The sequence below is a fragment of the Eptesicus fuscus genome, chromosome 21 (genome assembly GCF_027574615.1).
Source record: "Eptesicus fuscus isolate TK198812 chromosome 21, DD_ASM_mEF_20220401, whole genome shotgun sequence".
Taxonomy (NCBI): domain Eukaryota; kingdom Metazoa; phylum Chordata; class Mammalia; order Chiroptera; family Vespertilionidae; genus Eptesicus; species Eptesicus fuscus.
The window spans coordinates 49,001,036-49,140,990 of record NC_072493.1 but is presented as its reverse complement, the minus strand read 5'-3'; the positions used below and the strand labels follow the sequence as shown (position 1 = coordinate 49,140,990).

The following is a 139,955-nucleotide window of genomic DNA, read 5'->3' as shown; positions in this document are numbered from 1 at the left end:
CTCAGTGTATATCCTACATAATAAAAGGCTAATATGCAAATTGTCCCTTCGACCAGGAGTTCAACCAGCAGGCAAGCTGGCCAACCGCCCATGTCCCCTCCCCCTGGCCAGGCTGGCTGGACCCCACCCATGTATGAATTCATGCACCAGACCTCTAATATATATATATATATATATATATATTGAATGACCAGATTAATATGGATTCAGAGATGATAATAATATGGCCACTCAGTGTATAGCTTTAATTGAATTTATTGGGGTGACACTGGTTAACAAAATTATACAGGTTTCAGGTGCACAGTTCTACAACATACCATCCGTACACTGTATTGTGTGTTCAGCACCCCAAGTCAACTCTCTGTCCATCACCATTTACCCCACCAATACTCTCCTCCACCTCCCATTCCCCCAGCAATCACCACACTGTTGTCCGTGTCCATGAGCTCTTTCTCTCTTTTCTCTTTTGCTCAATCCCTTCACCTCCCCCATCCCCTCCTCCAACTGCAGTCAGCCTGCTCTCTAGCTATGAGTCTTCCTCTATTTTGTTTATGAGCTCAATTTGTTCATCAGATTCCACAGCAGAGTGAAATCACATGGTGCTTGTCTTTCTCTGATGGGCTTAGTTCACTTAGCATGCTGCTCTCCAGGCCCACCCAGCTCCATTACTGAATACGAGTCTGGGAACCCTGGCTCTGAACACAGGATCTGTCCCTGAGCAGCTGTGGGATTTTGGACAAGGTACATGTCCTCCTGGCACTTCAGTTTCCCTATGTGAAAACTGGAGATGATTTGATTCCTTATAGTGTCCCCATATGCCAAGTTTCTGTTCCGTGATAAGCAATAAAAATTAGCTATTGTTATTAAGTAGAATGCCATTCATACCTAGGTATCATCTTTATGATGCGGACATTGTTTCTTTTGTTTTTATTGATGTTAATTTTCCCCCTGAATATTTTTCCTTTGATTTTTTTTTCTTAGAGAAAGTAGAATGGAGGGAGGGAAAGTGTCAGGGAGGGGGAGAGAGAAAAAGAGAGAGAGACGAGAGAGAGAGAGAGAGAGAGAGAGAGAGAGAGAGAGAGAGAGAGAGAGGTAAGATAGACACATCCATTGGTTGCCTCCTGAAGGTGCCCCAACCAGGACCTGAGATTGAACCTGCAACCCAGGTGCGTGTCCCTGAGGGAGAATTGAACCTGAGACCCTTCTGTGTACAGGGCCCATGCTCTAACCACTTAGCGACACCAGCCAGGGCTCTGGTCTGTGCATTTCATTGATCCAGGTTGTCACCACCCTGTGAGTGAACTCTTATTTTCTACATTTTATTCAGAAGAGGAATGAAAGCTCCGAGAGGTGAAGAAACTTGGCTAAGGTCACACCGATGGGGCAACTCCAGCCGCCACACTGGGCCTGTCTGATTGTGAAACCAGTGGTCATTTTCTAGACTTCACTGCGCCTCTGGGGAGACACATCCCACAGGTTTGAATCTGTACGGTGTAGCTATGCTTTTGCCTGACTTCAAGCAAGTTCAGGGCTGGCATATTAATCTAATCCTTTCTAACAGAGAAGGCCATTATGCAACCAGCAATGCAGGGTAGAGGCCTGATGAAGGAGCATTTACTTCAGAGGGAAGGACTGGGAAAACCTCACATAGGATCTGACATTTTAGTCCTGTCTGGTTTGGCTCAGTGGCTAGAGCGCCGGCCTGCAGGGTCCCGGGTTCGGTTCCGGCCAAGGGCACATGCCTGGGTTGCGGGCTCGATCCTGATTGTGCAGGAGACAGCAGATGATTCTCTCTCATCATTGATGTTTCTATCTCTCTCTCCCTCTCCCTTCCTCTCTGGAATCAATAAAAATATTTTTTCAAAAAAGAATCTGACATTTTAACTGATTCTTGAAGGACTCGTGGAAATTGGAAAGTTAGAAAGGGAGCAGAGGGATGGGCAGGCTGGGAAGAAGGAACGGCACCAGCACGGACAGGAAGCTGGCAGCTCGCTTTGGCCAGAGTCACTCAGAGAGTTGGGGACTTCAGCCCAGGTTTTCAGCTCCCAACCCAGCCCGTCCTTTTTAAAAAAATATATATAGATATATTTTTATTGATTTCAGAGAGGAAGGAAGAGGGAGAGAGAGATAGAAACATCAATGATGAGAGAGAATCATGGACCGGCTGCCTCCTGCATGTCCCCCACTGGGATGGAGCCCACAACCCAGGCATGTGCCCTTGACTGAAATCAAATCTGGGACCTGCGAACTCGCAGGCCGATGCTCTATCCACTGAGCCAAACCGGCTAGGGCCCAGCCCTTCCTTTTCAATCTTCCCTGAGAGACATCCTGGTGTAACAGAAAGAATTCAGGGCCCTGGATGTGTGGCTCAGTTGGTTAGAGTGTTGTCTTAATACACCAAGTGCACCTGTCCGATTCTGGTCAAGGCATGGAAGCAAGCAGCCCTAGCTAGTTTGGCTCAGTGGACAGAGCATCGGCCTGCAGACTGAAGAGTCCCAGGTTCGATTCTGGCCAAGGGCACATGCCTGGGTTGTGGGCTCCATCCCCAGTGGGGGACATGCAGGAGGCAGCCGGTCCATGATTCTCTCATCATTGATGTTTCTATCTCTCTCTCCCTCTTCCTTCCTCTCTGAAATCAATAAAAATATATCTTTAAAAAAAGGAAGGGCTGGGTTGGGAGCTGAAAACCTGAGCTGATGTCCCCAACTCTCTGAGTGACTCTGGCCAAAGCGAGCTCCCAGCTTCCTGTCTGTGCTGGTGCCGTTCCTTCTTCCCGGGCTGCCCATCCCTCTGCTCCCTCTCTAAAATCAATAAAATACATTTGCTGCATAAATAAGAGAAACAACAAATATCTCTCTGTATGTCTCTCTATCTCTCTATCTCTCTATCTCTCTTTCATCAATCAATCAATAAAAAAGAATTTTTAAAAATGTAGCCCTCAGAATCATGTGAACCAGGACTCCAAACCCAAATCCTCTACTGCCTATTCCTATGAATTCAAGCATTGCTCTTAGCCTTTGCCACAGCATGGATTAACATGGAGATTATTATGCTAAGCAACATAAGCCAGTCAGGGAAAGACAAACAGCATTTGATCTATCTCACGAATACGTGGAATCTCATGAACAAAATACTACACTGACAGATGAAATAGAACCAGAGGCATGGGTACATGGAACAGACTGGCAGCTGTCAGAGGGGACGTGGAAGTGGGGACTGGATGAAATAAGGTGAATGGAACAGCTGAAGAGCTAATGTGCATAACCTATTGATACAGAAACAGTGTGGCATGGCCAGAGGGAGAGGGTGGGGGGGCTGGGTGGAGGTAGGCATAGCGGGGGCCAGGGGAGATGAGGGACATCTGCAATACTGTCAACAATAAAACAAAAACATCACATTTTAAACGTCACGCATTTTGTACTTCCTCTTTCTATCTTTAGCCTCTCCATCTGTCAAATGGGAGCTGTATATATAATTGTATGGTGAGATTATTGAGAGGATGGAAGGAGATAATGCAAGGAGAGCTCTTAGAGGATGTGTATTATAAAAGCCATTTCCTTCCTTTCCATCTTGATGAAAAGTCCTTTCTCTTGGCCCCCAAATGAGCTACCCAGCCTCCTTACCTGAATGCTTGCATGAAACGGGTCTATCAGAATGGATACAGGTGGACCCCTTTCTTTCTTAGGGTCTCTGGTCAGTGACGGGGTGGCCAGAACATCCACTCAAGGATAGGATTTTCAGGAATGGAGCCAGAGGGTCCAGGAGTCAGAAAACAAGAGAGTGTGAGCACATGCCCACCTGGAGGGCGCTGTCCTTGGTCCTGAAAGGGAGTCCCCTCCAGACCCACCTCACACTGTCACCCACAGCATACTCTGAACTGGGGTGTTGTCTGTGGGTCCTCCCGTCCTCACAGCCAGAGAAATTGGCTTAAACCAAAGCTCAAGATCTCTAAGACCTCCCTCCCCTAGTCTCTGTGGAATTTAAGAACGGATGAGGATTTTTTTTTTCCCTTCTGAATCCCTATTGGGCAAAGGCACACCTAATTTGGAATCCATCTTTAGGCCATATCAATAAGCATGCATTGGCACCCTACTGTGTGCTAGAATGTGCTCTGCATGCTGGGAACACAGAAATAAATCTGACTCCATGTCTACTTCAATGATCTGTGGCAAAGGTGGATAAGGAGACAGAGGAGGACCAGAGATTGGGAAAGAGACGAGTCTGGTCCAAGGACTTCTAGGAAACTTGCAGGAGAATGTGGTCACCAAACTGAAGATTCAGGAATCCTTCTAAGATGAGCTTCCCTTGATGCAGGGCAATAAACACTCCATAAGTACAACAGGCACACAGTCGGTCATCTGCACAATTTTTTAAATTAATTAATTATTTATTTATTTGAGAGATTAGAGAGAAAAAGAGAAACATGGATTCGTTGTTCCAGTTATTTATACGTTCATTGGTGGGTTCTTTTTGTTGTTGTTGTTGTTGTTGTTTTTGTTTTTGTTAATCCTCACCCTAGAATATTTTTTCCCTTTGATTTTTAGAGAGAGTGTAAGGGTGGGAGAGAGAGAGAAACATCAATTGGTTGCCTCCTGCACGCTCCCTACTGGGGATCGGGGCCAAAACTCAGGCATGTGCCCTGATGGAGAATCAAACCATGACCTCTTGGTTCCTGGGTAGACGCTTAACCACTAAGCCACACGGACCAGGCATTCTTAGCCATTTTTAAATATATTTTATTGATTTTTTTTTTTTTTACAGAGAGAAAAGGACAGGGATAGAGAGTTAGAAATATCGATGAGAGAGAAACATTGATCAGCTACCTCCTGCACACTCCCTAGTGGGGATGTGCCCGCAACCAAGGTACATGCCCTTGACCGGAATTGAACCTGGAACCCTTCAGTCCACAGGCTGACGCTCTATCCACTGAGCCAAACCGGTCAGGGCACTCTTAGCCATTTTTAAGTGTACATTGAGCACATTCGCATTGTTGTGCAACCATCACCACCTTCTGTGTACAGAACTATTCATGCTGGAAAACTGGAACTCTGCCCCATTAAACTAAATTCCCCACGCTCCCCATCTCCAGACCCAGGCCCTCACCCTTCTACTTTCTGTCTCTATGAATTTGATGAGTGGAATCATACAGTATTTTTCTTTCTGTGACTGGCTTATGTCACTTACCATAATGTCCTCACGATTCAGCATTTTCCGAAATATCCTTCCTTTTTAAGGCTGAGTAATGTTCCATTGTGTGGATGGAACACATTTTTTTTTTTTTGCCTTTTTACTTTATTTTCCCTGCATTTTATTTTTTAAACCTTTATTGTTGAAAGTATTATAGATACCCCCCTATTTTTCCCCATTGCTGCCCTCCACCTGATTCCCACCCTGCCCCAGGCCTTCACCACCCTATTGTCTGTGTCCATAGGTAATCTGTATGTTCATATAAGTTCTTTAGTTAATCTCTTCCCACCCTCCTACCCTTGTCTTCTGAGATTCGTCTGTCTGTTCCATGTTTCCATGCCTCTGGTTCTATTTTATTCATCAATTTATTTTGTTCATTAGATTCTTTGTTCATTTATTTTTATTTTTAGATTCAATTGTTAATAAATATGCATTTATTGACATTTTATTGTTCATGTTTATATCTTCTTCTTCTCCTCCTTCTAAGTTCTCCTTCTCCTTCTCCTCGTCCTCCTTCTTCTCCTCCTCCTCCTCTTTCTCCTCCTCCTTCTCCTCCTCTTCCTCCTCTTCCTTCTCCTCCTTCTCCTTCTCCTCTTCCTTCTCCTCTTTCTCCTCCTCCTCCTCCTCCTTCTCCTCCTCCTTCTCCTCCTCCTCCTCCTCCTCCTCCTCCTCATCCTCCTTCTCCCTCCTCATCCTCCTTCTCTCCTCCTCCTCCTCCTCCTCCTCCTCCTCCTCCTTCGCCTCCTCCTCCTCTTTCTCCTTCTCCTCCTCCTTCTCCTCATACTCCTCCTCCTCCTTCTCCTCCTTCTCTTTCTCCTCCTCCTCCTCCTCCTCCTCCTCTTTCTCCTTCTCCTCCTCCTCCTTCTCCTCATACTCCTCCTTCTCCTCCTCCTCCTCCTCCTCCTCCTCCTCCTCCTCCTCCTCCTTCTTCTTCTTCTTCTTCTTCTTCTTCTTCTTCTTCTTCTTCTTCTTCTTCTTCTTCTTCTCCTTCTAGAAGACCCTTTAACATTTCATGTAATACTGATTTTAGTGGTGATGCAGTCCTTTAGCTTTTTCATGTCTGTAAAGCTCTTTTTCTGACCTTCAATTCTAAACCTCATAGATTTGCTGGGAAGAGTAATCTTGTTATTCATCACTTTGAATATTTCTTGTCACTCCCTTCTGACCTGCAAAGTTTCTGTTGAAAAGTCAGCTGGCAGTCATATTGATGCTCCCTTCTAGATAACTAACTGTTTTTCTCTTGCTGCTTTTAATATTCTCTCTTTGTCTTTAACCTTTCGCATTTTAATTATGATGTGTCTTGGTGTGGGCCTCTTTGGGTTTATCTTGTTTGGAACTCTCTATGCTTCCTGACTTGCATGTCTATTCCTTTCACCAGATAAGGGAAGTTTTCTGTCATTATTTTTTTTAATAGATTTTTTATTTCTTGCTTCCTCTCTTCTCCTTCTGGTACCCCCATGATGTGAATGTTGGTGCACTTGAAGTTGTCCCAGAGGCTCATTACACTATCTTCATATTTTTTTATTCTTTTTTCTTTTTGCTCTTCTAATTGGGTGTTGTTTTTTTCTTCTTTCTATTCCAAATTCTTGATTGATTTGATGCTCAGCTTCCTCTGCTCTCCTGTTGATCCTCTGTCAGTTATTCTTTATTTCAGTTAGTGTATCCTTCACTTATGACTGGTCCTTTTTTTATGTTGCTGTTATTCTCACTTAGTTCCATAAAGTTCTCATTAAGTTCCTTGAGCATCCTTATAACCATTGTTCTAAACTCTGTATCTGGTAGTTTTCTTGCTTCCATTTCATTTAGTTCTTTTTCTGGATATTTCTCCTGTTCTTTCATTTGTGTTTTTTAATATATTTTTTATTCATTTCATAGAGGGAGGGAGAGGGAGAGAGAGAGAGAAACATCAATGATGAAAATCATTGATTGGCTGCCTCCTGCATGCTCCTACTGGGGATCAAGCCCACAACCCAGGCATGTGCCCTGACCAGGAATCATACTGTGACCTCCCAGTTCACAGGTTCATGCTCAATCACTGAGCAAAACTGGCCAGACCTGTTCTTTCATTTGTGACATATTTCTTTGTCTCTGCATTTTGGCTGATTCCCTGTGTTTGTTTCTATGTATTAGGCAGAGATGCTATGTCTCCTGGACTTGGAGGCCTTTTGGAGTAGGTGCCCTGTATGTTTCAGTGGCTCAGCCTCCCCAGTCACCTGGGCTGAGCACTCCAGGTGCATTTCTGTGTGGGCTGTGTGCACTGTCCTGTTGTAGTTGAGCCTTGATTGCTGTTGGCGTCACTGGGGAAGGATTGACGCCCTCAGCCAATCAATTTTAAGGATTGGCTGTGACTACAGCTGAAGAGCTGCTGTGCAGGAGACACCCCTATGGAGCAGGAGTTGCTTCAGTGAGGTTTCGGTGCTCACTGAGTCTGCCCCTTGAGTATGTCCATGTGCAGGTGGTAAGGTTGTAACTGGGCGTGGTTGAAGTTGACCATCAGGTGCACTGGCTCTGGAGCCTTCCAGGAGGTGCAAAGTCAGCCTCTGCCTGTGCCCTGTCCAGGGCCACTCAGCATGAGCTACAAAGCAATCTGCAGATGGCTGCTACTTATGTTGAGCTTGGAGGTGCCCAGGAGAGGCCAAACTGTGAACCAGGGTGGTTTGCCACTAGCTCCAAGTCATGAGCCACTTGTTGAGAGGCATGGGGCATGCTGATGCCAGCTGATGCTTGTTTGAGAGATTTTAGAAAAGTCCAAAGCATGAAGCAAGAGACATTCTTTTTTTAAAAAAAAAAATGTATGTTTTTATTGAATTTTAGAGAGAGGAAAGAAGAAGAATAGAGGGTACTTGTGGGAGGCAACAGATTGATGTTTCTCTCCCTCTCTCCTTTCTCTCTTCCACTCTCTCTAAAAATCAATGGAAAAAAATATCCTGGAGTGAGGATTTTTAAAACATGCTTGGCACAGCCGTGGCCAGGTGTGGCTCAGTTAGTTGAGCGTGATCCCAGATTGGAGCACATGCCTGGGTTGTGGGCTCTATGTTTCTCTCTCTCACTCTCTCCCTCTTCCTTCTTCTCTCCATAAAGTTCAGTAAAAACTTATTTTTTTAAAAAATGCTTAGCACAGCCCTAACCGGTTTGGCTCAGTAGATAGAGCATCTGCCTGCAGACTGAAAGGTCCCAGGTTTGATCCCGGTCAAGGGCATGTACCTTGGTTGCGGGCACATCCCCAGTAGGGAGGTGTGCAGGAGGCAGCTGATGGATGTTTCTCTCCCATCGATGTTTCTAACTCTCTATCCTTCTCCCTTCCTCTCTGTAAAAACAAATCAATAAAAAATATATATTTTTAAAAATGCTTAGCACATAATTCTATATAAGTGTTACCTATCATATCTGGGTGTCCATAAAAAATTTAATGTTTTGCCCAGCCGGTGTGGCTCATTGGTTGAGTGTGGATCCAGGAACCAAGAGGTCACCGGTTGCATTCCTGGTCTGGGCACATGCCCGGGTTGCTGGCTCGATCCCCAGTAGGGGGTGTGCAGGAGACAGCCAATCGATGATGTTCTCTCATTGATGTTTCTATCTCTCTATCTCCCTTCCTCTCTCTAAAAATCAATAAAACATATTTTTTAAAGAATGTCTTACAGCCCTCACCGGTTTGGCTCAGTGGATGGAGCGTCGGCCTGCAGACTGAAGGGTCCCGGGTTCGATTCCGGTCAAGGGCATGGACCTTGGTTGCGGGCACATCCCCAGTAGGGGGTGTGCAGGCGGCAGCTGATCGATGTTTCCCTCTCATCGATGTTTCTAACTATCCCTCTCCCTTCCTCTGTAAAAAAAATCAATATATATATATTGATTTTTTTTACAGAGGAAAGGAGAGGGATAGATACACACACACACACACACACACACACACACACACACACACACACACACACAAAAGAATGTCTTACAACTCTTGGCAGGACCGCCCTCCCGCCACAGGCCGCCTGCCTCTGCGAGGCCTCCCGCCCCCAGCGGACGCGCCATGGAGGGCCGCTTGCCCGGCACCGCGGCAGAGGGACTGCCCCGCTGAGCTGCGGCGACACCGGGCCCTGCGGCGGGCGGGCGCGGGGACCCTGTTCTGGGCGCCCGGCCCCGCGGCCTGGGAGCTGCCGGCTGAGCGCACGGCCCGGGGGCGGCGTGGCCGCGGTGGGGAGCGCGCGCTGGGACACCTGCTGCGCTGGGCCGAGGGCCGCCGGGCCCGCAGCTCTTGGCGCCGGGCTTCGTGGCCGAGTCCTTCCCCTGCGCCTGGGGCCGCCTGGCGCTCAGCGTGGTCGCCGGCCGCTGCTGGCGGCGTGGCTGCCCGGGTGCGAGGCAGCGAGCGGCCCAGCGCCGTGGTCGGCGTGGAGCGGGGCGCCGGCGACCCCATCCCGTTGGGGCTGCAGAACGCGGCGCCCTCGGGGACTGAGCTCCCCAACCCAGCGGCCTGCCGGCGTCCGCGGCGGGGCGGGCCCACCAGCGCCTGGCTCCCCCCGCGCACCCCCCCGCGGACCCCCCCGCGGACCCCCCCGCGCACCCCCCTGCGGACCCTGGAGATGTTCTGGCCGAGCCGGTGGGCGGACACGCGGGTTCTGTTTCCGGGTTGTCCTCAGCGCGGCCTCGCGGTCTCCGTGGTCCGTCGCGCGCAGGGGGAGCTGAAGGCGCTCAGGTCGCCTGGGAAGTGGACCCCCCACCCCCACCCTAAGCGGGGCCCCTGAGCCCAGGCTTGTCCGGAGCCTGGAGCTGTCTGCGTGCCCGTCCCCCCCCGCCCCCCGCAGAGCTGGCCCGAAGGTCACGGCACAAACGGAAGGACTGGCTCCAACGGCCCTGCTCTCGGAGGCGAGCATCTGCCGCGGCGGGCGCGTGGCCGGGCCGCACGGTGACCCCGTGGCCCGCGGAGGCCTCCGGGCTGCACTGGGGGTGTCTGTCTTCTCTCCGGGGGCTGTGAGCCGAGGAAGGACCCGGCGCACGGCGTGCGGGTCGGGCCTGTGCACAAAGCCCGGGAGGGTCTGCATCCGTCCCGCCGTCCTCCGTGTGCGAGGCGGAGCGGAGGCGGTTCGGTTGGGTTTGTTGTTGTGAGCGGGGCCCCCTGCTCCCCTGTCTCTTCGCGGTTAGAGGCCCACGGTGTCCCGCCAGCAGCCTCTGCGGCATGTGCGCAGGTCACGCTGAAGTGCGCTCACCACCTGCCTCCCCTGTCCTACCCCTCCTCCCCGTCCTCCCCCTCCTCCCCCATCCTCTCTTCCTCTCTGTCCTCCTCGTCCTCCCCCAGCGGCGCCGAGCCAGAGGCTGACGGGTCAGCGCCGATGGGGGTCGCTGTGCGCTCCCACTCCTCAAAGGCTCCTCCTCAAAGGCCGTCGCGCGCAGTTTACCCAACCATCTCATTCAACACTTCCTGTTTATGGTCATCGGTAGGTTTTGAAATAAAAATGTTTTCCCTTTAAAATGGTGGGCTTGCCGCCCTGGCCGGTGTGGCGCAGTGGATAGAGCGTCGGCCTGCGGACTGAAAGGTCCCAGGTTCGATTCCGGTCAAGGGCATGTACCTTGGTTGTGGGCACATCCCCAGTAAGGGGTGTGCAGGAGGCAGCTGATCGATGTTTCTCTCTCATCAATGTTTCTAACTCTCTATCCCTCTCTCTTCCTCTCTGTGAAAAGTCAATAAAATATATTTTAAAAATAAAAATAATAATAATAAATAAATAAAATATGTTTAAAAAAATAAGAGTCCAGGGCCCATAGGATGGCCCCGCCCACCGCCGTTTTTATGCCGGGATGGGCGGAGCTTTAAACTGACAAGTCTAAGCCCAGGCCGGCTTGGCTCAGTGGAGGGAGCGCCAGCCTGCGGACTGAAGGGTCCCAGGTTCGATTCCAGGTCAGGGCACAGGCCCGGGTTGTGGGCTCGAACCCCACTAGGGGGCGTGCAGGAGTCAGCTGATCCATGATTCTCTCTCATCATGGATGTTTCTACCTCTCTCTCCTTCTCCCTTCCTCTCTGAGATCAATAAAAAATATATTTTTTAAGAAGGAGTTTGTCCTAGACGCTCAGCTGGGAGGTGGACTTGACCCGGGTCCCCAGATGCACAAGGCGCTTCTCACCTCCAGGCGGCCCTGCTGTGGCATCATCGCCGGGTCAGGCCGGCCCTGCGCGGGTTACAGAGAACGGGGATCAGGGAACCCAGACACAATGGACGCCAGTGACGTCCCGAGACGCTTCTCCGTCGTCATGGCAACCGCTAACGCTGTCTTCGCACACCGGGACCCAGGCGCTAGGGAGGGCGGGGCGGGGGGGGGGGGGGGGACGCGGTGCGCTTTGGCCGTGGCTCCCGTTTCCAGGCTCCGGAAACCGCGGCAGGAAAGCCGTGTCCCGCTCAGGTGTCTTCCTGCTGCTCCCGGAGCCCGTTTGCAAAAATTGGGGGGCGGTGGAGGGGTGGGGCCTAAACCCGCATTTCCTGGGCCCAAAGGACTGGGGGCCCCAACCCCCCCGCTCACAGTGTCACCTCCTTGCCTCCCCACCCTCCCCCTGACCCCAGAGGCTCCCGCTGGAATCTTCTTTTTTCCTTTATTTTGAGAGGAAAAGGCGCTGTTTGAGCGGGTTTCCTTCATTCCCTGGTGCCGCAGCGCCCTCTGGTGGTGGCCGCTCTCCTGCGCCTCTTCGCCGTGTCCGTGATGCTGACTGGAGACCAATGGCGGTGTGTATCTTGGTCCAGGTTTGGCCCATTTCCTTTTCGCCCATTTGTGGTTTTTTTAAATGTGTTTATTGATGTCAGAGAGGAAGGGAGAAGGAGAGAGAGAGAGAGAAACATCAATGATGAGAGAGAATCATCAATTGGCCGCCTCCTGCACTCCCCCCACTGGGGATGGAGCCCGCAACCCAGGCATGTGCCCTTGGCCGGAATCGAACCCGAGACCCTTCAGTCCGCAGGCTGGCGCTCCATCCACTGAACCAAGCCGGCCAGGGCCATCCATTTATTTTTAATTACATTTTTATTGATTTCAGAGAGAGAGAGAGAGAGAGAGAGAGAAACATCAATGAGAGAGAATCATGGATGGGCTGCCTCCTGCACGCCCCCTACTGGCCATCGAATCTGAAACCTGGGGATGTGCCCTGACCTCCTGGTTCATAGGTCAACGCTCAACCACTGAGCCACACGGGCCGGGCGAGATATGTATATATTAACTCTCACCCGAGGATATGTTTTTATTGATATTAGAGAGAGGTAGGGTGAGAGAGAGAGAGAGAGAGAGAGAGAGAGAGAGAGAGAGAGAGAGAGGCATTCATCGGTTGCCTCCCATACTTGCCCAGACCAGGGATGGGACCCACCCCAACCTACGTATGTGCCCTGACTGGGAATTGAGCCTGCAGCCTTTTGGTGTACAGGACGACGCTCCAACCCACTGAGCCACCTGATGACCAGGGTGAGATTTTTTTAAATATAAAACGAAACTAGAAATAAACCCACAAGCTTTATTCTCGCGCTGACGGGTCTGGGAATCTGCTGGGAGGCCCTGCTCGCTGAGTCCCAGGCTTGGAGGGACCCAGGCACCTTCTTACCAGGCCAAGGCCAGAAGCTTCCAGAAGGATGAAGGGCCGCACGCAATGCCCTGAGGGCTACCTATAAAATTAAAGCTGGCATGTGAAGAAGGCATGTGTGAGGCTCAGGGGGCAGCCCAGAGGGGACCTAAAACAATGCCTCACAATTGACAGCACGTCGATGCTGGTGAAGTACATCCCCCTCCCATTCCGTGTCCTCGCTTTCCCAGTGGCCTAGAAATGCTCTGTGCCCGCTTTCCTAACGGACGAGGACAGGATTTATGAAGGCGAACAGAACTCCAGCACCTTCTGATGGCGGCTGGCCAGCGGTGAACCCCGTGTACCTGTCACAACCTTGTGCTCACACCTTTGTCACCGTCTTTGCCCTGGACCGGAATCACATCCAATTCTGAGACGAAGCACTTCCGTGGCTGAAGGATGAACTGTGGGTGGCAAACACCAGCCCCCACCCTTTTGTGCTGTGTGGCTTGGGGTAAGTGAAGCGGCCTCTCTGATCCTCAGACTCATTTTTTTTTTTTTCTAAGCCTCTGGACTCTGGAGCCTCCTGAGTTAGAAGAGTCCAGCCTGGCCCGTGTGGCTCAGTGGTTGAGCATTGACCTATGAACCACAAGGTCACGGTTTGATTCCCGGTCAAGGGCACACGCCCAGGTTGCAGGCACAATCCCCAGTAGGAGGCGTGCAGGGGGCAGCCGATCCATGATTCTCTCATCATTGATGTTTCTCTATCTCTCTCTCCCGCTCCCTTCCTCTCTGAAATCAATAAAGAAATATTTAAAAATAATAATAATAAATAAAATATGTTTTAAAAAAATAAGAGTCCAGGCCCCATAGGATGGCCCCGCCCACCGCCGTTTTTATGCCGGGATGGGCGGAGCTTTAAACTGACAAGTCTAAGCCGCACCCTCAGTCGCCCGCCCCTCCTAGGCTCCCTTGTGCAGATGCAAGGCCTTCTGGGAGTTGCAGTTTCGTTTACCCAGGCGCTGCGGCCTCTAGACTGGCGCGCGACGCCTTCTGGGTGTTGTAGTTTTTGGAGCCGTGGGCGGGCTGTACACTCCCGGTGCGCACGCGCATTCCGCGCCAGCCTGGCCCTGGGGCCCCCTCTGCGACCACCTCCCCTTGAACTGTGCGGCTTGCGCGTCCGCGCCACCGCGGGACGAGGGGGCACCGGAGGTCCGCGCGGGCCTGGCAGGGCCGGAGGCCGAGGAGAACCTGACCCGAACCCACCAGGCTCGGCGCAGCCGCCCCAGGCCTTCAGAGCTGGTCCGGGGTGCGAGGGCGCGAGGCGTGTGATGTGCGCACGCGCGAGTGGATGTGCGCGTGCCCGTGTGTGTGTGTGTGTGTGTGTGTGTGTGTGTGTGTCTTCATGTCGGTGACTCCAGCGGCGTGTGCATGTGTCCCCGTGTGTTTGCACCTGCGTGACTCTGTGCAGGTGTGTACCCTGCCCACGTCACTCAGCCTCGGCGTGTGAGCCTGTGCCCACGTGTCACTTTGCGTTTGCACACGCCTGATCCCCGGGGCGTGTGCATCAAGGAGCGTGCGTCCATGCACGTGGGGACCTCTGTCCCTGTGTGACTTTGGGCACACGTGCAGCTGTCCTCCTGAGCGAGGGGGCGCGGTTCCACGGGTGGGCGGCTGTGCCCGCCAGCCTGGAGCGGGCCCCCTGGGTGTGCCTGTGCCTTCTGAGCGTGACTCTGCGTGAGGAGGCCGGGGTGCGTCACCACGCGTGCGCGCGCGCCTGTGTGTGTGTGTGTGTGCGCGCGCGCGCGCGCATGTGTGTGTGTGTGTGTGCGCGCGCGCGCGCGCATGTGCAAGGGTACCAGAGCATAGGAGGCCCGTGTGCCAAGGCTGAGTTGGTGCCGTAACTGCCCCCCAAGGTGTGATTTTGTGCAACTCCGTGTGTGTGTGTGTGGGGGGGGGGGGCGTGATGTGTGTCTGTCCCTGAGCCTGTCTGTCTCCTTCCATTGCCTGTTTGTGACCTGACCAAACTCATCAGGTCAGAGGCGGAGCCCCTTCCCAGCGCAGGACAAATGGCAAACCTCTCAGATTTTTATCTTTTATTGTGGTTTATCTTGTCCAGATCTGGCACTGAGGAGTGAAAGCAAGGCAGCAGGGGGAGCAGGGATGGACGGACTCCTGGCCCCAGCCGCCTCCCGCCGCCCTGAGCTGGGAGAAGCCTGGGAACTCGAGGGTCACCGGAAGGAAGGCCAGGAGGGCGGTGTGAAGCCAGAGGCCCGGGAAGAAGACCCCGCCCGGGACAGTGCGGACCGTGATGGGGTCCCAGGACCCGGACCGAGCCCGCCTGTCACCCAGGCCACCCGCCGGCCCCGCGGGCACGCGGCACAGGGAAAGCGGAAGGGCCCAGAGGAAGCGGAGGCCGCGGGGCCCGGGACGCCCTGGGAGTGCGAGGACTGCGGCAAGGCCTTCCGCTACCGCTCGGCGCTCACCCTGCACCGCCGCACCCACACCGGGGAGAAGCCGTTCGCCTGCCCGGAGTGCGGCCGGGCCTTCCGCCAGCGCGTGCACCTGACCCTGCACCTGCGCGTGCACACGGGCGAGCGGCCCCACACCTGCGCCCAGTGCGCCCGGACCTTCGCGCAGCGCGCGCACCTGGCCCAGCACCGGCGCGTGCACACGGGCGAGAAGCCCTACGAGTGCGCCGAGTGCGGCGCGGCCTTCAGCCAGAGCGCGTCCCTGGCCGAGCACCGGCGCCTGCACACCGGGGAGCGGCCCTTCGCCTGCGGCCAGTGCGCCAAGGCCTTCCGCGGCCGCGCGGCCCTGCGGGAGCACCAGCGCGTGCACAGCGACCGGAAGCCGTTCGCCTGCGCGCAGTGCCCCAAGGCCTTCCGCTTCCCCGCGGCGCTGCTGCGCCACCGGCGCACGCACACGGCCGAGCGGCCCTTCGCCTGCGGCCAGTGCGGCTGGGCCTTCGCGCAGCGCGCGCACCTGGCCCAGCACCGGCGCGTGCACACGGGCGAGCGGCCCTACAAGTGCGCCGAGTGCGGCGCGGCCTTCGGCCAGAGCGCGTCCCTGGCCGAGCACCGGCGCCTGCACACCGGGGAGCGGCCCTTCGTCTGCGGCCAGTGCGGCAAGGCCTTCACGCAGGGGTCGCACCTGAGCCAGCACCGGCGCGTGCACACGGGCGAGCGGCCCTTCGCCTGCGGGGACTGCGGCCGCGCCTTCCGCAAGCGCTCGCACCTGGCGCAGCACCGCCTGCTGCACACGGGCGCCCGGCCCTACAAGTGCCCGAGCTGCGGGGCGGCCTTCGGCCACGCGTCCTCCCTCCGGGAGCACCAGAAGGTCCACACGGGCGAGAAGCCCTTCCGGTGCGGGGACTGCGGCAAGGCCTTCAGCCAGGGCGCGGCGCTCTCGCTGCACCGGCGCACGCACACCGGGGAGCGGCCCTACGCGTGCCCCGAGTGCGGCAAGGCCTTCCGCAGCCGCGGGTACCTCATCCAGCACCACCTGGTGCACACGGGCGAGCGGCCCTACGAGTGCGGCCCCTGCGGCAAGGCCTTCGGCTTCTGCTCCGCCCTCACCCGCCACCAGAGGACGCACAGCGACCGGGAGCCCCACCAGCGCAGCCCGCGCGGGGACCCCGCGACGCAGCCGCCACCCCCAACCGGACCCCGGCGCTCGCCCCGGGGGAAAAAGCCCGCGAGCCCTAGTGACCCCGCAGCAAACTCCGGGGGCCATCAGGGTGAGAGCTGAGGGGTAGCGGGGCTCCTGCCGCAGGCTCTGTGCCGAGCGCGCGCCTCCTCTCCAACCTCACTACCCGGTCGTCCCCCTGCGGCCTGTGAGGAAACCGAGGCCCGGAGAAGGCCACACACGGAGGACGGCACGGGGCTGGGGCCGCACCCTGCATCTGCCAGACTCCCTGACACCCTCCCCCACCCCCTCTCGGGTTCAGAATTATAAATGTGAGCCACCAACGCAGACCCGAAGAAGTATCTGTGGGTTTGGGGCTGGCCTTGAAATTGATTTCATGATTGAGCAGGCATTTGTTCGATAAATTAATAAAAGACTTAGTCCCTTTGATGAGGGCCTGGGAGGAGAGTGCCTTTTTTTTTTTTCCCTAGCATCTCCTGGACAGGTCTCAGCACACAGTAGGTCCCCAAGAAGTGCTGGGTTACTGAATGAATAATTGTACATCCCACCACCAGCCCTGGGTTGTTCAGGGTTGACAACACAGCTGGTTCTTCCCTCTGCCCCAGACAGTGCCCACCGCAGACCTCAGCACACAGTAGGTCCTCAGGAGATATAAATTAATACACCAAATAAAAGTAAATAGCAGGTGAGCATCCTTAGCATCAGCCCCGGATCCCCTCAGAGTCAAAGACCACACATTCTGGTTCTTTTCCGCTGACTCAAACATTGCCAAGCCCAGCCTCAGCACACAGTAGGTCCTCAAGAAGTGCCTGGTGACCAAATTAATAGTTATACGTCCCAGCATCCGTCCTGGCCCAGCTCTGGTCTCAGCACACAGTAGGTGGGGTATGTGAATAACAGGTGACTATTCCTCAATGCCAGGCCTGACATCCCCTCAAGGTCATGGGCCACGCAGTCTGGCTCCTCCCTCTGATCTAGACTTCGCCCAGCTTGGGCCTCAGCACACAGTAGGTGCTCAGGGAATGCCGGGTGAATGGATGAATGAGTGAAAAGGAATCCTAGTTTACAGACATGGGGTCGAGTCCCATCACCCAAGAGAACAGGAGAAACCCACCCCCCCAGCAGCGGGCCCCTGGGTCAGCCGGGGCTGTGGGCGGGGCCCTGGGTCAGCCGGGTTGTGGGCGGGGCCTGCGTGGTTCCTCTGAGCCTCTGCCTCTCCAGGAGAGCCGGCCTGGTCATAGTGCGCAGGCGCGGGGCTGTGTCTGCGGGGCGGGGCTCCCACGCAGAATTCTGCGGCGCCCGCCCGCGGACAGCGCCTCCCCTGGCGGCTCATCTCCCGGCTGTGGCCCTGGGCCCGGCGCGGGGGAGGGGGGAGGAGGGGTGTGAGGGGAGTCTGCCCGCCCCCGGCTGTGGGGAGGCTGCGCCCCCTGGTGGAGGCGGGAGCCTTTGAAGCCAAGAGGAGCAGGTGGCGGCTCAGGGGAGCCCCGCTTTCTGGTGGCGGAAGCACAGCCCGACCCCCAGCGACCCAGCAACTGCCCCCCAGCGGCCTGGCCCGTCCTGGGAGTGGGCGGTGTCATGAGGAGAATGACAGCCAGGCCCCCCTGGCCCCCAGAGAGGCATCCCCAGCTCCCCCCCATGATTTTATTTTGTGTTTTAAAATACATTCATTTTTACTGATTTCAGAGAGAGAGAGAGAGATCAATGATGAGAGAATCATGGATCGGCTGCCTCCTGCACGCCCCCACACTGGGGATGGAGCCCACAACCCAGGCCTGTGCCCTGACAGGGAATCGAACCCTGACCTCCTGGTTCATAGGTCGATACTCAACCACTGAGCCATGCGGCCGGGCTGAGCTTCTCCATTTGCAACCAATTCAATCCTAAGGAACGTGCCAGTCATGACGTAAGTGCCTTTAACGAGGGCCAGCTGAGGCGTGTTGAGTGCAATCAGCAGGAGAGGAAGAGGAGCGAGGATCCCATACTTCCCCCCAAATCCCGTGAGGCCCTGGGAAGTCCGTTAAAATGAGTCCCGCTGGGCCCTGGCCGGTGTGGCTCAGTGGACAGAGCATCGGCCTGCAGACTGAAGGGTCCTGAGTTTGATTTCAGTCAAGGACACATGCCTGGGTTGTGGATTTGATCCCCAGTAGGGGGCGTGCAAGAGGCAGCCAATCAATGAGTGTCGGACTCTCATCATTGATGTTTCTCTCTCCCTCTCTCTGAAATCTATCTTTTCAAAATGAGCCTGGCTGGTGTAGCTCAGCGGTTGAGCATCCACCCAGGAACCAAGAGGTCCCCAGTTCAATTCACCTTCAGGGCACATGCCCAGGTTGCAGGCTCACCCCCAGTAGGGGGTGTGTAGGAGGCGGCTGATGCATGATGTTCCTCACTCTCCCTCTCCCTTCAACTCTCTCTAAAAATCAAAACACGCATTTTAAAAAAATGACACAAAGACTCTATGCATGCACACACACACACACACACACACACACACACACATAGGAATTTAAAAGCCAGGGGGGTAGTCCTGCCCGGGGTGGCCAAGTGGGTTGGCCATCATCCCACACACCTGGGGGTTTCAGGCTTGATCCCCCGTGGGGGCGGGGGAAGGGTGCAAGCAGGAGGCAGCTGATCGATGTCTCACTCTTTCTCCCTCTCCCTCTCTCTCTAAAAAAAAAATCAATTAAAAATCTGTTTTGTTTGTTTTTTAAGCAAAAGCAAAGTTTCATTACAGGAAAGTTACCTGCTGCAGGGAGGGAGCCCAAACCGGTTGCCCCAATTAAAACCTTTTAAAAAAAATCACGACTGCCGAAACCGGTGTGGCTCAGTGGATAGAGCGTCGGCCTGCGGACTGAAAGGTCCCAAGTTCAATTCCAGTCAAGGGCATGTACCTTGGTTGCGGGCACATCCCCAGTGGGGAGTGTGCAGGAGGCAGTTGATCGATGTTTCCCTCCCATCAATGTTTCTAACTCTCTCTCCCTCTCCCTTCCTCTCTGTAAAAAAAAATCAATAAAATATATTTTTAAAAATCACAACTGTGCCCTAACCAGTTTGGCTCAGTGGATAGAGCGTCGGCCTTCGGACTGAAGAGTCCCAGGTTCGATCCCGGTCAAGGGCATGTACCTTGGTTGCGGGCACATCCCCAGTAGGGGGTGTGCAAGAGGCAGCTGATGGATGTTTCTCTCTCATGGATGTTTCTAACTCTCTATCCCTCTCCCTTCCTCTCTGTAAAAAAATCAATAAAAAATATTTTTAAAAAATCAGGACTGTAATGAGACAAGATAGAATTCAAGGCCAAGGGTTGAACGGGTTAAAGACGATCTTTTCCTATTCGACAAAGATTCGCAGTCGGGTTTTCACTGCCGTTTATTGAGCTCCTCCTAAATGCCGGGCACGTGTGTGACCACGAGTTCTTTATTTATTTGGCAAAGACGTCACAATGCTGCACGTGGGCATCGCAGTACACAGCTGACGAACACACAGACAGCGGCTAGAGAGACTACACTGGCACACAGGATTGCACAAACAGATTTCCGCGTGACCTCCCTGGGGTTCAGGCCACCATTACACGGCGCCTGGCTCCGAACAGGACTGGTGAGACCGAGCTGACTAACAGGGTTTTCAGTTCCACGGACAGAGGCCACGGATTCCTCTTGAATGCCCGTGGATCGTGCACAAGCATCGGACACGTTCCGGCCACGGAGAAAGCGTTTGGAAAGGTGTGGCAAACACAGCTGTCACAGGCCACGTTCTCCGCCCACCAGGCAGGAAGTCACGGACACGACACGGGTTGTACCAGATAAATAAACCCAATCACCGAGTTTTGAAGCAGGACAACCTACCGAACAGGACACGAATGATCGGACTTCACGACTCGGCCACGGCTAGGATCAGAAGCACGTCGGTGCGATTACGTCTACTATTGAGCAAGTGACTTTGTAAAAAGAAACCGTAAATGAATGAAGTGCTCAAAAACGGGGACCAGGAGCCCTCCCTGGCTGGGAAGCTCAGTTGGTCAGAGATTTGTCTGGATACACCAAGGTTGGGGGTTCGATTCCCAGTCAGGGCTCACACCAGGGTCAACCAATGAATGCATGAGTAAGTGGAACAACACATCCATGTTTCTCTCTCTCTCTCTGCCCCTCCCTCCCTCCATCTCTCTCTCAAAAGATCATCCGGGCGCTTCCTCCACCGGACGCAGGGCGTGCCTTCCCCACGGGCTCAGATGTAGAACACCGCGGGCATCCCGGTTAGCACCAGGAACAGGAAGAGCCCGCACACGATCAGGAGTAAGGTCGTTTGCTGGGGGGGTCTCGGCCACTCCACGGCGCCCTGAAACAGACGGGGAGAAAAGGATGAATGTGGAAAGGGCGGGGCCAACGTGGTTGCCTGCAGGGAAACGGGGCCACAGGACTGACCCGCATGTGGATGGAAGAGCTGATGGAATTAGGGGATGGATGGAAGATAAAGGACGTAGCATCCCAACACACCAGGAGAGAAAATATCGAAACGTGGGAGGAAAATTCCCAGGTGATAAAGTCTCACCATTTTAAATACCTCGTGTGATATTGAATGGTTGGTGGATGTTCAATGGGTAAATGGAAGGGTGAGTTGATGGGAGGGTCAATGGATGGAGAAGTGGATAGACAGACAAGGTGGGTGGGTGGATGGATGGATGGATGGATGGATGAATAAATGCATGGATGATGAATGGATGGATAGATGGATGGATGAATAGATGGATAGATGATGAATGGATGGATGGATGGATGGATGGATGGGTAGATGGGTAGATGGATGGATGGATGGATGGATAGCTGGATGAATGGATGGAGGGTGGATGGATGGATGGATGGAGAGCTGGATAAGTAAATGGATGGATGGAGAGCTGGATGGATGGATGGATGGGTGGATAGATGGATAGATGATGGAGAGATGGACAGATGGGATGGATGGATGGTTGGATAGATGGATAGATGGTGGACAGATGGGATGGATGGATGGGTAGATGGGTAGACAGATGATGGATGGATGGAGAGCTGGATGAATGGATGGAGAGTGGATAGATGGCTGGCTGGAATGGGTATGTAACGAGTAGACAAATGAAGGCTAGGGTGGCTGAGTGAGGGGACAGATGAGTGAGTGGTTAGTTATAATGAGTTTATGAGTGAAGAGTGGAGGGTGTTCGTGGTTGGAGTCACACACCCCATGGCACCGTCCACGCCACGTCTGACCGCTGTAGACGTGTTCTGTTCCCCGGGGTGACCTCGTGGGGCTCCCACGCACAACAGACGCTTGTGGGGCAGGGAAACGGCGGGAAGGGAGTGAGACGACCCCTGAGGTCGTTGGTGGACGTTTGTGACAGAGGCGGGACCCCGACTTACCCGGGGTTCCTCCGACTCCTCTTCCACTGCTTTCCACTCCTGGGGGAGCCTGGTCTCTTGAGAAGACATGTCTGTGTGGGGGGCTGGGGAGGGGGAGAGAAAGGAGCCGTGGGCGAGAGACCAGGACAGCTGGAAGGCTCTGCTTGCTCTCTCTCACATCGGTGTTTCTCTCTCTCCTCCCTCCCTCCCTCACTTCCACTCTCTCTAAAAATCAATGGAAAAGAAATAAATTTAAAAAAAATCAATGGGAAAAAAATATCCTTGGGGGTGAGAACTAACAAAAATCTATAATAATAAAAGTGTAATATGCTAATTAGACTGGACGTCCTTCCAGATGACCTTCCGGATGAAGCCGGAGCTGCAAAGGAAGCCCGGATCCCTCGGGTGCCAGAGGGAAGGCGGTGCTGGCAGCCAGGGAAAGGAAGGCCTACTCTTGCAAGAATTTCATGCATCTGGCCTCTAGTCTATACTAATAAAAGGGTAATATGCTAATTAGACCGGGAGACCTTCCGGAAGACCTTCCAGATGTCCTTCCGGACAAAGCCATGGTGGTGGGGCCGAGGCAGAGGCAGTTAGGGGCGATCAGGTCAGCAGGGGAGTGCAGTTGGGGGCAAGCAGGCCGGCAGGGGGAGGCAGTTGGGGGCGATCAGGATGGCAGGCAGAGTGGTTGGGGTGATCAGGCAGGCAGGCAGTTGAGCAGTTAGCAGCCAGCGGTCCTGGATTGCAAGAGGGATGTCCCACTGCCAGTTTGGGCTCAATCCCACAGGGATCAGGCCTAAATCAGCAGTTGGACATCCCCCAAGGGGTCCCAGATTGGAGAGGGTGCAGGCCGGGCTGAGGGACACCCCCCCCCCCCCCCCCCCGTGCACGAATTTCACGCACCGGGCCTCTAGTAAGTAAATAAAACTTGAAAAATGTGTTGAATGGGTCAGTGAAGCAACGACTGTCTCGTCCTCCCCAGGCTCTGCCCCAACTTCCCCACCACCTCCCGCGGGACCCGCGCCCTCACCTTTCTGGTCACCGGCACCGGCGGGCACCCTCACCGCCACCCAGTCCTGGAGGAAGGCGGCGCGCCGGTCCCAGGTCCTGCTCTCGTAGGGCACCCTGGTCTCATAGGGCACCCTGGTCTCGTAGGGCACCCTGGTCTCGTAGGGCACCCTGGTCTCGTAGGGCACCCTGCTCTCGTAGGGCGGCAGCAGCAGCTGGGTCATCTCGGGCTGCATCATCCCCCGCAGCTGCTCAGGCCTCAGACTCTGCATGTCTCCAGGGGGGCCTTCCCAGGCGGCCTTCTCCTCGGTCCCAAGGTCCCGTCGGGTCCTCCGGGCGCAGACTTCGGAACCTGAGGACCAACAGACGCTCGGTCATCCAGCGCCCTGGGGGCCCAGGGACCCGCTGATGGGAGCAGAGCTCCGTGCCCTCCCCTCCTGGGGTTACGGTCTAGTGCGGGGAGAGAGACGACAGTGTGCGGAACGATGGTATGTGCTCTGGAGACAAACAAAGCCACACACACACTCACACACACACATACACACATACACACTCACTCACACACATACACACACACTCACACACACTCACACACATACACACTCACACACACACTCACACACATACACACACACTCACACACACACACACTCACACACACACTCACACACTCACACACATACACACTCACACACTCACTCACACACTCACACACATACACACACACTCACACACACATACACACACACACACTCACTCACACACATACACACTCACACACATACACTCACACACACTCACACACACACTCACACACATACACACACACTCACACACACACACTCACACTCACACACATACACACTCACACACATACACTCACACACACACTCACACACACACACACACACACACACACTCATTCCATGTGCCAAGGCAGGGCCAGGAGTTCCTGGGAGACACTCACACACAGAATCCCTCTGGCTGCAGAGCAAAGGGTCTGTCCCCCCCCACCAGCCACCTGCAGGCCTGGCTTTCGCTTTGTTGTAAAAAAAAAGAGAGAGACCAAGCCAGTTTGGCTCAGTGGATAGAGCATCAGCCTGCGGACTGAACGGTCCCGGGTTCGATTCCAGTCAAGGGCAAGTACCTTGGTTGTGGGCTTGATCCCCAGTGGGGGGCGTGCAGGAGGCAGCTAATCCATGATTCTCCCTCATCATTGATGTTTCTATCTCTCTCTCCCTCTCCCTTCCTCTGAAATCAATAAAAATATATTTAAATAAATAAGTGGAACAACAAATTGATGTTTCTCTCTCAAAAAAATAAAAATAAAATAAAATAAGTACAAAACACACCAAAGGCAGATGCTTTGCTTCAAAGAAATGTGAGCAACTCCACAATCAAATGCCTGAGCGACCATGTCTGGAGCCTCGTTCAAGGGCACCTGATGTAAAAAACAACTTTTAAAACAAGACACGCAAGGAAATTTGATTCTGGACTGAGCAGTCTATGACATCAAGGAATTCTCATTGGTTTTTTCAGTATGGAAATGGCCATATAGGTATGTAAGAAAATGTCCACATTTTTTGTTGTTTAAGAGATGAGTTTGTCTGACTGGCTTATTTCACTTAGCGCAATGCTCTCCAGGTCCCTCCACGCTGCCTCAAAGGGTAAGAAATCATTCTTTTTCACAGCCGCATAGTATTCCATGTTGTCAATGCACCACAGCTTTTTATCCACTCACCTACGGATGGGCACGTGGGCTGGTCCCAGATCGTGGCTACTGTAAATTGTGCTGCTATGGACACAGGGGTGCAGACATTCATTCTTCTGACTGGTGTTTTGGGATTCTTAGGCTATATTCCCAGGAGTACACTGCTGGTGGGAATACAGACTGGTGCAGCCACTGTGGAGAACAGTATGGTATGGAGTTTCCTCAAAAAATTAAATATGGAACTGCCATTTGACCCAGTGATCCCACTTCTAGGGATATATTCTAAGAATCCCAAAACACCAATCAGAAGAATGAATGTATGCACCCTACGTTCATAGCTGCACAATTTACAACAGCTAAGGTCTGGAAACAGCCCACGTGCCCATCAGTAGAGGAGTGGGTAAAAACAACAACCCGTAGTACATTTACACCATGGAATACTAGGCAGCTGTAAAAAAGAAGTATTTTTTTACCCTTTGGGGCAGCATGGAGGGACCTGGAGAGCATCATGCTGAGTGAAATAACCCTGTCAGAGAAAGACAAATATCCCACGATCGCATTCATGTGGAATCTAATGAACAAAACAATCCCACAACAAAATGGATCCAGAGACACCAGAGCATGCAGCAGACTGATATATCTCAGAGGGAAGGGTGGGGGCAGGAAGAGATTAACCAAAGAACTTATGTGCATCCTAGAGGCCCAGTGCATGGAATTCATGCACTGGGGGGGGGGGGGGAAATCCCTCAGCCTGGCCTGCACCCTCTCACAGTCCCTTGGGGATGTCCGAACGCCAGCTTAGGCCCTCGATCCTTACCACCTGGTTCACTGCTCCTTAGTGCTGCCGCAGAGGGGGGAGGGGCTCCCACCACCGAAGCTGCGCTCGTCAGCTGTGAGCTGGCTTCTGGCTGAGTGGCGTTCCCCTCTGGGAGCGCACTGACCGTCAAGGGACAGCTCCGGCATTGAGCGTCTGCCCCCTGCTGGTCAGTGCGCATTATAGCAACCGGTCGTTCTGGTCACTCTGCCGTAACGGTCACTTAGGCTTTTCTTATGCAACTAGTAACCCTGTGCACGAATCTGTGCACCAGTAGCTCTCTGCGGGGCCTGGCCCAGAGGCCCATCCGCGGCCGGGGGCGGAACGCTCATCTCATCGCCACGGCGACAAAGCAAGCATTCTACCAGGCCACTCATGCTGCCCACTCTCAGCGGCCACCCCCCTGGGACTGGGAGACTCCAGCGGGGCTGAGAGGACTGGGTGCCGCCATCCTTGTGATGGAGTGACAGTTAATTTGCATATTACCCTTTTATTAGATAGGCTATGCACGACCCATGGACACAGACAATAGTGGGGTGAAGGCCTGAGGTGGGGTGGGGGCTGGATGAAGGGGGACTAATGGGGGAATGGGGGACATCTGTAATGCTGTCAACAATAAAAACACATATTTAAATTAAATATATTATCTATTTAAAATTAAAAAGTAGAAGGAAGACAGACTGGGAGCCATGAGCACAGGCTGTGGGCTGGGTTAGGCCTGGGCTGGGGTGCGCAGGGCACTGTGGGTTGGGGGAGGTGCAGGGGGTTGGGGGAGGGGCCACCAGCATGGACACAGTTTCCAAGAAGCCCAGACGAGCCCTGGCCCGGTGCTCGGCTGGTTGGAGCATCGTCTTCCACACGAAAAAGGTTGTGGGTTCGATTCCCGGTCAGTTCACATACCCAGGTTGTGGGTTCGATTCCCGGTCAGTTCACATACCCAGGTTAGGGGTTCGATCCCTGGTCCAGGCAAATGCGGGAGGGCAACTGATGGATGTCTCTCTCTCACATCCTGTCTCTCTCTCTCTCACATCCATGTCTCTCTCACATCCATGTCTCTCTCTCTCCCCCCCCCTCTCTCTCTCTCTCTCAAATCAATAACACAAATCCTTGGGTGAGGATTAAAAAAAATAAATAAGAAAACCCAGACTTCAGTGTGGTGAAGGCCAGAGGGAGGGAGGGAGGGCGGGGAGGTGGGCAAAGGGGGAGGGGGGACAGGAGGCGGACATCTGGTGACAGTGCCAACAATTAAACCAAAACGAAATGAATCGGCCTGGATGGAAAGAGGGGAGAGCGCGCTGTGGGGGGGGAGGGGGGAGGGTGATGGCTCGTTTCTGGTTTTCCTTTATTTTCAGCGGGAGGCGTTCCGGGTCGTGTGTTTAATCCGGGGAAACGCAGGGGAGCGGGGTGAGGAAGGGAGAGGCCGAGAGCCGGGGATCCAGGTCAGAAGGAGCTGGATCTGCTGGATGGAGGCGGGGGGGGGGGGGGGGAGGACAGAGGCGGGGGGGGGGAACAGAGGGGGGGGATTAGAGGAGGGGACGGAGGGATGGAAGGGGGGCGGGGGGGACCAGAGGGGGAGGGGGCGGGGGGGCGGGAACTACCGCGACCACGACCGTCACCGCAGCCGGGCGGCCGGTCCGCATTGCGGCGCTGGGCTAGGCGCTGCGCACGCGCGTCTGTGGCTGAGCCCCGCGCCGTGGCCCCGGCAGACCCCGTGCGCATGGAGGGCCAGGCCCTCGGTCAGGGCCGCAGGGCTCACCGGAGCTGGGCGGGAGGCGAACCCCGTCTCCCTGCCCCGAACCCCAGCCAGTGCGGGGGGAGCGGGACACACGGACCCGGACACACCCGGGGCGCACGCGCGCGGAGGGCGCACAGGGACTCGGAGCCCGCGGCCGGCCGCGCGCAGACAGACGCAGGGACAGCAGGACAGGGGCACCCGCCCTCCTGGCGTCCGGGCCGGAATTCAGGGGCAGCCAAGCCCCGGGCCGGGAACAGGCGGCTGGGCAGACACAGCCCGACCCAGCCCCGGCCCTGGCCCCATTCCCCCGCCCCCTCCCCGCCGCGGGGCCCTGGGAGGACTCACCCTCCGCAGGCAGACCCGGTCCAGGCGCTGCTGCAGAGATGGCGCGGCAGGAATCGCGGCTGCGCAGGCGCGGAGGCTGCTGATGGGGGGGGGGAGGGAGGGAGGGGCAGGGGGGCGCTAGTCCCCTCCTCCTTCCCGGCGGGGAGCCGGAGCCTGGCAGGGGGCAGGGTGTGGGGAGGGGGGCGGAGCAGCGGCAGTGACTGCGGGGAGGAGGGAGGGAGGCGCTGGCAGGAGCGTGGCAGCCTGGGGACCCCGGGTCAGAGGCTGGCTACTGTGTCTTTGCCACTTACCATCTCCGTGCCTCAGTTTCCCATTCTGTTCAGAAATAATATGCTTACTCCCTCGCAGGATTGCTGTGAAGATTAAAAAAAAAAAATAAGTAATGCCTATATACGTGTTTTTTTAAATATATTTATTTTTTAAATATATTTTATTGATTTTTTACAGAGCGGAAGGGAGAGGGAGAGAGTTAGAAACATCGATGAGAGAGAAACATCGACCAGCTGCCTCCTGCACGCCCCCTACTGGGGATGTGCCCGCAACCAAGGTACATGCCCTTGACTGGAATCGAACCTGGGACCCTTCAGTCCCCAGGCCGATGCTCTATCCACTGAGCCAAACCGTTTAGGGCTTAATATATTTCTTTATTGATTTTCAGAGAGGAAGGGAGTGGGATAGAGAGAGAGAAACATCCATGATGAGAGACAATCATTGATCGGCTGCCTCCAGCATGTCTCCCACTGGGGATGGAGCCCGCAACCCAGGCATGTGCCCTTGGCTGGAATAGAACCTGGAACCCTTCAGTCCACAGGCCAACGCTCTATCCACTGAGCCACACCAGCTAGGGTGCCTATATACTGTTTAATAACCAATAGCTGTTAGCTGATAGTGGCTCTTATTATTATTATTCACCTTGAACAATGCAGCGACTACCTCCAAACTGATCTTATGGAGGCTACATCAAAATAAAATAAATAAAATAAAATAGCCCAGGCTGGTGTGACTCAGCTGGTTGAACATCATCCTGTGCACTGAGAAGTCACTGGTTCAATTCCAGGTCAGGGCACATGCCTGGGTTGTGGCTCCATCCCCAGTAGGGAGCATGTAGGAGGCAGCTGATGGATGTTTCTATCTCTTTCTTCCTCTCCCTTTCCCTCTCTCTCTAAAAAAATCAATAAAAACACATTTTTTTAAAAAACACATATTTTTATTGATTTCAGAGATGAAGGGAGAGGGAGAATTAGAAACATCAATGTTGAGAAAGAATCATTGATCGGCTACCTCCTGCACACCCCTTACTGGAGAATGGAGCCTGCAACCCGGGCATGTTCCCTGTACCAGAATCAAACCCGGGACTCTTCAGTCTGCAGGGCGATGCTCTATCCACTGACTGAGCCAAACCAGCCAGGGCACTATAAAGATATTTTTTAAAAATTTAAAATATTTTTCTCAGAGAGGGGGGACAAAAAGAGATTAACCAAGAGATATGCGTAACTCATGGACTCAGACAATAGTGTGGCAAAGGCCTGGGGTCGGTAGGGACTGGGCAAAAGCTGCCAAAAGAGAGGGAAAAGGGGACGTCTATAATACTGTCAACATTAAAAGATAAATATTAAATTTTAAAACTGCTTTACGAAGCCATAGATGAGGGAAAGATCTCTTCTCATATAAACTGTCATTTCCCTGCTTACTGGTGAGGTGGGGCAAATTTACATGTCTGTTGACCAGGTCACTCTTGTCGTCTATGAATTGCCTGCTTATACCCTCCCTGTGTTATTCTATCGGTTTGTGTAGTGGTTACTTAATAGGATATAGTGTCCAGATTATTATGATCTCTGAATGCATAATCATCCGGCCACTCGGTGTATTTGTATCTCAAATGGGCACCAAAAGTATTCTAGACTTTTGCTGGAGATCAACCACCTATTAGCCCTGAGCTTTCTATCAGCCAGTGCAAAGGGGAAAACGGATCAGGTGCACGATTTATAGTATCTTTGATATCAAATCAATGAGGTACTCAGGAGAAGTACACTGAGTGGCCAGTAATTATATACATATTAATCTCCTGGATATAAATTTGCTTTGCCTGTTTGTCTGGAGGTATTTTCTCCTGGCCTGCGTGTCCAGTGTTCAGGCAGAGAAGGGGGTGATGGGCGATAAGACCAGAGAGGCATCCGTGGTCTTGAAAGCCACAGGAACATCTTAAATGTGATCACAGGGGCGCTGGGAAGCCATGGATCACATAACCTGGTTGACACTCTCAAGGCATCACTGAAGCTGCTGTTCATAGAAGGGGCTCGCGAAGGGGCAAGGGGTACAATGGAAGGACCCTGTACCAGGCGGTTGCAATAAACCAGGTGAGAATGAGAATGACGGTGGCCGGAATGAGGGGGTGGCACAGGGGACCGATTCTGCATACACTTTGGAGATGGAGCTGAGAGGACTCGCGGATGGACAGGGTGTGAGAGGTGAGAGGGAAGGACTCAAGGGAGACTTCTGGACTTGAAGCCTGTGCCGCCGAGTGCCCAGGAGGGCACTGAGCAGGGTCAGTTTTGTGTGTGTGCATGGAGAAAACCCCAATTCCCTCGGGGGCACGGGAAGTATTCAGTCCTGTGTTTCTGAATTTCACACCAGGAGAGCCTGGGTTTCTGAGGTGCCAGCATTCGGAGACTCTGGGGTGAGGGTGGGGAGCGGCGTTGGTCAGGAATCTGCTCAGAGAGGAGCACAGGCAGCTAGAGAAGGCCTGGGGGAAAGCAGGGCCCTGGCGCTGTCCGCGGTGCTGAACGTCATACAGATAGACTTGCCTGTGCTGAAGTCCTGTCCGAGGTGCTGAAACCGACCCCGGTGACCCTGTCCGTGGTGCTGAAACCGCCCATAGACCTGTCTATAGGGGTGTCCTGCTGTGCTGTCCATGGTGCTGAACCGCACGGCCCTGTCCACAAGGCTGAAACGGATGCCCAAGGCTTTTTTGTCCGTGGTGCTGACACCACCTCTCCTGTGACCTGTCCGTGGTGCTGAAACCATTTCCCCGTGGATCTGGCCTGCGCCAAGCCCTCGGTCCAATAGACCTGTCCGTGGTGCTGAAATCTCCCACAGACCTGTCTATAGGGCGGTGGGGGGTCCGGCTGTGTTGTCCATGGTGCTGAACCACACGGCCCTGTCGCTCAGCTGAAACAGATGCCCGAGGCTCTTGTCCGTGGTGCTGAAACCCATCTTCCCCCCCCAGACTTGTCCATGGCACTGAAGCCCTTTCCCCATAGACCTGGCCATAGCACTGAACCCTCTTTCGGATTGACCTTGTGACCTTGTCTGTGGTGCCCCCCCCCTTCCCCAATACCCTGTCCGTGGTGCTGAAATCTCTTTCATATAGGCCTGTCTGTAGAGCCAAGCCAGACAGACCGAACTATCCTTCCCTCACGTGACCCTGTCCATAGTGCTGAAACCCATTTCAGATAGGCCCGCCCAAGGGACTGATCTGTCCGTGGTACTGAACCCTTTCCCCATAGACCTGGCCATAGCGCTGAACCTCATTGGGGGACCCGTCTGTGATGCTGACTCTCTAGGCAGAATGCACAGTTCTCTCTGCCTCTGATGTCTTCAAAGAACCCAGCCTCCTAGGGAAAGCCCTGCTGTTGCCTAGAAACAAAGCTCTCTGGGCTGTGGGGAGCATGGGATGAAGCAGAGGAGGGCAAAAACTGCACCCTCACTTTTAGGAAGCCGCCTTGGCTCTTAGGACGGCAGGGCCTGGCTACAACCTGACTGTGATTATTAACACAAAGTCTAAAGCCATTTCTGTAGGAAAATGTACCCCAAAAAGGAAAAACAGGAGACAGATGCATCAGGATTCAGTTGATAGTTACCTTGGGTTGGGGGATGCGGGGGGTGGTTCTATATCACTATATGTGAGTTATGGCAAGGTTCTAGTTTTTAGGCTGTGAGGTTGGGTCACTAGAATATTGTTGTGTGTTTATACAAATAGGACACAGGCCTGGGGTGGGGCAAGGGCTGGGTGGAGGGCGGCAAAGGAGGGGGAAATGGAGGGCATCTATAATACCATCAACAATAAAAATACAGCCCTGGCTGGTATGCTCAGTGGATAGAGCATCGGCCTGAAGACTAAAGGGTCCCGGGTTTGATTCCGGTCAAGGGCATGTACATTGGTGGCAGGCACATCCCTGGTGGGGGGTGTGCAGGAGGCAGCTGATCAATGTTTCTAACTCTCTATCCCTCTCCCTTCCTCTCTGTAAAAATAATAAAATATTTTTTAAAAAACAATAAAAATACAGCATGTCTATATTTTATGCTAACTTGAATTATAAACATTTGAAATGATGATATTGAATGGCTTTTTTTGAAATGACAAGAAACCTTGCAATTTAAATATTCCTGAAAATCCATACGTTCTAATACGACCAATTGTGTAAATTGTAAGCTGTGTTTGTTATTTTAGTACCGCTTTAGCTGAAGAGACGTGCCAGTCATCTTTTTTGTTAGGGTTGGCCTTGAGTTATGCAGGACTTTAATTGTGCAAAGTCCTCAAGAATGAAACTCTGGCATAAAATTCAGCCACTTTGGGGTTGATGAGTGAATGGATATATTTGCTCTTCCCAAAGATCTGGTCACCAGGGGGGTAAGAAAAATAAAATGAAAACATTTAAAAATGTTTAGTGATCAGTGTCTGCCTTGCCTCCTGTAACTTGGTCTCTACAATGGCACCCTCCTGATAGCTCCCAGGCCGAGTTGTCTGGTTGATGCAGCCAGTGAATAGTTGTGATTTCCAGGTTCGATTCCGGTCAAGGGCATGTACCTTGGTTGCGGGCACATCCCCAGTGGGGGGTGTGCAGGAGGCAGCTGATCGATGTTTCTCTCTCATTGATGTTTCTAGCTCTCTATCCCTCTCCCTTCCTCTCTGTAAAAAAATCATTAAAATATATTTTTTTTAAAAAATGGACCACCCTCGCCAGTTTGGTTCAATGGATAGAGCGTCGGCCTGTGGACTGAAGAGTCCTGGGTTCGATTCTGGTCAAGGGCACATTCCTGGGTTGCGGGCTCGATCTCCAGTAGGGGGCGTGCAGGAGGCAGCTGGTCAATGATTCTCTCTCATCATGGATGTTTCTATCTGTCCCTCCCTCTCCCTTCCTCTCTGAAATCAATAAAAAGATATTTTTAAAAGTTAAAAAAATAAAAAGCAAAATGACCAGGACCCTGTCACGAGCATTAGGAGCCGAGCAAAGGTAGTCTCCTCATGGAATCCAGTTGTCCCACGACCTTACTGAGGCCCTAGGAAGCTGCGGCACCGAGCTAGCTGCTGGGACACACGCGGAAGGTTCTAGAACAGTGATGGCGAATCTATGACACGCGTGTCAGCACTGACACGCGTAGTCATTTCTGATGACACACGGCCGCTGAGGCGGCCGCATGCCGAGGATGAAACATTTGCTGCTCCTGAAGATGAAACACTTGCGAAATAATGTTTTTTCCTCAAAGTGACACACTACCCGAGTTATGCTCAGTTTTTTGGTGAAGTTTGACACACCAAGCTCAAAAGGTTGCCCATCACTGTTCTAGAACCTATTGGAGAGGCAGAAGGAAACACCCATAACAGATCCAACATCTGGTGAATACCAGCGTGAAAGTGAACAGAACCTCCAGGTGCCTGAGCCAGGGCAGCTCCAGAGGGCAACCAGGAAGGGGGGAGATGAAGACTGTGGTTGGTCCGTGGGGGGAGACAGCGGGGGGGGGCAAGAGCTGAGGTCTTCATGGCACATGGGAGCACTGAGGACGCCGACAGCTGACTCCGTGACCCTGTGCATGGAATGCATGAGGCTCAGCAGCACGGTGGACGATGACATGATGTCACAGCAGTCACAGCACCTGTCACTCACTATGCAGCTCCTCTTTAAAAAAATATATATATATATATATATATATATATATATATATATATATATATATATATATATATATACTAGAGGCCTGGTGCACAAAATGTGTGCACGGGCAGAGTTCCTATGCTTGGCTGGCAATCAGGGCCCATCTGTGGGGCGATCGGGGGGCCCCGGCTGGCACCTACCTTGGCCGGCCTGGCGCCTGTGGGCTGGGGGCAGCTCCTGCATTGAGTATCTGCCCCCTGGTGGTTAGTGCATGTCATAGCGACCGGTCATTCCACCGTTCGGTCGATTTGCATATTAGGATTTTATTATATGGGATTTTTTTTCTCATTTTTAGGGAGAATGGAAAGGAGGGAGAAAGACGGGGGAGAGAGAGAAACATCTATGTGAGAGAGAGACATGGATCAATTGCCTCCTGTACGTGCGCCGACCTGGTCCAGGGAGCAAACCCAAAACCCAGGTATGTGCCCTTGACCGGAAATTGAGCCGGAGACCCTGCAGTGCATGGGCCAATCTCTAACCATTGAGCAACACCAGGCAAGGCAGCCATGCATTTTTAAAAAATGTATTTTATTGTTTTTTTACAGAGAGGTAGGGAGAGGGATAGAGAGGTAGAAACATCGATGAGAGAGAAACATCGATCAGCTGCCTCCTGCACACTCCCTACTGGGGATGTTCCTGCAACCAAGGTACATGCCCTTGACCAGAATTGAACCTGGGACCCTTCAGTCTGCAGGCCGACACTCTATCCACTGAGCCACACCAGTTAGGGCTATTTTTTTATTGTGAAATATTTCTTGCATAAAAGGAAGTTCAGAGGGAAGTACCACACACAGCCGCCCATTAAAACATCATCAAACCTCCAGGGTGATATTCATGGGTCCTTCCCCACAGGCGGCCTCCTCCCGCCCCCTGGACATGGAGGGCCGTCTGCCCACATCGGAAGGCCGCTTGTCCGGCACCGGGCCGCCCGGGCCGCTGCAGGGGTCTTTGTCACACACGATGGAACGAGTTTAAGCCACCACTTCCCAGCTGCCCACCTGTGTCTCCTGAGAGCCCCCAGGGCCGGGCAGGTCACTCCTAAGCCAGTGTCAGGCAGTACCCTCCCCCCTCAGGCTGGACACAGCCCCTAGGAGACAGGGCGGGGGGCCCGGGCCTGAGGGGGGGGTTGGGTCGGCAGAGGGCTGTCCCTGCCCCAAAGCCTGACCCTTGGGAAGGAAGTGCTAGAGGGAGACGTTACTCACCAGGGCCTCGTCCATCAGCGGCTGGGTGGCCATCCGTCCACTGCCCACGGCGACCAGGGGACGGGCAGGCTGTGTGCAGGGAGAGGAAGAGAAAGGCACAGTGAGAGAACCGGCCCAGGCCGCCCGCCCCACAATGCCGAGGGGACAGACAGCCCGCCCGCCCCACTAGGAGACTGGCAGAGCGGGAACACTCACCAGGATAACAGCGAACCCACGGGGGGCCCGTGGCACCCAAGGCACTCGACAATGTCTCTGATCTAATCCTCCAACACTCTACGAGATGGTGCGAGTCCCACTCACCCCATTTCACAGATGAGGAAACCGAGGCCCAAAGAAATAAGCCCGAGAGGAGAGAGCTGGGATTGGGGTGCGGCTGAGCAAGTCGGGGTCCATGTGCTAGCTGGCAGCCTGGAGGAACGGGACACTCTGCCCCCTCCCTGGGTCTCAGTGCTGGCCCCAGGCCCCGGTAGACACCCCAGCACTACCCCACCCTCTGGGGCTCCCCCAGATCTCACGGGGTTACTGTGAGGCTCAATGATCGGTTACCTGTAGGGGGCCTGGGGCCCTGCACCACACAGTAAGATCGGACCCCGTATCAGGTGTTAATACCGCTGTGGTGCCCTGGCTGGTGTGCCCAGTGGTTAGAGCGCCGGCTTGTGCACCAAAAAGTTATCGCTGTGAGCAGGCTGCTGTAAGGACCAATACAGGGTGTCCCCCAAAATGTATACCAGCTTGGAATAGTTATTCATTCCGATGGGTTAAATCTGAAAAGAAACATAAATTGAGCTATCCAAGAAAAAAAGTGTGGCCCTGACCAGTGTGGCTCAGTGGATAGAGCGCCGGCCTGCGGACTGAAGGGTCCTGGGTTCGATTCCGGTCAAGGGCGTGTACCTTGGTTGCGGGCACATCCCCAGTAGGGAGTGTGCAGGAGGCAGCTGATTGATGTTTCTCTCTCATCGATGTTTCTACTCTCTATCCCTCTCCCTTCCTCTCTGTAAAAAATCAATGAAATGTATTTTTTTTAAAAATGTGTATGCCTTTTGGGGGGGACACCCTGCATGATCCCGGCTGGATGAGTCCCTTTTCTTATCTAGACACAGGACACCTGGGTGGCCGCCTCACAGGGAGAACCAGGGACAGAAATAAATAAAGGCAGACAGACAGACAGACAGACACCCGCACACACAGGCCCAGGCGTCCCCTTCGCCCCCATCCCCTTAGATCCAGCGGGGAACAGCGTTCCTCTCCTCCCCTGCCTCCAACCCCCTCCCCGGCCCGCACCCCCCCCCTCTTCCCAGCCCACGCTCCCCTCCTCACCCGCAAGCCCCCTGCTCACCCGGGCCCGCACACCTCCCCTCAGCCCTTCCCGGACCCCTCTCCTCCCGCCCCGCCCGCAGTGGGACAGTGACCCGTGCCCACTAGGCCGCCCGGCCGCATTGCTGCAAAGTGAGGACTCTGAGCCAGAAATGAAGTGCTGGGAGGATGATGGGTAGTTTGAGGGATCACCACCTTGGAAAGCACAAAGCCCAGGGCGGCTCCAAAGAACTCCAGCCTCGCACCTTAGGGAGTTTCCACCGCGTGACACAGACACACTGCATTTCAGACTCCAGAAAACTCGATCGGCTAGGTCCGTGGTCGGCAAACTCATTAGTCAACAGAGCCAAATATCAACAGCACAACGATTGAAATTTCTTTTGAGAGCCATATTTTTTAAACTTAAACTTCTTCTAATGCCACTTCTTCAAAATAGACTCGCCCAGGACGTGGTATTTTGTGGAAGAGCCACACTCAAGGGGCCAAAGAGCCGCATGTGGCTCTCGAGCCGCGGTTTGCCGACCACTGGGCTAGGTCCATCAGAACCAGATGGCAGGGCTGGCCAGATACTCAAAAGAAAAGGAGGGATGGTGTAGTCGTAAGAAGGGGGCAAGAAAAAACAGGCAGAGAAAGACAGAAAAGTATATAATTTAGGTTTTATTTTTGCTATCACAATTATGAGTTTATGCTAGAATACAGGTCTGAAAAAAGTTTTTCATTTAGTATGGCACAGTTATTTCTCTTTGCCTATATACACAACTGCATAATTCTATTGAATGAATACACAATCATTAACTTACCCATTACCCTAATAATTTACCACTTAAACATTTTTTTTTTTTGCCATCATATATTCACCTACCTTTGCACACTTTGGTTAGAGGCATTTTGATTCAAATAGTATGCACAGATGACAACTTGTATAACTGACCATGGACGGTCTTTTCACACTTTCACCAAACTTGGGTATTATCACTCTTCTGTGATTTAAAATCCATCTATTGGGGAAAAGGGAATATATCATTGATATTGTGTTCTTTCCATTAGCTGTTTTACTTCACCTTCGTTGACCTGGCTGTTGGCTTTGTCATTTCTCCCCCTGCAATGAAGCATGCTTCTGACCTCATGTATATAAGGAGGGTCTAACCCTCCACACAGGCTGGAGAACCCTCGCCCACCTCCTGTAGAACAAGGAACACAGTGCTCCCAGTTTCTCTGCCAAAGTGGAGGGGCCGTGTCCTCCGGGTAAGAGCTCTTCTCACACCCCAGCCAGCAGGGCTCAGTGGACAGAGCCTTGGCCTGAGGACTGAAAGGTCCCAGGTTCGATTCCAGTCAAGGGCATGTACCTTGGTTGTGGGCACATCCCCAGTAAGGAGTGTGCAGGAGGCAGCTGATTGATGTTTCTCTCTCATCGATGTTTCTCTCTATTCCTTTCCCTTCCTCTCTGTAAAAAATCAATAAAAATATATATATATATTTTTAAAAACCCTCTAAATCATTGTTGCTAAAGAGAATAAAGCATCCATCCTCTTCCTGCAGCACTCGAAGCGTCACACTCTGCTCTGGACCATCGCGACTCCTCTCCTAATGCCTTCTGTGTCTGACAGTCACCTGCTCCTCCCCGTCCCCTGCCGCCTCTGCCCACACATTCTGGCGGGTAGTAAGGTATTCTTCCCAGAACTCCCTAGCTCCTTCCTTCTTAAAAAAATCCACTGGCTTTTTACAGAAAAACATCGATGTGCTGATCCTCTTATGTATGCATCATTTGTCGAATCTTATATGTGTCCTAACTGGGGATCAAACCTGCACTTGGCATGTCGGGATGACACCTGAACCAACTGAGCTGCCCGGCCAGGGCCCCGAGCTCCTTCCTTAGATTTCTCATGATGGTACATGTCACATGCTCGTCACATACTGTGTGTTCCACTTCTGTGTCTTCCCCCACCTGATCTGTCAGAGCAGAAATTCTCTGTCCATTTCGCACCCTCCTGTATCCTCAGCATCTAAAACAGCGAGTCAGTGCTCAGTTAAGGTGAGTGGGATGAGTACTACGTTCCTACGTTCCTTGTCTATCACAATTCTATGGCCGCCTTTTAAATATACTAGGACTTTTATTGGAACATCAGTGAATTCACATATTTAACGTGGGGAGAAATATCTTTGCAAGACCGAGTCTTTCTAGCGTGTACATTTATACACTAATTGCAATATACGTTTTTCTGTTTTGGGATCAGTCTTCAGTTCCATAGAACAAGGTGGGAAGATTTATATTTATTTTACGCTCTAGAACAATATAAATATCTCAGGAAATGTCCATGATACATTTCTAAAGGTCACAGCGTTGAACTGCCTTTTTCAGTTTGTTTCATGCTATGAATCTATTTGGGTTTTCCAGCTTGTTGGAGTTTGTTTTTAATACTCTCCCCTGGCCCTAATCAGTTTGGCTCAGTGGATAGAGCGTTGGCCTGTGGACTGAAGGGTCCCAGGTTTGATTCCACTCAAGGGCATGTACCTTGGTTGCAGGCACATCCCCAGGAGGAGGTATGCAGGGGGCAGCTGATCGATGTTTCTAACTCTCTATCCCTCTCCCTTCCTCTCTGTAAAAAATCAACAAAATATATATTTAAAAAAAAATACTCTCCCCTGGCTAGTCCTCCATTCTACCTAACGATTTTGTCCTAATTGGCCCATTCTCACTTCTAAGAGCAGCTGAGGAGAGCTCCTCCTCAATGCTATTCACATTTACTCACACAGAGGGAGCGGTAAGCCACCATGTCACCTTGTATATCACAGACGCTTTCAATTCCGAGGGTGTTCATCTTCCGTACCTACAGGCAGAGTAGAGAGCCCTCTGGCTGCTCTGAAAACTGCGGGTTTCTTCACCTTGACCTACTGGTTCACTTTCCTTGCAGCTGAACATATTTGTAAGGCAACCTTTACTCTAATGGCACTAATTATGTGCCAGGGATTATGTGCTGAGCCCTTTAAATGGATTACCTCACAGTCTTCAAAACATGTGTTTTGAATGGAACAGTAATATGAGTACATTTTAATGTTTAAGAGGTTAAGCTGGCTACAGTGTTAAAATTATGTACTTGGGGGGAGCAAGAGGGAAAATGGCTGTAACGCTATTGCAAAAGTCTCGGACTAGGATGACGGGACATAGACGGGGGAGAGTGGTGGATTCTAGAGGCCTTGGGAGACTGAACTAGAGGACCCGGTGGCATGTGGGCGAGGAGGAGGGACGAGTTGAGGAGGAGGAGGAGGAGGAGGAGGAGGAGGAGGAGGAGGAGGAGGAGGGGGAGGAGGGCTCTCCGGTATGAATTCGCTGGTGATGTGCGAGATGCACACTCTGCCGGAAGGCCTTCCCGCATTCCTCACACCCGTAGGGCCTCTCTCCGGTGTGGATTCTCCGATGCAGCGTCAGATGGGCTACCTGGCTGAAGGCTTTGCTACATTCCTGACACTCGTACGGCTTCTCTCCCGTATGAACCCTTTGGTGCAGAGTAAGGGACTTACGGTGGCTGAAGGCTTTCCCGCACACCTTACAGTCATAGGGCTTCTCCCCTGTGTGACGCCTGTGGTGACTAATGAGGTACGCCCTAAGCCTGAACGCCTTCCCACATTCGAGGCATTCATACGGCCTTTTCCCCGTGTGGAGTCTCTGGTGCTGGACCAGGTAGGAGCCATCGCTGAAGGCCTTCCCGCACGCCGCACATGCGTAAGGCTTCTCGCCCGTGTGAACCCGCCGGTGCTGGGCCAGGTGGGCGACTTGGCTGAAGGCCCGGCCGCACTCCTCACACTCATAAGGCTTCTCTCCGGTGTGCGTCTTCCGATGCTGGGCGAGGTGTGCGTTCTGGCTGAAGGCCTTGCCGCACTCCTGACACGCGTAAGGCTTCTCCCCGGTGTGAACCCTCCGGTGATGAGCCAGGTGTGTGCTCTGCCGAAACGCCTGCCCGCATTCCTTACACTCGTAGGGCTTCTCCCCGGTGTGAACTCTCCGATGGAGCGTGAGAGAGCCGCGGTGGCTGAAGGCTCTCTCGCAGAGCGCGCACGCATACGGTTTCTCCCCCGTGTGAGTTCTCTGATGCACCGTCAGGGAGGAGCCATGGCTGAAAGCCTTCCCGCACACGGCACACTTGTAAGGTCTCTCTCCGGTGTGAACTCTCTTATGCTGACTGAGCCCGATGTGGTCTGTGAAGGCCTTCCCACAGTCGACGCAGCCGAAGGGCTTCTCCCCGGTGTGATGGTACCTCCGGTGACGCACGAGAGACGCATTCTGCCTGAAGGCCTTCCCACAGTCAGCGCATTCACAGGGTCTCGCTCCGGAGTGGATTCTGCGGTGGTGAGCCAGGGACGAGCAGTCACTGAACGCCTTCCCGCACTCGGTGCACTCGTAGGGTTTCTCTCCCGTGTGGACCCTCTGATGCTGAGCGAGGTGTGCCAGCTGGCTGAAGGCTTTGGCGCACCGCTGGCACCGGTACGGCTTCTCTCCAGTGTGGACTCTCTGATGCTGACTGAGATGGGCGTTCTGGCTGAAGGCTTTCCCGTACTCGGCGCACTCAAAGGGTTTTTCTCCCGTGTGTGTTCTCTGATGCTGGGCTAGGTGGGCACTCTGGCTGAAGGCTTTTCCACACGCAATGCATTCATAGGGTTTCTCTCCGGTGTGGATTCTTTGATGAAGCGTAAGGGTTGAGATTTTGCTGAAAGTTTTCTCACAGTCTTTGCATTTCAGAAGTTTCTTTTCTCCACAGACTTGCTTGTGTTTTTTAACAAAGGCATGCGTTTTTAAGCTCTCCTTATCGGTGTCAAAGTTGTATATTCTCTCTTCAATGGGAAATATGTGTTTTACGTAAGAAAATGTATTCAGATGAAAACCTGTCCCAGATTTGCTAGAGTGTTCCTTTTTCTCAATGAGTGCAACTTGTGGATTGACCGTCTCTTGCCTAAACTGTGGCTGCTGACGTACCAGGTCCCTCTCAAACAGGTCTTCACCTCTCCACTTTTCCCCTAACGTGGAACACTCCAACTTATCACAGCTTGTAAGTCTTCCCGTTATCGTTACCTGGGATAATTTTTCTTCATCAATGTCCTGGGTTGGAGATAATTCTTTGGTCATCCACACACACTCCAAGTCTGAAAGATAGTAAGAAAGCAAATGTCTCCTTTATTTAATGCAAGAAGAAAAAAAACTTCTCAAATGAGACCAGGGGTGTCAAACAATTACTGAAACCCACCGAGGTTAATGTTCTGACAGTTCTTAGATGAAGTCAAGCAATGCAGCCTAATTTGACATTTCTGGAACAACGTCTCCTTGGCTATGGTATATTATTTTTTTTTAAACCCTTTCATTTTTTTTAAAAAAAATATTTTTTAAATTGATTTCAGAGGAAGGGAGAGGGATCGAGACACATAGAAACACCAATGATGAGAGAGAATCATTGACTGGCTGTCTCCTGCACAGCCCACAACTTGGGCTTGTGCCCTGCCCGGGAATCCACCTGTGACCGCCTGGTTCACAGATCGATGCTCAACCACTAAGCCACACCAGTCAGGCTATGGTGTATTATTTCAAGAAGACTCTTAATTAAAGATTTTATACCAGTATTTATAATTGAGATTTTTCTGTAATTTCTTTTCTTGGTACTATTTTGGCATCAAATGTTATGCTGTCTTTATTGACACATTTTTTTTAAGTTCTTTTTATTCTGTCACAAAACATGTGAACCAACGTTGATGATACTTTTCCTAAAAGTTTTTATAGAATTTATTTGTGTAACTATTTGGAGTAGCTGCTTTTCTTGGGGGAGGCAGTTCTTAGATGACTGTCTACATTTCTCCTATTGTAACTGGTCTGTGGAAGTTCTCTCTCTTCTGGCATCAGTTGTGGTAATGTATGCTTTCTGAAAGTATTATGCATTTAATTAAACTAAGTTTTCAAATTATCTATAGAGAATTGAGGAAAATAGATTTCACATGATCCTTTTAAGTACTTATGTACTGTGGGTTATTTACTATTATTTTTTGTGTGTTTTCTTTCATTTGTCCTCACAGTTTATGTTTTACTGGTTTTCTAAAGAAGCAACTAAATTTCATACCTACTGTTTTCTAATACACTTACTCTTAGAGAGAGAGAGAGAGAGAGAAACAGCGATTTATTATTCAACTTATTTATGCATTCATTGGTTGATTCTTGTATGTGCCTGACCAGGGATCGAACCCCTAACCTTGGTGTCTCAGAACAATGCTCTAACCCAGTGGTCGGCAAACTCATTAGTCAACAGAGCCAAATATCAACAGTACAACGATTGAAATTTCCTTTAAGAACCACATTTTTTAAACTTAAACTTCTTCTAACGCCACTTCTTCAAAATAGACTGGCCCAGGCCGCGGTATTTTGTGGAAGAGCCACACTCAAGGGGCCAAAGAGCCGCATGTGGCTCGCGAGCTGCAGTTTGCCGACCCCGGCTCTAACTAACTGAGCTACCCAGCCAGGGGAACAATCCTCTTCTTGGAAATATGGTAACTGACAGCAGGAAAAAGCCACACTACAGCCACAGAACAAACTATAACCATCTCACGGAGGCTCATTTCCCCGCAATGTGTATCGATACACTGTTAACTCGTTTTCTAAGCCAGAAAAACAGCTTTCACGCGGGGCAGGGGAAAATACATAATTAAGTTTGAAGAAAATAACTGGGGCACAAATCCTAATGACTACAATGAAAGTGGGAGAAGATTGCCCTAACTGGTTTGGCTCAGTGGATAGAGTGTCAGCTTGTGGACTGAAGGGTCCCAGGTTCAGTTCCGGTCAAGGATACATGCCTGAGTTGCAGGCTCTATCCCCAGTAGGGGACGTGTAGGAGACAGCCGATCAATGATTCTCTCTCATCATTGATGTTTCTCTCTCCCTTTCCCTCTCCTTTCCTTTCTGAAATCAATAAATAAATCAATTTAAAAAATCAATGTATTTTTTTAAAAAGTGGGAGAAGATAAAGAGGTAACATTAGTGACCTAATCTGTTCATCTTTCATGTGGGTATCAAAAGGTGGTATTCCGAGTCTCACGTGAATTTTAAAATGTAGATTCAAAAATACATAAAAACATAAAGGTAACACCTTGTGGGATTGAAAACCTTTCCGATTCACAGGGTGGGATGGTGTGAAAGGAGAAACACCAGATATAAACAACAAAGCAAGAAGAAATAATCACAAGAACAACAAAGGAAAAATAATTAAAAGTAGAAGGAAGAACATAGCTATAATGATTGTTAATCCCATAAACACGTTTTAACAAAAGGAAAAGTTTTAAACAACTAAACACAAATTTGTCTGAGGAATCCAAAAATGCTGATTGCACTTGAGCAAAACTAGGTCAACGTAAGTGGAACATAACCAGAGACAGACTATGGGATTTGTAGGAGATCAGTGAAGTACAGGTGGTACATCATGCCAGTGAGGAAGAGATGATCGACTTAAAAAACGGAGTTAGAGGCCCTGATTTGGTAGCTCAGTTGGTTAAAAGTGTCATCCTGATATGCCAAGGTCATGGGTTCGATCCCCACTCAGGGCATATTCAAGAATCAACCAATTAATGCATAAATAAGCGCAACAACCAATCGATCTCCCCCTCTTTCTCTCCCCCCAATCCTCTCTCCATAAAATCAATAAATTTATTTTTTTTTTGAGTTAGAACAAGATGTTTCAATTTGGTTTTTAGAGTTGTTTGCCAACAAGTCTTAGAAGAAACATCGAGAGAACAGCTTCCCCAGCGCCAGCCATCCTGTACCTACCTGGGCACAGGCCTCCTGCCATCTCGCCATCCGGCACCCAGGGCTCTCTGCCTTGCTCCAACAGGGAGATCACCGCTGGCTTAGACATGCAAAGACCTGTGAGAGGAAACGGTAAGAAAACGGGCTCTGCTGTGGCTATTCCGGAATTCTGACCCAGCCCAGATGGTGCGGAGAGAAGAGGGACGTTGTGGGAAAATGCTGAGAAAGGCGTGAGGGGCAACGGAGGCGGAAAGATTCCTGTGGGGAGGGGAGGGAGGCGGTCGCTCTTACCCACGGAAACCAGGGTCCGGTAGTTCTCCCACATCACCTTCTTGTACAGAGTCCTCTGAGCAGGATTCAGACACTCCCACTCGTCCTGGGAGAAGTCTATGGCCACATCTGGGAAAGTCACTGCATCCTGAAATGACACAAATGCCATCTTGCTCAGCCGGTGTTCACGCCCCCACTCGGGGGACTGCAGGGTAAAGGGTTCTGCTGTTCACACTGTGTGTGTGTGAGGGGGGGGGAGGGAAACGTGTGTAAGTAATTGTACGGGGGGTCTAACTGGCCCACGAGTGGGAGTTACCATAGTTACTGGACAACTTTTCTGCCTAGTTACATTGTACATATTAGGAAAAATAAAAGATATGAGAGCCATTCTCTGCTATTGGAGCAATTCTATGAAATGTATAAAAAACAGCTGCATTAAGAACAGTATCATCAAGTATTAAATGCTTTATCTGCATTCGGAGCTAAGTCACCTTCTACATGGAGGACTTAACGAGCTCTGGGACTGCAGGGGATGTCTGAAGGAAGGACGCCGACCTGATGAACATCATTTCAACCTACACGACACGTTCTAAGAAATCTTCATGTCCTCAAGGTGTTAAGAGCTGTGCCTAGCCCTGGCCGGTGTGGCTCAGTGGATAGAGCGTCGGCCTGTGGACTCAAAGGTCCCGGGTTCGATTCTGGTCAAGGGCATGTGCCTTGGTTGCGGGCACATCCCCAGTAGGGGGTGTGCAGGAGGCAGCTGATTGATGTTTCTCTCCCATCAATGTTTCCAACTCTCTATCCCTCCTCTCTCTGTAAAAAATCAATAAAATATACTTAAAATATATATATATATATATATATATATATATATATATATATATATTCCCTCTTGCCAGAGTGTGGCTTGTCACAGCCTCACCTTTTCCTAAGAGACACCTTTCTCTAAGCACCTTTTTCCAGATGCACCCAATGGCCCTTCCCACCACACCATAGGAAGTCTACTCTCCACGTGCAGCACGGATCACGTGTATGGGGGGTTGGGGGGGAATGGGGGAATAAGGACACATATGTAATACCTTAATAAAGAAATTTTTAAAATAAGTAAATACATGTTTGTGCCCCGCTGGCCTGGCTCAGTGGTTGAGCGTTGACCTATGAACCAAGAGGTCACGGTTTGATTCCTGGTCAGGGCACATGCCCCAGTTTTGGGCTCGATCCCCAGTGTGGGGCGTGCAGGAGGCAGCCGATTCACCATTCTCTCTCCTCATGGATGTTTCTCTCTCTGTCCCATTCACTTCCTCTCTGCCATCAACAAAAACACATTTAAATAAATGTCTGCTGCCTTTTCATTCCCCCAGCAGGCCACGGCTCTCTGCGAGCCGGACGGGCACGTGGGAACCAGGCAGGCCGGGGCTCTCCGATTCCTCTAAGGACCGCATTCCCGTGCAGTCAGATGCGTACAAACAGCCTGAGCGCGGGGAAGGCGCCGGTGGGTCGTTTCTTGAATGGAGAGTGAACACCCAACAGGAAGAAGCCTGGGCCGCTGGGGTCCGGCCCGTGGCCCCAGCACTCATCAGAGAGGAAGGAAGCAGAAGCCAGGCCCCGGGGGAACCAGTGGGCAGACCATCTTCAGGAGAAAGCAAGACCGTACTGTACGGAGGGAGGCGGGCGTGCGAACTCACCGGGGCCATGGCTGTCAGAAGGGCGATGCCCATGGCCGCCTCTGCCTGGCTCCTCATTCCAAGGGCTCTACCCGAGAGCGCCGCGCTGGGGGAGAGAGGAGTGAGAGGCTGAGCAGCTCTAAGAATCACAGCCCAGAAGCTCTGCCTTCAGCTCCCTGTGTTCCCTCTCACTCCCACCCACCTCCCCTCAGGCCAGGCATCCGCTGGGAGACCAGGAAGTTACAGCTGGGGCGGGGCTCTGCTCGGGTTTTCGGGCTGAGCGCGACCTATGCCCCCCTCCCCTCAAAGCCACCCATTCATCAACAACAGGGATGTGTCAGGTGGGCTGCAGATACAGGGTGTCCCCAAAATGTATGCACACTTTACAGCGGAAAGCTCAATTCTGAAAATGAGTCGTATGTTAATAAACACTGCCGCTATAATCATTCAAAGTGTGTGCATTCATTTTGGGGGGGGCACCCTATCTTTACACCCCGATTTAACCTTCACGACCTTCAGTGAAAACAGGAAACGCCATCACCAGTTCACACGTGAAAGCTCTGGGACTGAAGTCTTTTGCGCAAGGTCACAGCTCGGCAATAACGGAGCCCAGTCACCAGCCTGGTGGGCCCGATCCTACCGCCCAAGCTCTTTGCTCAGGCAGACACCAGACCTCCTAGCGAGTATTAGTGTAGATTCTATGAGACTTCGGCTCAGTGAACAGAGCGTTGGCCTGTGGACTGAAGGGTCCCAGGTTTGATTCTGGTCAAGGGCACAGGCCCAGGTTGCAGGCTTGATCCCCAGTAGGGGGCGTGCAAAAGGCAGTCGATCAATGATTCTCTCTCATCATTGATGTTTCTGTCTCTCTCTCCCTTCTCCCTTCCTCTCTGAAATCAATAAAAATGTATTTTAAAAAAATAATATATTTAAAAAAACAACGATTTCCCCAGGAAGAGTCTATGTGGCTTGGAGGTCATTGGAGAAAACTGTCAGCAGACCCTGGTTCTCATTTTGCTTTGTGACAGACAACAATTCTACATAATAAAAGGCTAATATGCAAATGACCGAATGGTGGAATGACGGGTCACTATGACATGTGCTGACCACCAGGGGGCAGACACTCAGTGCAGGAACTGCCCCCCTGGTGGTCAGTCCACTCCCACAGGGGGAGCGCCGCTCAGCCAGAAGCCGGGCTCACAGCTGGTGAGCACAGCAGCAGTGGTGGGAGCCTCTCCCGCCTCCGTGGCAATGCTAAGGATGTCTAACTTAGGCCCACTAAGCCGTCAGCTGGACATTCCACCAGGGCTCCCGGAATGCGAGAAGGTACAGGCCAGGCTTAGGGCACCCCCCCAAAGCGCACGAATTTCGTGCATTGGGCCTCTAGTTTTGAAATAAAGTCCCTTGTCTCGCCTAAGGCGAGTTTCCTCTATCAGGAAAAGTTCCGGTATTTTCCCTCTAAAATCCACGGCTTTCTGAAAGCATCATTATCGATCTATCTATCTATCATCTATCTATCTAAAACCCTAAGCGACTGACCAGTCGCTATGACGTGCACTGCCCACCAGGGGGCAGATGCTCAACGCAGGAGGTGCCCCTGGTGGTCAGTGCGCTCCCACAGCGGGAGCGCCGCTCAGCTGATCTACAGGCAGCAGACACCGGGCTCACTGCTGGCAAGCACAGCTGCGGAGGTGTGAGCCTCCCTGCCTCAGTGCTACGGCCAGGCCCGCTCGGGCTCCTCCCCAACTGCCTGCAGCTTCACACACTATTACATCCCGGATTGCGAGAGGGCGCAGGCCAGGCTCAGGGACCCCACCGGTGCTCGAATCCGTGCACCGGGCCTCTAGTGATGATGATAACAGGAGTGAACACTCATTGAGCACATACATTCTATGTGGCAGGGGCCACACCACATATCTTCAGGTATGGGCTCATTTAACCCTTACAACAGTCCTGTGACGTACGGAATGGTATCATCTCCGTTTTATTATTTTTATGTTAATTTAAAAATATTTTTATCGATTGTTAGAGAGAGAGGGAGAGGGAGAAAGTCAATGATGAGAGTGCACCATCGACTGACTGCCTCCTGCACGTCCCCTACAGGGGACAGAGCCTGCAACCTGGGCATGTGCCCTGAACAGGAATCAAACCAGCAACCTTTTGGTGTATAGCATGACCCCCAACCAACTGAGCCACACCAGCCAGGGCTCTTCTCCATTTTATATGAGAAACTGGGTCAGAAAATCTAGGGGCCCAGGAAAAAAGTGAGGCCCTGGCCAGGTAGCCCAGTTGGTTAGAGCACTGTCCCAATACACCAAGGTTGTGGGTTCGATACCCCATCAGGGCACATACAGGAGGTCAACCAATGAATGCATAAATAAGTGGAACAACAGATTGATGATTTTCTCTCTCTCTCTCCCTAAAATAAAATAAAATAAAATAAATAAAATTTTTAAAAAAGCTCAGTGGAGGTTTTGGGGATCTGAAGCCTTGAAGCTATTGTACTTCTCTCAGAATCAGTTTCTTCAACGGGCAACAGTGTTTAAGAGCCCTACCCGTTTTGGCTCAGTGGATAGAGCCTCAGCCTGTGGACTGAAGGGTCCTGGGTTCGATTCTGGTCGAGGGCACATACCTGGTTGGAGGCAACCAACTGATGTGTTTCTCTCACATTGATATTTCTCTCTCTCTTTCACTCTCTCTCTAAAACAAAAATAAAGAAAATTACACACACACACACACACACACACATATATATATATATATATATATATATATATATATATATATATATATAAAGCTATATGCAAAGTGTCCCTTGCAGGAATTCAACCGGGAGACCAGGACTTCAACTGTTTGCTATGACATGCACTGACCACCAGGGGGCGGGTGCGGAATGAAGGAATCCCCCACTCTGTTCCCCGCCCCCCCCACCCCCCCCAGCCAGAAAAGGGAGGTCCTGGTGAGCAGCCGGGGTAGGGAGGCACCTGTCCACAGCTGGAAGGCCCAGATTCCCGAATTGCTGGCCAGGCCAAGGGACCCCACCCATGCATGAATTCGTGCACCGGGCCTCTATAAAGAAATAATACACAAGAACAAACTGTGTTAAAGAATAAAAAGGTGTTTAAGAGCACCCACCTCCAGCCCTGGTGCAGCGGACTGCCTGAGAGCCAGTGCAGCGGGGCCTGGACCCGAATCCTGGCTCCTCCTGGGGCGGTTACTCCTCCCCTCTCAGGCTTCAGCGTCCTCACCTGTGAGGGGAGACAAGGCCGTTGCCCCTTCACCCTGTTCTGAGGTTTGGGGTTAACACCCCCCCAGAGCCTCAGAACTGTCTCCCCCGCAGCACGCAGGGACCATCAGCGACCACCGCGCACACAGTGAAAAACAGCGGAGCACGCGGCTGTGAGCAGCACTTCTCTGCTTGTAAATCTGACTTTTCAGTGACAGTTGACATGAGGGATTTTTTAAATAATATATTTTATTGTTTTTTTACAGAGAGGAAGGGAGAGGGATAGAGTCAGAAACATCGATGAGAGAGAAACATCCATCAGCCGCCTCCTGCACACCCCCCACTGGGGATGTGCCCGCAACCAAGGTACATGCCCTTGACCAGAATCGAACCCGGGACCCTTCTGTCCGCAGTCCGACGCTCTATCCACTGAGCCACCCCGGCCAGGGCCGGCGGGCTCATTTTTAAGCCGAAATTCTCTAAGGCCGGGCATGATGCCACCCACACCCAAAGGGCCCTTGGCAGGAGGAGGGTTCCTCACCCCGGGGTGACCAGCGGTGACGGGGCTCCCCCTGCCAGGGGACGCTGTCACCCCGCCTCCCCCCAGCGTGGCGGGGCAGGCCCCTGACACCTAAGGACTGAGGTGCCCCCAGAGCAACCGCGCCCAGAGGGGGTCTCTCCTGGGTCCTCAGCGAAGCCCGCGAAGACGACGGAGGGGAGTGTGCGGTTAGGTGACACCCCCGCCCCCCAATCCTGCTCCTCGGACGTCCTCCTCCAACCCCGCACCCCCCCCCCCACCCCGTACGGCCGCGCCCCCGCCACCTGTCGCGCTCACCTCGGGCCTCGTCCGCCCCACCGCGCCCGGCAGGCCCCCCGGGTTCACCACGCCGGCCGGCCTCCGGGCGGCGGGGTCCGAGGGGGCGGTCTCCCCGCGGGGGCTCCAGCTCGCAGCCCCGAGCCAACCCCTCAGCCCGCGCCGCCCCGACCCGCCCCTGCCGCTGGGACCGCACCGACTCCGAGACGCGCGCCCCGCCCGCCAACCCGGCGCGGCCGCGGCACGCACGCGCCACGCACCGACGTCAGCCCCGCCCACCGCCCCTCCCCTCTGTCTCCTCAGAACCCAACTGACGCGCTCGCTCACGCCCGTTCTCCGAGCCCTGGCCGGAAGTGGGCGTGTCATCGCGCAGCAACGCCCCCTGGGAAATGTAGTCCCAGCCGGGCAGCTGCGAAGCAGGCGACGGAGCTGTCCTACAAGATTCCTCTTGGGTCCTAGGGATCACCATCTCCTATAGGTGCCTCCTGGTCCGGAATAGAACCTTTTGGAGCCCGCTCAGACCCGGCACTGGGTCCCAGAAGCACGGGCCGCCTCCATGGTGCCCACCGCAAGCGGGGCGGGGGTGCTCCTGGGAGCCACGGGCAGGCTCCGCAGGCTGAGAGCCACCAGCTCCAGGGCCTGGGGCGGGAGAGTGGGGTACAGGGCTCTTGGGCCGGTAAAGCCTCGGACGGGCCGTGGCGGAGCTCAGAAAGGCTGGTCCAGGGGATGGATGGATGGATGGCGCCTGCAGGACAGGAGGGTTCAGCTTTTGCCTGCTGCTTTCTGCACTGTGACTTGTGACTTTGGGAGTGTGTGTGGGTAACCTGTCACTCAGTCTGCCTGGCTGGTATCTACCCCGCCCCCCGTGCCCATTTTGTCACCCCCCTGCTGGAATGAGGGTCCCACGAAGGCACACAGCTTCTCGGTCATGTTTAGGGCCGTCTTCCTGCCAACTAAAAAAGCGACTGGCATATGGTCAGGAGTCCCCTAACATGGGGATGTTTGAGAAATGACTCCTTAGTCAGCGACTTCCTCGCTGTATGACCATCTCAGAGGCACAAACCTAGACGGTGCGGCCTGCTGCATCCACACCTGGGCGGTGTGGCATAGCCAAGTGGTCAGCAAACGGCGGCTCGCGGGCCACCTGCGGCTCTTTGGCCCCTTGAGTGTTCTAACGCCACGTCTTCAAAATAGACTCGCCCAGGCCGAAAACCGACTTCTGCGCATGGGCCACGAAGTTTCAATCGCACTGTACGGGCGTGCCCGCACGTGGTATTTTGTGGAAGAGCCACACTCAAGGGGCCAAAGAGCCGCATGTGGCTCGCGAGCCGCGGTTTGCTGACCACTGGCATAGCCTACTGCTCCCAGGCTACAGGCCTGCAGGGCATGGCACGCTACTGTGCACGGCAGGCAGCTGTAATAACACGGTAAGTATTTGGGTTTCTCAGCACGTGAAAACACAGAAAGGGTACAGGAAGAAGACGGTTTTGTAAAATAATAGGGGACTGGTGCACGAAATCTGTGCACTCAGCGGGAGAGGTCCCTCAGCCCGGCCTGCACCGTCTTGGAGTCCGGGAGCCCTCGGGGGATGTCGGACCGCCCTGGAGGCCAGAGAGGCTCCCACCACGGCCACGGCCATTGCACTCGCCAACCGTGAGCCTGGCTTCTAGCGGAGTGGCGCTCCCCCTGTGGGAGCACACTGACCACCAGAGGGCAGCTCCTGCATTGAGCGTCTGCCCCCTGGTGGTCAGTGAGCATCATAGTGACCAGTCGTTCCGCCATTCAGTCTATTTGCATATTAGCTTTTTATTATTTAGGACTAGAGGCCTGGTGCACAGATTCGTGCACCGGTGGGGTCCCTCAGCCTGGCCTGCGGGGCCGAAACCGGCTCTCTGACATCCCCCGAGGGGTCCCGGAGTGCGAGAGGGCACTCTGCTAAGTTGCTGTCCTACAGGGTGTGGAACGCAAACACAAGTGTGCAGTAAACCAAGTTCGGGGCCAACAGTGCCCCAGCAACAACATCACCCACGGCTGAAGGTGGAATCGCGCAAGTTCTCAAACTAAAAATCAGGGTACCTGGGCGTGGGAGAACCTTGTTGTTTTGGGAAGAGGCTGGGAAAAGGAAGCATTTTGACACAGATCAGGGCATTCTCCATAACAAAAGTCCTTCTCTCCAAGGAAAACGATATACTAGCCCAGTGGTCGGCAAACTCATTAGTCAACAGAGCCAAATACCAACAGGACAACGATGGAAATTTCTTTGAAGAGCCAAATTTTTTAAACTTAAACTTCTTCTAATGCCACTTCTTCAAAACAGACTCGCCCAGGCCGTGGTATTTTGTGGAAGAGCCACACTCAAGGGGCCAAAGAGCCGCATGTGGCTCGTGAGCCGCAGTTTGCCGGCCACGGTGCTAGAGCATTTTTGAACCCGGAGGAGGGCCAACGGGGCAGCTCCAGCCCCTCTGCCCTCCTCTCTCAATAAGGGCTAAGAAGCACTTCTGAAGGCCACAGCCCAAGAACTCGAACGCACTGACAAACTGAGCGTTAACCCTAGGATACGGGACGCTTCCCTTCCCCCACACTTGACTATCACACCAACAGGGCTTCAGTAAATGTTAGCATATTACAACAAACAGCGAGACACAGACAGACGCGGACTCTATTTCAGACATTCCTAGGGAAGTCCAAATACAGCGGGGGAAGGAAAACAAGACAAGGAAACTGAGGAAATCAAAGTATGTGGCACTGACGGCTACATCAAGCATTAAACAGAGCCCAGCTCCTAGCCAGGTGAACATGAAACTTCACACTGAAATTCTAATTACCTTAGTTTCTATTACCTGGCACATTATGACCAGTGATCAACCAAAAATTACAAGGCAAGTACAAGAAAAAAAACAACACAGTATGAAGAGACAAAAGCAAGCATCAGAACTAGACTCACAGATGGCAGAGATTTTGGAATTTTCATACCAGCAATCCTATGTAATAAAGAGGTAATATGCAAATCGACCGTCACTCCAACACACAAGATGGCCACCCCTATGAGGTAAAATGGCCACCTCCTTGAGTACACAAGATGGCCACCACAAGATGGCTGGCAGGGGAGGGCAGTTGGGGGCAATCAGGCCTGCAGGGGAGGGCAGTTAGGGGTGACCCCGTTGGCAGAGGAGGGCAGTTGGGGGTGACCAGGCCTACAGGGGAGGGCAGTTTGGGGGGAAATCAGGCCTTCAAGGGAGGGCAGTTGGGGGCGACCAGGCTGGCAGGGGAGCAGTTAGGCATTGATCAGGCTGGCAGGGGAGTGGTTAGGGGGTGATCAGCCTGGCAGGCAGAAGTGGTTAGGGGCAATCAGGCAGGCAGGCAGGCGAGCAGTTGGACATCCCTCGAGGGGTCCCAGATGGTGTAGGCTGGGCTGAGGGACATCCCCCCCATGCACGAATTTTGTGCACCAGGCCTCTAGTTTAAAATAACTATGATTAATCCTATATAATAAAAGCCTAATATGCTAAGTGTCTGGTCGTCCGGTCATCTGGTCATTCGTTCAACCAATCAAAGCATAATATGCTAATGGTATGCTAAGGCTGCTCAACTGCTTTCTATGACACGCACTGACCACCAGAGGGCAGACAGTCAACTGATCAACCAGTCGCTATGATGTGTACTGACCAACAGGGGGCAGACACTCAACACAGGAGCTGCCTCATGCCCGCAGGCCTCAGGCCAGTCAAGGCGGGTGCCAGTGGGGGCCCCCCTGATCATCCCGCCTGTCACCCCACAGATCAGCCTGATTGCTGGCCAGGCCTAGGGACTCTACCCGTGCACAAATTTGGTGCACCGGGCCTCTAGTCTTTCATAATCCTTTCCCATTGGAAGTGAGCTGGGTCTGGTGACCCACTTTATGTGTGTGTGTGTGTGTGTGTGTGTGTGTGTGTGTGTGTGTGTGACCCACTTCTAATTAACTAAATTCTAACACCGGAACGTAAGTTGTAATATTAGTTTACAAAAAGACTCTGGCGTCCATCTTGGGTACCTTCCCTTGCCGTCTCACTTTCAAGGAATCCAAGCTGCCTTGCTGTGAGCTGCCCACGTGGGAAGGGATTGATGTGTCCAGCCAAGTCAGTGTGGCCTCGAGGCTGGCCAACCGTTTAAATGAGTTTGGAAGATGATTCTCCTCCAGTGAAGACTTCTGATGACTACAGCCTTGTAAGAGACCCCAGGAACCAAAGGCACCCTGCTAAGCCATGTCTGAAGCCCTTACCCCCCAAAATTGAGAAGTAATAAATGTATGTTTAAGCTTGAGGGTAATTTGTTACACAATAGCTAATGTACATCACAGCTGTTACTCTGATTTGGTGAGTTACAATAGGGATTCTATCAGTAGTCACTGATACCATGCTGATTAGAATTACAGTAGGCGCTATTATGATTAATCCCACTTCTAGGAATGTATCCCAATAAAAGAGAAACACCCATCAGAAAGGACATATGCACCCCTATGTTCATAGCAGCACAATTTACAATACCTAAGATTTGGAAACAGCCTAAGTGCCCATCAGCTGACGAGTGGATTAGAAAACCGTGGTACATCTACACAATGGAATACTACGCTGCTGTAAAAAAGAAAGAACTCTTACCATTTGCATGGATGGGCCTGGAGAGCATTATGCTAAGTGAAATAAGCCAGTCGGAGAAAGATAAATATCACATGATCTCACTCATTTGTGGAATATAATGAACAACATAAAGTCAAGAACAAAAATAGAACCAGAGACATAGAAGCATCGAACAGACTGTACAACCTATGAGGGAAGGCGGGGGGTGCTGGGGCAAGAGGTCAACCAAAGGACTTGTATGCATGCATATGAGCAAAACCAATGGACACAGACAGTAGGGGGTGGTGAGGGCTTGTGCTTGGGGAAGGGAGTAGCAGGGAGAGATCAATGAGGGGGCGGGAGGAGACTCATGTGCCCTAGCTGGTTTGGCTCAGTGGATAGAGTGTCGGCCTGCGGACTCAAGGGTCCCAAGTTCGATTCCAGCTAAGGGCATGTACCTTGGTTTCGGGCACATCCCCAGTAGGGGGTGTGCAGGAGGCAGCTGATGGATGTTTCTAACTCTCTATCCCTCTCCCTTCCTCTCTGTAAAAAATCAATAAAATATATTTTTTAAAAAGAATTAAAAAAAAATACTAATCCAGGAAACAGCCTAGGTGCCCGTCAGCAGATGACTGGATCAGAAACTGTGGTACATCTACACAATGGAATACTATGCTGCCATAAAAAAGTAGGAATTCCTACCATTTGCAGCAACCTGGATGGAATTGGAGAACATCATGCTAAGTGAAATAAGCCAGTTCATGAAAGAAAAATACCACATGATCTCACTCATCTATGGATAATAAAGAAAATTATAAGCTGTTGAACAAAAAGATAGATACAACCCTAACCGGTTTGGCTCAGTGGATAGAGCGTTGGTCTGCGGACTCAAGGGTCCCAGGTTCGATTCCGGTCAAGGGCATGTACCTTGGTTGCGGGCACATACCCAGTGGGGAGTGTGCAGGAGGCAGCTGATCGATGTTTCTCTCTCATCGATGTTTCTAACTCTCTATCCCTCTCCCTTCCTCTCTGTAAAAAATCAATAAAAATATCTTTAAAAAAAAGATAGAGATACAGAGACAGTAAAGCATCAAACAGAAGGTCAAATTACAGCGGGAAGGTTAGGGGGAGGTGGGGGAGATAAGAGATCAACCGAAGGACTTGTATGCAAGCATATAAGCATAACCAATGGATGCAAAACTCTGGGGGGGTGAGAGCATGTATGGGAGTGGGGTAGGGGGGGCAATGGTAAGATATGTACACATATAATTCCTTAATAAAAAAAAGAAAAAAATAAGAAAAAAATACTAATCCAATACTAAACAAACAAACAAACAAAAACCCAAGTGTCATTACCTTAGCACATAAAAATTTATTTTTCGCCCTAACCGGTTTGGCTCAGTGGATAGAGCGTTGGCCTGTGGACTGAAGGGTCCCAGGTTCGATTCCAGTCAAGGGCATGTACCTTGGTTGCGGGCACATCCCCAGTGAGGGGTGTGCAAGAGGCAGCTGATAGATGTTTCTCTCTCATAGATGTTTCTAACTCTCTGTCCCTCTCCCTTCCTCTCTAAAAAATCAATAAAATATATTTTAAAACAATTTTTTTATTTTATTTTAAAACAATTTTTTAAAAATTATTTTTCACTCACATAATAACCCATGGCTGGGGTTCCCGGGTGACTTAGGGCCAGAGTTCTTCCATCTTGCAAAGGACAGCAAATCGTTCTGGATGCGATTCATTTCCTCCCTGTCTTTCAAACTATAGGTCATAGTAAATGCAGATTTTGGTTTCCAACCAAGCAGTAATGGCAGGACCAGAAGAGTGGACTAAAAAATTAAGTTTTCCGCCATAGCCGAGTTATGAAAAGGAGAACTGCGAGGGAGGTTTCTTTTCTTATTCTTTACAGAGAGGAAGGGAGAGGGATAGAGAGTTAAAAACATCGATGAGAGAGAAACATCGATCAGCTGCCTCCTGCACACCCCCCACTGGGGATGTGCCTGCAACCAAGGTACATGCCCTTGACCAGAATCGAACCTGGGACCCTTGAGTCCCCAAGCCAACACTCTATCCACTGAGCCAAACTGGTTAGGGCGAGGGAGGTTTCTTTTTTTTCTTTTTTATTTATTTCTTTTTAATTAATTTATTTATTAAGGTGTTACATATGTATCCTTATCCCCCCATTACCTCCACACACACCCCCCACTCATGCCCTCACCCCCCTGTTGTCTGTGTCCATTGGTTAGGCTTATATGCATGCATAAAAATCCTTTGGTTGATGTGGGAGGTTTCTTAAGGTTTGAGGGAGTCCACGTTTTCTAAGATGCATGCATTCTTTTTTTGACAGCCCCATTCCAAGAATGTGATTCAGATCTCTCCCAAGACTTCAATGCCACGTAGGAGAAATGGCAAGGTTGGGAATGCAGTCAAGCATCATAGCTCAGAAGCTAACTGGATCTACTGTTGCATTTGGCTTCCATCCATTGCAGCCCCATGGATGGAAGCACTAATAAAGATGATTCCCAATGCCCTAATAAAAAGGCCCTGATTTCACTGTCTTGCTTTAGGACAGAATTTCAAGAGGCCTTTTACATGAAATTATCTGACCTATAATAATAAAAGCGTAATATGCTAATTAGACCAGATGTCCTTCCGGACGACCTTCCAGACAAAGCCGGGGCTGCGAGGGAAGCCCGGGTCCCAGGTGCCAGAGGGAAGCCGGTGCCAGCAACCGGGGGAAGGGAGGCCTACTCTTGCAGAAGCTTCATGCATCGGGCATCTAGTCCTATCTAATAAAGAGGGGATATGCTCATTAACCCTCACACCATCGCAAATATGGCAGCACCCAGAGCCAATAAGGATGGAATATGCTAATTGACTGCCCTGCCCTCAAAGATGGCAGCATCCACAGCCACAAGATGGCGGTGCCCAGTCCCCTCAACCTGCCTCCAGAGTCCCCCAGTCCCCTCAGCCCCCCAGCCGCCCAGGGCTGCCAGAGGCTCAGGTAACTAGGGCCAACCGAGGCTTGTGCTGCCAGCAGTGGCAGCAGCAGAGGCGTGATGGGGCGTCACCTTCCCCTGATCGCCGGGTTGCCTCCCACCCCTGAGGGCTCCCGGACTGTGAGGGGGGCAGGCTGGGCTGAGGGACCGCCCCCACTCCAGTGCATGAATTTTCATGCACCGGGCCTCTAGTCTATATATATAAAAGGCTAATATGCAAAGTGTCCCTCAGGAGTTCGACAGGAAAACTGGGAGTTTGATCGCTTTCTATGATGTGCGCTGACCACCAGGGGGTGGCGCAGAGTGAAGGAAGGCTCTGGCAGGCAGCCGGCAGCTGGGGAAGGGAGGCCCTGGCCGGCAGCTGGAAGGCCCCCAATCGGCCCTGATCACTGGCCAGGCCTAGGGACCCTGCCCATGCACAAATTTCTGCACCAGGCCTCTAGTTCCATTATAAAGAAGCATCACAAGTATTTTTGGAACTAGTTTTCCTCATCACCTCTAGTTTTTGGTAAGAGCTATCCAGCACCTAATGCACAATGGGCTTCTGACCCTGCTGTATCGTGAACACCCTTTCCTAGTACAAAACTAGACGACAAATTTGTCTTTGGATCTACCCCTGCAATATAGTCAATCCTTAACATCCTGCTTCTCTGTAGTCTCACCATCATTCTGTAGTACCAATTCCCACACAAGGTAGCTATCTTGGGTCAAAAGATGATAACTCTCACTTAGAACTGAAAGTTAAACCCTAGGAGAATGCCAGGTGCCTTGCAGATGTAGAGAACAGAACAAAACTAGGATGTGAGGAAGCAGAAGTCATTTGAATGGATCAGAGCGACAGGTAGAGAGGCAGCAACTTTTAGGCTTCTGCCGAAGGATGACTCCTCAATTACAACTACCTCCGGTCCAGGAGAGATATTCCATGTAGTTAACAGTGGGTGCCATAAGGACCCCACCCAATCAACATGAGTACTGACGGAAAGAAAACACACATTCGGGCCACACGGAAAGCCGAATGTTGACCCTGCACCTGTCCTTGTGTCTCAAACCACACCCAAAGAATGAAAAAGTCTGATTGGCTTACCTGAAACCATGTGACTGGCAGTTCGCCAGAATAAAGAATGAAGAATGTGAGAGCACCAACAGAGAGCTAGAAAAAGTGTGTGTGTTAAAGACAAAAACAGATTTCAATGTATATACTGAAAAATATATACACAAACATGCAATATACACTGAGTGGCTGGATTATTATGGTCTCTGAACGCATAATAATCTGGCCACTCAGTACATATCCTATATAATAAAACACTAATATGCAAATTGTCCCCTTGACCAGGAGTTCGACCAGCAGGCAGGCTGGCCAACCACCCATGTCCCCTCCCCCTGGCCAGGCTGGCCAAACCCCACCCATGTACGAATTCATGTACCGGGCCTCTAATACACACACACACACACACACACACACACACACACACACACACACTGAGTGGCCAGATTATGCGTTCAGAGATCATAATAATCTGGCTACTCAGTGTATATACATGCAAAGATATATATCTATATATCTATATATTCAGTATTAATTTAGACTCTACAACTACAAGATCATTTTACATATAAGGTTCTGCAAACCACAAGTTTTATTTAACAGATTGTGGACGGAAAACTCTCCACAGAAGTACACATAGGGCTTAACCTTTTAATACTGATTGGACAATACAGGACTGAATAATTACAATTTAATCTGCTTGGCGGGACACTGAAGTCCTTCTTGTCATAATTAAAACATTCTGCCATAAACATTATTTACATCCCTATTTATTCCAATAGGGTAAAATTTACAGACCTAGAATTAGTTTCAAGAGAAATGCACATTCATGTCGGTAAGTCTTGTATTACTTTCCAAGAAGATATGAGACTCACTTACACAGCTAATGATGAACAAGTGCCTGTTTTCCCCCCGCTGGTACCAGTACTGGTGGTATCCAAATTTCAGATTCTGACCCATCTGAGAGGCAAGACAATTTAATGTGTAATGGTTAAGAGCTTCACAAATTTGTTCCTGTGAATTCTTCAACTGTGACGGGACTATTGGTATACACTGGCAACTCCTTCCCATTGCTTTGTCTGTGAAACAGCACTTGGCTCCGAAATGACAGTTTGTTGTTGTTTTCTCCATATAAGTTGTTTATATTTTCTACCAATTGTCTTTCATACCCTTTTGGTGCCTTTCTCAATGCTGAAGTTTTACATCTTTATTTGGGCTAACTTGACTCTCTACCAATGTGTTCTAAGACTCCATGTTCTGCTAAATAAATCCAGCTGTATTATATACAATTGTATTACATTCCCCTGGAAGGTGTAAATTTGTTTTTTTCTTTTTTTGGAAAGTAGACAATGGACTGTCCAACATCATTTCCCCAAAAATAAAAACCAGTCTTTTTACATAACAAAATCTCAAATGCAAAGAAACTTATTGTTAAAATGTCTGGCTATACTTGACAAATTATCTTTCCTCGTGTGGTTTAAAAACAACTGTCCAAGTAAACATATCCTACTGGGACTCTGTTGGGAAAAACACTTTACAAATATTTTAGTAGTATCGAGTGTTTCACCTAGAAAAATATATTTCTTTTTATTCACATTTTATATTGTTCAATATGGTTTAATAGTTTCCTATCACCTCTATTTGAAGTCGCTTGACACACTTCAATTATTTGGAGAAATAATTAGAACCTTTTGTATATTACTTCTCTGGGCTACAGCAGGGGTGGACAAACTTTTTCTGTAAAAGGATAGTAAATATTTGAGGTTGTGCAGGCTGTATTTTCAATGTTGCAGGCACTCAACTCTGACCTTGTAGAGTGAAAGCAGCCAAAGGCAATATGTAAAAAAATAAAATAAAAAATGTGTGGCTGTGAGCCACTAAAACTTTATTTACAGACACTGAAATGTAAGTTTCACATAATAGTCACATTGTCACAAAATATTATTCTCTTAACTTGTCCAACCATTTAAACATGTTTTAAAAATTTAGGTCATGGGCCATACCAAAACAGCCAGTGAGACTCTGGCCATGAGTCAGTCTGTTCACCCCTACTCTTTTGTTGTTGTTGTTAATCCTCACCTGAGGATAATTTTCCATTGGTTTTTAGAGAGTGGAAGGGAGGGGGAGAGACATTGATGTGAGAGACACACATTGATTGGTTGCCTCCCGCATGAGCCCTGACCAGGTGCCGGGATCGAGCCTGCAACTGAGGTATGTGCCCTTGACCAGAATCAAATCCGGGACCCTTCAGTCCTCAGGCTGACACTTTATCCAATGAGTCAAATCGGCTAGGGCTGCTGATCCCTACTCTTAATGAGTATACCTCAGGTTAATGGTTCCTGGAAAGTTTAAGAGAACTCACTCATGAGTCCAGGTGACTTTAAATAGATCAAATCTTGCCAAATTTTCTAATTCTCGAGTAACATGTCTGTAGTTTTAACTTTATTCATATAAAGCTTGCGTTTTTCTGGTCGTTCCAGGTGGCCTACTCATCCATATTCCCTACACACTTCCTAAGACTGTTGTCAGATGTAAAGCTGAATTTTCTCACCAAGTGCACCTTACATTTATACAGATAAGGTGGAAACCCACAACACGAACTCAGCAAAATGGAATCAAGTTTTAAAGCAACATAGGCAAAGCTTCATTGACTTCTCCAAACTCCTGTTCCCAATCTAAACTCTTGTTCCGCCTGGTCTTGTGTTATGCACCATTGTTATTCAGAGCTAACTACGGAAATGCTTCAATGTCCCAAAATAATGTTCTTCAAGGAGCTAAAGTCACTCACACTTATTGTGGACGAGGCACTGTTCTAAGAGCATTTTAGGCAGTAACCAATTTAGAGGGTGTCGTGGCAAGTTTTTACATCAAAAGTGAGTGAATTACATTCATACCCAAACCAACCTGACTGCCATGTGAAAAACAAGCTTGTAGAGGACAAAAACAAAAGAGCAGAGAGACCAGTCTGTACACTACTGGAGTAGTCTAGCTGAAAGAATGATATTGAGTCTCCGGTGATGGGAGTCAGGATGGATTCCAGAGATATTTAGGAAACAGGTCCACAGGACTTGACCTCGAAGGTAAAGAAGGGCGTGTGGATGACTCTCCGGCATGAATTCGCTGATGAGCGAAGTGTGTACTCTGCCTGAAGACTTTCCTGCTTTTCTTGTAGTTATAGGACCTCTCTCCAGTGTGGACTCGCTTGTGTTGATTAAGGTGTCCAATTTGGATGAAGGTTTTCCTACACTCCTTGCATTCATACGGTTTCTTTCCAGAATGAATCCTCTGATGCACGCTAAGGGACTGACGATGGCTAAAGGCTTTGCCACATGCAGTGCACTCATAAGGTTTCTCTCCAGTGTGACTTCTGCGATGACAAATCAGGGAAGACTTTGTCTTAAATGCCTTTCCACATTCAATACATTCGTAAGGCCGCTGGCCCGTGTGAAGCCTCTGATGTTGAGTGCAGGATGAGTTATCACCAAAGGCCTTCCCACACTCGACACATTTATAGGGCTTCTCTCCAGTATGAACTCTCTGATGTTGAATGAGGTGTGTGGTCTGGCTGAAGGCTTTTCCACATTCCTTACACTCATATGGTTTCTCTCCCGTATGAGTTTTCTGATGCTGTGCAAGGTGAGCCTTCTGGGTGAAGGCTTTACTACAAACTTTACACCCATAGGGCTTCTCTCCAGTGTGAATTCTCTGATGAGTGGCGAGCTGTGAACTGATGCTGAAGGATTTGCCACATTCCCCACACTCAAAGGGCTTCTCTCCAGTATGAATTCTCAAGTGACTAGCGAGGTGTATATTTTGCCTAAAAGCTTTCCCACATTCTTTGCACTTAAAAGGTTTCTCTCCAGAATGCACTCTTTGATGTTGAGTGAGGGATGCGTGATGGCTGAAGGCTTTTCTACAAACATCACACTCGTATGGTTTCTCTCCAGTATGAATCCTTTGATGAACAGTAAGGGATGAGCCGTACCTAAAGGATTTGTCACACACATCACATTTGTAGGGTTTCTCTCCAGTATGAATTCTCCTATGTTGATTAAGTCCTATGTGGTCACTGAAGGCTTTCCCACAGTTGATGCATTCAAAGGGTTTCTCCCCAGTATGATAGTATCTCCAGTGACGAATAAGGGATGTATTCTGTATGAAGGCTTTCCCACAGTCAATGCATTCATAGGGCTTCTTGCCAGTGTGACATCTTTGATGTCGGGCAAAGGATGAGCCATCGCTAAAGGCCTTTCCACACTCGTTACATTTATAAGGTTTCTCTCCGGTGTGAATTCTCTGATGAACAGTAAGAGATGAGCTCTGGGTAAAAGTTTTCTTACATTCATTACATTTGAAAAGTTTTTTTCCTGTGTAGATTCCTGTATGTTTTATCACCACTGTATTTTTGGGGAAACTTTTCTTAATTGAATCATGATTATGAACTCTTTCTTCTGAAACGTTCAAAGGGAACCATCTTCCAGATTTGTTATACATACGCTCTCTTTCTTTAGAGAGGGTTTTGCTATTAGTGATTGTCTCTTGCCTGAATTGTGTCTCCTGGCCTACCAGCTTCCTTTCAAACACACCCTCAGAATCCCAATTTTCTCTGAAAGTGGAACACTCCAGATTAGTGCTTATAGTTCTGTCTGTTACCACATCAGCAAATAAATCCTGCTTTGGAAATAATTCCCAGGTCTCATGTACAGATTGTTGGCCTGAAACATATCAAGAAAACAAATAGTTCCTTTATCATGGACTAGAAAAAAATATGCTAAAAAGAAAACTGTAAATGGATTCACTAAATGGTGAATTAAACCACATAAACTATGCATTTGTAAAAGCTATTGCATTTAAACATGCAGCCTACAATGTATATGAGAGACCCCAGACTGAATCCATACAGGAACCTCAGGAGACATGAGTAGAAGAAAATATATATGTGGATTGGTTACATATCAAAAGAGTGGGAGTGGAAAAAACGTTTTGCAATCACACCACCTAAAAATATACCCTATGACACTCACTGACTTCAATTTGTTCACTCTCTATCCATCTTGCTTTGGATGACACAGCAGTCATCACATCACAAAAGTTGTTCCAGGAAACATGCCAAACGCACAAAAAGAGACTGTACTCTGTAGCGTGCATTAGGAGTATCTGAAAGCCCGATTATTGCCCTACGGCCAGAAAATGATGCTTCTGTAAACCGTATTTTATTTGAGTAATTTCAACAAAAGTGACATTACCAGTTGATGGCCAAAGCTCAGTCCACTGACCATTTGTTTACTTCCCATAAGCCTGATAAAACCTTCGCTTCTTTCCTGGCCATGTAGTAAGGATAGGGTCTTGCAATTTAATTTCTCATTTTGAAGAGATTGTTTTTACAATAATGGTGAGTCTTAATATTATAATTAATTATGCTCAGATATACTATTGATAAAGTATGTTTTATCTCGTACTTTAAGGATATAGGGAGGAATGTATATATCTGAAATCCTTTTGCTAAATCAGTTAGCATATACCCAAAATTGTGTATATGCATTTGTATCTTAATAAATATACATAGATGAAATTGTATTGGGAGATGATGCAGAGAGACAAATGTCTGTAAAAAGATGATGGTAAGATAGAGAAAAGGAAAACTTCTTTTTTTAAATGATAAATAAAACCACTGAAAGCTTTCCTTCTTAGATCAAACCAAACAAGGATGCCTCTTTCACTACTTCTATTCAACACTGGTCTGGAAGTTCTAGCCAGAACAATTAGATATAGAAACAAAATTTGTCGATGGTATTATCTCATATATAAAAAACCCTAAAGAACTCACAAGCAAAGTGTCAGAGTTAAATAAGCTAATTCATCAAAATTGCAGGTTACAAGAGCAACACACAAAAATCACTACATTTGTATACACTCAGAATGAACACTATGAAAACAATTCCATAAAAAAATAGCATTAAAATAAGAAATTAGTTAGGAATAAATTTACCCAAGGATGTGCAAGACTGATGCTGAAAACTACAAAACATTGCTCAATAAAACTAAGGAGAGCTAAATAAATGGAAAGACATCTTGTGTTCATGGATAGGAAGACTCAACAATATGTCATGGGTAGGAAGAGAGCAAGAAAGAATTAAGTAAGCAACAGAAAGGAGACCAAATGTAAAAAAAGAAAAGGAAAAAAGAACCAAATGTATTATTTAATATATCTATTAATAAAAAGAAAAACTAAGAGTAAAAGCGGTCAATGGAGTAAATGCTTCTATTAAGGAAGATACCACCCAATTTAAACTACTGTACAGCAAGAAACATCATGCAAACTTTAGAGACCACACAAAACTAAGAAAAAATGTATCACATTCACAAAACAGGACTTACATTCATACTATATAAAGGCAAGAAATTAGGACCCAATAGAAATGTGGGTAATGAATATGAACGCCAAATGGATTTAAATACATACATTCTCAACACCACGAGTTTCTGGGAAATAAATATTAAATAAAACTCAATGTTCACTCAACAAAAATTAAGAAAAAATTAAGAAAACAAAACGCACCAACCAACCAAATACTATTGGGGGAGATGTTTCTCACCAATGGCTTAGCACTATATCCATGAAACTTTAAAAATATGTATACTTTGATCATGCAAAGACATCTGTGCAAACAGGACCACTTTTTAAAAACTGGAAAAGACCTAAATGTTCAAATGTCCTCAATAGTAAGTCAGTTAAGTGAATTGTGTCTATATACTATAATATTAGACAGCCATTAAAAAAAAAAGAACTACATGTATCAAGTTTCTAAGGACATAAACAGAAGGAGATATCATAAAAGAATACATGAGGCTATGTAAAAATTTCCTAAGTTTTACATTTTTAAAAGGTCTACTTAAAACAAAAACTCTTATTACCATACGTGCGCTGGTGGGGGCATGGCCTGCGGGGATTGGCCCACCGTGGGAGTGCACTGACCACCAGGGGGCAGCTCCTGTGTTGAGTGTCTGCCCCCTGGTGGTCAGAGCACATCATAGTGACTGGTCAACCGGTCATTCTAGTCACTCCGCCGTTCGGCCGCTGGGCTTTTATTATATAGGATGTGAAAATAGTTTGAGACAATACACCAAAAAACTAGTAAGCTTTACAGAAAAGTCCCGGAGACTATGAAAGACATGAATAGATAAGTGGGTGTAAATGAGAAACATTTTATAAAAGGATAAAGAGAATAACCAAATCCAGGGAAAGTATTCAAATGTTTTTGTAATAAAAAAGTAACTTTCGGCTAGAATCTTTCTTCAAATAATGAGTAAGCCTTTTCATCACGACTGAGCATGCACTACGATTCCCACTGTGTTAAAAATATGTGTTTATCGTGACTTGAAAGGGGTCCAAGTTGCTTTGATAACACACTGTGTTTACAGGGTCATCCAGACAGGTGATAGGATTACATTTTCCAAACCGTTATTTGTCAAAGAAATTTCTTTTCCTTCCTTCGTGTATCAAACAAGGAAGGGACTCCCCACCACTGATGCCTTCCTGCCATCCGACTTCCGCCCACCCTGTCCAACTGCAAGAACGCTACCGGATCCTCTCCTTTGCCTCTGCAATGCCTTATGGGAAATTCTGCAATTTCTACCTCATGCCAGTTATCCATGAATATGTCTTATCCTCCTGTTGTTAGAGTAATGGTCTGAGTAACATATTTGCAAGCTCCGTCTCTCTCCAACCACCTGCCAATGCCAGGTAGAGTGGCCTCCTCAATGAACTGTCCATTTGTGGTTCTCACAGGAATGGACGGCAATGAAGTGAAGGGGCCTCTGACCGTGGAGGAGGAAACCTTGGGAAGACAGCTCAAAAGCCCACCGGGTCAGGAGAAGGCCACTGAGGAACAGAGTGGCTGATGCACGTCCGAGTGGCCAGACACGGGAGGAGGGCTACCGGCATGAGCCACCACCCAGGAGGAGGAGGAGGAGGAAGAGGAGGAGGAGGAGGAGGAGGAGGAGGAAGAGGGGAGGAGGAGGGGAGAGGAGGAAGAGGAGGAGGAGAGGAGGAGGAGGGGGAGGAGGAGGAAGAGGAGGAGAGGAGGAGGAGAGGAGGAGGAGAGGAGGAGGGGGAGGAGGAAGAGGGGGAGGGGGAAGGAGAAGGAAGGGGGGATGAGGAGGAGGGGGGGGAAGGAGGAGGAGGAGGAGGGGGAGGGGGAGGAGGAGGGAGAGGGGGAGGGGAGGGAGAGGGGGAGGGGGATGAGGAGGAGGAGTGGGGGGAAGGAGGAGGAGCAGGGGGAGGAGGAGGAGGGGGGGAGGAGGGAGAGGGGGAGGGGAGGGAGAGGGGGAGGGGGAGGGGGGGAAATAACTTGGAACAGGCAGGCCTCATTTTCCCTCCAGCCCATAGGCCTGGGTAACGTTACTCCTGTGCGTAGCATGGACCCGGCGGCTGGGGTGCTCTGCCCGCCCCCCCCCCCCCCCCCCGTGAAGGCACCCCCATGCCCGCCTCCGGCTCACCTGAGCAGAGGCCTCCCGCCAGCTCGCCCTGCACCAGCCGAGAGCGCCAGTGCGGCCTGGAGACACGGCGTCCTGCGGGAGAAGACGTCCGTCAGCGCGGCCTCTGGGAACCCGCCCCTCGGCTCCGAGAGAGGCGTGTCTGTCCGCACCCACCCGAGGGGCAGGAAGGGAAGTGAGGCCCACAGCTCAGAGCCCCAAGCCCTGAGCTCCGAGACACCTTCCCACTCCGCCAGCCAAGCCCTCAAGCCACAGCTACGGCTCAGCCCGCGGACCCCCGCCACCCAGGACCCCCTCCGCCGCCCAGGACCCCCTCCGCCACCCAGGACCCCCTCCGCCACCCAGGACCCTCTCCACCACACAACCCCCTCCGCCACCCAGGACCCCCTCCGCCGCCCAGGACCCCCTCCGCCGCCCAGGACCCCCTCCGCCACCCAGGACCCTCTCCACCACACAACCCCCTCCGCCACCCAGGACCCCCTCCGCCGCCCAGGACCCCCTCCGCCGCCCAGGACCCCCTCCGCCACCCAGGACCCTCTCCACTGCACAACCTCCACCACCGCACAACCCCCGCCACCGCAGATCCCCCGCCACCCAGGACCCCCTCCACCGCACAACCCCTGGGCTGGAGGGGCGCTCACCTGCCTCCAGGTCCCGGTTCCCTGTCACATCCTCACAGACACGCCCCCGCGCCGGGCCTGGCTGCGGGCAGGAGTCGATGGCCGCAGGCGTGATGGTCGCCAAGCCCTGAAACGGCAGGGACGCTGCTGGGACCAGGCCATCCCGGACCCCGGACCCCGGACCCCACCGCGGCTCTGGCAGGCGGCCGTGCCCCTGGGGGAGAAGTTCCGGGTGCTGCCGGTCACAGGAGACCCCCTTCTCCGTGGGAACTGTGCGATCCTGTGGAGGAGGAGCTCCCCCCGACGGAAGGCTGCCCCACTCAGGGGTGCCTGGGGGCTGGGAGGACGGGGAGAGCCCGCTGGGTCCCCTCCCAGCAGCACCTGCTGGAGGAGGGCCTGACCTGAGTGCACGTGTCTGTGACTCACTGACTGAGCTTTCCTGGGCGGAGCCTGCCTGCAGGCGGCGCTGCCTTCAAAGGAGAGCTTCCCGCCTGGCCGGTGTGGCTCAGTGGGTAGAGCGTGGGCCGGCGGACCCAAGGGTCCCGGTTCGATTCTGGTCAAGGACAGGTAGCTTGGTTGCAGGATCCTCCCTAGCCCGGGGCCTGGTCGGGGTGCATGCAGGAGGCAACCAACCCATCGCTGTGTCTGTCTGTCTTGCCCTCTCTTCTACGCTCCCTAAAAGTCAATGGGAATCATCCTGGGCGAGGACTAACCACGACCGACCGCGAAGGAGAGGTCTCCCCCGCTCAGGGCAGGCCCGGCCTCCTCCCTCCTCCTCCCTCCGGCGCAGGACGCTGTGTCCGGGGGTCCGAGGTCCGCCGCCTGTGCTGCCGAGACAGGCAGCTGTGCCCGGGAGCCCTCTCTGCCGCCCTCCACGCCTCCTCCTGCCGGCTGCCCCCCACGCCCTCTGCCCCCCACGCGCGGCCTGACTCACCGGCTGCCCCCCACGCCCTCTGCCCCTCCCGCGCGGCCTGACTCACCGGCTGCCCCCCACGCCCTCTGCCCCCCACGCGCGGCCTGACTCACCGGCTGCCCCCCACGCCCTCTGCCCCTCCCGCGCGGCCTGACTCACCGGCTGCCCCCCACGCCCTCTGCCCCCCACGCGCGGCCTGACTCACGGGCTGCCCCCCACGCCCGCTGCCCCCCACGCCCTCTGCCCCCCACGCGCGGCCTGACTCACCGGCTGCCCCCCACGCCCTCTGCCCCCCACGCGCGGCCTGACTCACGGGCTGCCTCCGGAGCAGAGCCTCGTCCTCCCGGCGCTGCCTCCGCACGGAGCCCTGCAGGCGGCAGGCGGCCCCTCTGTGCAGCGGCGCGGCCCTGGACAGCTGACCCTCACTCGGCCCCTCCTCCGCGGGCACCTCCGGGGCCTCTGGCAGGGCCTTCCCGCCTGAAAGACACCCCGACAGGAAGCGGGCTTGCACGGGGTCAGGTGAGGAGCACTCCACCGGCAACCAGAGGAATTCATCCTCAGGGGAGCGATCATGGGGAGCTGTTCCCTGAGTAACCAACCTCCCATCCCCCGTTTCCGGAGCTTTAACTGCTCCATGGTGAGCCTCCGCACCCAGATGCTGACCGAGCAGGCACACCTGCTGTCAGCGGGAGGGGGGAGGGAGGACTGGGAGGTCAGAGCAGAGAGCTCAGAGGGCAGCTGAGACGCAGTGTGGGAGGACAGACGGGGGAGGAGGGAGGACTGGGGGGTCAGAGCAGAGAGCTCAGAGGGCAGCTGAGACGCAGTGAGACGGGGAGGGAGGGAGGCCACAGGAGGAAATGTGGTCTAATCCTTACTTGAGTTTACTCAGCAACACTCGCTTTGACTCTTCCTCCATTTTATTCAACAAAAATGTCTTCTCTAGCTCACGAGCCTCCTGCTTCATTGCTAATAAAATGACTATCACCACGGCTGCTCAATGGAGACCTTGCAGGAACGCCCCACCCCAACCGTCCTGAGCCACCCCAGGTGTACCTCTGGCCCGTCCCGTCCCCATCGCCTGTCCCTCTGAAGGATGGCCGGTGACAACTGTTGTAAAATCCCATAAGCCAGTCCCTTCCTCAAAGAGGAATAAGGCAGTGAACAGGACACGGCGTCAGGCAAACGGGCGCTGAAGACCAGAGAGGCCACGGGAGTCCCACTGTGAGGGCGGGAGGGGGCCGGGGAAGGCGCCCGGAGCGGAGGCACGCAGCCATGCTTACAGGGACAGGGGAAGCTGGAGAGCAGAGACAGCGGCTGAAAGCGGGGGGTGTGTGTGTGTGGGGGGGGGGGAGTCCATCCCAGGAGGACGGACTGGCCCTCCAGGCCCCGAGCTCAGGAGCCTCCTGCTGACCCCGCCTGCCTGAGGCTGCTGACCTGTGACCCCCAGGGAGGAGCCTCCCACCTGGTCTCCCCAGCTCACCTGGGCACCGGCCTCCTATCGGCCTGTTCTTGGCCACGCCGGGCGCTTCCCTCCGCTCCAAGGAGGAGATCACGTCGGGCTTAGAGCGGCAAAGCCCTGAGGGACAGACAGAAGCGGGAGGCGGTCATGCGGTGGGTGTGTGCGGGGAGAGGGCGGGCGGGCGGGTGCTAAGGGGGTCGGGGCAGTGGGACACAAGGGGGCCGTACCCAGCGACACCAGGTTCCGGTAGTTCTCCAGCATCACGTCTCGGTACAGGGCCTTCTGGGCGCAGCTCAGCCGAGCCCACTCCTCCAGGGAGAAAGCCACGGCCACGTCCCCAAACGTCACAGCGCCCTGGAAGGACAGACCACGTTTCTGCTCGGCCGGTGCGCGGGCCCCTCGTGACGGTGGCTGCCATGGACTGCACGGTGTCCCCCAGAGTCGAAGGGGGAGGTGCTAACCCCAGGCCTCCCCAGTGTGAGTGCATGTGGAGGCAGGGCCCTGGGAGAGGCGAGGAAAAGTTCAGTGGAGTCACGGGGCGGGGCCGTCAGCAATCGGACTGGTGTCCTTGGAAGAGGAGGGAGCAGCAGCAGGAAGGAGGGAGCAGAGGCGGCAGGAGGGGCGGCCTGCACGCTGAGCAAGGAGGCCCCAGGAGAACCAGCCCCCCCCCCCCCCCACACACACCCTGAACTTGAACTTGTGGCCACCGGAGCCGTGAAAAAAGAAACTGCTGATGCTCTAAATTTCATACCTACTGTTTTCTAATACAGTTACTCTTAGAGAGAGAGAAAGAAACAGCGATTTATTATTCAACTTATTTATGCATTCATTGGTTGATTCTTGTATGTGCCTGACCAGGGATCGAACCCCTAACCTTGGTGTCTCAGAACAATGCTCTAACCCAGTGATCGGCAAACTCATTAGTCAACACAGCCAAATATCAACAGCACAACGATTGAAATTTCTTTGGAGAGCCAAATTTTTTAAACTTAAACTTCTTCTAACGCCACTTCTTCAAAATAGACTCGCCCAGGCCGTAGTATTTTGTGGAAGAGCCACCCTCAAGGGGCCAAAGAGCCGCATGTGGCTCGCAAGCCGCAGTTTGCCGACCACTGCCCTAACCAGTTTGGCTCTGCGGACTGAAAGGTCCCAGGTTCGATTCCGGTCAAGGGCATGTACCTTGGTTGCGGGCACATCCCCAGTAGGGGGTGTGCAGGAAGCAGCTGATTGATGTTTCTCTCTCATCGATGTTTCTAACTCTCTATCCCTCTCCCTTCCTCTCTGTAAAAAATCAATAAAATATATTTTTTTAAAAATAGAAAAAAGGAGCCCTGGCCGGTTTGGCCAAGTGGATAGAGTGTCAGCCTGTAGACTGAATGGTCCCAGGTTTGATTCCGGCCAAGAGCACATGCCCAGGTTGTGGGCTTGACCCCCAGTAGGGGGCTTGCAGGAGGCAGCCGATCTATGATTCTCTCTTATCATTGATTTTTCTCTCTCTCTCTATCCCTCTCCCTTCCTCTCTGAAATCAATAAAGAAATATATTTAAAATAAAAACTAAAAAAAAAAACAAAACAGAAAGGAGGAAGCGGGGGGAGGGAGGACGCGCCCTGGGCTACCCCCATGGCCCATCACGCACCAGGACGTGAGGAAATGGGAACCAGCCCTCAGCACAGGCCTCTTGAACTGAGTATGTTTAGCACCCCCATGTTCACTGCAGCATTATTTGCAAATTTAGCCCAAATATGGATGCTACCCAAGTGCCCGTCGGTAGACCAAGTGGATAAACACGCCGTGGCACGTTTACACAACGGACTCTTACTCAACCATAAAAAGAGAGTGAAATCTTGCCATTTGTGACAACCCGGATGGACCTGGAGGGTATCACGATAAGTGAAATAAGTCAAGATGGAGGGTGGAGGGGGAGGGCGCTGGGTAAAGAAGTTGAAGGTATTAAAAAGTACAAATTGGGCACTAGCTGGTTTGGCTCAATGGGTAGAATGTTGGCCTGCAGACTGAAGGGTCCTGGGTTCGATTCTGGTCAAGGAAACATGCTAGGGTTGCGGGCTCCATCCCCAGTAGGGGGCGTGCAGGAAGCAGCCAGTCAATGATTCCCTGTCATCATTTTTTTAAAAAAATATATTTTATTGATTTTCTTTTACAGAGAGGAAAGGAGAGGGATAGAGAGTTAGAAACATCGATGAGAGAGAAACATCGATCAGCTGCCTCCTGCACACCCCGCACCGGGGCTGTGCCCGGAACCCATGTACATGCCCTTGACCGGAATCGAACCCGGGACCTTTCAGTCCGCAGACCGACGCTCTATCCACTGAGCCAAACCGGTCTTGGCTCCCTGTCATCATTTTTTAAAAAATATATTTTTATTGATTTCAGAGAGGAAGGGAGAAGAAAGAGATGGAAACATCAATGATGAGAGACAATCACTGATTGCCTCTTGCACGCTCCACACTGGGGACCGAGCCTGCAACCTGGACATGTGCCCTTGACCGGAATCGAACCTGGGACCCTTCAGTCCACAGACTGACACTCTATCCACTGATTGGCCAGGGCTCCCTCTCATCACTGATGTTTCTCTCTCTTTCCCTCTCCCTTCCTCTCTGAAATCAATAAGAAATACATATATATTTTTTATACATATATATGTATATATATATATATATGCATGCACACACACACACACATATATATAAAGAAGTACAAGTTGGTAGTTACAGAGCCGTCACGGGATGTAAAGTACAGCATGGGAAACATCATCAATAATATTGTAACAGCCCTGACTGGTTTGGCTCAGTGGATAGAGCGTTGGCCTGCGGACCGAAGGGTCCCAGGTTCGATTCCAGTCAAGGGCATGTACCTTGGTTGCGGGCACATCCCCAGTAGGGGGTGTGCAGGAGGCAGCTGATTGATGTTTCTCTCTCATCGATGTTTCTAACTCTCTCCCTCTCCCTTCCTCTCTGTAAAAAAAATCAATAAAATATATATTTTAAAAAATAATAATAATATTGTAACAATTATGTATGGTACCAAGCAGGTACTGGAAATGGTGTGTGTGTGTGGGGGGGGGGGTGTCACTTTGTAAGTTATGTAAACGTCTAGTCACTGTACTGTGCACCTGAAAGTAATACGATAGAGCACGTCAACTGTCATCTACAATAATAAAAGCGTAATACACTAATTAGACTGGACGTTGTTCCGGAAGAAGCTGTGGCTGCGGGGGGCTGAGGCAGAGTCAGCTTCTGCAGTGGCGGGGGCCGAGTCCCTTGTACGAATTTCGTGCATTGGGCCTCTAGTTGAAAAATAAAGTGAAAAAGTGACCTCAACAATTAAAAAAATAAACAGTACGCAGTCCAGAAAAGCAAGGGTGCACTTCAGCGAGGAGACAGGAACTTAACTCACCTGGGACATGACTTGGAGGTCATTTCCTGTCCCTACAGCCTCCTGCGTGAGCCTCCGCGGCTGGAGAAGGGCGGGGTCCCTGCAAGGCAGAGCTGGGGGGTGGGGAGGGGGAGAGAAAGGAGTGGTCAGGTCTACAAGGTTTCAAATCACCAGCCTGCACACGCTGGGTCCCAGGGCAGTCTTCCCCAGGCACGCTCAGAAAGGGCTTCCGCTGGCTCAGGGGTTGAGCGCTGACCTATGAACCAGGAGGTGAGGGTTCAACTCCTGGTCAGGGCACATACCCAGGTGGTGGGCCAGATCCCCAGTGGGGGGTATGCAGGAGGCAGCCGACCCGTGATTGTCTCTCATCATGGAGGTTCCCCTCTCTCTCCCCATCTCCCTTCCTCTCTGACATCAATAGAAATGTCCTATATAATATCCTACATAATAAAAGCCTAATATGCAAATCGACTGAACAGGGGAACTACCAGTCGATATGACACACACTGACCACCAAGGGGGCAGACGCTCAGTGCAGGAGCTACCCCCAGCCCATAGGCCCCAAGCCAACCAAGGTCCCTGCAGAGGGAGGTGACCTGCAGGGGGCGTTCAGGGAGCAGGGCCAGCGAGCTGGCAGTGCCAGGCTGGCCAAGGCGGGTGCCAGGGAAGGGGGGGAGTGGGGTGGGGCCGATCGCCCCGCTGGTCGCCCCACAGATAGACCCTGATCGCCAGCCGGGCCTAGGGACCCAACCTGTGCACAAAGTTCGTGCACTGGGACTCTACAATGAGTGGCCAGGTAATTATGATCTCTGAACACATAATAATCTGGCCACTCAGTGTGTGTGTGTGTGTGTGTGTGTGTGTGTGTGTGTGTGTGTGTATATACACACCGGGCCTCATATATATATGTGTGTGTATGTGTGTGTATACATGTATGTATATATATATAAATACACACACACACACACACACACACACACACACACACACACACACACACACGAGGCCCGGTGCATGAATTCGTGCATGGGTGGGGTCCGGCCACCCTGGCCACGGGGAGGGGACATGGCGGTTGGCCAGCCTGCCTCCTGGTCGAGGGGGCAATTTGCATATTACCTTTTATTCTATAGGATAGACACGGAGTGGTCAGATGATTATGCGTTCAGAGATCACCATAATCTGGCCACTGGGTGTGTATTTAATAAAAAAGAAAGGGCTTGGGCAGGTGGAGAACCCAATACCGGCACCAGCAGCATGAGGCCAGCTGTGCAGGGGCGCTGGGATGGGCCCGTTACTCCCGCGGCGACCACGGGAGGGGCGGGGTGTCCGTCTCCGGGAGCACGGGATCGGGGTGCCTGGCGAGGTGACCCGGGGCCCAGCCCAGTCCCTCCCGGCACCGCAGCCGATGCTCTGACTCGCGTTCAGCGCCCAGACCTCTGGGTCCCCGCCCCGCGAGGGGGTGAAGGCGTCCCCCTCACCTCTGTCCTCAGGCCCCGGGGTCGCCGGTCGTCGCTGGCCCGGGGAGGCGAGGCCGTTCCCGGAGCGCGGCCTTCCCGGGCCTCGGCGGCCCAGAGGGGCCGGGGTCGCCGCCGTCTGGCCTCGGCCCAGCCCGGGCTTTGTGCGGGGGCCGCCGCCCCGGGCCGGACACCCCAGCCCGCGGGACCCCCCGCTCCCGGCCGTCCTCGCTGCGCCCCGCATGACCCCGCGGACACCCTGCCCACTCGGGGCACCACCCCCCGGCCCCGGCCCCCCCGCCCCGCCCGGACCCGGGCCGGACCTAGGCCGTCCAGCCCACCACCACGTACAGCACGCAAGAGCCCACAGCGCGACGCCGCCGGAAGTGGGCGTGTCCTCCTCCGCCGCGCCCTCTGGGAAATGTAGTCCCGCTGAGGTTGCAAAGGCAGCCAGCAGAACAGACTGCGAGTGGGAGGTCCAACCCGGGTTGACTTTACCTCCTTCAGTGACACCCGCCCCGCCCCCCGCCAGGGCCGATTGGTCCGGGCCAGACGGGTACTAAAGGCCACCCCGAGTGACAGAGCCGCGCCCCAGGGGATTCTGGGAGTCGGTGCCTGGGTTGGAGCGGTTGCTAGGCTGGGCAGGTAGGGGTGGGGAGCTCAGGTGGGCTTCTATGGGGTGTGGTTGTCGACAGAATGGGGAACAGCAACGCAGGGCAACGCAGGGACTCCGATGGCATGTGGGTGTGAGTGTGTCTTCTTGTGCCTGGAAACCACCTTTGACCCCAGGAGGCCCCTTCTCCCCGGATGCTGCGACCTCCCCACCTGACACACCCACCCTCCCAAGGTGGCTCTCCTTGTACTGGGTGTGAGCAAGCTGCTGCTGCTTCTACTTCTTCTTTTTTAATGATAACGTGGAATTATTGACATTTAGTTACCCATGATGTTAAGTTAAAAAACAACAAATTATAATATACTATAATCTCATTTTTTGGTAAAAACTAGAGGCCCGGTGCACGAATTCGTGCACCAGTGCGGTCCCTCGGACTGGCCTGTGGGATCGGGTCGAAACTGGCTCTCCGACATCCCTTGAGGGGTCCCAGATTGTGAGAGGGTGCAGGCCAGGCCGAGGGACCCCACTGGTGCACGATTGGGGCAGGGAGGGAAACAGGAGGTTGGCCAGCCGGGGAAGGACCGTGGGAGGGCTCTAGGGTATGTCCAGCCTGTCTTACTCAGTCCTGATGGGCCGGACCCCAGCAGCAAGCTAACCTACTGATCGGAGTGTCTGCCCCCTGGTGGTCAGTGCACATGATAGCGAGCAGTTGAGTGGCCTTAGCATATCATTAGCATATTACCCTTTGGTTGAATGGATGACTGGACGACCGGTCACTTAGCATATTAGGTTTTTATTATATAGGATAGTTAAGTATACAGATACGTTGACTGAAATGTTACTAGTGGTAGGATTATGGATGATTTCATTTTCTTCACAACACTCCATACTACCTGAATTTAAAAAATAATATTCATTTGTCCCAACATTTTTCTTCCTTTTTAAAAAAATATATTTTATTGATTTTTTTTACAGAGAGGAAGGGAGAGGGACAGAGAGTTAGAAACATCAATGAGAGAGAAACATCGATCATCTCCCTCCTGCACACTCCCTACTGGGGATGTGCCTGCAACCAAGGTACATGCCCTTGACCGGAATCGAACCTGGGACCCTTCAGTCTGCAGGCCGACGCTCTATCCACTGAGCCACACCGGCCAGGGTTGGATACATTTTTTTTAATGGACAGGTTTTATGCCTGTCCTGTGAATAAATGCCCACCAAAGACCAGAGGAGCTTCTCCTATTCTGACATTTCCACACGTAGAAGCGATCCCTGTCCCCTCCAGGGTGATGTAATAAAAAACACTATAATATCCCAGAATCAAAGAGAAAAAGGAAGAAGGAAGGAAGGAAGGGAGGCAGGAAAGGAGGGAGGGAGGAAGGGAGGAAGGGAGGGAGAGAGGGAAAAATGAAGGGACTGAGGAAGGAGGAATAGAGGGAGGGAGGAAAAAGAGAAAATAACATTGGCAAAAACAACCCTTGCCAGTGCCCAGAGACGGTTTCCTGGTGCAGCAGCGCCATCGTGTGGACAGAATCACCAACTACAACAGATCAATGTCCTGTAAACAGATTCCCGCCCCCCTCACACCTCCCCACCCCAGTTATTCTCCTTCCCCCTGACATCCCCACTCAAGGGCAAGTCAACTTAGATGGAATGAGTAGAAATCAAGGGATCCACCTCTAACCGGTGTGGCTCAGTGGATAGAGCGCCAGCCTGCGGACTGAAGGGTCCCGGGTTCGATTCCAGTCAAGGGCATGTACCTTGGTGCAGGCACATCCCTAGCAGGAGACAGCTGATTGAAGTTTCTCTCTATCCCTCTCCTTTCCTCTCTGTAAAAAAAAAATCAATAAAATATATTTTTAAAAAATCAAGGGGCCCAAAAGGCCTTGCTCGTCGAATGAAAATACCAGTATACTCAGGGCTGAGGGTCAGCTCAGTTTTACATGAAGGAGTGGGAGCTACCCTTTCAGGAAAATGTTACCCCTTCCTCTGCCTCCTGAAGAGCTTCTATCTCAATGGGGCTTTTATTTTTTTTAAGGTTCCCCCGAAATGCCCGGACCCAATGCATTGTGTTTCGGCCAAGATGAAAGCTGGTGCTGTCTGCCGATGGAGGCAGCTACCCAGACCCATGCGGTTACGGTCAGGTGGCAGAGTAGGGCTGGACGGAGTAACCACCATCTTACCTCAGACCAGACCTTACAAAACACCAAGACGGGTCCAGTCGAGGGCCCATGCTGGGAGAAGGCCTTTCTCACGGGAGCAGTCTCAGGCCAGCTTTCTTCAGTTGTCTCCGTCCTTTTTTAAAAATATGTATTTTCACTGATTTCAGAGAGGAGGGGAGAGGGGAGAGATAGAAATATCAATGACGAGAATCATGGATCAGCTGCCTCCGGCACGCCCCCTACCCTACTGGGGATAGAGCCCACAACCTGGGCATGTGGCCAGACCAGGAATGGGACCATGACCTCCTGGTTCATAGGTTGATGCCCAGCCACTGAGCCACACTGGCTGGGCTCTATGTTCTTTTTTTATTTATTTTAAAATATATTTTATTGATTTTTTTACATAGAGGAAGGGAGGGAGAGAGTTAGAAACATCAATGAGAGAGAAACATCGATCAGCTGCCTCCAGCACACCCCCCACCACTGGGGATGTGCCCGCAACCAAGGTACATGCCCTTGACCGGGATCGAACCTGGGACCCTTCAGTCCGCAGGCCGACGGACCGACCCACTGAGCCACACCGGTCAGGGCCGTTGTTTTTTTAAAGCATAGAAACTTGCAACCATCTCACATTTGAGTGGGGGAAATGGAGACATGCTCCCGTAACCCGTGTGCAAAGCAGGAACTATCATTAGCAGGCTCAGGGTAGGTTGTTTCGATATGCATGAGTCAGGCAGTGTCACTTTCTAAACTTGGTCAGGGTTGATAAAAAGTGAAGCAATCAGACCTGGCCAGGTGGCTGGCTCTGTTGTAACATTGTCCTGTACACCGAAAGGTGATGGAGTTGATTGCTGGTTGGGGCACACACGTGAGTTTTGGGTTCAAACCTCAGTTGGGCACATATGGGAGGCAACCAATTGATGGTCCTCCTTCTCTCCCTCCCTAAAAATCAATAAAATCGTATCGTGTGAGGAGACGAGGCACCTTTGTGAATCACTGGGAGTTGAGGTGTAGTTTGACACGGGCAACTGAGTCCCCATGGGTGAAACTCAGCATGAGAGGTGCACGTGTATTTCATATGTAACGTGGTGAGAGAGCCTCAGCAATGGAAGGAATTGGTTACCTATGGGAAGTGGAGAGTTGATTAGTTGGCAGGAAGAGGAATAAGGAGCTTTTCCGCTACAGTTCCAAGACGACATTTTACTTCACTTTCTTTAAAAAGGGTAACATCCAGATTCCACATTGTGCATACGTTCATGTGTTTTTTAAGGTATGATTAACAACAATAACAACAATAATAATTATTATTTTATATATTTTATTGATTTTTTTACTGAGAGGAAGGGAGAGATAGAGAGTTAGAAACATCGATGAGAGAGAAACATCCATCAGCTGCCTCCTGCACACCTCCCACGGGGGATGTGCCCGCAACCAAGGTACATGCCCTTGACCGGAATCGAACCTGGGACCTTTCAGTCCGTAGGCTGATGCTCCATGCACTGAGCCAAATTAACAATAATTATTATTTAACTCGTGGCCCGATGCACGAATGAAGATTCATGCAACAATGGGCCTTCGCTTCGGCCCAGGACCGCCTTTCTACCTTCCCACACTGCCCAGAGGCCCAGAATGGATGAGGTGGTGCAGAATGCCTGTGTCGTCGCCATGGCAATGATGCAAGCATCCCACCCTGTCCCCAGCTGCTCGGGGCCTGCAAAATAACCTGCCATCTTTGTTGGGCTAATTTGCATACTCACTCTAGATTGGCTGGTGGGCGTAGCGGAGGGATGGTCAATTTACATGTTTCTCCTTTATTAGTGTAGATTTAAGATAGGGAGTAACATCAACTTGTTGTCCCACTCACTTATGCATTCGTTAAATTTGTATGTGCCCTGACTGGGAATTGGACCCGCAACCTTGGCGTATGGGACAACGCTCCAATCAACAGAGCTACCCCAGCCAGGCAGCGAACTTATCTTCAGGGCGAGACAGCAAAGGCAGGCTTTGTGGCCAGTCTTCCTCCAACCACTCAGCTCTGACCATTGTAGACAATAAGTAGTAAAGGAGCATGGCTATGTTCCAATAAAACTTTATTTATAAGACAGGCAGCAGGCCAGATTTGGTTTGTTAACCACTCTACCAGGCAGAATAGGATATTACATAATGATAAACAGTATGGTTCATAAACAGGGCTTTAAGTAACATTCAAACATAAATTAAAAGTAAAAATTTCTGGAAATTCATGATCTTGATCAAAAAGGTTCAATTTTAGGAAATTCTGAAACAATATATCAAATAATATAAGACCATGGAAAGTTTATCACTATAATTTACAGGCATAAATAGAATCTTGTGTCACACACATACACACACACACACATACACAAAGCCCTAGCCAGTTTGGCTCAGTGGACAGAGCATAGAGCGTCAGCCCGTGGAATGAAGGGTCTTGTGTCCCATTGCATCAAGGACACATACTTGGTCAGGGTGCAAGCAGGAGGCAACCAATTAGTGAGTCTCTCTCACATCAATTTTCTGTGTCTTTCCCCCTGCTTTCCACTATCTCTATAAGAAAACAATGGAAAAATATCCTTGGGTAAGGATTAACAATAAATGTGTGTGTATGTTAGAAATAAGGCGAGCCCCCCCAAGTCAGGGGTCCTGGTAGAATTCAGAACACTCGAGAGCCAGGCAGCAAGGCAAACATATTTACTTCCATGTAGAGGGGTGCGCACACATGGTCTGAAAGCGCGTGCACACCGAGCAGGCGGGCTGCTCGGCTTTATAATCCCCGATGCACGTGACCTGTCCTTTGCTCCTGATTGGAGCTCAGGCGCACAGTCTTTTGCGACTGGCTAATTCAAAGGAAGGGGTTGGCCTTTGCGGTTTCAAGATGGCGGCAACCAGGGGAGCTGCAAACCAAGCGGCCAACATGGCAGCTGTCTAAACTGTTCTTTGACAGAAAAGATGACTTGTTCATTCTCACATGTGTGTTATGAAATATACAGAAATCAACTTGTACTTAGCCATAAGGAAAACACGTCAGCATTTAAAACAGTAGGTGTTGACGTCCAGGCCCCGTGTACGAATCACCTTTAGCTGAAAGGTTGCCCTCCTCACAGGACGAGGCATCACAGAGTTTGAGAAGCAGTCCTGTGGCTCAATGTGGCCAGGGTTGCTGAGCCCGCTTCTATGCGTGGTCTCTCGGTTCCGAAATGGCTGCAGTAGCTCGGGGCGTCATGTCTCAAACGGAAAGGTCTCAGAGCAGAAGTGAGAGGAGAGGGAGTCTTCCGAATACGCGTCTCTTCTGGAGGAGGAAAATCTTCCCCAGAGCCCACAGGCCCCAGGAGTAGACAGGCCACCCTGAGCTGCAGAGGCTGAAATCAGCACCTGATGTCTTCAGATTCGAAGGCCAACTCAGACATGCACCGATAGCAAGGAGAAGTGAGTATGGCTACGAGGCAGGCAACCAACAACTCCATCCGTGACAGAAGTTTAAAAATAACCCCAAATAGCCCAAATCGCTTGGCTCAGTGAAGAGAGCATCGGACTGCAGAGTCAAGGGTCCCGGGTTCAATTCTAGTCCAGGGCATGTACCGGGGTTGTGGGCACATCCCCAGTGGGGAGTGTGCAGGAGGGAGCTCATTGATGGTGCTCTCTCATTGATGTTTCTGACTCTCTCTCCCCCTCTCCCTTCCTGTCTGTAAAAAAATAATACTAAAAAAAAAACAACAACCGCAAACAATCAAAAGGGGTGGGAATTAAGACACCATCGCCTAAAATTAGTTGACTCTTGTGTCAGGAAGAAATAAAAAGTCGACGGACAGCTCAGTACCTGAGGAGGCGGGCTGAGAACGCAGCGTGCAGGCTCAGGACACCCTTGAGTACCCCGGGACATGTGCGATGCCGGGGACCCATAAAAAGGACATGAACAGAGAGTTGGATGGTCGGGGAGACAGTCCGCCTTCAGCCCGGCAGGACAGAAAAAGGAGTGAGGAGCGGGAGACCATCCTGAGCCAATACACAGGGTCGCTGAAAAGGACTCTCCTGACAAAGAAAAGAAAACTTAGTCAAGGAAGCAAATTCTTGCATGGATACAATTTCACAGAAGCTTGGAGATGGCCACAGGAGGCGGCAGGAGCAAAGGCCGAAGACTGAGGACGCATACAATGACCAAGCAGAGACTTTGATTCAAAAGGTGGAGTTGCGGTGAGATGCGGGAAAACCGCAGAAGGCCTTTTCGGAGCAACAAAAGTGTTCCCGAAAATGAGAAACCGTCTACAGCAGATCCTGCAAGAAGTGAAAGCTGCACATGAGCCGTGCACACCGGATGTGGCATGCTTCAAGATACACGAAGAACAGCATGTGGCCACAGAAATGCAAGAAATTAAGAGAGGAATTGGCTCAATGGCACAAAAAGCTCACGAAGGATGCTAAACAGCAGGTGCGAACAGAGCTGGCCGGTACCCGCTCCTCTGTGGGCCGGCTTGCTGAGGACTCCGAAGACGGATCTGGGACTTCAGTTCCCAATGTCACTGAAAGGCTGTTGTTTCCCTATTCGGTGACCCCGCTCCTTAGCATTGTATGCAAAATGGTTCGTTACCATGTACATACATTTAATCTATCATCGTTCAGGTATTTCACTCCTCTATTTATGGGTAAATTAACTGCAAAAGTTTGGCTTTTAAGTTTGATTTTCAGTGAGTATGTGGACATTTCAGGGTGCGTGCATCTCAAAGCTCGATTAAGGAGAAACCAAGATGGCGGCGTAGGTAAACACCTCAACTGCTGCCTCGCACACCAATTTCAAAACTACAACTAAAAGACAAAACGGACCTCATCCAGAACCGCGGGAGAGCTGGCTGACTGCAAATCCTACAACTAGAAGGCAAGAGAAAAGCACACGGGGAATCAGAGGAGCCGCGGAAGCCTGAGGTTCGGAGACGTGGGCGCGTGCGTGCAGAGGACGGAGCCGGAGAGGACGGGGCGGTCGAGGGCCTGGCTGGCTTTCTCTATTGGGCAGGGGACAGAAGCTCCGGACTGTACCGAACCCGTTCCGACTGCACTGAACCCCATTTATGGGCGAGACCCAGGGGACCCCGGCTCATATGGGGGGAACCTGGAATGTAAGGCAGAAACTCAGGTGAGCGGCTAAAGGCAGAGGTCCGGAGGCGCACTCGCGAATGCGCACAGAAAGGATTGACTGTTGAGTGTGCCGATGGCTTGGGTTGAGTGTGCAGGAGGCAGCTGATTGATGTTTCTCTCTAATCGATGTTTCTAACTTTCTCACTCTCCCTTCTTCTCTGTAAAAAAAATCAATAAAATATATTTAAAAAAATAAAAATGTATATATTTGAGAATAATCTTGCAGGTTTTCATGTCTAACATTTAAAGTCTGTTGGGATGTAAAAAAAACCTCTCATTTTCATTTTTAAAAAAATTTGAGAAAGATAAACATGGATTCCCCCCACATACAGTCATTTATGTATTTATTGGTTGATTCTTTTTTTGTTTCTTTGTTTTTTTTTTTTAATGATTTCAGAGAGGGTGAGGTAGAAACATCAATGATGAGAATCATTGGTCGGCTGTTTCCTGCACACCTTCTACTGAGGATTGAGCCCGCAAACTGGGCATGTGCCCTTGACCACAATCAAACCCAGGACCTTTCAGTCCCCAGGCCGACGCTCTATCCACTGAGCCTAACCAGGCAGGGCTAATTGGTTGATTCTTGTATGTGCGCTGACTAGGGATTGAACCTGAAACCTTGTCTTATCAGGACAATGCTCCACCCAATTGAGCTACCTGGCCAACGTCTGTCATTTTTTTCTTTGCCATTTATTAAACTGCAAGATTTATTTCCTTTTTAACCCAAGAGTAATTTGGCTGTTTCCTTTTTTTTCCTTCAATTTGCAAGAAAATTTAAACCTTTGGCTAATGTTAAAATTATTACCTAGGTAGGTAGAAAAGCCGAATCAAGAATGTTTTAGAGACAAAATGTTTTCCAAAATTTCCTTGCTTCATTGATAATCAGAAACAATTTATACCCATAAAAATTTTTCTTCAGTATGAAATGTACGAGTCGGGAGGAAGGACAGCTCTGAATGAAGGCATTCTGGCTTGTTAAATTCTCCGTCTTTCTGCAAGATGACAGGAGGGAGCTGTGATTAGGCTAAGCTCGTGTTCGGCAAACTGCGGCTTGCGAGCCACATGCAGCTCTTTGGCCCCTTGAGTGTGGCTCTTCCACAAAATACCACGGCCTGGGCGAGTCTATTTGGAAGAAGTGGCTTTAGAAGTTTAAGTTTAAAAAATTTGGCTCTCAAAAGAAATTTCAATCGTTGTACTGCTGATATTTGGCTCTGCTGGCTAATGAGTTTGCCGACCACGGGCCTAAGCCAATGGGCTCTCCCCACTGCTTCCTAACATAAATTCTCTGATGATCAACAAGGGATAAGCGCTGAAGGAAGGCTTCTCTACGTTTATTACATTCACCTGTGTTTCTCTACGTTGCCTTCTCGGACGCTGAAGAGTGGCCGGACCACGACCCAAAGTCCTCCCACCTTCCTCACAGTCACAGGCCTTCTCCTCGGTGTGAGCGACCTGATGCTGAACCAGCTGGGAGCAGTGGCTGAAGGCCTTCCCGCAGGCCTTGCACGCGGAGGGCTTCTCCCCCGTGTGGACTCTGTGATGCACGGTGAGATGGGAGAGCCGTCTGAAAGCCCTCCCGCACGCCTGACACGGGTAGGGTTTGTCCCCAGTGTGAGTCCTCTGGTGCTGCTTCAGTTGTGAGCTCACCCGAAACGCCTTCCCGCAGGCCTGACATTCATAGGGCTTCTCCCCCGTGTGAATCCTCTGATGCCGGATGAGCGTCGAGCCCTGATTAAATGCCTTCCCGCAGTCCTTGCATTCGTAGAGCTTCTTGCCGGTATGAAGAGTCTGATGTTGGATCAACTGAGACCGGTGGCTGAAGGTCATCCCACATTCCTCGCAGGCGTAGGGCTTCTCCCCCGTGTGGACTCTCCTGTGGACTCTGAGGTGGGAGAGCCGATTGAAGGCCTTCCCACACTCTTTGCACTGATAGGGCTTCTCTCCGGTGTGGATGCGCTGGTGCTCGATCAGCTGGGAGCTCCGGCTGAAGGCCTTGGCGCAGTCCTGGCATTCGTACGGTTTCTCGCCCGTGTGGACTCTCTGGTGCTGTATGAAGTTTGAACCCGAGTTGAAGGCCTTCCCACATTCCTGGCACTCGTAGGGCTTCTTGCCAGAATGAATGTTCTCATGCTGAACGAGGCGCGAGCCGTATTTAAAGGCCTTCCCGCACTCCTTGCACTTGTAGGGTTTCTCACTGGGGTGGATTCCTCGGTGGTGAAGAAGGAAGCCTTCTGGCCAGAAGGCTTCTCTGCATTCGTCGTATTCATAGGGCTCAGCCCCAGGATGGACTTTCTCATAAAAAGTGAGGGATGCTTGGGGGCCGAAAGGGGGCGTTTCTTCAGGACTGAGGGTCACTGGACTCTGATGTTCATCCGGACTCCCCTGCTGTCTGTCACTCCGGCTCCTGCACTCCCAGTCGTCGTGGAAACGCGAGCACTCGAGACCGTAACCCCTGAGGCTTTCCGTTCTCTCCGCCCGGGCTGTCTGTGCTTCACACACGGGCTGCTCCGGAGATGACACCTTCGTTCCAGACCGGGCCTCCAAGACTGAAAAAGAACCAAAGATCAAGCATGCGTTCTGGTTTTTTCCTTTTGCAGAAAAAGGAACGTGTCTAGTACAAACGGAAGATAACACCGACATGCTCCTGAATGTGAGTGATGAGAAACTGCACGATCGCACGGAGAAAGAGAAAAATGCCATGAATGAGGTAAGTGAGGGAATCAGGAAGGTTTTAAGAGTAGTGCTTGGAAATGGCCTCTATCTTTTTTTTTTACTCCTCTACCGAGGATAGTTTTTTTTATAAAAATATTTTTATTGATTTTAGAGTGGAAGGGAGAGGGATAGAGAAACATCGATGAGAATCATTGATCAGGTGCATCGTGCACGCCCTCCCACTTGGGATCGAGCCCGAAACCCAGGCATGTGCCCTTGGCCGGAATCGAACCTGGGACCCCTCAGTCCACAGGCCGATGCTCTATCCACTGAGCCAAACCAGCCAGGGCCCGAGGATATATTTTCATTGATTTTAGAGAGGAAGGGAGAGAAACATTGATTGGTTGCCTCCCATATGTGCTCAACCAGGGGTCAAGCCCAAAACCTAGTTATGTGCCCTGACCGGGGAGCACACTTGAAATCCTGGCGCTTCTAGACGACACTCTAACCAACTGAGCTACCCGGCCAAGGCCTAGACACAGTATTTCAGTTAATTATTTGGACAACCAAAGAAATAATGTCTAAAAATCTTATGTATCGTCTTAGCATTAAATGCTCTGGTTTCCTCACACGGAACTTGAGGGATCTCAGATGGCCAAACAATGTTGAAAAGGAAGAACAAAGCCCTAGCTCGTTTGGCTCAGTGGATGGAGCGCTGGCCTGTGGACTGAAGGGTCCCAGGTTCAATTCCGGCCGAGGGCACATGCCCGGGTTGTGGCCTTGATCCTCCCCCACCCCCCCGCCACCCCAGGCTGTGGGGGACGTGCAGGAGGCAGCCAATCGATGATTCTCTCTTATCATTGCTGTTCTTATCTCTCTAGCCCTCTCCCTTCCTCTCTGAAATCAATAAAAATATATTAGAAAAAAAAATTAAAAAATTAAAATAAATATAAAAAAAAGGAAGAACAAAGGTCTCACACTTCCTGACTTCAAAACATATGACAAGCTGAAACCGGTGTGGCTCAGTGGATAGAGCGTCGGCCTGCGGAATCAAGGGTCCCAGGTTGGATTCTGGTCAAAGGCATGTACCTTGGTTGTGGGCACATCCCCAGTTGGAGGTGTGCAAGAGGCAGCTGATCGATGTTTCTAACTCTCTATCCCTCTCTCTTCCTCCCTGTAAAAAATCAATAAAATATATTAAAAACAAAACATATGACAAAGCTATTGTAATCAAAACAGCGTGGTCCTAGCCTAAAGGCAGATATGCAGACCAAGAGAAAAGAAAGAGCCCCAAAATAAACCCTCATGCATGTACTCAAGATGATCTTTGACAAGGGTGCCAAGACCACACAATGAAGAAAGGACAGTCTTGCCCTAACCGGTGTGGCTCAGTGGCTAGAGCCTCGGCCTGCAGACTGAAGGGTCCTAGGTTCGATTCCGGTCAAGGGCATGTACCTTGGTTGCGGGCACATCCCAGTGGGGGGTGTGCAGGAGGCAGCTGATCGATGTTTCTCTTCCATCGAAGTTTCTAACTCTCTCTCCCTCTCCCTTCCTCTCTGTAAAAAATCAATAAAATATATTTAAAAAAAGAAAGAAAAAGAAAAGACAGTCTTTTCCATAAATGGTGCTGAGGAACTTGGGTGCCGACATACAAAAGAAGGAAGCAGGACCCTGACCTCACGCCAACTGCCAACATGAGGTCACAAGGAACGGAGACCCTCACGGGACCGACAGCTAGAAAGCTCCCAGAAGCAAGCAGAGGGGAGCGCTCGAGGACATTTGGGAATAATTTCTTGGAGACGGCGCCAGAAGCACAGGCCATAAAAGCAACAATACACAAGTGGGACCACATCAAACTTAGTGACTGGGCGTCCAAGGAAACTGTAGAGAGTGCCTGGGAAGGCACATGGGCATTTCTTTAATTCCTGTCAGCTGGATCCATGGCCTCGGCAAAGCCACGTCCTGGAAACACGCTTCGCCAAAAGGCAGGAGTGTTGTCAGCTTGACCTTCAGCCCAGGCACTTGGGAGTGGGTTTTATTATGTAAATCCAGCCAAGCACCAGGAATGAATCTGACTAGGGCCCACCCACAAGGGAAAATTTACAAAGAAGCTACAAGAATGCACATATTTCCTTTTCCTTGTCCTTTAGTAAAACTTCCTGGTATTTGGGGTATAAAATAAACACGCTATATTGGCTCTGGGTCACTGCTCCTGTCCCTGTCCATGTCAGTGGACAGTGGTCCCACCCGGCCCCAGCTTTTTCCTTCAAATCTGTCTGTCTCTTTCTTTCATTTTCTCAATCCCCAGCCGCCCCTACTCAGGAACTGGACCAGCTCTCTAGCTGCGCTGGACTCGGAAAAGAGAGAAATATTTACAGGAAACAACAGAGTGAAAAGACAACCTACAGAATGGGAGAAAATATGTGCAAATCATATATCTTATAATGGGTTAATGTCCAGACCATATAAAGAACTCCCACAACTCAATGACAAAAGCAACCCAACCCGATGAAAAAATGGGCAAAGGACTTAAATATACAGTTTCCCAAAGAAGACATACAAACGGTCAATGAGCGTATGAAAAGATGCTCAACGTCACCAATCACTAGCCAGGGGTCCTCAAACTTTTTAAACAGGGGCCAGTTCACTGTCCCTCAGACCACTGGAGGGCCGGACTATAGTTTAATGAACAAATTCCTATGCACACTGCACATATCTTATCTTGAAGTAAAAAAATAACACCCGCATGTGGCCCGCAGGCCGTAGTTTGAGGACGCCTGCACTAGACAAATCCAAATCGAAACTATGAGATCCTACCTCGCAGCCACGAGGGTGGCCACTATTGAAAAAGTAGAAAAACACACCAAAAACCACCGTAACAAGAGTTGGCACGGATGTGGGAAACTGTTTATTGGTATGTTGTGTTTTTTTTTAGTGTCACGTCATATTCTAACTCTGCTTTTCTTTTTTAAAGTTTTTATTTATTGATTTTTAAAGAGGGAGAAAGGGAGAGAGAGAGAAACATTGCTTTGTTGTTCCACTTATTTATGCATTCGTTGGTTGATTCTTGTATGTGCCCTGACCTGGGATCGAACCTGCAACCTTGGCATATTGGGACGATGCTCTAACCAACAGAGCAACCCGGCCAGGGCGTCACTCGGGTTTTCGATCAGGGAAGACTTTACCCCGCCTGGGACATCTGGTGGTCACCCCTGAGGGGAAGGGTCCACTGGGAGGCTACCCAGGATGGCCCCAGCATGGCAAAGAATGACCCTGCCCGAAATGCCGACACCGCTGAGCTCGAGAAATCCCACCCAGAGCAGGAGCACCCCAGGCAGAGGGGACAGCGAGGAGGAGAAAGCTCTGAGGCTACTGCGACAGCCCAAGCCAGAGACGATGGTGGGTGCAGGGGTGCCGGGGTGCTGGCTATGTGGTTCAACTCTGGGTCCACGTAGAAGCAGAGAGAGCAGGATTTGCTGACAGACTAAGTGTGGGAAAGGAAAGCCAGGGACCTGCCAAGAGTTTTTGAGCCGGGCTGGTGTGGCTCCGTGGCTGACGTTGACCTATGAACCCGGGAGGTCACGGTTCAATTCCAGTCATGGCATATGCCGGGGTTGCAGGTTCGACTCCCAGTAGGGGGCGTGCAGGAGGCAGCCGATCCATGATTCTCTCTCATCATTGATGTTTCTCTCTCTCTCTCTCTCTCCCTCTCCCTTCCTCTCTGAAATCAATAAAAATATCTGAGGGGGGGGGGGGAGAGTTTTTGACCTGAGCAAGCTGAAGAATCGAGTCCTGTTACCGAAGTGCAGGGACAGGGAGAGACCTGCCAGGGCTCCCCTTGGGACCTTTAACCCGGACGTGCCCGGTGAGCGGATGGGGAGGCGGCTGGAAGTGTCCTTGGGGTGGGAGGGAGACGCGGAGGCAGCGGCCGCCATCTGCGCTCTCCGACAGACCCGGCTGCCAGGGGGAGACGTTCCACATCTGTGGGCCTGACACTGCGGCCACGAGCCAGGGAGCGGCTCCAGGACGTTTGAAACGTGGCAACCGCTACGCAGGTAATAAAGTTCTAAATGGGTTTCACTTATTTAAATATATTTGCATTGGTTTCAGAGAGGAAGGGAGAGAGAGAGAGAACCACCAATGATGAGAGAGAATCACAGATCAGCTCCTCCTGCACGCCACCCCACTGGGGATCGAGCCCACAACCCGGGCATGTGCCCCCACTAGGAATCGAACCGTGACCTCCTGGTTCATAGGTCGACGCTCAACCACTGAGCAGGGCGCACTGTAATTCATTTAAATGTCAATGGCTGCCCTAACCGGTTTGGCTCAGTGGATAGAGAGTCGGCCTGCAGACTGAAGGATCCCAGGTTCGATTCCGGTCAAGGGCTTGTACCTTGGTTGTGGGCACATCCCCAGTGGGGGGTGTGCAGGAGGCAGCTGATCGATGTTTCTAACTCTCTATCCCTCTCCCTTCCTCTCTGTAAAAAGAAAATCAATAAAATGCATTGAAAAAAAATGTCAATGGCATGTGGCACCAGCCGCGCCATACTGGAGAGCCCAGCATGGGTGGTATTTCGCCTGGCAGCAGAGAAGGTCCTGGGGAAGGGAGACGGACAGGAAGGAAGAGGCCGAGTCTGAGCCGACCTCTAGAGACGGTGAGAGGACCCCCCGCGGGGGCTGAGGGGGTCAGAGAGGCGGAGGGGCAAGAGGCAGGGGATGCTCCCGGAGGAGCCGCTGTTGTCAAGTGCTGCTCACAAGCCGCCGGAGGAGACGCCTTGGCCTGGCTCTGAGCGTGGCGACTCAGGAACTACCTTCCACCTCAAAGGGCGGCTTCCTCCCGACCTGCTGGGCGGTCACCGCGCTGGCCTCCCTCCTCCCCACACGCCTCACTCACCGGGGCACAGGCCTCCCGCCGCCGCCCCCGCCGCCCTCCAGGGCTCCTCGCCGTCCTCCAGGAAGGAGATCACATCAGGCTTGGAAACGGCGAGACCTGGATGTGAGAGAAAAAACACGACGCCCGGTGATGGTGCGGCCCGAGAGCCCAGACCCAGGACCCGGTCTCGTCGAGGATGAGAGGCCAGGCCAGGAAGGGATAGGGGTCAACCTGACAGTCACCCGAGGCCTGGGGACAAGGCAGCTTCAGCCCACGGAGCTGCCCTTTAACCCCTCACATGGACAAGGCAAGAACACCTCCACCCATGGGGACCCTCCACCCTGCCAGGCCGGGCGCCTCACCCAGCGAGAGCAGGTGGCTGTAGGTCTCCAACATCACGTCCCTGTACAGAGCCCTCTGGGCAGGCGCCAGCCACGCCCATTCTTCCCGGGAGAAGACGACGGCCACTTCCCTGAACAGGTCCGACCCCTGCAACAACGGGCAGGTGTGTGACACGCCTACCTCACGGAACGTCTCTCGTTGGGGGGAGAGGGGGTGGAGGAGAGGGGCTGGGAGAAGTCTTTGCAGGAAAAGGCTGGGGCGGAGGCCTCTGAAGAGAGCCGATGACAGGAGAACACGGGTGTGAGTTAAATGTTCTTTTTTTAAAAAACTATTTTTTGTGTTTTTAAAAATATATATATTTGTATTGATTTCAGAGAGGAAGGGAGAGGGAGAGGTAGAAATATCAATGATAAGAAGAGAATCATTTAAAAAAAAAAAAATAATTTAAAAATATATATATATATTTTTTTTTTTTGCCCTAACCGGTTTGGCTCAGTGGATAGAGCGTCGGCCTGTGGACTGAAGGGTCCCGGGTTCGATTCCGGTCAAGGGCATGTACCTTGTTTGCGGGCACATCCCCAGTGGGGAGTGTGCAGGAGGCAGCTGATCGATGTTTCTCTCTCATCGATGTTTCTACCTCTCTATCCCTCTCCCTTTCTCCCTGTAAAAAACCAATAAAATATATTTAAAAAAATAAAATAAATATATTTTTATTGATTTCAGAGAAGAAGGAAGAGGGAAAGATAGAAACATCTATGATGAGAGAGACTTATTGATCGGCTGCCTCCTGCATGCTCCCTATTGGGGATCGAGCCCGCAACCCGGGCATGTGCCCTGTCTGGAATGGAACCGGGACCCTTCAGTCTGCAGGCCGGCGCTCTATCCACTGAGCCACACCAGCCAGGGCTTAAATGTTCTTGGGATGCTCCTTTTTACTACACACCCAAGCTCTGGCACACAGGTCTGGGGTGAAAATTAAAACCCAGCTGCGTGCAGTGTTTCCAATGGTGACTTACTCTGACCTTGGCACACGCTAAATTCTCCAGGGGCGACCCGGAATCTCTACTTTGATGGAGTCAACGAAAAATAAACCCCAACCAAGAACTTCTGCTAGAAGAGGGGGACGGGAGAGGACTGTGGCTGCCCGGTCCTTTCACTCCTGAAAGCAGGAAGCTCTGAGCACCGGACTCTCTGGGACGGGACCAGGCGGGAAGGAAGCTCTGGGACAAGGAGAGCGAGTCTTTACAGGATCTGGAAACTCACCATGGACGCGATGCTCAGAATGTCATGGGCTGAGGGGTCCTCCTCCCGGCTCCTCCCGGCCAAGGCCCGAGTCCTGAGAGGGCAGAGCTGGGGGAGGAAACAGCGAACACCGGGCTTGCCTGGCGGCTCCCAGGGCGCCATGGTTACCAGTCACATCCCGTTCAGCCCCACCTCCCGACCAACGAGAGGGAGATGGGACACACAGGGGCCCTCACCCAACTCCAGCGGCTGCAAGGACGCAGGGACCCAGTGGCCTTTCTCTCCCATTTCCTTTTTTTTTTTTTTTTAAATATATTTTATTGATTTTTTCCAGAGAGGAAGGGAGAGGGATAGTTAGAAACATCGATGAGAGAGAAACATCAATCAGCTGCCTCCTGCACACCCCCCACTGGGGATGTGCCCGCAACCAAGGTACATGCCCTTGACCAGAATTGAACCCGGGACCCTTCAGTCCGCAGGCCAACGCTCTATCCACTGAGCCAAACCGGTTATGGCTCTCTCCCATTTCCCCAAAACACCCCGAGACCTGGTCCAGTGACTAAGACCACGTGGCATCCCACAGACAAGGAAGCCCCAGAGAGCCGGCCTGATCCGGATCAGCCCAGCCAAGAAGCAAGTCTTCCCCCAAACCAGACCATCCGACTCTCTCACTCACAACGGAACACCTTCGGAAGTCTCTCTGGCACTGTCCCCGATGTCTAATTTCACAAAGAGCCCACAGCCCTGCTGGAGGCCTGGCGGACACACCACTCTGTGGCCCTACCTTGAGTCCACAGGTGGAGGGTGGGTCAGGCTGATTAGATGAAGCAGGTCCCACGCTCCATGATCAGCACAGAAAGAGGCCGCTGTGCAGAGGTAACACTGTGCGAAGCTGTATGCACAGTTAACAGCTGCTGGAAAACAGAACCGAAAATCAGCACAGAACAGCCCACGAGCAGGTAAGTGGTCCGATCAATGTGGGCCCAGCCCGCTGGTCGATGCCCACAGACAACTGTACGGAGCGGCTCTGGGCCGAGCCTCGGGCTGACCTGTGGCAGGACCACAAACAAGTCCCAGCCTGGAGGGCAGAGCTCTCCCAGCATAATTAAGCCTGACCTTGCAGCCTTCCCTCGTTCCTTCCTAAGTAGCTAACGGGCTGTGGCAGGTGCAGCAAGTGCTGCCAAAATAAGAACATTTGTATACGTGTTAATCTACCCTTGTTTCATATACTTATTTTTTAAATATATTTTTATTGATTTCAGAGAGGAAGGGAGAGGAAGAGAGAAATAGAAACGTCAATGAGAGAGAACCATTGATCGGCTGCCTCCGGCACGCCCCCCACTGGGGATCGAGCCCACAACCTGGGCATGTGCCCTGGACTGGAATCAAACCCAGGACCCTTCAGTCTGCAGGTCTACGCTCTATCCTCTGAGCCAAACCAGCTAGGGCTACCCCTGTTTTAATCAGACTATAAAATAAAGAATAGGCCCTAACCGGTTTGCCTCAGTGGATAGAGCGTCGGCCTGCGGACTGGGGGGGGGGGGGGTCCCGGGTTCAATTCCGGTCAAGGGCATGTACCTTGGTTGCTGGCACGTCCCCAGTGGGGGGGGGTGCAGGAGGCGGCTGATGGATGGTTCTCTCTCGTCGATGTTTCTGGCTCTCTATCTCTCTCCCTTCCTCTCTGTAAGAAATCAATTAAAAATATATTAAAAATATAAATAAATAAAGCATCGGCTTGCAGGCTGGGTCTTTTGTGTCCTCATCCAGGCACGGGAGATCCACCGAGCCCCAGCCGTATTCCCTTTGTCTTTTCTTCAATCCTTCACCGCCCCTCCTCAGGCTCAACAATGAACGACGTTCACAACTGGACCCTTTGTACAAGGTAAGAACATTCAGCAAAAGAAGTAAAACCCACCCCAATACGGACACGGGGGTGGGGAAAATCTTAAAAAGAGATCGGAATAGGAAACATCCAAGTGTTAAGAGTGATGTCACTTAACCGCTTCTTGAGCTGTTTATAAAGGAGTTTAGGACAGCGCCCAACACATGACTAATAGTTCTATCTTTTTTTCCTTCTTCACAAATATTCCATTGTAAGTAATACATAAGTGAGATAATTATGAATGTTCCTTGGTATCGTGTAACGGGAATTTTTCCTTCCTCCGAGCCACTGTTTTAGCATTATCTGTCATTCCTTATTACATGAGTGGCCCCGGATTGCCTCAACCTTTTCCCCACTGTTGCTCACAGATTTTGAACAAAATCATCTAAAAATGTTCCCAAGAGGTAAGTCTCCGCTTCTAAATTTTTTGGGGGGTCCTGCAACTCTTTGTGAATGTCACGGAACAAAATTTCGCCCTAGATTTAACAACAACAACAAAGGCATGCGTAAGAATCGATGCAAAAAGCCTAATGTTGTGGGGTCGAACCCTGGAGTCAGAATAAGACCACCAGAGGCCGAAACCGGGTTGGCTCAGTGGATAGAGCTTCGGCCTGCGAACTGAAAGGTCCCGGATTCGATTCCGGTCAAGGGCATGTACCTTGGTTGCGGGCACATCCCCAGTAGGGGGTGTGCAGGAGGCGGCTGACCAATGTTTCTCTCTCATAGCTGTTTCTAACTCTCTCTCCCTCTCCCTTCCTCTCTGTAAAAATCAATAAAATATGTATATATAAAAAATAAGACCACCGGAGGCTGCTGATGGATTAAAAAAAAGCCGGCAAGGATTTATTGAACTGGCCAGGACGGCCGCGAGGGCACCACACGCAGGCGGAGTCCGCACTCACGACCGCGCCGTCCCAGGTGTAGGCAGTCTTTCCAAAGGTCCAAACCACAGACATTTTCCTTCGTCCCACATTCTACATGCGGGGCACTGGAATGCGGCCCTATCCTGCGGAAGCAGGTTGTCTCTAAAGGTCAGCTGCTGTTTCAACTCCCGGAGCCGCCGAGTCAGCGGGAATCGGCCTCCTGCGGTCCGGGTCCCCGGGCACGGGAGAATGGCGTCGGTGGTGTGGGAGGAGCGTATGGGAGCCTCCAGGTCTCGGTCTGGAGCTGAGGGAACCACCCCGTTGTGTAAGCCGGTGAGTGCGGGCAGGAGCCGGAGCAGCAGGGTTAAAACCCAAACGGCGGCTTTTACCTCAGGATGGTTGCTACCACACTTCACCAAGCCATTTCCGGGGGTCGGGACCCCTCCTCACCCACCGAGGCGGTCGGGGGGCCCGAGTGAGGAGCTGTGACGCCAGCCGGGCGTGCGTCGCGGGGGCCGATGGGAAATGCAGTCTAGAGGCCGGGAAGCCGCAGACCGATCCTAAGGCGTGAGACGCTGCGGTTCCCCCTCAGGCCCAAGGCCCGCCCGGCCGCGGCGCCCGCTCCCGCACGGACCCCGGAGCGCCCGGAAAACTCCGGACCCCCTCACCTGCCGCCTCCTCGGGTCCGAGTGCCACCGACACTGCGCCCCCCCGAGCCCGTCCCCGGCGAGCTTTCCCGTCGGTACCGGCGAACTCGTCACCTGGAGCCGGAAGATGGCGGAGGCGCACAGAGCCGCGCCGATGCGGCGTGGCGATTGGGCCGGCGCCGCAGTGTTTTCTGGGAAACCTAGTCTCTAGGCTGTAAAGATGGCGGCGCGCCGTCAGGCCGGTTCTCGCGATGTTTCGCAGTGGGCGGCACCTGCGCATGCGTACGAGCGTGCGCGCGCGCGCGCGCCCGTCGGTGGGGACTCGAGGGAGAGTGCGCTCCGGTGTGTGGGGCGTGCAGTGTGCGCGCCTCTCTGGTTGCGGGTGCGAGTGTGTGCGTGGCCGTGACGACGCGTGCGGCGCTGCTTGTGTTCGCCGTGTTTGGTTCTCACCCGGCCGCTGATGGGGACCGTTCGACGGCTGTTGAGTGACTTGAGGTCCAAGGGTTGTTGGGGCGAAAAGTGGTCTCCGCCCTGAAGTCAGCATTTCGGTGGAGCAGCCACGACCCCGGAAGGCTTGGCGGGAGGAAGAAAGCCCAAGGGTCGGTCGGAGAACCGGTTGTGAACATGTTATCTGCGTCGAAATAAACGTCCATCATGCGGGTGCCACGTCGGCAAGAACGTTTGGGACGAGACGTCGAGGCGTCTTCTGCTGCGGGGTGACCTCTCGGCCAAGTCCCCTTCCGCCCCGGCAGCTCAGGTCTGCGTGTGGGAGCGCGGGGAGCCCTGGAGGCGCACTCCCCGGGCGGCGTGGTCCCTGAGGCCGCGGGTCCCCGGTCCTGGGTGCGGGGCAGGCCCCGTGGTGCCCGGTCCCTCCCGGCCCAGGTGGCGGTGTGTCCTGGGGCCACGCCCAGGGTCCCCCATGGAAATGGGTGCGCTGAGGGGGCCGGTGCAGCTGCAGGGAAAAGGGCCCTCGCGCTGTCTGTCTGATGGTGGCAGCCATGGTTGAAGCGGGGAAGGCCGTGGGGAATAAAAGCTCCAGGGAGGAGTCCCTGCTTCCAACTCTGATGGTGACATGGCTCCAAACAGAAAACCAGATCCTGGGGCCCGGCCGCCCTAGGGACCAAGAGGTCAGGGTTCGATTCCCGTCAGGGCACAGGCCCGGGTTGCGGGCCCCAGCCCCAGTGCGGAGCGTGCAGGAGGCCGCCGCTCCAGGATTCTCTCGCATCATGGATGTTTCTGTGTCTTGCCTCTCCCTTCCTCTCTGAAATCAATAAAAACGTGTTTTAAAAAAACTGAAGAATGTGGAAGAAACGAGTCTCCCCTGAGAGAAGGGGAATGAAGAACTGCAGGAAGGCACGTTCCAGACCTCAAGCCGCGGACACACACGGTCTGGGGGACCTGCAGAGCCTGGGATTGGGGCGCAGAGCGCGGGAGGGGCGCTGCCTCCGCGCTGGGTGGTGGGTGAGCCTGCAGAACAGAAGACGTGACGTCACAGAGGCCACGAGGCCCCTCGGAAACAGCGCGTGAGGCTGACCGCTGGGCCATTCCAGCAAAGTGGGCCCCCCGCCCCCCCGAAGTGGGCGGCGCCTGCGCAGTCCGGGCCAGCCGCCTGGGCATGGGCGGGGCTTCGTGGGAGGCGGGGCGACGGGGAGGAGGCGGGGTGGGGTTGAGGGTGGGGATCCCGGCGGAGAACCCTGAAAGAGCAGGAGGTGGGGCCACCGAGGCGCCCCCAGCCTGCAGTCCCAAGATACACTGCGCCGCGTCCCTCCCTGGACTACACTTCCCAGCGGCCACTGCGGCCGGCGCCGGCTGCTCCGCGAGCGCCGCGGCCCCTTTGTGAGTCCGCCGGTCCCGCCCCGGCCCCCGCGGAGATGCGGCGCCTCCGGACCCGGCCCACCGCGCGGAGGGAGGTACCCGCCCGCGGGGGGGAGGCGGGGAGCAGTCCGCGCGGGCGCGGAAACCAAGTGGGGCCGGTGTCACCGTGAGGCTGTGAGGAGGGCGTGTGGCAGCGTGAGCCCGTGTGTGTGTGTGTGTGTCTCAGTGTCAGACCGTGTGTGAGACCCTGTGTGTGTGTGTGTGTGTGTGTGTGACTGAGGACGTGTGTATGTGTGAGAGCCCGTGTATGTGCATGTGTGTGTGTGAGGCCGTGTGTGCGTGTCCGTGTATGTGTGTGTGTGTGTCCCCGTGTGTATGTGTGTGTCCGTGTGTATGTCCGTGTGTGTGTGTGTGTGTGTGTGTGTGTGTGTGAGTGTCCGGCGCTGAGGGGGCGGGCCCGGTGTGACAGTGAGCGGACCGTGCGCCCGGTGGCCCCTGTGCCCCGCGTGAGGGGACCCGCCCCCGCGGTCTGGGGGTGCGGCAGGGAGAGGGGGGCGATGGGCCTGAGCGGGGAGGACTGGGTGGGGGGAGCGGGAGGAGACAGGGCCCGGCCTCCCTAGCCCTCCCTCCGGTGCAGGTCCCCCTCCACCGCCGCCGAAGGGACGGGGGGGGGGGGGGGGGGGGGGGGGGGGGGGGGAGACCCACGGTGCGCTGTTGGTGTGAGGGGCGGACTGAGCGGGGTGATGGGTCGGAGGGCGCAGGTGGGGAGCTCTCCGAGGGGGAAGCAGGGCTGCGGGTCCCCAGCTCCAGGGAGGGCAGCGCGCCCAGGTGTCTGAGCCTTGTGACCCCAAACCCGGCTGCTTCCGCAGAGTGGGCTGCTTTAGGGGTTCGTGGGAAACAACTCTTAAAAATTTGACTTTGGGGAGAGAGAGGAAGAGAGGGAGGGAGAGACTTGTTCCACTTACTGATGCCTTCACCGGTTAATTTTTAAAACTTTTTAAATTGATCTCAGAGAGGAAGGGAGAGGGAGAGATAGAAACATCCATGATGAGAGAGAATCATTGATCGGCTGCCTCCTGCACGCCCCCCACTAAGGATGGAGCCTGCAACCTGGGCATGTGCCCTTGGCCGGAATCGAACCCGGGACCCTTCAGTCCGCAGGCCGAAACTCTATCCACTGAGCCACACCGTTAGGGCCGGAAATAACTCCTGATTAAGGGGTTCAGTGACCTCGGTATAGTCCCTCACGGGGAACTGCTCAGGAAAGTGGAGAGAGTGGTTTTCCGGGGCAGCTCGCCCTAAGCCAGGGCCGAGGCTCCGTGTCCTGCCTGGTCCACCCGCCTCCAGATCACACGGCCCTCCGATGCCCAGGGAGGCAGGCGCTCCGCAGCTCTCTCATCTCTAGGAGGGGTGGGGCTGTGCTTGCCTTCAAGGTCATCACCTGGCGGGAAGGGTACAAGTTGGACCTGGAGCCCAGCCGTGTAGCTCAGTGGTTGAGCGTCGACCTATGAACCAGGAGGTCACGGTTCCATTCCCGGCCAAGGGCACATGCCCAGGTTGCGGGCTCCATCCCCAGTGTGGGGCGTGCAGAAGGCAGCCGATCCATGATTCTCCTTCATCATGGATGTTTCTCTCTCTCTCCCTCTCCCTTCCTCTCTGAAATCAATAAAAATGTATTAAAAAAAAAAAAGTTGGACCTGGATTCCAGTTGGACTCCATCACTTGTTGCACGAAGCCTTGAATAATTCCCCTGAGGAGCCAGCCTTCCCGTGTGAGGGGAAACCCTCCGTGTCAGTGCCGTTCAAAGGGCAGGGACTGTTACCGTTTATCATCATAAACGAGGAGCTGGCGTACGCAGGGAAAGTGTACATCGGGTTCTTGGGAGCCCTGGCCGGTGTGGCTCAGTGGATAGAGCCTCGGCCTGTGGACTGAAGGGTCCCGGGCTCAATCCCCAGTGTGAGGCATGCAGGAAGCAGCCAGTCAATGATTCCCTCTAATTGATGTTTCTATCTCCCTCTCTGAAATCAATAAAAATAATTTTTTTTAATAAAAATAGCCCTGACCGGTTTGGCTCAGTGGACAGAGCGTCGGCCTGCAGACTGAAGGGTCCCAGGTTCGATTCCGGTCAAGGGCATGTACCCTGGTTGCGGGCACATCCCCAGTGGGGGGTGTGCAGGAGGCAGCTCATTGATGTTTCTCTCTCATCGATGTTTCTAACTAACCCTCTCCCTTCCGCTCTGTAAAAACCAATAAAATATATTTTTAAAAATAAAATATAAAGTGCAGGGGGAAAGAGTTGTACAGTCAGGTGACTGATTCCGGGTACCCCTAATCGGCGTCTGCGGGGGTGGGAGGGGCTGTGCAGGCTGGTGACACAGGGCCCCCTTCTCCCTCCCCAGCTCTCTTTTCCCCGGACACTGCCCTCCCGCCACCAGAGGGGAGCCTGAGGGAGAGCCCGGAGCGCTGCCTGCCGTCCGTCCTCAGGCCCGAAAGCCATGTCCGAGGTAAGGAGCATCCCTCCTCCCTCCCCCGAAAGGCCTGTTGTTCAGCTGTAGGCGAACATTCTGGGTTTGTTCTGAAACTCACCAGCCTACCCGTCCCCTTCACCAGTGACCTGGCCCTCATCTTCTCCAGTCCGGTGTCAGGGGGTCCCCCTAAGCCCAGTGAGCTTCCTCCTCTTCTCAGCATTTTTTTAAAAAATATCTCTTTATTGATTTCAGAGAGGAAGGGAGAGGGAGAGATAGAAACATCAATGATGAGAATCATGGATTGGCTGCCTCCTACACGCCCCACACTGGGGATCGAGCCCACAAGCCAGGCCTGTGCCCTTGGCCGGAATCGAACCCGGGACCCCTCAGTCCACAGGCCAATGCTCTACTCACCAAGCCAAACCGGCTAGGGCAGCATTTTCATCTTATTCAAGACATAGTTTAGTGCCGCCGACGGGTCAGGAGCTCTGAAGAGGCCATGTGTCCGTGATTATAGTTTGTTTACTGTGTAATGTAATGATGTGAAATCAGGGGAGAAAGGATGGGTTACTCATTTAGAGAAAAAATAAATTTCTTCCTGCCCTGGCTGGTGTGGCTCTGTGGATAGAGCATCAGCCTGCGGACTGAAGGGTCCCAGGTCCATTCAGGTCAAGGGCACATGCCGGGGTTTTGGGCTCGATCCCCAGTAGGAGGCCTGCAAGAGGCAGCTGATCCATGATTCTCATCATCGATGTTTCTAACTCTCTCCCTCTCCCTTTCTCTCTGTAAAAAAATCAATAAAGTTTATTTACCAGGGAGGAAGGCCTGCGTCCCCTCACTGGTTAGTGACGGCGGCTGTCGGGAGTTGTGTGTGCGCTGAGGGCCAGGAACACAGATGATGGTGCGTGAGGAGCTGAAGAGGGTGGAGGGAGGAGGACACTGGAGCCGCTAGGGCATGGGGGCTCTTAACTTCTTCCTGCGTTTATGCTTCCATGTCCTCCCAGTTTTCTTCTCCCTGAAGAACCCCTCTGGTATTTCTTTGAGTGCAGGTCAGTACTTTTCCTCCCAGCCTGAATGCTTTCTCATTAGCTCCTATTCTTGCTGGGTCAAAATAGGGTCATTTGGAATTTTTTCTGAGGTCAAGTAATTTTGGGAAATCCCTAATTCAATGGAGAGAAAAAGTCTAGACATTATGTTAATAAAATAGAGACAGCCGAAACCGGTTTGGCTCAGTGGATAGAGCGTCGGCCTGCGGACTGAAGGGTCTCGGGTTCGATTCCTGTCAAGGGAATGTACCTTGGTTGCAGGCACATCCCCAGTGGCGGGGGCAGGGGGTGCAGGAGGCAGCTCATGGATGTTTCTCTCTCATTGATGTTTCTAACTCTCTGTCCCTCTCCCTTCCTCTCTGTGAGAGAATCAATAAAATATATTTTAAAAAAGAAAAAAGAAAGAAAATAGAGACAGTGCAGCATCATTAAAAAATGAAGATTTTCATTAAAAAAATCAAGATTCAGAAAACTGAAAATTATCAAGGGTGAGTCACCACGATATGGCGTGTTTATACCTTGTAATATTATCCATCCAACCAAACTAGCAACTGTAAGTTCTGATGGCTTCTAGGGGGACATGGTGGGTCGGTGTGTGTGTGTGGGAGGGGGGAGGGCTTCCAATTCTTGAACTTCAAGGGAAAACACTCACTGAAGGTAGAAATACTGAATATTACTTTCTGAGTTCCCTTAATGATGACAAAATTGTATGAAAATCCTGTTTTATCACATCAAAATAAGTATAAAAATATCTGAAAGGCAGTCAGGTCTCATTGGCCAGGAGAAAAATGTCAATAAGATCACCGGAACCTGGAATCCATCTGTTTGTATGTGCAGCGTAAAAATGTCTCCTAAGAATTTTATCTGGCAAAACCTACCTCAGCTCACCGCCATCTACAGAAGAAATGTGTGAGGAACAGTTTTGTTTTTTTTACACAAAATTTTAAGGCGCTCGTATCAAAAGTCTGAGTTTTTATAGATGATGGTTGACAGGCCCACACTGTCCAGCACAAGATTCATCTTTTCGGACCCGACTCGTGGTCCCTTCCCTCCTAAAGCCTCCCTCACTCCCCGATCTCCCTGGCTATGAAGCGTCGTAGAGATGGCAGCTGATGTACGTATGTTGCTTGGAGTCATACTTTTGTTTTCCTTTGTAGGCTGCTTAACATTTTTGTCCGTGTCCCAGGCAGTAGCGGCTCATATATTGACTCATTTCCCCCCTCCCATCTATATATATAAAAGCCTGAGTGACCACTTGACCATTCAACCAGTAGCTATGACATGCACTGACCACCAGGGGGCAGACACTCAACGCACAGGCATAGAAACATGGAACAGACTGATGAATCTCAGAGGGAAGGGGGATGGGGGAGGGCAGGAAGAGATTAACCAAAGATCTTATATGCATACTAGAGGCCCGGTGCACAGATTCATGCACCGGTGGGGTCCCTCGGCCTGGCCTGCGCCCTCTCGCAATCCAGGACCTCACAGGGGATGTCGGAGAGCCGGTTTCAGCTTGATCCCGCAGGCCAGGCCGAGGGACCCCACCAGTGCACGAATCTGTGCACCGGGCCTCTAGTTTTTGTATAAAATCGCTGAGGTGCTTAAATCCATCTTCAGTGGGAGAACTATGGGAAGAATAGGAGTGATGTTTGTATTTGACAACCACGAAGACCGGAAGCGCCCCAGAACTGACTCCACGGGGTCCCAGCGGCCGCTGCCACACTGGGCCTCCCCGTCCACTGCTGGGTTGAGGGGAGAGCTGGCACGGGCGCCAGCAGGGCTCAGGACTGCGCTGTGTGGCGGGACTTCAGCATCTGACCCGCCAGGTCAGCTGTCCACACGTGTCCCACTGAGTGCCATCCGTCCGACAGCCAGTGAAGAGCAGGCAGGGCTGTGACACGCCACCCCTAAGGGGCATGGCCGAGACCAGCAGCCAGCCCTGGTAAGGCTGGAACAGATGCGTCCCTTAGGAAAGAGGTACGTTTTGAATTTCTAGGGAACATACTAGGTCTTGTCTCTTGTTACAAAGAAGATCCTTAACTCAACACGCAGGAGCCGAGCCAGCTGTCCTGTAACAGTGAGGACTCTCTCGCTCGTGGGAAGTTGTGTGTGCCCCTCCAGCGAGAGCAGTGGGTGTTTTTTATGCACCTCATGATCCCATGGGAAATGCTCACTATTTTAGTTAGCAGTGCTTAAAATTACTCTTCTTTTGTCCCCTGGGTAGCAGATGGGTTACCAATTGTCTTTGAGACTCAGTGGGGGGGGTTATCAAGAGCTGTTAGAGAATCTTTTGTTCCCTCTGCTTGTTCTCTATGATGGCGTACATTGGCTTAAATTATTTATATATACATATTATTGATTTCAGAAAGGAAGAGGGAGAGATAGAAACATCAGTGATGAGAGAGAATCATTGATCGGCTGCCTCCTGCACACCCCGCCCCCCTCGCTGGGGATCGAGCCCGCAACCTGGGCATGTGCCCTTGACCGGAATCGAACCTGGGACCCTTTAGTCTGCAGGCTGATCCTCTATCCACCGAGCCGAATTATATTTTTGCAAAATGACTATAAAACTTGTTTACTATTTTATTAAATATATATTTAATTTTAGAAAATCACAATTATAAGCATTAGGATAGGATATGTATGTGTATATATAGGATGTATATATAGGTATGTCTGGAACATTCTATTGATATATCTGGGACATTCCACTGTAGAGTTCGTGGGAAAATGCTGGTTTAGACCATGTACATCTTGGAAGGCTTAACTCATGTTCCTGTCTTTCCCTTGAAGCCTTTCTTCACTTCCACGGTCTGTCTTGATTTTCCATATTGAGAAACACTCTAGCATTTAGTATGAAAAACGTATTATTTTACACTTGACTGTTTGGTGTTGTTATTGCCCATTTTTGCGTGTTACAAGTCTTTTCTCCATCAGTAGCGACTAGGAAATCGTACACTTAGCATCCACACTAAGCACAGAGAAGTCATCCAGTGATTACTTGACACGTGTTGCTCAGAACCTAAGATGCTACCAGGAATTTCACTCTGTCATATTTCTCTCCAGCGGAAGCGATTTAGCTCTTCACACTACACCCATGTGAGGGTGAGAACACCAGTTGGACAAAAATATGTTTAATGTCATTTCAGGATTTGGTGACCTTTGGGGATGTGGCTATAGATTTCTCTCAAGAGGAGTGGGAATGGCTAAATCTTGCTCAGAGGAATTTGTACAGGAAGGTGATGTTGGAGAACTACAGGAACCTGGCATCGCTGGGTAAGGTCTCCCCGTAATTCAGAATCTCCCCATAGGGCCTGCTCCCTCACATAATGTTTGGGAAGCCTCTGATGTACTGCACTGAGTTTCTCTTCCTGGTGCTGCCCAAAATGGGCCGAGTTTTGTAGAATTGGCAGCTTCATTAGACTATCCCTACAACTTCCTCTTTCTTCAGAACACTTCCTCTTCCTTAACTCTCTCTCTCATGCCCCCCACCCCCCTCCTGAGGACCGAGGGCTTCATCTGATTTCAGGGCCTGGCTAATTCCCCCTTTATTTCTTCTACGCAGGAGTTTCAGTTACTAAGCCAGAGGTGATCTCACTCCTGGAGCAAGGAAGAGAGCCCTGGGTGGCGACGAAGGCCAGGCCAGGAGGCACGTGCTCTGGTGAGTGAGAGAGAACGAGGGAGGTAGAGGCCACTGCCGGAAAACCAAGCTCTGCCATTCTGAGGGGGTCCAGCTTGCCATTGGTATTGTCTGGGGGCTTCCTTAAAGGCTCCCGGCCTGGACACACCTCGGGGCATCTTTTAGCGTGAGCTCCCCAACTTGCGCTCCTGGTACACATTCTCTCACAGGGTCTCCTTGTCCCTGCCTTTTAGTTTTGCACAAGTCGCTCCAACACATGAAAATATCCAGACACAACAATGCCTCTATTTTCCCTTTTGTCACTCATTTCTTTTTGGTTGAAGGACTGATTAATTTAGTTTTTCACTATTTTACTAACACTGCTGAGCATCTTTTCATGAACTTATTGGCCATTCATATATCTTTTGTGAAGTGTTCCATTTTTTTTTTGGCCCAGGTTTTCAGTGGGTTGTTTTTCTTCTTATTGAGTTGGTAGGTACTGTGATATATGTATGCCAATTGTGGTTTGGTGTTTTTATTTTTCTACTGCTGTCTTTTGCACATTTGAAATTTTCAATTTTCATAAAGTCCAATTTATTTGTCGTGGTTGGTGCTTTTGTGCCATCTCTAAGAAATTCTTGCTACCCCCAGGTCATCAACATTTCCTCCTATTTTTTTCCCCTAGGAATGTTATATTTTAATTTTTGCATTTGGGTAATGATCCATTGAGCTAATTTCTTAGGTGAGATAAATATTAAGATTCATTTTCCCCCCTTTGGATATTCAGTTATTCCCATACTCTTTATTGTAAAGACTTTCCTTTCCCCATTATATTACTTTGCTGGTACCCTTGTTGAAAATCAGTTGAACGTAAATGCAGGGGTCTAGTTCTGACCTCTGTTCTGTTCCATTGATCTACATCTGTCCTTTCACCAGTACCATACTGTCTTGGTATCTGTAGCTTTCTAGTAAATTTAGATATCAGATAGTGCAATTTGTAAAATCACTTTGGCTACTTTAGAGCATTTGCATATCCATGTATAAAAAAAAAGTATTCAAAAAGCCTGCTGGGATTTTATTTGGGATTATGATACATCTACATCAACTTGGGAAAGAATTGACATCCTAACATCATTGTTTCTTTAGCCATTTGTTAAGGTTTTCTTTCTCTTAGCAATATTTTATAGTCATCCAGGATAGTGGTTTAAAAATCTAAAAAAAATTTTTTTCTGAGTCTTATTTTTGTGTGCTATTATAAATAGAATTCTTAAAAACTCCCATTTTCCAGTTATTTGCTGCTAGTATTCAAGAATATAAAGTGATTTTTATATTAACTATCTTACAACCTTGCTAGATTCATCTAGTAGTTGAGCATTTTCTGCATAGACAATCATATAATCTGCCAATACAGTTTTATTTCTTCCTTTCTGATCCTCATGCCCTGTTTTTCTTGATTTATTATAATAGCTCGGGTCTCCTGTACAATGTTGAATTGGTAAGAGCACATATACTTGCACTGTTCTCAGTCTTAAGGGGAAATGTATTCAATCTTTCACCATTAAGTTGATGCTAGTTTGCTTAGATGCCCTTTCTCAATTTTAGGAAGTTCATTTCTATTCCTGGTTTGCTGAGAAATTTTATAAATATAGTAAAATATTCTTTCTACATCTGATTTTTCATCTTTAATCTGCTGATGTAATGATCGTTCATTGATTTTCACATATTAAACCAACCTTGCATTCCTAGGATAAACTATACTTGGTCATGATTGTGCTTTCATATTATCCTGGATCTGATTTGCTGTAATGTTATTAAAGGTTTTATATTTATGTTCATGTGCAACTAGTACATTTGTGAACCATGATAGGAATTTTGGGTTGATTATAAAAGTGGTGAGAAACAATTGAGAAATATGGATCAGAAGAAAAAGTGATTTGATTGGGGAATGGAAAGGGAAAGGCAAATTAAGGCCTGTGGCAGATTAAAATCAAGAAATTTGATAAAAAATTACTTCCATACAGCTTCAGGAATGAACTGAAAATTTACATTTGTTTGGAAGGTATCTCATAGAAAATGATATTCAGGAAGACATTTTTCAGACTGTGAAAGTTAAACCATAGAGCCCATGTACAGCCTAAGGCAGCTAATAGTGCCTGGTGTGTCTTTGGGTCTGGGGATCTTAGGGAGGTTTTTTAGCCACACTGACATTATGAAATTAGTTTTTCTAAAAATAATGAACGTATCTTGAATGTAGGATAAACCGAGGCAAAAGAAGAAGGGTGTTTGGAGATTGTTTTATATATATTGTGATTTTAAATAACCTCTTCAATATTTAATTTTCATGATAGTTACCTTACTGATTATATATGATGAATTTAAGTTCTTAATCAACTCTCTTAAGTTCTTATTTTATTCACTGATTTTTGTTTTAAAAGTTCTTTTCTTCTGCATAAACACAAAAGACTTTTTTCTTACTATCTTTTAGATTGGGAGTACGCATTTAAAAACAGTGAATTTTCATCAAAGCAAGTCATTTATGAAGAATCATCCAAAGTAGTGACAATAGGAAGAAGCCATCTTAGTTACAGCCTTGATTACCCCAGTTTGATAGAAGACTATAAAAGTGGGGACTGTTTTAACAACAAGTTGCAAAGCAAGGAGGTACATCCTAGTCAACTTATCATCACTCATAAGGAAATCCTTTCTGAAGATCAAAGTAGTGAATATACTAAATCTTGGCAAACTTTCCACCAGGATGCAATATTTGCTATAAAACAGAGTTTTCCCACCAAAGAAAGAATACATAAGCATGAGCCACAAAAGAAAAAATACCGGAAAAAATCTGTTGACATGAAGCCTAAGAAAGTCTATGTAGAAAAGAAACTTTTGAAATGTAATGAGTGTGAGAAAGTTTTCAACCAGAGCTCATCCCTTACTCTTCACCAGAGAATTCATACCGGAGAGAAACCCTATGCCTGTGTGGAATGTGGGAAAACCTTCAGCCAGAGTGCAAACCTAGCTCAACATAAGAGAATACACACTGGGGAGAAACCCTACGAGTGTAAAGAATGTAGGAAAGCCTTCAGCCAGAATGCACACCTCGCTCAACACCAGAGAGTTCACACTGGAGAGAAACCTTACCAGTGTAACGAGTGTAAGAGAGCCTTTAGCCAGATTGCACACCTGACTCAACATCAGAGGGTTCATACCGGAGAGAGACCGTTCGAATGTATTGAATGTGGAAAGGCCTTTAGCAACGGTTCGTTTCTTGCTCAGCATCAGCGAATTCATACAGGGGAGAAACCTTACGTATGTAATGTGTGTGGGAAAGCCTTTAGCCATCGTGGTTACCTCATCGTGCATCAGAGGATTCACACCGGAGAGAGACCTTACGAGTGTAAGGAATGCAGGAAGACCTTCAGCCAGTATGCACACCTCGCTCAGCACCAGAGAGTCCACACTGGAGAGAAACCGTATGAGTGTAAAGTGTGTAGGAAAGCCTTCAGCCAGATCGCATACCTCGATCAGCACCAGAGGGTCCATACTGGAGAGAAACCCTATGAATGCGTTGAATGTGGGAAGGCCTTCAGCAATAGTTCATCCCTGGCACAACACCAGCGGAGTCACACGGGAGAGAAACCTTACATGTGTAAGGAATGCAGGAAAACATTTAGCCAGAATGCAGGCCTGGCTCAGCACCAGCGCATCCATACTGGAGAGAAACCTTACGAGTGCAATGTGTGTGGGAAAGCCTTTAGCTACAGCGGCTCTCTTACCCTGCATCAAAGAATCCACACTGGAGAGCGACCCTATGAGTGTAAGGACTGCAGGAAATCCTTCAGGCAGCGTGCACACTTGGCTCATCACAGGAGAATTCACACTATGGAGTCTTTCCTGAACCTCTCCTCTTCCTCAACCTCCATGTCCAGTCATTTGCCAAAAGCTATAGGTTTTATCTCTTAAGTATGCCTTGAATCTCACTCCTTTAATCATTTCCACTCCATCCTCTTCATCCGGTGCACAACAATCTACTTGACATGGACTCTGGAAATAGCTTCCTAACTGGTTTACTGTGCTGACCACTTACTTTGTCCGTTGTCACACTGCAGACAAACCTATTAAAAATAGTTTGATCATGTCACTCCTCTCATTAAAACCCCTCCGTGGCATCCTATAGTTCGTAGGTGAAAGCACACATTCCTCAAAATAGCCTAAAAGAACTCCCTCCGATACCTTGTTCCAGTCTACCTTACAAAGCCCCATCTCATGCCAACATCCATTTCATTCTCTGAAGACTTATCCAGAATTAGGAACTCATGCCCGCATCAAATAGATCTTGGTTCTAATCCTTGCTCTTCCATTTTTTAGCCGCCTAATTTTGGAGAAACATTTTGTCATTTGTAAGCTTCCGTTTTATGTTATAGAAATAATAATGAATGGTACTACCTCGAAAGTTAATGGGCCCTAGGCCGGCTTGCTCAGTGGTTACAGCATTGGCACTTGGACTGAAGGGTTGTGGGTTCAATTCTGGTCAAGGGCACGTACCTCAGTTGCAGGCTTGAGCCCCAGCTCCAGTCGGAGCATGTGCAGGAGGCAACCAATCGATGTATCTCTCACATCGATGTTATCCTGTCTCCCCCTCCCTTCCACTCTCTAAAAATCAATGGAAAAAATATCCTTGGGTGAAGATTAACAACAAAAATGTAATGAGAACATTAAGTGAGATAATGCATGAAAATGGCCCAGCAGCGTGCCTAGCATAGTCTCTCAATAAACAGTGTAAAATGAAAAGATATTGTGGTATTCAAAAAAAAACATGATTATCTTAACAATGATTAGCTGAGAAATAGCAAAAGCAGCAGCTCAAGTCTCAGAGAGGTTGTAGAGATTCTTTATTAGGAACAGTGGTCGTTGTTCTAAAGGTGGGTGACCTGGGTATCTAATACAGAAGGACTGATGTTCAAGTACATGATAATAGAAAGATGATGGCTGCTATTTCAGCATGACCATCTAGGATATGACTTTGTTGGTAAGAAAAACTAACTTCGTTACATCTGAATTCTAAGCCGTCAGATTTTAAAAACCAACTTGTGATAAGTAGAATTTACTTACTGAGATGCAGTCTTCATTTCCATTTAAACAAAGGCAAAAAGATACTTAAAAGGAAACATGAAAAATAAAGGGTGTTTGACCCCTGCTCCTAATTCCAGGAGGATGCATTGTATTATGCCTATGCCATTTAAAAGAGAAAAAGTTGAGCTCCTAAGCTGTTATTCTAAAACTAGAGGGGAAAAGAAACCAAAACTGTATAGACCAATACTCAAACAGGCTGCCTACAAGCATGTTTGATTTGGTATGCATCAAGTTTTTTAATTTAGAGATTTTTTAAAAAGAGAAACATTGATTTTGTTGTCCCACTTATTTATGCATTCATTAGTTAATTCTTGTATGTGCCCTGACCAGGGGGGGACCCATAACCTTGGTGTATCGGGTCTCTACTCTAACCAACTGAGCTATCATCAGCCAGGGATGGTATGCGTTAAATTAAAAAGGAATCTGAATACCTTTAGTGGGCATGCGTTTCCCAGTTCACTACAGTTCAAACCACTCCCTGTTCCCTTATATCTGACTTTTACACTTCATATTGTGTTCTCTGAGAATACAGGCAATGCATTAACCAACCCACATGGATACAGGTACAAAGAAAATGATGCAAGTTAATAGAGGGTGAAAGACTTGAGCAGACATTTATCCTTCTGCAGGGAAGACTCAAGTGTTACACTGATGTTAGTAGGCCCCAAATTCACCCACAGATTCCTTGTACCTAATGAAATCCTAATAAGAATTTAAGGCTTGAAAGATTGTTTCTGTGAACATACACATATACATTCAATCAGACATACATAATAAAGGTGATGTTTCATGCCAGTGGCTTAACAGTATTGGCCAAGTTGACTCTGCTCTGCACAAAACAATCCACTCATTCTTTTACCCACACACTTTTTTTATCCACATGTGAAACAGTGATTGAAGGACACCGGAGCATACTTTATAGAGCGAGAACAATCTTCCTAAGTGACATGAGATCCAGAAGCCACACACACAAAGATTCTAGGTTTGATTGTGTAAGAACTTTATTAAGTATAGAGTCAAAGACAGTAAACAAAATGTTTAAACATCACAATTAGAGGGAATCATTAATTCATGAAATTCATATTCTTAACACACAAGTGCTCCTACACTCACTTAGAAAATGGCACTTCCTCCCCCCATGGGCAGAGTATGACTAGGCAACAGGTGACTGATGAACTGGTAAGTACTGAATCTCAGTAGGATCACAAGAACTACAAGTTAAGCCAGTGAACTATTTACACTGCAAAAGCAAATGACAGGAGATGCTTCTATGTGCTGAGTGAGGAAAAATGAATTACATAACCTTTTGTGAACGGCAACTTGTCGATACCAGAATTTCCATGGGCCAAGCCAGGATTTTCTTTTGCAGTTAACAAACAGCACACAGTCTATCTCCCAAGAATGGCAAAGGCACCAAACAAGCAGAAGAGGGAGGGTCAGGAAGAATGGCTCGACCAGGTAGAACTCTACTCATTCAAAAATTAAAATCCTAGCCTTGCAGAGGCTCTATGGAATATGGGGAGAGTCAGTCTTACCAATTTCCTTTACTAAAATGGGGGGAAAAAACCCCAAATTACATAAAAATAAACATGCCAGCATCACTGAAATAGGAAAGTGATACCATCTCATATCACACATTATGAAAAGTAGAATATAATATAGAAACAGCAGTTAGGGCCACACTAAAAGAACACGCCCGGATCTTTGGCACTCTCTACCCTCTGTAAGAGCGGCATAATGGAGAAAGCGTCAGCAGAACAAACTCTGAAAAACTAGACTTATTTAACCCAACACGGTGGGCAAGATGTAACGGGATGAAGGTGCTTAAAATTCCTCTAAGAATCCTTCATTCTAGACACTAGTTTGAAGAGCAAAGGCCAGTTGGCAATGTCTGTTAAAATACGTCTATCTTTTGATCTACCAATCTACCCTTCAAAAATATTGGTGAAACCTTACAAAAGTATGTGTAGGAGAAAGTTAATTGCAATACTTCTTTAAAAAAATAAATCCTAGACCCACAGTGGTCCCTGCCCTCGCTAAATGCTTGATGAGATCTGCACTTCTGGTGAAGATGGAATTAGAGGGAATAGTTTACCTTCCCACCTGAAATACTAACAAAATATGTAACACCTTGGTGTTTAAGAGACTGGTCACTGGGCAACGAAACAGGCCCATGGGCCATGAGTGAGGGGAATACCGGACTATGATTTCCCCAGGGAACCACGTGCAGCGTTTCCAAGGCCGTGTGTGGTCTCTGAGTGGAGGCGATGCAGCTGGGAGACGAAGAGGCTGAGGTGGGTAGAGGTCACAGGATAAAGTGCCTGAGGGCTTTTTCAGGAAAAACAGTACAGACATCTGCAGCATCTTTACCTGAGTAAAAACTCTAGTTTTTAGCTGCATCCTGAACAGGACGTGCGTGCGTGGAAATCACCTGACGTTGAGGAAAGGACCCACAGCGTTATAAGGAGAAACAGACAAATCCACAATGACGAGATCTTGACATGCATCGCTCAACAGAACAAGGAGAGAGAAAGTCAGTACGGATATTGAAAACTTAGACAACACTACGTGCGAACTTGACCTAATGGACACTTGGAAACGATTCCACCCACGGACAGAATATACATTCTTTTCAAAGGCACAAAGCACACGGACCGAGACAGACCATATGGCAGGCCTTAAAACCTGTCTCACGTTAAAAGGGGTTCAATTCGTACAAAATGTTTTAGTGACCAGAATAGGTTAAATTCACAATTAATAACAAAGATAATGGGAAAATCCCCAAATATTCGGACCTAAATAGCCCAATTTTTAGTGACCCATCGGTCAAAAGAGAAACCACTAAGGGAAAATAGAAAATATTTCAATGCAAGAACACAGAATATCAAAAGGTTTAACAATGCTTAAAAGGAAACACACCACTAACTGCTAAGTTACAAAACTCTCACATCAGTGACTTCAATTTCCACCCTAGCAATTTAGAAAATGAACAATAAACACCAGAGTTAGCATAAAAATGGAAATAATAAAGGTAATAAAAATTGATCTTGCGAGTTTTTATTGATTTGAGAGGAGGGGACAGAGAAAAACATCAATGTGAGAAACATCGGTCATTTGCCTCCAGTAAGTGCCTTGACTGGGGATTGAACCCGAAACCTAGCTGTGTGTGTGCCCTGATTGGGAATTGAACTCGCAACCTTTCTGGTATATGGGATGACGCTCCAACCCAGCCACCGGGCCAGGGCCATCTGGGAGATGTTTTATGCTTATTTCAGAACTGATGTGACAAGTTTAAATAAAAAAGGAAGTCACCCTTCACAGATATAGTTTTCTGTCAGTTGTGATCCAAGTTAGAGTGCCCTACCCCATCTGGTCACACACTCCACAAAGCTGTCTTAACAATATGTGGGTGTTTTCAAAAATGGCTTTTGCAGCCTGGCTGGCGTGGCTCAGTTGGTTGAGCATTGTCCCAGGCTGCAGGAGTTTCAATTCCAGGTCAGGGCACACGGCCGGCTTTTAGGCTCGACTCCCAGTAGGTGGTGTGGGGGGGCGGGGTGCAGGAGGCAGCTGACAGATGTTTCTCTCTTGTCGATGTTTCTCTCTCCTCTCCCTTCCTCTCTGTGAAATCAATAAAACAGTTTTTTAAAAAACAGCTTTTGCAGAGGGAAAATGCACAGAGAAGCATCCAACTGTGTGTAACCAAATTACAAAAAAAGAACTCTGATTTTGTCTTAGGTTTGCTGCACAAGCTAGGAGACGACAAAGCTATTATGAGGAACAGTTCACAGGAGAGGAGCCTGGTCCAGAAATCCAGGGTTTTCCCGTGTCAGTCTGTCCAAGGTGCCGTAACAAAATACCAGACTGGGAGGCTTCAACAAAAGAAACTCATTCCCCAGCGTCCCGTAGGCCGAGTCCCAGGTCAGGGAGCCGGCATGGTGGACTGCTTCCGGGCTGTAGACACCGGCCTTCTTCCTGTGTCCAGACCTGGCAGAGAGAACGAGAATCTCTCCGGTGCTCTTTCCTTTTGAGGTCCTAATCCTGTCAAGACGGCTCCACTCTCCTGTCCTCGTCTAACCCTCATTACTTCTCAAAGGCCCCATTTCCAAAGGCCATTGCACTGGGGGGTTGGTTGGACTTGCAACATATGAATTTGGGAGGAGAGACATTCAGTCCAGGAGAACCCATTCTCCACCAATTACTTATTGCACACCAGTGTTCTTACATGAAAATACTGATGTTTATCCATATAAATATAGACAAGTTATTTTCAAATAAAATAATTTCTCTCTGCTCTGAAGTTCCTCAATCTTCAGTATGTCATGTTTTTCTTTCCTTCATTAGCCATGAGGCTTGTTAATTGTGTCATTATCCACTCCAGGATTCGCTCTTCTTTATTATCACCCACAAATGTCTGTCAGCTGAAAGTGGTACCCTGGTTTTCTGGGAAGTTCCTTCTTTTATGTGATAGTTCTCATTCTATGGGACAAACTCAAACTCTTCATGTGACGTTAAATCAGGCTCAAAGCCCCATCCAAAAAAAATGGACAGTTCCACTATTTGTTGTATGTGCCCAATAAAATAGCTGCAATTCCACTTTAAAATAACTTTAAAACTACACCGGAGCCCGGCTGGTGTGGCTCATTGGGTGAGGGTCCACCTATGAACCAGGAGGTCAGGGTGCAATTCCCGGTCAGGGGCACAGGCCTGAGTGTGGGCTCCATCCTCAGTGTGGGGCATGCAGGAGGCAGTCGATCCATGATTCTCTTTCATCATTAATGTTTCTATCTCTCTCTCCGTCTCCCTTCCTCTCTGATGTAAAAAATATGTAAAAAAACACACAAAACATATAAAGGAAAACTACATTGGAAATAAAATATCAGTGATTCTTATCAAATGAAGAATTGTCTTTATGAGAAATGACCTACCCAAGCAGCTGAGCTTAATTAAGACCTATGATAAGGTCACTGCCTCAGCTAATTTCAGATTCTTAGGTCAAAGTCATCAAGGACTTTTGCCCTTTGGCTTTCAAAGGGGGAAGCATCATCAAACGGCCCCATTTTTACAAAATGTGTGTTAGAGACAAATGCATTTCCCCCCTGCCTCTGTACCTGCTACTTTGAGACTCAGTCTTTGCTTTAGTAACACCCTTAGGTTTTTCCTTCTGAATGTGTATTCTGATGTCGAACCAGGGATGAGCTCCGACTGTATGCCTTCCCACATTTACTGCACTCGTAGGGTTTCTCTGAGGAGTGACTTCTCTGATGCCGGATGAGGTCCGAGCCACTGCTGAAGGCCTTCCCACACTCAGTACATTCATAGGGCTTCTCTCCTGTATGACTTCGTTCGTGTAGAATAAGGGAAGTGCGCTGACTGAAGGCCTTCCCGCAGGTCTTGCACGTGTACGGCTTCTCTCCAGTGTGAATCCTTTCATGTTGGGCAAGGTGCGCGCTCTGACTGAAGGCCTTGCCACACTGGTCGCATTCATACGGTCTGTCCTCAGTATGAATTCTCTTATGTCGAGTAAGAGATATCCGATGACTGAAAGCTTTCCCGCATTCCTCGCACTGGTACGGTTTTTCCCCTGTATGAATTCTCTGATGTTCAATAAGAAATGACTGGCGGCCGAACACTTTACTACATTTGTTGCATTTGAAAGGCTTCTCTTCAGAATGAATGTTCTGATGTATTTTAAGGTTGGCAGTTTCAGAAAACATCTTCCCACATTCCTTACATTCAAAGAGTTTCTTCTTCCTTGTATGAACTTTCTGATGTTGAATTAGGGATGAATGCCGATTACAGACCTTCTCGCATTTATTGCATCTGTACAGTTTCTTTCCATTATGAGTTTTTAGATGTAGAATAAGGGTTGAAAGCCGCTGGAAGACCTTCTCACACTTATCACATTTGTAGGGTTTCTCTGAAGCATGAATTCTCTGGTGAAGCATGATGGATGAGATCCTATTAAAAGATTTTCCACATTTTCTACATTTATAAGGATTCTCTAAATGGTGGCTGCTCTGCTGACTCGAGGCCTTCTCACCCTCATTAGTTTTCTCTCCAGTATGAACTCTTTTATGTCGAACAAGGACTGATTTCTTATGGAAGCCTCTCCCACATTTACTGCATTCGTGGATTTTCTTTTCATTGTGGATTTTCCTATGACGTGAAAGGGATGGCCTTCGAATGAAGGATTTCCCACGTTTTCTGCACGGGCGGGCATTTTCATCAAGGAGAGTTTTCTGATGTATCCTGAGGGTGGGACATGGGCTCAAGGTCTTCCCACGGTCAGAGGTTCCTTTCCCACCGTGACTTTTCTCATGTAGAAGAAGGGTTGTTCTCTGCGTGAAGCTTTCCCCACATTGATCACATTCATGGCTCTTCCTTCCGTTGTGAATTCTCTGATGAAGGAGGAGGGACGAGACCTGTCTGAAGGCTTTTCTACAATGGCTACATTCATAAGGTTTCTCTTCAGTATGGGAATTCTGATGAAGTTTAAGAGAGAAGCTTTGACTGAAGGTTTTCCCACAGTCATTACATTTTAATGACTTCTTCCCTGGATGCACTTTCTTGGGTTTCTTTAGGGCTGAATTTTTCTTGCAGCCTCTCTTCCCCGTGGGACCTATTCGTGATGCAGAAACTGGTTTCTGACAGATGCTTTGCCCAGGTTTGTTGCAATGATCTGGAGGTAACTTCTTGGTCTCACATTTAGACCCTGAGTGTGAAAGACATCAACAAATTAAACATTTGTTTTCTTATTTTTTTAAAAAATTGTCGTGTAAGAAGCTAAGTTGAATTGACAGAAAATTTCCTAGAATGTAAGTGAAAAATTCATCAAACTTGACCACAATAATAATCCCATTTTTTAAAGTTGAAAATATCTGAAAGCTGTGCATCTAAATCGAAAGTGTGCTTTCTGGGAGATTGGATTGCAGTAATATTTTCCTTCATTTTGATTTTTCCCATTTTCTGAAATGTACATGTCCCTTAAGAATATCAAAATTAATAGTCCTTTAAAATGACTAAAGTAGCTCTTTGAAATGCTAAAGAAGTGAAAAACATTAGAGGAGAAATTTAAAACCACTTGAACACCTTTTCATATTTTCCCAGAATTAATGTTAAGAAAAAATAATACTGTGAAATTTGAATTTCATTAGGCTGATTAAATTGGAGGCAGGATGGGCTTTTAACTAAATACTCATTTTTTTTAAAAAATATATTTTATTGATTTTCCACAGAGAGGAAGAGAGAGGGACAGAGAGCCAGAAACATCGATGAGAGAGAAACATCGATCAGCCGCCTCCTGCACACGCCCCACCGGGGATGTGCCTGCAACCAAGGCACATGCCCCTGACCGGGATCGAACCCGGGACCCTTGAGTCCGCAGGCCGACGCTCTATCCACTGAGCCAAACCGGCCTTGGCTAAATACTCATTTTTGCAAGAGTCACTGGGAACTCTCTTTTGAAGAGAGAAACCATTAACCTCAAGTTCTGTACTTTGTGACAAATACCCTTCAAGAGTGAAAGAGAAATAAAGACTTTCTCAAACAAATGTTGAGAGAATTCATTGCCAGTAAACTTGTGCGATCAGTCTGAGTGGAAGGTGACCCCAGATGTTGAAAATCCTCTCCGGCTGCACCTCAGCAAGGAAACGAAGGCCTCATTAAGAATTGCTGGACCACTCCTTGTCATGCCATTCTTGGTTACATCTGCCTTGCAGGAATAGTTATACTACTACTCTTTGTTCTAGCAGTTCACTGCTCTGGACCCCCACTGAACAGGAACAGGGGGAATAACATACTTCCCTTAGTTATAGCCTGTATGTTCCCACTCTCCCTTGCAACTATATCCATCCTGCCCCTGCTCTAACCAGGACCCAGGATGACATTATTGTCTTTCCTCTTATCAGGGGAGCTAGGGCTACACTGGAGTAAAGCTCTGTGTATGGAAAAGACAGGGCTACTGGAAGGTAAGCTCTGCAACCACTATCAGGGATCCTCAAGCAGTGCATACGTCTGCTGGGCCCACAGAGGGGGAACCAGTTTTGTTGACTGAGCCCGAGCCAGGGAAGCCATCGGACTAGAAACAATCAAGCAACGACAGAAGCATCCAAGGTACCAGTACCCAGACTAAGAACTCGGCCACAGAGGCAATGACGTGGACCCCGATTCTATCAGCTCCTTGGTTCAACCCACCACCTCCTCAACATTACCAACCCTAATGTGGCTAGGGATTGCTGGTTATGTCTTCCCCCAGGACCACTCCTCTTAATGGCTACCCCAGTAAACAAAGCTAAACCAGGGAACTTAGCGGAAGAAATAATAGGACCGGTCATGGCCAATGTGCAGCTAACTAATGTTGCTCCTATTTGGTTCAGCAGTACCCAGGGCCAACAGCCAACAGGTCACCTCCCAGATGATCTATGCAACTCAACTCTGAAGGCTGAAAACACCACCTGTCCCTGGTGCCCCCTGCAGGAACATTCCACATGTGTGGGACCACTGCTTGCCCCTGCCTGCCTGCAAACTGGATGGGAGTGTGCACTCCTGCCTATCTAACCCCAGACATGTCTATCATGCCCAACAACCAATCCATTGAGAGGTCCCTTAAAGCAGTAACTAGATATAAAAGGGCTCTGCAAGTGATTCCCCTTCTAATGAGCACTTGAAGTTGCGGGTGGCGTAAGAGCCAGGGTAGGGAAAACAGCTCACTCTGTCTCCTCTTGTCAAGTTTTTTTTTTTTTTTTTTAAACCTATTTTAGCCGAAACCGGTTTGGCTCAGTGGATAGAGCGTCGGCCTATGGACTCAAGGGTCCCAGGTTCGATTCCGGTCAAGGGCATGTACCTTGGTTCCAGGCACATCCCCGGTAGGGGGTGTGCAAGAGGCAGCTGATGGATGTTTCTCTCTCATCGATGTTTCTAACTCTCTATCCCTCTCTCTTCCTCTCTGTAAAAAATCAATAAAATATATTTTTTAAAAAATAAATAAAAATAAAAAAACCTATTTTATTGATTTTTTACAGAGAGGAAAGGAGAGGGATAGAGAGCCAGAAACATTGATGAGAGAGAAACATCGACCAGCTGCCTCCTGCACAACCCCCACCGGGGATGTGCCCGCAACCAAGGTATATGCCCGTGACCGGAATCGAACCTGGGACCCTTCAGTCCGCAGGCCGACGCTCTATCCACTGAGCCAAACTGGTTTCGGCATCCTCTTATCAAGTTTTAACCCAAGAATTTTCAGAAGACATAGAGTAGCTGAGACCCTAATCGCCTTGCAGGATCAAGTTGATTCCTTAGCCATAGTAGTACTACAGAATAGAAGGGGATTAGACTTACTAATGGCAGAGAAAGGTGGAATCTGCCTCTTCCTAGGACAGTGATGGGCAACCTTTTGAGCTTGGTGTGTCAAACTTCGCCAAAAAAACTGAGCATAACTCGGGTAGTGTGTCACTTTGAGGAAAACACTAACTCCAAGACTCTAGTCGCAAATGTTTCATCCTCGGCATGCAGCCGCGTGTCATCAGAAATGGCTACATGTGTCAGTGTTGACACGCGTGCCATAGGTTCGCCATCACTGTCCTAGGAGAAGAGTGTTGCTTTTACGCCAACCAGTCAGGCATTGTCAGGGATAAGGCTAAGGATCTAACTGAATGAACAACAAACAGAAGACAGGAGCTATCTGAGTCCGGGGCTGCTTAGGGGGTGGGAGGGGGTCTGGAAATGGCTTCTCCCATTGACAGGACCACTGTTAATGCTACTCATAGCTGCAACCTGAGGGCCATGTCTTCTAAATTTCTTAACTCTTTATCTCATCTCGCCTAGATGCCTTTAAACTCCACATGGTCCTACAAACCAGAAGAATTCCCTACAAACCCTTCCGAGGAAGAAACGGGATGCTAACCCCTTGGTCGTCATCCCTTATTAGCAGGAAGCAGCCAGGAGCGGTCGTCGTCCCTGTTCATCTTAACATACCATCATCGTCGTACCACTAAGAAAAGTCTGTGGGACGAGGGGTGGGGGGACGAGAAGGCTAAAGGCGAATTCTTTCTATGACATCTCTTTCCCTCTAAGGGAACTTCCCTCAAGCAGAACAATGCAACCCAGATGGGAAAATAGAACCTATCGCCCCTTTTCCTGCAGTCTGGGCTAGCAAGATTTGTCGCCTGTTTGCTCACATGTTACAGAGGCCACAAATCATAAAACGATACACACCCCCGGAGAGGGCTGTCAGTGCTGGCGCCAGTCAGGCCCTGAGGTGTGATCCCATGACCCCCATCCCTACACACGGAGCTTTTTACAAAGCCCCCGAAAGGTCCGGAAGCCCCAGTCCATATTTGGGCGACAAAGAAGTCAAAAAAGGTATAAAGGAAAGGCTTCCACCGGATGGCTTTGCTCAGATTTTTGAGAACGCCGGCGTAATAAAGCTGTGTAACTCCATTTCTCTAAGCGTTGCTTGTCTTTTCTCCAGTCTTCTATAACACTTGAATACCTTTTAATCTTTTCCCAGAATTAATGTTAAGAAAAAATTAATATTTCCCCAGAATTAATGTTAATGTAAAAATTTGAATTTCATTAGGCTGATTAAATTGGAGACAGGCTGGGCTTTTATCTAAATACTCATTTTAGCAAGAGTCACTGGCAACTCTCGTTTGAAGAGAGAAACCAGTAACCTCAAGTTCTGTACTCTGTGAAAATACAGGCAGTCCTCGGGTTATGTGGGAGATCTGTTCTGACGTAACTCGATTTTCGCCCTAAGTCGGAACCCACCTCCCTAAGCATCTACGTCACTCACATGGAGCACATACACAGCGGTAATGAAGTGAAACAGTAAAAAAACATTTGAAAGAAAGGTAACAATTCCTGACCTTTACTTGTGGTAAATAAATAATAAAAAACATAAAGCACATCCTCCTATACAATAAGAGAAATATGCTAATTATCCATTACGACTTGAGGCATAACGACAGTGTAATGACCAGATCATGGATCTGAAGGAGGGTGGGGCAGGGAACTACAAGTGGGCTGCGAAAAGCTATAGGAGGGGACAGGGCAGCAAGCTATGAGGGGGGCGGGGGGAGCAGGCGGAGAGCTACAGGAGGGCGACAGAGAGCTACTGGCACACAGATTCGCGTGCAGGGCTACTAGTATGTACATACAAGGGTAAATACTGAATTATCAGTATTTATCAGAGATGGTAACATTAAGCACGAAATGACATACGAGTCCGACGTAACCCGAGGACTGCCTGTATCCTTCAAGAGTGAAAGAGAAATAAAGGCTTTCTCAGACAAACAATTGTTGAGAGAATTCGTTGCCAGTAGATCTGCCTTGAAAGAGCTGTTAAAAAGAGGTCCTTCTAAGAAGGAAAATAATGTAGATCAGAAGCTGGGACCTACACAGAGAAAGGAAGAGCACTGAAGAAGGAATAAGTGAAACCAAAAAAACCCTCTTACTTTTCTCCTTTTCTTTTTTCCACTGAGGATGTTTTTATTGCTTTTTAGAGAGAGGAAGGGAGTGAGAAACATTGATGTGAATGTCTTGGATAATTATAATTGGATTTGAATCTCAAGGTTGTTGAAACAGAGATAATAATATCCTATATAATAAAAGGGTAATATGCAAATGGATCCTAAGGGTGGAACGCCCGGAATGACCAGTCGCTATGACGAGCACTGACCACTAGGGAGCAGATGCTCAATGGAGGAGCTGCCCCCTGGTGGTTAGTGCACTCCCACAGGGGCAACTCCGCTCAGCCACAAGCCAGGGTGATGACTGCGAGTGCAGCAGAGGTGGTGGGAGCCTTTCCCGCCTCCTCAGCAGCGCTAAGGATATCCAACTGTGGGCCTAAGCTGGCAGGTGGACATCCCCCGAGGGCTCCCAGAGGGATGTCTGACTGCCAGCTTAGGCCCTATCCCTTGGGGAGCAGGCTTAAGCCAGCAGGTGGACATCCCCCAAGGGGTCCCGGACTGCGAGAGGGCACAAGCCAGGCTGAGGGATCCCCCCCCCCCCACCCACGTGCATGAATTTCCATGCACCAGGCCTCTAGTATTAATTTAAAAAGCCCAGGTAAAGACTGCACCCTTTAATTATGAAGGCTGGCTTCTCCCAGCAGAAAAATGTGGTAATTTAAAAAAAATACATATTTTATTGATTTTGTAGAGAGAGGAAGGGAGAGGGAGAGTTAGAAACATCGATGAGAGAGACACATCGATCAGCTGCCCCCTGCACACTCCCTGCAGGGGATGTGCCTGCAACCAAGGTACATGCCCTTGACCAGAATTGAACCTGGGACCCTTCAGTCCGCAGGCCAACGCTCTATCCACTGAGCCAAACCGGTTTTGGCAGGAATCTATTCTTAAAGCATTAATTAAATTTTTACTGATAGTTAATCTCATAGTAAAAGCTGCTTAACATGTAATAAATCCAGAGCAGTCATATTTCTGTGCAAAAAATTAAAAGTTATAAAGACAGCATTGCAAAATTTCTAAAAGCCTCCTAATAGTTACGTCAAAAAAGGGGGGAATAATTCCCTGTAAGTACATTACATCAAGAAAATTTTTCACTTTAAACATTTTTTTCACTTGTAATGCTGATGGCAAGACACCCATGGAAACACCCTTGTCGTCAAAATAAGCCCAAGGAAAATTGTTTGGGCAAAAATGAAAAGGATCCCAAGTCTAGTTTATAGAAGATTCCTTAATGTAACCTGTGGTTGAGAATATGCTGTGTATTACCAGAAAACTCCTCCAAGCCTGTGTGGATTCTTAAAACAATGGATTTGAGAGAGGAACTGACCAGATTGTTCCAGCCACAGAATAGTAGTGGACCCCAAACAACACGCTGAAGACAAGAGGAGAAACAGTCGAGAAATGGAGATGGTGAAGACGCCTTGCCATACTAGCAGTCAGCAGCCGTGTGTTGCTGCAGGTTGCCCAGGACCAAGGCAAAGAAGGTTGGACGTGCATGCCACCGTTTATCCACCTTCCAGAACTAGAATATCATTGCTGGCATGTACACAGAAAAAACTGTTGGACATTGAAATTGGGACTGAAAGAACTGTTGGCCCAAAAAAAAACCTTACTGCAGACAGATTCCTTTAAGTCCTAGCAGTAATTTAAAAGAACATGAATGTGTCTAATTTTAAAATTTATTAATTAAAAAAGAGTGATATTCCAGCAGGTCATAAATGCAAGAAGTTCATCAAAAGGTTGGTGGACCTTGGGCTGTTGAATCACATGTTATTGCCTGCTGGAAATGGCTAAGGGCATTTCCCCAAACCTGAAAAGGAGGCATAAATGATTGCTTGCTGCCAGACAGTCTAGGGCATTTCAATCTACATGTTATTGCCTCCTACGGGCCAAACACTTAAACAGCTGTAGGCAGTTCCCCCAATCCAACAATGCCTCTGTATATTAAACCTCGGCCTTTGATGTGTATATCTACCTTGCCTTAGGACTGTGGTCGGCAAACTCATTAGTCAACAGAGCCAAATATCAACAGTACGATTGAAATTTCTTTTGAGAGCCATATTTTTTAAACTTAAGCTTCTTCTAACGCCACTTCTTCAAAATAGACTTGCCCAGGCCGTGGTATTTTGTGGAAGAGCCACTCAAGGGGCCAAAGAGCCGCATGGGGCTCGCGAGCCACAGTTTGCCGACCATGGCCTTAGGACAATCCTATCTAATAAAGAGGGAATATGCTAATTGACCCTCACACCATCACAAAGATGGCCACACCCATAACCAATAAGGAGGGAATATGCTAATTGATTGCCCTGTCCTCCAAGTTGGCAGTACCCACAGCCACAAGATGGTGGCGCCAAGTCCCCACTGCTCCCCAGCGGCCCAGGGCCAGCCTCAGATGGTGGTGGCTGCCCAGCCGCCCAGGGCCGACCCGAGAGACAACCAAACGACTGAACAAGTAGGCTGCGTGGGGCAACCAGGTTGGCAGGGGGATTAGTGAGGGACGACCAAACAACTGAACAGATTGTGTGGGGTGACCAGGTCGGTGGAGGGAGGTGCAGTTTTGGGCAATCAGGCCAGTGGGGGTGGGGAGGGCACAGTTGGGGACGATTAGGCTGGCAGGAGGGGCAGAAAGAGGTGACTAGGCTGGCACATGGGGACAGTTATGGGCAACCAGGCTGGCAGGAGGGGGCAGTTAGGGGCAACAATACCGGCAGAGGGGGTAATTGGGGGTGACCACACAGGTAGGCAAGTGATTAGTAGCCAGCGGTCCAGGATTGTGAGAGAGATGTCCCTCAAGGGGTCCTGGATTGTAGGGTGCAGGCTGGGCTGAGGGACCCTCCATCCCCATGCACAAATTTCATGCACCCGGCCTCTAGTTTGTGTTAATAAAGAGCAAGGGGGTCTGAGATTCAAGAGGACTTGGTTTCTTTAGCTAAGTCTCTTCTGGCTCCCCAAAATGCCTTCCAAAATTATGTTTTGTCTTTGGACTCTTAATAATTTACACAGCCTTTCTCCAGATTCCTGAACCCTTCCTAGATACTGGACAAGACCCCTGGCAACCAGGAATGAACACAATTGCCCAGGCTCAGCCAGAAGTGACGATTACAAAGAAGCCATGAGAATGCATATAATTTCCTTTATGTTAAACTTTAGTAAAAACTTCCTGGTATCTCACTGTATAAAATAAATGCAGCCGAAACCGGTTTGGCTCAGTGGCTAGAGCGTCGGCCTGCGGACTGAAAGGTCCCAGGTTCGATTCCCGGTCAAGGGCATGTACCTTGGTTGCAGGCACATCCCCAGTAGGGGGTGTGCAGGAGGCAGCTGGTCGATGTTTCTCTCTCATCGATGTTTCTAGCTCTCTATCCCTCTCCCTTCCTCTCTGTAAGAAGTCAATAAAATATATTTAAAATAAAATAAAATAAAATAAATGCACTGTACCGGGTCTTGGTCACTGTCTCTCCATCAGAAGGACAGTTGTCCCACCTGGCCCCAGCTGTTCCCTTCTATTTCTGTGTCTGCCTCTTTCATTTTCTCAATCCCCAGCCACCACTACTCAGGAACTGGACCGCTCTCTAGCTGCGTTGGATGCGGTAAAAGAATATTTATAATTACGTATGTGTCCTTATTGTCTCATTGCCCCAAACGTTCTCAACCCACAGTTGGTTATATTCACAAATGTGGAACTGATACGGAAGGCCGAATTTGTATATACACAATGGAATATTAAAGCCCTTAAAAAGAAGGAAATTCTGTCACATGCTACAATGGGGATGAACCTCAAGGCCATTAAGCTAAGTAAAAAGAGCCAGTCAGAAAGGTCAAATACTGTGATTCCATTCCTATGAAATAGCCACAGTCGTCCTAATCGCAGAGATGGAGCAGGAGGGTGGCTGCTAGGGGCTGGGGAGGACCAGCAATTAGAGGGCAGAGGTTCAGTGTTGCAAGATACAACATTCTAGAGATCTGCCGCATGACAACGTTAATATACTCAACTGCACATTTAAAAACGGTTAAGGTCGTATATTTAATGTCACTAGTGGCCTGGTGCATGAAATTCGTGCACAGTAAAAGGGAAATTAATTACAGGAAACATCTTAATATTGCTATTTGCCCTTTCTCTATAATTGACGTGTCAGAGAGGAAAGAAAACTAGTAAAATGTATATGAAAATAATGTTTATTAATAAACAACATAAGACATAATATAAAAATAATAAAAACATGATCTGAAAATAACAAAAACATGATCTAAAACCAAAAAATGATAGAAAAATAACCCTGATACAAACAATAACTGATAAATTAAACTTCTTCTAGTATCTCCCTGTATACCACCACATTAAGAGTGAAAACACTTTCAGAATGCTTGACTAATATCCCTTGTGATGAAATATTTACAACTTTAACGTCACACACTCCTTGAACTCAAAAAAGAAAGCAACATATAACTGACCATGTCTGAAAACGTGTTCAGGTAGGAATATTCCCACTTTGTCTAGAGTTTGTCCTGGTGATTTATTAATAGTTATCCCAAACACTGGCATCTCGGGAAACTGTCTTCGAATCAATTTAAATGGGAGGCCAGTGTCTGATGGGGACAAATCAATTCTTGGAATCAGAACAATCTCTCCCTCTACAGATCCTGTTAATACTTCTGATTCGATTATGTTAGGTCACAATCTTGCGATAATACCTCGAGGACCATTACAAAGACCTATTTATTACTAAGATTTCTCCGTAGCATGATGGTTGTACCCACTTTTCAATTTTAATTTGTGACACGGCATTCCTGAAGGAGTGATACTATGAAGAAATTCGATAGGGAAATTTTCCCATTCAGCATCATCTGCTGAATCAATGGAATCATCACTCAAATGTGTGTGAAAATCTCCACTGAGTATACCCGAAATTTCTTCATTTAATTTTTCAATCTGCTCATTTTTTCGAGAAACAATTGCACCTGTAGCTGCATTTTTAATGAGGTACATTGTGCCAATAGTTCCCCTTGAGACGCTCTATGTCGCCGAAGCCGCCTTTTTTCAACTTCCAAGGCACGTTGCTCTTGAGACATTTTCTGTCGATAACGCCGTCTTCTTTCGGCTTCAGATCTACGTTGTGCCAGTAATTTCTCTCCAGTTAAATTCTGTCGCCAAAGCCGCCTTCTTTCAGTGTCAGCGGCTCGTTTCTCTTTAGACATTTTCTGTCGGTAACGCCGGCTTCTTTCAGCTGCAGATCTACGTTGTGCCAATAGTTGCTCTTCAGATAAATTCTGTCGCCAATATCGCCTTCTTTCAGCATTAGAGGTATGTTGCTCTTCAGACATTTTCTGCTGCGTGGACTGCCTCCATGGCGGGCACGCAGCCCCGCGCCCCCGAACACGTCTGTTGTCCCGGCAGCCTCCTGGTGATTGGCAGTTGCGGCGTGAGGACCATTAGCATATTAGCTCTTTATTATATAGGAGGATACTTTTTACAACTAAAAAGCCTCTTAGAAGTGTAAAAAAACCCCACACAACTTGATCAACCAAAGAGGAATCTATTAGACAAGGGAATGAGTCCTTACAAAGTAGACAAAATGAACAGTGTGGATAAGATTTTTAAGTTTTGAAAGGACTGAAGAAAATGCTGCAGCTGGAACATTATTGCTGGAGAGCTGTCATTAAAGAAGTGGGAATACGCTTTCTCTGAGGGAAGTGTGAATGCTGAGGCAGGGAGAGTGATGGGTGCGGACAAGGCTGGGTCTGTGTTATCACCCACAGCACCGGAATCACAGTACCCGCCTCAGCACGGCGGGGGGAGCCTGCACTGGGAAGTGTCTGTACCCAGGAAGGGCCTATAAAATGGTACTCTTCTCCCTGCGGGCGACGGTCCTACTGGAGAGGCCTGAATCCCGCACAGGTCTGGGGCCAGGAGGTGGGGGAGGGGCTCTTGAATGTCAGCCTGCCCCTGGCCCTCCCACTCTGGAGTGTGCCTGCACACACTTCCAGACCCAGGCTCTGTCACTCACCCAGGCCGGGGTGTCTTCCTTCCGTCAAGGGTACTTTCCCTTTCTCCAACAAGGTGATCACATCTGGCTTCCGACCGGACAGTCCTGCACACGGGAAAACACTGGGATTGAGCATGACGTGGGTGCCATGGCCACGCCCTGTGCCAATGGAAAGGGGATCTGCGGGCACAAAAGGAGTGTGGGGGAGGCAGAGGGCCGCTGGCAGTTCTTCCTAACTACAGAGCAAACTGGTTTCCTGAGAAGTTGGAGCAGAAGCTCGAGGCTGGTCAGTAAGCTGCTGCCTATCGGCTCCCGATACCAGCCTTTCTGCTCTGCACCCCACACCCCTCCTTCGCCAGCTGCTCCCGAGTGTGTCTACCAGCAGGGCCTCTGTAGTTTCAGTTTCTTTTTTCCCATCCACTCCCAGAGCTGGCCCCCTCTTGCCCCCTCAGGAGTACAAAGCCAGGCAGTGCATCCCTCCGTCCTGAGAGCCCAGCCGCTCCCGTGCCCTGGGAGGTGGCTGCGTCTGCAGCGCCATCTGTGCCACCCATGCCCACAGTGCCCCTTTAACAGCGCCTGTTACGTGACTTCCTGACATTCATCAATCTCTCTCAACACAGGCGATGTCCTCAAAAGGTTACACACACAGTGACTATCTGACCAGCAATTCCGCTCCTAGCTACATACCCAACAGAAATGAAAATATGCATCCCCCCAAAACTCAGACACAATGTTCACAGCGGCATATTCTAAGAGCTGTAGAGTGGACACAGCACATGTGCCCATCATGGATTCACTCATGTGGCCTGTGCAATGGGATGTTAATGGGCCATACACAGGAACATGCTGTGAGTGTCCTGTCTCCCGCTACAGTGTGGATGAACCTTGAAAACACGGAGCTCCGTGGAAGAAGCAAACACCAAGGACCACGTCTTGTGTGATTCCAGGTCTGTGCACATCCTAGGGCGGGAGAGGGACTAGTGTTTGCTAAGTGGGGGGTTGTGGGCGTGGGTGGGGACACGGAGAGTGAGTGCTGGCGGTCATGTACAGTGTTTGAGCTTTATCTCCATAAAGCTGCTAAAGAGAAAGCAAACCCTAACTGGGGTGGCTTTTGTTTCCCTGACGACGGCCAAATCCCCGTTCCTCAGGGCTGGCGGGGCGGGGGCTCACCGAGAGAGGCCAGGGTCTGGTAGGTCTCCAACATGACGTCCCTGTACAGACCCTTCTGTGCGGGGCTCAGCTTCTCCCACTCCTCCTGGGAGAAATAGATGGCCAGGTCCCCGAACGTCACTGGCGCCTGCAACGGAAAACCCCACATCGGTCATGGGGGGCTCATGCGACCACACACCTGCAGCAGACAGCGGGCTCGTCCCACACACGGAGACACCGGGGCCAGGAACCTACTCAGGACACTGGAGACCGGAGCCCAAAGGGGCAGGAGAATTAACACCACACAACGCAGCGCGGCCCGGTGTTAAAGGCTGTGTGCCCGGCCGGCAGGCTCAGCCGCTGAGTGTTGGCCTATGAACCAGGAGGTCATGGTTTGATCCCAGTCAGGGCACATGCCCAGGATGCGGGCTCGATCCCTAGGAGAGGGCGTGCAGGAGGCAGCCGATTTGTGATTCTCTCTCATCATGGATGTTTCTATCTCTCTCCCTCTCCCTTCCTCTCAGAAGTCAATACAAACATATGAAAAAAACCCACAAAAAACCTTGCACAGAAGGCGTGTCAACTTGGACTTCTGGGCACTGAGTCCAAACTCCTACGGGCACGCACTGGCCTTACTCGGCGCTCACAGTAGCTGTGATGCAGCAACCCGAGAGGATGGCAGCACTGACCGACCAGGGGAGGGGGGAGGGAGGAAGAGGAGGTGACTGAGTGACTCTCTCAGTCCTGCATGGAGGAGCTGGGCAGCCTGCCTCAGCTCAGGGCCATCTCCTCGCTCACTAAAGGGCCCGTGAGTATATCCCCCTCGGAACAAGGGTCTCTGCAGGTGTCATCAAGGTCTTACTAACCAGTGGCGTGAAGCCAGGACGGCCAGGGCTGTCTAGGGGGCCGGATGCTTAGGGAATGCCCCAGCAATGCACACGCAGAGCTCAGGCTCCGAGTGCTGGCTTCTCTCCCGCCGTCACAGGTGAGGAGGGCAGGGAGCTAGGGAGACCCAGGCAGGAGCTGGGTCGGGCCTGCGGGTGCTGGTTTGAAGGTGGAAGAAGGGCCACGTGGAAAGTGGAGAAGGTGAGGCCGCAGCCAGCCAACACCTGGATTTCAGCCGTGTGAGACCCACAGCAGAGGCCAGGCCGTGCCGTGCCGTGCCGTGCCGTGCCCAGCTCCCAGCCAGGAACGGGTGAGAACGCACGCCTGCTGCCAGGTGACACGTGCAGCCACAGGGAACCCACGCACAGCGCAGAGGGTGGAGCTGCTGGTCACGAGAAACTGCCTCGAGAGGCGTCGGCAGAAAGCCAGTGCACTGCCCATCACTCCGGAGCTGAAGCCGGCTCGTCCAGGGCCCGGCCTCACCGCCTCACGGCTTGGCGCCAGTGCATGCAGCCTGAGCAGCTATGGGAGTCTCTTAAAGTCAGAGGTTTTCTCCTTGTAAGATGAGTTGTACAAGTACAGACCAAGCAATGCTGGGAGGTTAGCTCTGGAGCGCACCACCCTGAGAAAGCAGAGGCTGCTGTCTTCCCCCGGGGAGGGCGTTTCTTGGCATCGGCAGGAACCCCAGGTGCTGAAGGAAGGGGAGCGATCGCGTGCCCTCCTCATGCTCCCCGTGGTGATGGCAGGGACCTGGGGAACAGGCCTGGGCCGGGTCTCGGTGAGGCAGGACGGGCCGGGAGGGAACGCACAGGGTCCGGGTCTAAGGGACGAACACCCCGAAGGAAGAGCAGTGGCCGCTTACCCTGGGCTTGGGCTTCAGCCGCAGGGCTGGCATCCTTCCCTCTGCACCGAGCGTCCTCGTCGGGGGAGGGGCCGCGTGCAGGGCAGGCGGGGCTGCAGGAGAAGAGAGGTCAGGGGTCTGGCTGGCTTTTCGGGTGGTCCTGGAGTCTCGAGGGTGAGAGCCAGAGCCCCTCGCCCTGGACACACGCGCGCTCACATGCACACACACGCAGAGCACCAAAGGTCAGCTCGCAGTGTCCGGAGAGGACAGGAGGGGTCACACAGTCCCTCCCCCCCTCCGCCCCGGGGCACCCGCACAGGCCTCGGGCTGGGACGGACCGCGAGGACGAGGTAGAGAGTTGTATTCACTCTGGGGCCACCCCGTTGTGCAGGGCAGTTTTAGCCAGCCCGCCACACGGGCCAGGGCACTGGGGGTGCACGGGACCTCGCCCCGCGGGGAGCACCTGAGTTGGTGCGGACAGACCACGAGCAGCAAACACAGTAAGTCAGCAGGTTGCAGTGTTTGGGGAAAAGCTGTCTTTCTCCACACAGCGAGCTGAGCTTTGTGCTCCCGGCGTTCTCACCTCCGTCCTGTGCGTGCGTGACGTGAGCACGTGTGTATCCAGGGAGAGGGATGTCCTGTAGCATCACCCTATTCTCACTCACTACCGGGACCTGGACCCAGACGCCGGTTGCCAGCAGTAGGAGCCCAGGGGGCCCAAGACCTCTGTCCAACGTGGCCAAGTCGAGGTTCCTAGGACCTTCTCCCCGGGGTCCATCTTTTGGTGCGATGGCTCGCAGGACTCTGGGAAACATGCCTTCCGTGTGGCTGTTTATGACAGAGGCTGTGACAGAAGACACAGGTGAGCAGGGAGGCAGGGCGAGGGCTGGGAGGGCCCCGGGCACAGGAGCCTCTGTCCCTGGGGGGCCTCAGCCTCGGGTGCGGGGAAGTGTTCCCTAACCCAGGAGCTCTCTGAACCCCCGTTTAGGGATCACATGGGTGTGATCGATCACTAACTGCCTCTAGCCCCTCCTCCCTTCTCTGGAGAAGGGGGTGCTGAAATGCCAAGTTTCCAATCGTGGCTGGTCTTTCGGGGGGGGACAGCCCCCACCAGGAGCCACCCAGAGTCTCCTCATTAGAACAGAAGACAGCCCTGACCGGTGTGGCTCAGTGGATAGAGCGTCGGCCTTCGGACTGAAGGGTTCCAGGTTCGATTCCGCTCAAAGGCACATCCCCAGTAGGAGGTGTGCAGGAGGCAGCTGATGGATGTTTCTCTCTCATCAATGTTTCTTTTTTTTTTCTTTTTAAAAAAAATATATTTTATTATTTTTTTTACAGAGAGGAAGGGAGAGGGATAGAGTTAGAAATATTGATGAGAGAGAAACATCCATCAGCTGCCTCCTGCACACCCCCCACTGGGGATGTGCCCGCAACCAAGGTACATGCCCTTGACCAGAATCGAACCTGGGACCCTTCAGTCTGTAGGCCGAGGCTCTATCTACTGAGCCAAACCGGTTTCGGCTCATTGATGTTTCTAACTCTCTCCCTTTCTCTCTGTAAAAAATCAATAAAATATATTTTTAAAAACCCACAAAAACAAAAACAAAAACAAAACAGAAGACGCTCTTACCACTCAGGAATTTACACGCGTGGGGGAGCCCTGTGCTGGGACCCAGGGGCAGATAACCTGTTGGTTTTTCCCCTATGGTTCACATGGAGCATGTCAGACAGCAGGGAGGGCTGGATAAGGAAGCCCGGGTCTGGTGGGTGGCGGGCAGAGGCAGGTGGCAGCAGTAAGTAGAAAGGTTAGGGGAGGCCCAAGCTGGGTTGCCTCCATGAATAGAGCATTGACCTGCAGACTGAAGGGTCCCAGGTTCGATTCTGGTCAAGGGCACATGCCCGGGTTGTGGGTTCGATCTCCAGTGGGAGGCGTGCAGGAGGCAGCCGATCAATGGTTCTCTTGCATCACTGATGTTTCTATCTCCCTCTCCCTCTCCCTCCCTCTATGAAAGCAAGACCACTCTCGGAGTGAGACTGGCACAAAGGTGGAGGGGAGAGTGCAGGGCCCAGACTCGTAGCACATGGGAGGCCCAAGGTCATACAAGGTCATACACAGACTCTACCTGACCCTCACCAAGCGGGGCGGAGTCCCGTGTGGCCCGTCTAACAGGGCAGGGACGGCAGCTGAGAGGTTAAGGTCACGCCCGGCGGCCCTTCTCCAGGGCTGTTAACACATCTCCAGGCTTCCCGCACCTTCCCCGGAGCCGGACCGGCCAGGAGCCCGGGAGCCGGTGGCGGGAGGCGCACTGTGGCGGACCCCCTCCAGCAGCAGGGGAGGCGGAGGGCCTGGCTCCGGGCTGGGGCACCCCCAAAGCAGCTGCCTCAGCAGGGAAGCTCCCGCTGGCGGTCTCTGCTTCGTGCCCTGACAGTGTTTGTCAGGGTAGCTCGGGCCGTGTGAGGTGAGGAGGAGAGAAGGCACGCTTGCCGGTGCTTACCGGGTAGGAACATGGCCCGCTTGCCGGGCGATGCCTCAGGTGGAGGGGGTGGCTCCGGGCAGCGGCGACCGGCTGGGCCTGCGGTTTCTCATTGGCCGCCGTCCACGAGACAGTGTTCCCCGAGGACCTCAGCGCTGGGGAGGAGAGGGCAGCAGCGTGACGCGAGGGGGTTCTGGCGCGAAGCTCGTTTGCTCATCTGCGCGATGGGGAGAAGGAAGCCTCCCTCCGCCGCGGCTGCTGGGCATTGCCCCGAGCGGGCTCCCGGCTCCCGGCCAGTCCTCCCGTCCCTTCCGCACAGGCAGTCCGAGCCCGGCAAGCACCGGAAGGCCAGCCCTCCCCTGACTGCGGCCCAGCGGCCAGTGACACGCAAAGACGCTTCTCTAAAGGCCCTGCCCTTTCTCCTTCCACGGAGAGCCTTCCCGCCTGCGCCTGCGGACGGGGCTGGGCCTGTCCCCTCCGCGGGGACGCGCAGGGTCAGGCCGCCTTTGCCGACCCTGACCCTGAAAGCACCTCCCCCGGGTCCATGTCCTTCGCTGCTAGACGCCGAGCGGAGCCCCTGGGACACGAGACCCTGGGAGCTGCCCGATGACCGGGATGGCTGTGCCCACGCCAGGCCCAGCAGAGCGGAATCTCCGAGGACTGAGCTGGGCCTTTTTATTCCCTACAGCTTCCCAAAGGGGACCTCACGGGGAGCCTCGTCTAGAACGCCTGCTGGGTCTCTGGGCCGCCAGGTGGGCCGGAGGTCGGACCTCCCCGTGTTGAAGCTGGACGTCAGCGCCGGAGGAGAAGACACGGAGCAGCTGGAGGGCGGGCAGTCACGCTGGTGGCCAATCTGGCTTCAGTGACTGGGATGCCCCCGGAAGCCGGGCGCTGACTCTGGGCACAGCACCCACTGCCGTCCCACCATCCCTTCACCTGCTTTACTTTTAAAACCATTTTCTATTGATTTCAGAGAGGAAGGGAGAGGGAGAGAGTTAGAAACATCAATGATGAGAGGGAATCATGGATCGGCTGCCTCCATACGCCCCCCAATGGGGACCGAGCCCACAACCCGGCATGTGCCCCGACCGGGAATCGAACCTCGACCTCCTGGTTCACAGGTGGACGGGCCCTACTTTACTTTTCAAAATACTGCCACCTGGTATAGATTTATTTACTTATTTAAGTATATTTTTACTGATTTCAGAGAGGGAGCGAGATAGAAACATCGATGATGAGAGAGAACCATTGACTGGCTGCCTCCTGCACCCCCACACTGGGGATGGAGCCCACCAGCCGGGCACGTGCCCTGACCGGGAAGTGAACTGTGACCTCCTGGTTCCTAGGTCCACGCTCAGCCACTGAGCCACCTGTTACAGGGTTAACCCGGGTCTCCTTACCAAATGCAAGCTCCACGTGTGAGAACAAATAAGTCACCTCTTCTGTCAAAGAACAGTTTAAACGGCCGCCATCTTAAAACAGCACAGGCCAACCCCTCCCTTTGAATTAGCCAATCGCGAAGGACTGTGTTCCTGAGCTCCAATCAGGAGCAAAGGACAGGTCACTGTGTCAGAGGTGACAAACTCCAGCAGACCACCGTGTGCGCATTGTCCTACCAGGACCCTGACCTGGGGGCTCCCCTTCTTTCTAACACAGGTGAGCAGGAACCTGGCCGGTCTTGTCCGTTGACCTGCACGGACCTGGCCATGGCAGACACATGCCTGCGGAACGAGTGCCTGCCTCTTGGAGCCTCCCGCCCTCCCCACCCCCCCCTCTGGGGACACCTGGCTTTCACCTCCGGGGCAGGGCGTGTGCTGCTGGCTTCTGGTGGGTGGAGGCCAGGGGCAATCTTACAACTCATAGCCCCCATCCCCCCTCGTTATCTGGCCCAAAGTACCCACAGTGAGAACTGGTCTAGCCCAGTGGTCGGCAAACTGCGGCTCGAGAGCCACGTGCAGCTCTTTGGCCCCTTGAGTTTTTAGCAAAGGTCAGCTGAGGAGTACCCTAATTAAGTTAGTAACAATGTACCTACCTACATAGTTTAAGTTTAAAAAATTTGGTTCTGAAAAGAAATTTAAATTGTTGTACTGTTGGTATTTGGCTCTGTTGACTAATGAGTTTGCCGACCACTGGGCTAGCCGCAGAGCTGCCTCCAGCTCATGCTATGGGAACCCCTCCTCCCCCAGGCCCTGCTCAGGTCTCCCCTCCACGAGCTCCCAAGGGACACCTCCACCCAGGCCGCCGCCCTGCTTCTGCCCTCCTGGAACCCAGGCGAGGAAATTCGGAAACTCTCTGGGCGTCCTTCCCGTTAGGTTGTCAATAACAGCCCTCGCTGGTGTGGCCCAGTGGATAGAGCATTGGCCCGCGGACTCAAGGATCCCAGGTTTGATTCTGGTCGGGGGCACATGCCCAGGTTGTGGGCTCCATCCCCAGTGGGGGACTTGCAGGAGGCAGCTGATACATGATTCTCTCATCATGGATATTTTTCTTTTAAAAAAATATATATTTTATTGATTTTTTTAGAGAAGGGCAGAGGGATAGAGAGAAACATCGATGATCAGCTGCCTCCTGCACACCCGCTACTGGGGATGTGCCCACAACCAAGGTACATGCCCTTGACCGGAATCGAACCTGGGACCCTTCAGTCCACAGGCTGACGCTCTACCCACTGAGTCAAACCAGTTAGGGGTCTTCTGCTTTTTTAAAAAAATATTTTTATTGCTTTCAGAGATGGAGGGAGGGAGAGGGAGAGATAGAAACATCCATGATGAGAATCTTTGCTCAGCTGCCTCCTGCACGCCCCCTACTGGGGATCAAGCCCCTAACCTGGGCATGTGCCCAGACCAGGAATGGAACCCGGGACCCTTCTGTCCGCAGGCTGACGCTCTATCCACTGAGCCACACCGGCTGGGACCACCCTCCTTTCAAAGGCGGACAACCAGCGGCAGCTCGGCTACTGGGGCGCCACCCTCCTCAGCTTCAAGGAGGAGCGCCCACCCCCAGCATCACCATGGCACCCTGCCTCCGCGCCTCTGCAGGGCATCACACCGACACCCTGCACCCCCACAAGGCCCAGCAAGCGCTATGCTGGGGGTCTCACCCGTTACCCCGCGTAACCTCCCCGTCCCCCGGGAGGCAAGCCCCGCACGGCCACACGCGGGCTGCCGTCCCCAGGGAAGCAGGAATTTGGGGGGACATAGGCAGGCTTAGGGGTTTTTTAGAATTGGGGTCTACGGAAAAGAGCGGGGCTGCAGACGGGGAGAAGGCACATCTCCCTAAGACCAGGGCGCTGGGAGCAGCCACCAAAGGTCACATTTACAAAACAAAGAGAAGGAAGCCCGGAGGCGATAGGAAAACAATGAGGAAGGGGCGGGGGGGCCCTCACGTGTGCTACCGAGAGGTTCCACGGCGAGCCCAGCCGTTACTATGGTAACCAGTCTGGTGACCAATCAGGGGCCATCCAGGCACCAGACTCTAAGCCGTTGGGAAGAGGAATTCAGGGGGACGCTCCCCCCTCCCACGGGGAGTCCGTCCTTGTTCTTCAATAAACCTCCTCCTCTGCTACACCACCTTCTGTCCGTGGATTCATTCGATTCTGGGGGACAAAGAATCCGGGTTCCAGCCCAAAATTTTTTTTAAAAAAATCGGTACCACCAGGGCCCGTCGCGGCCGCTGGGAATCCTCCCCGCGGGGACCCTCTTCCAGGTCCAGGCGGATCCGCCCCGGGGGGCACCCCGCACACTCGCACCTGCAGAAGCACCGACACCGGTCGCACACCGCCCCCGGCGGCGACAGCAACAGGTCCCGCACCTGCCAGCCTCCCGCGCATCCCCACCCGCAGGGCCCCACGCACGGCCCGCCCCCCCGCCCCCCGGTGCAGGCACCGCTCTCCCGCGTGAGCAGCCCAGACCACCGTGAAGTTACTCGGACCCGGGGCCCGCCCCCGCCCCCCACAGCCGGCCCCGTCACACCCACACGCCCTCTCCTCCCCGCACACCGACGCCATCACACGTTTCACAGTGACGGCCCTTCCCCTCACACGCAGCCTCGGGGTCCCGACCCCAAGCAGCCTCGGGCTCACAGCCTCACACAGCCTGGGGCGCAGGGGCCCCCGCGGCCTTACGACCCCACGGAGCAGCGGCAGCACGGACACCCACACTCACCCTCACCCCCGTCCTCTCGGGTCGCTTCCCTGCGGCGCCCACCTGACTCCAGCGCTAACGCCCCCGCGCTGCCTGCGCCTGCGCATTCACCTCCCGGACCTCAGCCCCGCCCCCTCACGCTCGGGCCCGCCCCCGCGCCGCCTCAGGAGCGCGAGGCCCCGCCCCCTCACGGTTGGGACCGCCCCCGTGCGGCCTCAGGAGCGCGAGGCCCCGCCCCCTCGCGGCCGGGACCGCCCCCAGCGCCTCCTCGCCCCGCCCCTAAACAAAGCCACGCGGCTCCAGCGCCTCCGCTTCCACCACTCCCGGGACATCCCACGGACCACGGCCGGAGGCCCCGCCCCTCTCTTACGTAACCGCGAACGCCAGCACGCACGCCATCAGCGCCGACCAGGGGGCGTCGCCGCCTCCGCGCCAACCCACGTGGCACGCAAGGCCGGCCGCGCGCACCGCCCAGGCCGCGCTCCCCGGAGAAATCACGCACCTGCGCTCCGGCGCTGCGGCCCGCCCTTGGTCCGCTCACCCTGACCCGGCCTCCGCCTCGCCGCCCTTCCCGGCCTCCGCACCTGCGTGTCCCGGTCCGGAATCAGCGGGACTGGGAGCCGCGCTCACCCGCGGAGGCTAACGCGCGCATCCGCGCCTGCGCACTGCGCGAGTACTCCCAGAAGCCTCCGGGGCGCCGCGCGGCTCCGGGCGGCCCCGCCCTGGCGTGAGGTGGGGAGAGCCGGGCGACGCGGGCTGCGATCTCTTCCCCGAGGCGAACTGGCCCGGGAGAGGGGCGGAGAGACGGTCCTCCGCCCGGAGTGGAATCGCACTGGCGCCTTCATCGATCCAGGAGCCTAGAGTCCTTTGCGTGGCGCCGGAACTCCATTTCCCAGGATACCCTGCGGCTCGTTGCCGTGGCGACGCGTCAACGACTGGCCGCGTTTGCACAATGGCAAGACCGTTGGAACCTAGAGAATCTTTAAAGTATTTATCCTGCTGCTGTCGCTCAGCGATTGAGCATCCATACCCAGGAACCAGGAGGTCACTGGTTCGATTCCTGGTGAAGCAGGAATTTTAGGGGGATCTAGGCAGGCTTGGGGATTTAAAAAAAAATTTTGTTTTAGAATTGGGTCCATGGAAAAAACACAGGGAGAAGGTACATTTCCATAAGACGAGGAAGCAGCAACAGTTGCATTTGCATGAGACAAGGGAACTGGAAGTAGCCGAGAAAGGTCCATATTTACAAAATAAAGAGAAGGAAGCCATTCAGAAGGAGGGGAAGAAAGCCCAAAGGGAACAGGAAAACAATAGGGAAGGCGGGGGGGGGGGGCGGGGGGGGGGGGGGGGGAGAACCACTTGTCTCCTGTGAGGTTCAACCTTTGAGCCCAGGAGTTACTATAGTAATCAACTCGAAGGGGAATATTTGACCAATCAGAGGGGCTATCCAGGCACCAGTTTCTGCAGCCTTCCTAAGCCATAGGGAAAAGGAACTCAGTGGGACCCTTTCCCCCTCCCCACGTGGGAGTCCATTCTGTGGGACTCTTCCCCCTCCCCACGTGTGAGTCTGCACTTGTTCTTCAATAAATCTCCACCTTTGCTAGACCACTTTCTGTCCGTGGGTTCATTCTTCGATTCTAAAGAAGAATCCGGGTTCCAGTCCAAAATTTCGGTAACACTAGGTTTCGGGCTCCATCCCCAGTAGGGGGCGGGCAGGAGGCAGCCGATGGATGGATGTTCCTCTCTCAGCCATGTCTCTATCTCTGTCCCTCCTCCTTCCTCTCTCTCTAAAAATCAATAAAAACATATTTTAAAAAAATGTCCTTCCTCCCTTCGACAGAGGAAGGGAGAGGGAGAGAGTCACACATCGGCTGCCTCCTGCACACCCCCTACTTGGTGCACGGGACATCGCCCAACCAACTGAGCCACACCGGCCAGGTCAGGACGGACAGAATTTTTAAAAAATATATTTATATTGATTTCAGAGAGGAAGGGAGAAGGAGAGAAAGACGGAAACATCAATGATGAGAAAGAATCATTGATCAGCTGCCTCCTGCAGGCCCCCTACTGGAAATCCAGCCCACAACCCAGGCATGTGCCCTTGACCAGAATTGAACCTGGGACCCTTCGGTCCACAGGCTGACGCTCTATCCACTGAGCCAAACCAGCTAGGGCTTTTTAAAATATATTTTTATTTATTTTTAAAATTTATTTCAGCGAGGAAGAGGGAGATAGAGACATCCATGAGGAGAGAGAATCATGGATCGGCTGCCTCCTGAACGCCCCCTACTGGGGATCGAGCCTGTAACCCTGGGCATATGACCTGGTCCGGAACTGACCCGTGACCTCCTGATTCCTAAGTCCACACTCAATCACTGGGCCGCACTGGCTAGGTCCTTCGTGCTATTTAGGGGGACTCTGGTGGAAAAGAGTGGGAAGCTGAGGGGAAAACTTATGCATCAGAGACCCCCATGGCTACAGAGAGACCAGGGTGCCCGGGCCCAGATGTCTTGTGATAGATCCCCCCTTCCCCCAACTGATGGACGGAGTATGATGTAAACTCCACCTGCAGCAGGACATTCCTGAGCACCTTATATGGACTGTACATTGAACCACCAATCAGCACCTGCCAAATACCCTAAGCCCCTGATTCCTAAGTCCCTAGGTGCCTAATCAAGTGCCTTATATGAAACCACCAATCAGCGTGTGCTGAGTGCCCTAAGCCCCGTCCCCTCCTTCCCTCCCCTCAAAAGGTGCTCTCACCCCCGGCCCGTCCCCTTTCCCCTCTGGAAGGCGGCGGCAGGGTGATCTCCAATAAAGCCTGTGTCCTGGTGTCCCATGGTCTCCGGCCTCTGTTTCATCTTTCATCTTGAATCTGTTGATGGAGGAATGGCACCAGGTGTCTAACCGAGGGAGTCAGCCGGGACTGGGCGGTGGAGTTATGGCTAAGGAAGAGATCAGAGCCAGGAATCCAACGGTAAGAGAAAGTTCACTCTCTGACCGATTTGGCTCAGTGGATAGAGCGTCGGCCTGCGGACTGAAGGGTCCCGGGTTCGATCCTGGTCAAGGGCATGTACCTTGGTGGCAGGCACATCCCCAGTGGGGGGTGTGCAGGTGGCAGCTGAGTGATGTTTCTCTCTCATCCATGTTTCTAACTCGCTATCCCTCTCTCTTCCTCTCTGTGAAAAATCATTAAAATATATTAAACAAACAAAAAACAAGCAGACACATAGAAATACAGTACAGCATGCATGAACATGTACGTGACATTTATGTTACACGAGAGGCCCCGTGCACGAAATTTGTGCATGGGGGGGGGGTACCTCAGCCCAGCCTGCGCCCTTGGGGTATGTCCGACTGCTGGTTTGCAGGAGGCGATGCGGGGGGGTGCTATCTGGCCAGCCCTGCTCCCCGCCATCACTGCCACTGGACTGTCGTTCAGCTGTTCAGTCGATTTGCATATTAGGGTTTTATTATATAGGACGATGTATTCAGGTAACATATTCCACACGTAACACACTGATATACGAATATTTTCATCATCCGTCCGCTACCACAGCACGTAAGATGGCCGGGAACTGATTCGTGGAGTTTAGATAACTTGTTTTACGTCCTGTCATTTAAAGGAAGACGAGTACAGACTTGGGTCCACATCCCGAGGGATATTCGAAGTGAGACTACCTCCTTCCTATAGCGCTCCCGGAATTATGCTTCAGAGGTGTGTGGAGCTGTTGACGAGCAAGGAAACGCCCTACCACAGAGGCCTTGGTCCGAGGACCCCAGCTGCGTTTCAAAGGCGAACACCCATGCCCGGCCGGCGTGGCTCTGTGGTTGAGCATCGACCTAGGAACCAGGAGGTCACGGCTCGATGCCCGGTCAGGGTGTAGGCTCCATCCCCAGTGGGGAGCGTGCAGGAGGCAGCCGGTCAATTATTCTCTCATCATTGATATTTCTGTCTCTCTCTCTCCCTCTCCCTTCCTCTCTGAAATCAATAAAAATATATATTCACAAAC

General features: G+C 51.1%; 8 protein-coding genes across 10 annotated transcripts; 2 read left to right on the top strand and 6 right to left on the bottom strand.

The window, feature by feature from the left end:
* The first annotated feature begins 14,872 nt into the window (after nt 1-14,872).
* On the top strand, nt 14,873-16,459 carry ZNF835 (zinc finger protein 835). The gene has a single exon (XM_054710094.1). The coding sequence runs from the start codon at nt 14,873-14,875 to the stop codon at nt 16,457-16,459; it is 1,587 nt and encodes a 528-aa protein (XP_054566069.1).
* Nucleotides 16,460-20,568: 4,109 nt separating this feature from the next.
* SMIM17 (small integral membrane protein 17) lies at nt 20,569-22,997 on the bottom strand. Its single transcript, XM_054710416.1, has 4 exons — nt 22,936-22,997; nt 22,748-22,842; nt 21,739-21,809; nt 20,569-20,686 (listed from the first exon to the last, which is right to left on the bottom strand). The coding sequence occupies exons 1-4, from the start codon at nt 22,995-22,997 to the stop codon at nt 20,576-20,578; spliced, it is 339 nt and encodes a 112-aa protein (XP_054566391.1). The 3' UTR covers nt 20,569-20,575.
* A 13,924-nt stretch (nt 22,998-36,921) lies between these two features.
* LOC103303903 (zinc finger protein 470-like) lies at nt 36,922-67,310 on the bottom strand. Its single transcript, XM_054710093.1, has 11 exons — nt 67,296-67,310; nt 66,658-66,729; nt 48,617-48,729; nt 45,506-45,590; nt 43,842-43,968; nt 43,572-43,667; nt 40,155-40,915; nt 39,732-39,899; nt 39,228-39,647; nt 39,091-39,143; nt 36,922-36,994 (listed from the first exon to the last, which is right to left on the bottom strand). Exons 4-11 carry the CDS (start codon nt 45,560-45,562, stop codon nt 36,922-36,924), a joined length of 1,755 nt encoding a protein of 584 aa, XP_054566068.1. The 5' UTR covers nt 45,563-45,590; nt 48,617-48,729; nt 66,658-66,729; nt 67,296-67,310.
* Nucleotides 67,311-67,940: 630 nt separating this feature from the next.
* Nucleotides 67,941-74,741, bottom strand: LOC129147554 (zinc finger protein 28 homolog). The gene is made up of 6 exons (XM_054710092.1): nt 74,519-74,741; nt 73,062-73,153; nt 69,874-70,000; nt 69,668-69,763; nt 68,501-68,664; nt 67,941-67,949 (listed from the first exon to the last, which is right to left on the bottom strand). Exons 1-6 carry the CDS (start codon nt 74,736-74,738, stop codon nt 67,941-67,943), a joined length of 708 nt encoding a protein of 235 aa, XP_054566067.1. The 5' UTR covers nt 74,739-74,741.
* Nucleotides 74,742-79,342: 4,601 nt separating this feature from the next.
* Nucleotides 79,343-89,001, bottom strand: LOC129147553 (zinc finger protein 582-like). Its single transcript, XM_054710091.1, has 2 exons — nt 88,866-89,001; nt 79,343-84,960 (listed from the first exon to the last, which is right to left on the bottom strand). The coding sequence occupies exons 1-2, from the start codon at nt 88,999-89,001 to the stop codon at nt 83,657-83,659; spliced, it is 1,440 nt and encodes a 479-aa protein (XP_054566066.1). The 3' UTR covers nt 79,343-83,656.
* Nucleotides 89,002-89,955: 954 nt separating this feature from the next.
* LOC129147552 (zinc finger protein 470-like) lies at nt 89,956-95,918 on the bottom strand. Its single transcript, XM_054710090.1, has 5 exons — nt 95,895-95,918; nt 94,940-95,125; nt 91,548-91,634; nt 90,305-90,431; nt 89,956-90,059 (listed from the first exon to the last, which is right to left on the bottom strand). The coding sequence occupies exons 1-5, from the start codon at nt 95,916-95,918 to the stop codon at nt 89,956-89,958; spliced, it is 528 nt and encodes a 175-aa protein (XP_054566065.1).
* An 844-nt stretch (nt 95,919-96,762) lies between these two features.
* On the top strand, nt 96,763-108,646 carry LOC103303895 (zinc finger protein 583). 2 transcript variants are annotated; one of them, XM_054710412.1, is made up of 5 exons: nt 96,763-96,828; nt 99,133-99,237; nt 103,400-103,526; nt 103,816-103,911; nt 106,355-108,646. In XM_054710412.1, exons 2-5 carry the CDS (start codon nt 99,229-99,231, stop codon nt 107,830-107,832), a joined length of 1,710 nt encoding a protein of 569 aa, XP_054566387.1. In that variant the 5' UTR covers nt 96,763-96,828; nt 99,133-99,228; the 3' UTR covers nt 107,833-108,646. The 2 variants fall into 2 exon arrangements, with proteins under 2 accessions (XP_054566387.1, XP_008159096.2); XM_008160874.3 differs by lacking the exons at nt 96,763-96,828; nt 99,133-99,237 and having other exon boundaries at nt 103,374-103,526.
* A 5,373-nt stretch (nt 108,647-114,019) lies between these two features.
* ZNF667 (zinc finger protein 667) lies at nt 114,020-136,027 on the bottom strand. 2 transcript variants are annotated; one of them, XM_028138107.2, is made up of 7 exons: nt 135,964-136,027; nt 131,822-131,955; nt 129,910-130,170; nt 129,348-129,439; nt 127,622-127,748; nt 126,473-126,556; nt 114,020-115,714 (listed from the first exon to the last, which is right to left on the bottom strand). In XM_028138107.2, the coding sequence occupies exons 2-7, from the start codon at nt 131,832-131,834 to the stop codon at nt 114,150-114,152; spliced, it is 2,142 nt and encodes a 713-aa protein (XP_027993908.2). In that variant the 5' UTR covers nt 131,835-131,955; nt 135,964-136,027; the 3' UTR covers nt 114,020-114,149. The 2 variants fall into 2 exon arrangements, with proteins under 2 accessions (XP_027993908.2, XP_054566382.1); XM_054710407.1 differs by lacking the exon at nt 114,020-115,714 and adding an exon at nt 124,632-125,866.
* Between the last annotated feature and the right edge of the window lie 3,928 nt (nt 136,028-139,955).

Coding starts and splice junctions, on each gene's coding strand:
- ZNF835 (XM_054710094.1), top strand. CDS start 14,873: ATGGACGGACTCCTGGCCCCAGCCGCCTCCCGCCGCCCTGAGCTGGGA.
- SMIM17 (XM_054710416.1), bottom strand. CDS start 22,997: ATGCAGAGTCTGAGGCCTGAGCAGCTGCGGGGGATGATGCAGCCCGAG. Junction 21,810..22,747: donor CGGTGCCGGTGACCAGAAAG/GTGAGGGCGCGG, acceptor CCCCCCACACAG/ACATGTCTTCTCAAGAGACC. Junction 20,687..21,738: donor AGGAGTCGGAGGAACCCCGG/GTAAGTCGGGGT, acceptor CGTCTGTTTCAG/GGCGCCGTGGAGTGGCCGAG.
- LOC103303903 (XM_054710093.1), bottom strand. CDS start 45,562: ATGAGGAGCCAGGCAGAGGCGGCCATGGGCATCGCCCTTCTGACAGCC. Junction 43,668..43,841: donor CCGGACCCTGGTTTCCGTGG/GTAAGAGCGACC, acceptor TTCCTCTCACAG/GTCTTTGCATGTCTAAGCCA. Junction 36,995..39,090: donor CAGCGAATTCATACCGGAGA/GCCCTCCTCCCC, acceptor CCACTTTGGCAG/AGAAACTGGGAGCACTGTGT.
- LOC129147554 (XM_054710092.1), bottom strand. CDS start 74,738: ATGCGGGGCGCAGCGAGGACGGCCGGGAGCGGGGGGTCCCGCGGGCTG. Junction 70,001..73,061: donor ACCTCCAAGTCATGTCCCAG/GTGAGTTAAGTT, acceptor CTGTCCTTCCAG/GGCGCTGTGACGTTTGGGGA. Junction 68,665..69,667: donor GATAGGAGGCCGGTGCCCAG/GTGAGCTGGGGA, acceptor GGTGTCTTTCAG/GCGGGAAGGCCCTGCCAGAG.
- LOC129147553 (XM_054710091.1), bottom strand. CDS start 89,001: ATGGCGGCCGCTGCCTCCGCGTCTCCCTCCCACCCCAAGGACACTTCC. Junction 84,961..88,865: donor CTCCCTGTCCCTGCACTTCG/GTAACAGGACTC, acceptor GTTCTTTTTCAG/TCTTGGAGGCCCGGTCTGGA.
- LOC129147552 (XM_054710090.1), bottom strand. CDS start 95,918: ATGGCTGCCACCATCAGACAGACA. Junction 90,432..91,547: donor TTCTGAGCATCGCGTCCATG/GTGAGTTTCCAG, acceptor CCGTTGTTGCAG/GGGTCGGACCTGTTCAGGGA. Junction 90,060..90,304: donor CAGCCACCTGCTCTCGCTGG/GTGAGGCGCCCG, acceptor TCTCACATCCAG/GTCTCGCCGTTTCCAAGCCT.
- LOC103303895 (XM_008160874.3), top strand. CDS start 103,388: ATGTCATTTCAGGATTTGGTGACCTTTGGGGATGTGGCTATAGATTTC. Junction 103,527..103,815: donor CAGGAACCTGGCATCGCTGG/GTAAGGTCTCCC, acceptor TCTTCTACGCAG/GAGTTTCAGTTACTAAGCCA. Junction 103,912..106,354: donor GCCAGGAGGCACGTGCTCTG/GTGAGTGAGAGA, acceptor ACTATCTTTTAG/ATTGGGAGTACGCATTTAAA.
- ZNF667 (XM_028138107.2), bottom strand. Junction 129,440..129,909: donor CACGCACGCACAGGACGGAG/GTGAGAACGCCG, acceptor CTTCTCCTGCAG/CCCCGCCTGCCCTGCACGCG. Junction 127,749..129,347: donor GGCTGAAGCCCAAGCCCAGG/GTAAGCGGCCAC, acceptor TTTCCGTTGCAG/GCGCCAGTGACGTTCGGGGA.